Source organism: Bos mutus, chromosome 14 (genome assembly GCF_027580195.1).
Source record: "Bos mutus isolate GX-2022 chromosome 14, NWIPB_WYAK_1.1, whole genome shotgun sequence".
In the NCBI taxonomy this organism is placed as follows: domain Eukaryota; kingdom Metazoa; phylum Chordata; class Mammalia; order Artiodactyla; family Bovidae; genus Bos; species Bos mutus.
The window spans coordinates 58882794-59021524 of record NC_091630.1 but is presented as its reverse complement, the minus strand read 5'-3'; the positions used below and the strand labels follow the sequence as shown (position 1 = coordinate 59021524).

General features: G+C 45.0%; 1 protein-coding gene across 4 annotated transcripts; it reads left to right on the top strand.

Annotated features, from left to right (window-relative positions):
- Window positions 1-27882: 27882 nt before the first annotated feature.
- LYN (LYN proto-oncogene, Src family tyrosine kinase) lies at window positions 27883-137132 on the top strand. Of its 4 annotated transcripts, none has more exons than XM_070382387.1 (13): window positions 27883-28163; window positions 88467-88540; window positions 92224-92269; window positions 93930-94035; window positions 96183-96281; window positions 96404-96507; window positions 96891-97040; window positions 98419-98571; window positions 108515-108697; window positions 110983-111059; window positions 130374-130527; window positions 132435-132566; window positions 135716-137132. In XM_070382387.1, the coding sequence occupies exons 2-13, from the start codon at window positions 88472-88474 to the stop codon at window positions 135916-135918; spliced, it is 1476 nt and encodes a 491-aa protein (XP_070238488.1). In that variant the 5' UTR covers window positions 27883-28163; window positions 88467-88471; the 3' UTR covers window positions 135919-137132. The 4 variants fall into 4 exon arrangements, with proteins under 4 accessions (XP_070238488.1, XP_070238487.1, XP_005889220.2 ...); XM_070382386.1 differs by having other exon boundaries at window positions 88467-88603; XM_005889158.3 differs by lacking the exon at window positions 27883-28163 and adding an exon at window positions 62721-63004 and having other exon boundaries at window positions 88467-88603.
- The last annotated feature ends 1599 nt before the right edge of the window (window positions 137133-138731 follow it).

The following is a 138731-nucleotide window of genomic DNA, read 5'->3' as shown; positions in this document are numbered from 1 at the left end:
TTGCAATTGAACTTCAATTAAAAATAAATTAATTAAGAGGGGGAAAAAAGATAACCTAAATGGCTTCATTCAAATTAGGAACCAAACCCAGCCAGACTGGGGGAGGGGCAACGACCTGGACAGTCTCTGCCTGGAGAAGTGGGAGGAACCAAGTCTCCCCCCATCCCCTTCCCACCCCACCCCCACTCCCACCTTCCCCCCAGCAGGGATGGGGCCTGGCGCTAGGGCATCCGTGTCCCTGAGGGGTCCGGGGCTCTCATTCAGTAGCTGTCAGAGGACGTAATTTTCTTTCCTTTTCTCAGTTAACTGACTTACTGGAGAGCAGGAAAAATCCCTTCCCTATGGCACCCCACTCCAGTACTCTTGCCTGGAAAATCCATGGGCAAAGGAGCCTGGTAGGCTGCAGTCCATGGGGTCGCGAAGAGTCGGACACAGCTGAGCGACTTCACTTTCACTTTTTACTTTCATGCATTGGAGAAGGAAATGGCAACCCACTCCAGTATTCTTGCCTGGAGAATCCCAGGGACAGAGGAGCCTAATGGGCTGCCGTCTACGGGGTCGCACAGAGTCGGACATGACTGAAGCGACTTAGCAGCAGCAGCGGCAGCAAATAAATTCTTCCTTACTCGGGATGTTCAGTCGCTCGGGTGTCTAACCCAAGCAACTGTTGCCGCTGTGTTTACAGTGTTTTTCAGGAGGGAGAAGAAGGCTTTGCAACCTTCAAGGAAGGCTGGCTGGACCCAGAAGAGCCGGCCTGGGAGCCCTCCGGCCGCCCCATAGAAGGAGCGAGTTAAATCAGGTCTCTGGAGAGGGGCCCAGCTGTTAGCCAGGAGGAAGCCCGGGGAATGGAGAAGTGAGACCGTTTCAGCATCATAGCGTTGAGCACAGCCTCCCTGACCGGGGCGGAAAACCGCAAATGGAAAAAGAAAAAAAATGCTCAGAGAAGTCTTTGAGAACCTATAGTAAGTGCACTGCATCAGCACCACGCCTGGGTTCCCTCACCCGGAATCAAACAATCAAACAAACAAAAGCTTTTCTTTTTAATTGCACAGCCCCCTCTCCTGTCCATTCCAAGGTTCTGAATCTTTCAAGGGGCTGAGCTGAGAAAAGCAAGGCTTGCAGATCCTCCTGGTTTCCAAAGAGGGTGAGTTTGGTGAATGCCACCTAGCCACGCAGGGGACTGGTACCCCCCTCTCCAGCCCCCAGGCCCCAGTCCATCAGCCTGGGCCCTGGCTGCTGCTGAGGTTCTGTGCCACCCAAGTTGCAAGCCAGCTCTGAGCTCCATGTTCTCATCTGCATCCTGCAGCCAACGGTGGCATTTCTCTCCCAGGCTTTGTGAGGAGAGCATGGTGCGTAGTGCTGAAGAACCCGCTTCCCAATGCAGGAGATGCAAGAGAGGAAATGGCAACCCACGCCAGTATTCCTGCCTGGAGAATCCATGGACAGAGGAGCCTGGTGGGCTACAATCCACAGGGACTCTCACTCAGGCACATGAGATTAGGTCCAAGAAAATCGCTTGGTAAAGCTTTCCTTCCAGCACTAGTTCAATATTCACTTAATTATTGAGTTAAAGAATCACTCACATAGAAATGTCATGTCTCCTCCCTACTAACTTTCCCCTCTCTTTTTTCACTTCTTCTTTTTTCATAGTATCGAGTTACACATTTTGTTATTAGGTGAAGTCAATAAACATCTGATGAGTTAGTTACAAGAACACTGAGCTAAATAGGTTTGGGTTGAAGTGCCCTCAAAACCATCCAGATGGGAAAAAAACACATCAACACATCAGAAGCTTTTCAGTGGTGCTCTTGTCAAATGACTAAAGAGCCTGGAAGAGATGTCTCTCTCCAGTGCATGACTAATTACTGTGAGAATTTGCTAAGACTGTGACAACAACGTACCACAGACTCGGGGGCTTAAACAGCAGAAGTTCTTTTTCTCAGCATTTGGAGCCTGGAGGTCCAAGCTCAGGGCATTGGCAGTTTCTCCTGGCATCTCTCTCCGTGGCTTGTGAGTGGCCATTCTTTCCATGTGTCCCCACGTGATCTTCCCTTGCTGTGTGTGTCCTCCGTGTGGTCTTTCCTCAGTGTGTGTCTGCATCCTAGTCTCTGCTCCTAAGCACACTAGTCCTTTAGGATTCAGATCCACTCTCATATAGACAGTAGCCCACCAGGCTCCCCCGTCCCTGGGATTCTCCAGGCAAGAACACTGGAGTGGGTTGCCATTTCCTTTTCCACATCTTACCTTAATCAGCTCTTTAAAGACCCTATCTCTGAATACAGTCACATTCTAAGGTACCAAGGATTGGGACTTCAGCATATGGATTTTGAGAACACAGTTCAGCCTATACATGCGTGCATGCTCAGTCCCTCAGTCGTGTCTGACTCTTCACAGCCCTATTGACGTAGCCCTCCCGGCTCTTCAGTCTGGGATTCTCCAGGTAAGAACACTGAAGTGAGTTGCCATCCCCTCCTCCAGGGGATCTTCCCAACCCAGAGATCAAACCAGCATCTCCTGCAGCTTCTGTATTGCAGGCAGATTCTTTGCTGCTGAGCCACCAGGGAAGCTCTCAACAACAATAATAATGACAATAACTAAATAAACAGCAAAGACTAGGGGTTCAGATGTTGCCAGGGATGAGCCACAAGGGACTTCTTACAAAATCTCAGATGGATCCCAACACACAAATCTTTCTTTGGTTCTTTTGATGATGAACTGCCTGAAAAATGTATGCTATTTAAATTGTTTGTTATCTTCCAGCTAAATAAGTTCAATAATTCCTGGTTTGTTTTTCTGTCTATGGAATATTGTATCAAATATTCACATCAAGTTTAAAAGTTCAAATAATCATTGGAATGAATGACTACTTGTGAAAAACAGTAAATAAATAAATTTATGGCAATTTAATTATTTTTATCTTGCCCCTCTCTCCCTTCCTTATTCCTTTGGAATGGAGAGGATCCATGCTGTGGAGACTGTTGAAGGTCAGGGGGCCATGGTATCAGGGAGGTAGATAGTGATGCTGGGAGGCAGGAGACGTGGATGGAGACATAAAGCCTCTTTATAGTGGAGGTGGGCCTTGAACTGGGGCCCTGAGTGGATCCATAGGTCAATAGTTCCAGGTCTGCCCTGTTTGGCCACAAGCCCCTTCTCTACTGAGCTTCACGTGGTGTGTCTACACTAGTTCTCAGAGTTCTTGAAGCATTTCTCTACGTGCATGTACCACAATTAGCTAGAGGGGTAGAATGGGGTGGGGGGTGGAAGGGAGGTTCAGGAGAGGGGACATATGCATAATGATGGCTGATTCATGTTGTTGTATGGCAGAAACCAACACAACATTGTAAAACAATTATCCTCCAATTTAACACTAAAATAAAAACAATTCAGTTTTTGGATATCTAGGCTGTTTTCAATCTTTACTCAAAAGAGCATTGCAGTGAACATTTACACTGGGAGTTGTATTTTGCCTTTAAATTCCTTCTCACCTGAATTCTGACTTTTTTAGTGTTACACTCTCTGAACCTGGGATAGCATTCCTGACTTGCTTCTGCTGCTCAGTCATCAGAATTGGGTGGCTCTTACACTCTCTCATTCTCTCCCAAGACACACAGACACATACACACACAGACACACACTGTAATGACACGTTTCCTCCTCGGGGCACCCAAGATAAAGAGGGAGCAGCCAAAGTGCAGACTGATGCATGCATAGATCTTGGAGCCATTCAGGAAGCATCCAGTCTTGGGAAGTAAAGCCTTTGAGATCCTGTTATGTTGTTGTTGTTGTTCAGTCGCTGTCATGTCCAGCTCTTTCTGACCCATAATGTACAACGCACCGTGCTCCTGTGTCCTTTACTATCTGCCAGAGCTTGCTCAGACTCATGTCCATTGAGTCCGTGACCTATCTAACCATCTCGTCCTCTGTCACCCCCTTCTCCTTTTACCTCCAGTCTTTCTCAGCATCAGGGTCTTTTCTAATGAGTCAGCTCTTCGCATCAGGTGGCCAAAATATTGGAGCTTCAGCATCAGTCCTTCCAGTGAATATTTAGGGTTGATTTCCTTTAGGACTCGCCAGTGTAATCTCCTTACAGGCCAAGGGACTCTCAAGAGTCTTCTCCAGCACCACAATTCAAAAGCATCAGTTCTTGGGCACTCAGCCCTCTTTATGGTCCAGCTCTCACATCTGTACATGTCTACTGGAAAAACCAGAGCTTTGACTATCCGGACCTTTGTTGAGATTCTAGGAGGGGTTTAATGCTGTTAGCTTAATCTCACCTGATTTGCCACCAAAGTAAAATGGAGAATTGTGGGGATTATTTCAACAACTCCTGCTACAATCTTGAATAACTTAGCTATAGACTTTAATTTCATTTTTCTAGTATTCTTTTCAGCTTAAGGCTTACCCTAGAGCAATTGTTTCTTCCTTTTTTGAATAAATATTTCAGAGACAATCACAGGCTAGGGAGTGCCCATTTGGTGCTTGGTTTACAGAATAAAGGTTATTTTCGTCATGGTTTTCCCCTTTGTTTGGATCAGTTCCTAAATATTTACAGATTAAATTCTGACCTGTGGCACTACTGGATGGTCAGAATTTGTCATATCAAAACAAAAGGATGTCTTGTTTTATTTATTTATGTTTGTTCAACTGAGTAGAAGGGGAACCTCCCCACCAACAGTGACACTCTGCCCTTCCAAACAGGAAAGCAGTCAGAGGCCGTGTGTCAGTGCGTGATGTTCCAATAAAACTTTATTTATAGACACAAGAATTTGAATTTCATTTTCATGTGTTATAAAATAACATTCTTTTTTTAAAAAACTGTGTTAGTTGCTCAGTTAGTCGCTCAGTCGTGTACGACTCTTTGCCACCCCATGGACTACAGCCCACCAGGCTCCTCCATCCATGGAATTCTCCAGGCAAGAATACTGGAGTCAGTTGCCATTTCCTTCTCCATTTTAAAAACTATTTACAAATAAAAAAATATAAACAACTGTAGATATACATTGTACATTTTTTTAAAACTCCCACAACAACAGCAACAAACCATTTACAAATGTGAAAACCATGCTTATCTGACAGGCCTTCCAAAAAAGGTGTTGAGTCAGACTTGGCCCCTTGGGGTGTAGCTTGCTGACCTGCAACCTAGAATTACTGAGAAATGTCCAATGGTCACCATGCCTTCTGGTTAATTCCAGGAAACTGAAGGCTATTTGGCTTCAGTAAGATAAGGGTAAGATAAGGTATACAGGCAGGGAGTGGAGCTTTCTCACGTTAAGTATTTCTTGAGACTGACTCTGGCTGTCATGGAGCTAGAATTGCCGGATTCCCCTCACCCCACCCCAGATTGAGTCCCTCCCATCCCCCCACCCCACTGAACAGGCTACTTACTGCAGGATGGTTTTCACCAATGGCCACAACATGTTTTGAATGAAAAAACACCTGCTTACTATGCGAAGCAGACTCAAAGGCAGAAAGCATAGCAAATGAAGTCTTTCCACCCAAGGAGGCTTTTCCGGTAGTGAAACTAAAGAAGCAGCAGCACGTACTGATGAATCTGTGTTCACATTTGTACTTGAGGGAGTGACATGGTGAGCATACCCGGGCGCTGTCCACTGCAAGCGCTGCCCAGGAGAACCTGCTCCATGGATGTCTCAGGAGTGCCCCCGAACTACCTTGAATGTCGAAGTCTAGGATGGTACCTCCTTATTAAGAGAGCCATTTAGGAAGAAGCAGAAATAATAGCCTGAACTTAGTGCTTTCACAGCACTCCGGCATCCTTAGCAGCATTCTCATGCTAGTTCTCATGTTTTAAGGCAAAGCAGTGTCTGAAACAGTGTTGGCTGCTCTCAGTTCTACAGCAACCCTCCATGCTTTCACATCCATCTTACAGTCAAAGCAAAGGAGGTTCAGCAAAATCATGTGCTATCAACACAGGTGTGATTCTAAGACCTTACATATTAAGGACGATGCCCCACAGTCCTCCTCCCAATTGTTTTGTGAAGCCAGAATTATTTCCACTTTAATGAGCAGAGTCAGAGACACTGAATGACTTGCCCAAACCTCATCAAATTACCACCTTATGACTTCAAGCCCAATATGGCCATTTCTACTAATATATGGTTAAAACAAAGTGATCAGGAAGATGAGGATTTTAGGTTTGGAAACAAGAAGACAAAAACTCTAATATTTATGCTTATAACTTTACTCATTTACAGAAAGCAGAAAAATCAGAAAATTCTTAAGACACAAAAACAAAGTAATAAAAGTAAGAAGTTTTTCATTAACAACCTGACAGCCCATCTTTTTTTAAAAAAATCGATACAATTGACATTGAACATTGTATTGTATCAGTTTCAGGTGTACACTGCGATGGCCTGATAAACGTATATATCATGAAACGAGTAACACACAAAGTCACATCACCTCACAGAAATACAAATTTTTTTCCCTTCAAGATCTTCTCTCTCTTAGCAACTTTCAAACAGGATTATGTCTGTGGTCGCCATGCAGTACATGACCTCCCCAAGATTTATTTAGCTCATAATTGGAAGTCTGCACTTTTTGACTGTCTTCATCCATTTCACCTGGGCTTCTCTGGTAGCTCAGTGGTAAAGAACCTGCCTGCTAATGCAGGAGATGCACATTTCAACCCTGGGTCCGGAAGAGCCCCTGGAGAAGGAAATGGCAACCCACTCCAGTATTCTTGCCTGGAAAATCCCATAGACAGAGGAGCCTAGTGGGCTATAGTTCATGGGGTTGCAAAGAGTCAAATATGGCTGAGCACACAAAGACACCCATTTCACCTACCTTCACTTATTTTTCAATTGCATTGTTTTTGTTTTCTATTGAGTTGTATGAGTTCTTCACATATTTGCATGAAAGTGAAAAGTGAAAGTCACTCAGTTGTGTCCGATTCTTTGCAACCCCATGGACTATATACAGTCCATGGAATTCTCCAGGCCAGAATACTGGAGTGGGTAGCCTTTCCCTTCTCCAGAGGATCTTCCCAACCCAGGGATCAAACCCAGGTCTCCCTCGTTGCAGGTGGATTCTTTTACCTTCTGAGCCACAGGGGAATGCACACACACAAGAATGTGGCTGCACAGTTTTCTCAACACCATTTATTGGTGAGACAGTTCTTTTCCACTGTGCATTCTTGGCTCCTTTCTCATAAATCAGTTGACCACATATTTGCTTCCCTTGTGGCTCAGCTAGAAAATAACCCTCTTGCAATTTGGGAGACCTGGATTTCATCCCTGAATTGGGAAGATCCCCTGGAGAAGGGAAAGGCTACCCACTCCAGTATTCTGGCCTGGAGAATTCCATGGACTGTATAGTCCTTGGGGTCACAAAGAGTCGGACACGACTGAGTGACTTTCACTTTCACTTGTGCTTAGTTTCTCAGTCATGTCTGACTCTTTGCAACCCATGGAGCCCGCCAGGCTCCTCTATCCATGAGGATTCTCCAGGCAAGAATACTGGAGTGGGTTGCCATGTCCTCCTCCAGGGGATCTTCCCAACTAAGGGATCAAACCCAGGTCTCCTGCATTGCAGGAAGATTCTTAACTGTCTGAGCCACCAGGGAAAAATCCGTTGACCACATATGTGTGGGTTTATTTCTGGGCTCTTACTCTATTCCATGATCTGTGTGTATGTGTAGGCCAGTACCATACTGTTTTCATTACTAAAGCTCTGTAAACTGTTTGAAATCAGAAAGCGTGATACCTCTAGCTTTGCTTTTCTTTCTTAAGAAAGAAATCCTTTTGGCTGTTTGGGGTCTTTTGTGGTTCCATAAAGTTAAGGATTATTTGTTCTATTTCTGTGAAAAATGGCACTGGAATTTTATTAAGGATTGCACTGAATCTTTAGATTTCGTTGTTTAGCATGGACATTTTAACAATATTATGTCTTCCAATCCGTGATCACAGAATATCCTTCCATATGTTTGTTTGTCCTTCAGTTTCTTTCATCAGTGTCTTATAGTTTTCAATATACAGGTTTTTCACTTCCTTGGTTAAATTTATTTCTAGGCATTTTAGTCTTTTTTGATGCAATTGTAAATGGGATTTTTTTATTTCTCTTTCTGATAGTTGTTATTCATGTATAGAGATGCAACAGATATTTGTGTATTGATTTTGTATATTTTAACTTTACTGAATTCATTTTTCAGTTCTAACACTTTTTTTGGTGGAGTCTTCAGGGTTTTCTATATATAATACCATGACATCTGCAAATAGAGACAGTTTCACTTCTTCCTTCCTGATTTGGATGTCTTTTATTTCTTCTTCTTGCCTACTGGCTCTGGCAAGGACTTCCAGTACTCTGTTGAATAAAAGTGTGGGACAGTGGGCATCCTTGCCTTGTTCTTGATCTTAGAGGAAAGGTCTTCAGGTTTTCATTGTTGAGAACTGTGTTACACGAGTGGAGAGCAGAGTAAGAGAATATTGGTAGATACACACACTGCAGACACACAGGCACACACATTACATTCGTATTTATTTCTCTGTCCATATCTCCTTAACATGGGATTCTGTCTTTGCAGAAGGAGACCACAGGGCAATGCTGACCCTAGGTTTAGGATCCTGGTTCTTTCCTGACTTTTGTTTGTTGGCTTCCCAGTTGGCGCTAGTGGTAAAGAACGCCCCTGCCAAGGCAGGAGATACGGATTTGATCCCTGAGTCGGGAAGATCCCCTGGAGAAGGAAATGGCAACCCACTCCAGTATTCTTGCCTGGAAAATCCCATGGACAGAGGATCCTGGAGGGCTATAGTCTATGGGGCCAGAGTCAGATACAACTTAGTGACTGAACGCATTTCTTGGTTGGTGTTTGAGCCTGCTGGGATGACCACAACAAAATACTCCAGGTGGGTGACTTAAACAACAGAATTTATTTTCTCACAGTTGTGGAGGCTAGAACAGAATGTCTACCAGGTGGCTTCTCCTGAGACCTCTCCTCTGCCTATGTCCTCACATGGTCTTCCCTGGTTCTATGTGTTGTGTTCTAAACTCCTTTTCTTATAAGGATACCAGTCATATCAGATTGGGCCTACTTGTAGGACCTTATTTTAATTTAAATACCTCTAAGGCCATGTCTTCATATACAGCTCCATTCTAAAGTACTATGGGTTGGGATTTAATATATGAATGGGGGTGAGGGCAGAATACAATTTTTTTGTTGTTGTTTAGTTGCTAAGTCAAGTCCAATTCTTTGTGACCCCATGGACTGTAACCTGTCAGGCTCCTCTGTCCACGGGATTTCCCAGGCAAGAGTACTGGAGTGGGTTGTCATTTCCTTCTCTACGGGATCTTCCTGACCCAGGGATCTAGCCAGCATCTCCTGCATTGGCAGGCAGATTCTTTATTGCTGAGCCACCATGGAAACCCAGAATACAATTTATCCCATAACAATTAATTTATCAGAAAAATGAGCATGCAGTTTGGCAGAGGTCTGTATGTCCTAAATCAAGAGAAGTCAGGCTTTAACCAAACAAGCAGTAAAAAAGATTTTAAGAAATAAACAAGATCATAATTTCCTTTTTTGGTGGGAAAGCCATTCTCAGGCGTCCTCCAGGGCTGTTTTCTCTATATTATTTGGAATATGGTTATATTCAATTTAGAATTTTAATTTTACTTTTAATGTCCTGAAAAACACCCTTTTAGAATTTGATGATTATTAAAAATTCATTATTTAAGATGGACCCTCAAACTAAACATAAACAATTTATGAAATTTCTATTCCTCAAAAACTTCATTCTTTGTTTCACAGCATTGTCAATTCTCTGTTTAAGCAGAAGCTTCCCTGTCTCTGTTAACATCTAAGCTAGATTGGAACAGACAAATTTCTTCATTTATTTCCACCTCATTTTTTTTTTTAAATTTAGTATTCATTGGACCGAAACTTGCCACCAACCTCAAAATCAACCTAAAGTTATTTTTAGAGGGAAAAAAAGTGATTTCATCTTGTAAAGAATTGAAAACTCAGTTTTATGGTTAACCAGAGACAGTGTTCTTTTTCTTCTTGGTCTCTTTTCTCCTTCATGTGGCACAATCTTTGAAAAAGACCAGAGGATATTCCCTCCCACTTTGGTTGCAGTGTTCTAACAAGGCAGCTTCTGGGTAGAGAATGTTCTCCAAGGTAGCTGAGCAGGCTGGGCTCCATCACCTTCCAGCTGGGTCGTTTGGAGCAGGACTGTTGAGCCGGCTGAGATTCCGTTTCCTCTACTGTAAAGTGGGGAAAGCTGCCAGCATTGAGGCTCGCAACACGTGGCGGATGCTCAACAATAACTTAGTGCTGCATAAATGGAGAATTAAAAGGAGATAAACTGAGCAAATACTTCAGCACATCTCCGGAAGGATGCAAAAACTTCTGCGAAGGTATTTATGAGCTCAGGAGAGGCGTCAAGAAAAAGGCAGTAGGAAAAGAGGCAAGGTTTATTCTTCCTATTTATAGATAGTTAGGAGGAAGGATCAACTGATTGGTAGAAGAGCCTAAATTAAAAATGAGAGGAACTGCAGCCCATTTCTTGTGGGCGACCAGCCCACAGCTTTGTATCAATAGATCAGCATGGCAGATTACACAAGCCATCATCCTTTCCTCACATCGCATGTTGCTCTTTGGATGTGCATCCAGTCTTCAAATCCAGCTCTTCTTTTTGGGGACACGTTAGCAATCCCCTCTAAATCTCGTGCAGGAGTCGCCCTTCCCCTGCCTTTGCAGTAAGAAGCAGTCTGGGAGTGGGGGTGCCCCGTATTCCTCCCAGGGCATCTCCCCTTCCCTCCTCCATCTGAGCTGTGCTGGAGGGTTCACGGCTCGCAGGCTGGAGATGCTCAGACTTTGATGCTGCATTGGATGCCACAGAGTTTGAAATGCTGAAAACACAATCGTTCCTCTTTCTCTACCGAAACCAAGTCTTCTTTGCATTTCCCTGAATTTCCTTGTTTCTCTTCTTCTCTTTCTCCGTTAACAGTATCTACTGAGAATTTCCCAGGAGCCAGGCCCTGCCAAGTCCCTTACAAGCTGTGTCTCATTTGAGCCTCACACCAGTCCCATGAAGCCTTGTTCTTTCCATTTTAAAACTCAGACTCTGAGGCTCCTCCCCAACTCTGAGGAGTTCAGTAATGTCCGCAGGCTTTGGGTTCTGGCTAAGGGAGCACCCAGCAGACAATCCCCTGACATGTGACCTCTCAGATGCTGCGGTCAGGGTCACCCTTCCTTCACCCTGCACCCCTGCCCTCCAATGCCAGCCCCTCGGTCCACAGGAATTCCCTAGAGTAGCTTCACCTTGTTCCTCCCCACCCCTCCTAACAGCAGCAGTGACTCCTTATCCATTAAATGAAGTCACAGTTCTCCTGGCCTCGGTATTCAAGCTGCATGCTCCAGCCTCAACCCCCCTGTCCTTTATTATCTAAACTTCCCACAACCCTTCTCCATGGCTGACCCATTTTTCAAAACCTCTTCCCCAGATATTACACTTCCTACACACACACACACATCCCTACACTTAGGATGTGTGTCTACATGTACACAAACATATAGACACGCATATAACACACCCCACACATCCCTGCATACCCATGCTCCTCCATAAAAGCACACACTGACACACAGCCCCCTGAGCACAAACACTCATCCCCACACACAAATTTCTTTACATATGCTCACCTTTCACACATACGTCTGTATATATACAAATCCATACACACACACCCCTACACATGTATAAATACCATTTCTCTACACATGTCCCTAAATACATACTCTACATACACACACACACACACACATACACACACACACAGTCTGCATTATCATACACACACTGCACACAGGCACAACCAGGCCGGTATCTGAACATAAATGAAAAAATTAGGGCATTTTATCATTTCGCAATTCCAATGAGGGGACTGAGGGAAATTTTCTTTTCTTGTTAATTTTTTTTAATGAAGTATAGATGATTTACAATGTTGTATTAAGTTCTGTTGTACAGCTAAGTGATTCAGACATGTATATACATTCTTTTTTACATTCTTTTCTACATTCTTTTCCATTATGGTTTATCCATAATGGATAGTGAATATAGTTGCATGTGCTCTACAGTAGGACCTTGTTAGTTTTGTTTTGTTTTTTAAAATAATGTGATTTGGCAATAACTGCACACCAAAGAGAAAGGTCTGGGCTTCCCAGGTGGCTTGGTAGTAAAGAACATGCCTGCCAATGCACAAGACACAGGAGACACAGTCTCTGGGTCGGGAAGATCCCCTGGAGGAGGGCGTGGCAACCCACTCCAGCATTCTTGCCTGGGAAATCCCATGGACAGAAGAGCCTGGCGGGCTACAGTCTGTGGGGTCTGTAGACATGTAGACATGTAGACATGTAGACATGACTGAGCAACTGAGCACAGCAGCCGCAGGAGAAAGGTCAGTTAAGGTAACGTAATCAAGCAGTCTTCAGGAAAGACCTCCATCTTCTCCTAACTTGCTGAAGGTTATTAATAATCCTTCTTCCTCCTGACCTTTGGCTTGGTTGTGACTTTAGGCTCCACATCCACCAAGAGGCGAGCCCAGTTTTTCAGGTAGCACTTTCCATAGTATCTCTCCTTCTAACAATCTCTATAATTGACTTAGTTTTTTACTCTTCACCTGTCCCCATTGTAATACCAGTCCCAGAATGCAGAGCTCTTTATTGTATGTGTTCACCAGTCTTCCCAGTGCCAAATACAATGCTGGTCCCATAACTGCCACTTGGTAAATATTGGTTGGATACACAAATAAAAGCTTTTCTTCCTGGAAAGAAGGAATTCTACAACATTTCTTATGGAGACATCTCTGTGCAGAGGAGACATTTTCGACAACCTGAATTAGATCGTGTGAATGACTGCAAATTTTAAAAAAGGAGGGAAAAGACACCTTTATGTTTCTTCATATTGCGTGTTATAGCTTTTCTTTCTAAACAATTATGAAACTGAAAGCAGGGAATTCATTTTGCTTCATCATAATGGAAGCGTTGCCATCCCATTTTAATGGGAAGCTGTTATTATCATCATTATTATTAGGTTACTGGTGGGGTTTTGCAGTACATCACTTTTTGTTGTTGTTGTTATTTTTTTTTAATTTTCCTTTTGCAATACATCACTTTTGTATGGTTCAAGGGGTAAAAAAAGTCTTTTCAGTTCAGCTGCCGTAGCTTTGCAAAACATTGGTAAAACATAGAGATTCAATCAAGAGATATCTTAGTATCAACAATTTAAGAAGAAGGAAGTACCAGAGCTTTCAAGAGTTTAGAGAGAAGGCTCAACTTGACACTGATGTCCTTTCTGAGCTATCATCATCTCCATGTCTACAGTTAAAGTTCTTTCACTTTGAAAAGAATGACAGCAGATACCTTCACATAAGGACTCACTTCTCTTGTCATCCTCGGATCTAACTGTTTCACATTTACGAGGAGTAAAGTACCACGTACAATAAAACCATTTCCGATATGTCAAGTTTTATAGTGACTCATGGGTCTGTCTAACCAGATAAATGTAACAGGACATCCTGTAGTTGCTGAGCAGTTTTTCCAATGCTTCTAAGTTTTAATTCTTTCCCTCTCCCTTCTCTCTCTCATTCTGTCTCGATTCTCATGAGATGCAAAGGCAACCATATTTTAACCCAGTGTATGTTAGCCGCTCAGTCATGTCCGACTCCACAACCCCATGGACTGTAGCCCACCAAGCTCCTCTGTCTATGGAATTCTTCAGGCAAGAATACAGAGTGGATAGCCATTCCCATTTCCATAGGATCTTCCTGACCCAGGCATCAAACGTGCATCTCCTGTATTACAGGCAGACTCTTTACCATCTGAGCCACCAGGGGAGTCCCTTTAACCCAATACTGAAACATAATTGTAGTCACAATTGCATGCAAAAAAACAGAAAATGTTACAGATACTATTGGATGAGGACAGATCTGATCACATCCCCCCTGCAAAATGCATTTTCATTGGGGCACAAATCGCTTTTCTGTTGATTTTTATTCCATCATGCTCTCCTCTCCCCTCACTCCCACTCTTGTCAGGTGCTTGGTCTTGGCTGTTATTTTTCTCTTTTACTGGGACATAAGGAACATCTCTGAAAGGCTGAAGAATGTATAATTTTGTTTTGGTGACACACTGCCTTCTACAGAGTTCCCAAACCTACTTTGAAATGACTTTGTATTTCTTCCAGTGGAACAGAGAGAGAATGGCCCAATCAAGTAGGCAGCAGCAGAGTGGGTCACCAGTTAAAATAGTCGAGGATTCATGAGAAGAGGACAAAAATCACCTAATATGTAGAAAAAGGATGAACAATGAAGACGTTAATCCAATTATTATTTAGGTTTTACCTGAAGAACAAAACATGTGGTTTCTTCAACTAATAACAATGACCCTTAGTAAACATTAACAAATTAAGATGTATTTAGTTTTTCACAAATGTCCTTCAATTTATTAAGCATTGTATTTCACCAAGAAATTATAGTTCAATTCAAGTTATAACAGAACTCAAGTTACAGTCCACAGGGTAAGCATGTAATGAGTCGAACTTGATCCAACATTTAATTGTTGGTAGGAATATATTTACACTAAGGTGTTACATGGCTTCAATAATTATTCTGTCCTGCCCTTTACTAGCTATGTGACATTGGGCAAGTTACTTAGCATCTCTGAGCCTTGCTTTCCTCACCTGTGACCTAGGGATTAACAGTCCCAATGGCAAATCACTGTTGTTGTGCTTAGCACAGAATGGAAATGAAGGGAGTGTGAGGTGGCAGAAGGACCCTAAGTGCTGAATTTGAAAAGCCCAGGTTCCGTCCTGGAAACATTGATTTTTACAGTAGTCTAGTGAAGTTCTGGCACTAGTCAGTTCTGGCAACCTACACCAGTATGCTTGCCTAGAGAATCCCATGGACAGAGGAGCCTGGCAGGCTACAGTCCATGGGGTCGCAAGTGTCAGACACGACTTAGCAACTGAACCACCCCCACCACCAGTGTTAGACATGAGTTTCTCTTTTCTCCCCCGCCATCTACTTGTACTGAGATGAAACAAACATCAGCCTGTGAAGCCCCCTGGGCCCTCCTGGCTCTCTGATCCTTTTCTGTGACATTAAAGTGAAAAATAGCAGCAAAACTACAGATTTTTATTGGGGAAAGGAAATAGGTGGTGTCATTACCATATATAGATGATTCAACCTGTAAGTGTTTCCCAAAATAATAATTTTATAAGTATGATGCATGTATTAAAAATAGTTGATATCCAAGAGATTTTATGTGGAAAATATTAGGCACATATAGAAGGGGTTCGATAACACAATAGCTGTCATTTCCATTTTATCATTAATCCTACAGCTGTTGTATTAACCAACTCAGCATCATTTATGCTGGCTGGACCACTGTTTCTTGATCAGAGCATTGTAAGGCATGCAAGATGGATAAATTGATGGAAAAGCTGGAAACAGAACCCAATTTCAGAAAATGCATTGCATCTTTGAATTCTCCTACTTCTCAACAGAGGGTCTCTGCCATGGCCATTTTGGACTTAAAACTTGCTGTTTGACCAGACCAGCTGAGGGGTGGGGGAAGAGGGTGACACTATTTCTTACTCCTGTTTCAAGTTTATGTCACATGTGTGTCATAATACAGCCCTACAGACACATACACATACATATGCACAATTACAGCTTCTTTGGGCTTCCCTGGTGGTGCAGTGGTAAAGAATCCACCTGCCAGTGCAGGAGATTCAGGTTCAGTCTCTGGGTCGGGAAGATTCCCTGGAGGAGGAAATGACAACCCACTCCAGTATTCTTGCCTGGAAAATCCCATGGACAGAGGAGCCTGGCGGGCTACATGGGGTCACAAAAGAGTGACATGATTTAGCAACTAAACAATAACTATGGCCTCTTTAACTTCATTTCATGATTTGTCTTAAAATTGACATTTTTTTCTCAATCTGTCTGTAGTGTAATGTGTTTGATACAGCTTAATTAGTTCTCAGTCATTTCCTGAGCCTTTTTTTTTTTTTTTTGGAGCATGTTTAGGTTGCAACCCAGGTGCTGCCAAAGAAATAAATCAAAATGAACAATGACCTCTCACGACCATTTTCACTCTACCAGACTGTGGTGTGTACATCAGCAATAGTCTAAACCGTCAGGTTCAGATAGCAAAAGGTCTGTAGTAAAGGCACCGTAGATTTAGTGTTGGTTTTTCTAGTCATTGCAAGGTTTTCTTTCTTCCCGTTTCACAGAAGCATCTATTTGTGTTGGTTTATAAACCTTCACGATACCTGGTGAGATTTAAAGTTTTTAATACAGACAATCTTCTTACCACTTCTTTTGTATGTAGATGCCCCTGAAATTATTTTCCTTGTTGAAACAAAAAGCTGCTTCTGATTGGTCTAAGTAAAAATACTGCTTTATTCTGCTCAATTAACTGCTCCAGGGCATAATGAATCATTTTCTTGGGTAAAATGCTCTGAACTGGCAATGAAAGTCCTTACAGAAAGTCTTGCCGTCAGAAGCACAGACTCTGACACCTGGAGGTTACAGTAGATGCCAGGCAGACCAAACCCTAAGTTTAAAGATGAGGAGACCCACGTGTCATAGCTCATAATCGGTGGAGCTGAGGCCAGAACCGAGCTCCTACCATTTCTAGATAATGTTCTTTCTACCAAAGAAAGGTTATTTTTCATTGCCAGATGACATCGCAGAGAGCTTAGTCTTTTTGATGCATAAAAGCATAACATTTTTGATTTATAAAATTAATTTTTAAAAAATTTTATTGAAGTATAGTTGATTTGTAATGCTGTGTTAATTTCTGCTGTATAGCCTAGTGATCCCTATATACATTCTTTTTCATACTCTTTTCCATTATGATTTATCACAGGATATTGTGATATAAAATTAACTTTCAAGGACTTTCCTGGTGGTCCAGTCACTAAAACTCCGTGCTCCTAATGCTGGGGGCACAGGTTTGATCCCCGGTCAGGGAACTAGACGCCACATGCTGCCATTAAAAGATCCTATTTGCCACAAGTAAGACCTGATACAGCCAAATAGATAAATAAATATTTGAAAAAATTAAAATTAATTTTTGATACACTGAAAAATCCATTCATCTAACAAACATGCACTGAGCATCTTCACATGCCTGGTGCTGTGCTAGTGAAGGTGATCAGGACACCATCTTCAACGTAAAATCCCTCAGGACCCTCCTGGCCCTTCTGGGGATGTGGCCACGTGCCGTGTGCATCTGTAGGATGATGGGGGTCTTCAATGAAGGATGGTATGGGCACAAGTGGGATAAGGCCTAGTTCTGGCTCAGAAGCCCTGAGTGTACTTCAGCTCCCCTCTCGCTAGTCCCGTGACCATGAGCAAGTCTCTTCCTTTCTCCACGTCACCTTTTCCTCATTTGTAGCAGGAGGGGCTCATTGACCATGAGACAGGATGAACAGCAAACATGTGGCCAACATGCCTGTGAGTATTACACACATGGAGCATGTAAGTGAGCTCCCGGCTCCTGGAATAGACTGCTGCTGCTGCTGCTGCTAAGTCACTTCAGTCACGTCCAACTCTGTGCGACCCCATAGACGGCAGCCCACCAGGCTCCTCTGTCTTCAGGCAAGAATACTGGAGTGGGTTGCCATTTCCTTCAACGCGTGCATGCATGCTAAGTCGCTTCAGTCGTGTCCGACTCTATGTGACCCTATGGACAGCAGCCCACCAGGCTCCTCTGTCCACAGGATTCACTAGGCAAGAATACTGGAGTGGGTTGCCGTTTCCTTCTCCAGGAACAGACTGGGGACTTATGAACTATGTTCCTTGCTTAGGGCTGTGGTAACAGAGGACCACAAACTGCTGGCTTAAACAACAGAACTTGACTCAAAGTTGTGAAGGCCAGACATCCAAGATCAGGGAGTTGACAGGGCTGGGTTGTTCTAAAAGGCCGTGAGGAAAAATGCTCTGCCTGCCTCTCTCCCAGCTTCTAATAGTTTCCTAGCAACATCGGGCCATTCCTTGGCTGGTAGATGCGTCACTCCGACCTGTGCCTTTATCTTTATAGGCCTTTACCTGAGTGCAGGCAGGTCCTCCTGAGTCCAGATTTTCCTCCTTCATAGCAACAGTCATGTGGAATTGCAGTCCACCCTAACGACCTCTCTTGACTTGATTATCTGCAAAGGCTTCATTTTCAAATAAGACTGCATTTGCAGGTACTAGAGATCAGGACTTCAGTATCTTTTTACTATTATTATTGGCTGCACTGGGTCTTTGTTGTTGCATGCAGACTTACTCTAGTCGAGGGGAGAGGAAGCTACTCTCTGGTTTGTTTGTGGTGGGTGGACACTCATTGTGGCAGCTTCTGTTGTGGAGCACAGGCTCTAGGACACGAGCTCAGTAGTTGTGAGGGGCTACTAAGGCACACAGGCTTAGTTGCCCCTCAGCACGTGGAATCTTCCTGGACCAGGGATTGAACCCGTGTCCCCTGCATTGGCAGGCGGACTCTTAATCACTGGACAACCAAGGAAATCCGGGACATCAGTATCTTTGGGGGAAAGAATTCAACCCATAAGGACTACTGGTGGGTCTGCTCAATGAACCAAGACTGAATGTCACCTCTCTAGGCTCCCGCAATGTGGTGGCAGCCTCTTTGCACACTCACGCTTCATTTGGCACTCACTGAGTCCCTGCAGCTCCTGTGCACTGAGCTTGGAGCTTAGAATAACATCAACCAAAAAAAAAAAAAACCCAGAGAGAGACACAACCTGGATCCCCCTTCAGTCCACCTTCTGATATAGATAAATAACAGCATTAGAATAAAGGTGGAAAGTGACAAGTGTCAACGAGAGCTAGAGGTAACTTTCTGCAGGATTTCAAAGGAGAAAGAGAGGCAGTGAATCTAAAGAAGACTTCCTGGAGGAGGTGGCACTTGAACAGGCCATTGAAGGACGGGTAGGAGCTGGCCATGGGAAGATGGAGGGAAAGGGAAAGTGTGAACACAAAGACATAAGGGTATATGTTGGTGCAGCCTACACCACACAGGAACACCTCCGAATCCCATGTCCTCAAAGCATTCGCTGGGTTTCTTTTCCTCCTTCCACCACCATCCCCACCCCATTGCCCCAGGCCATCACGACTTTGTGCAGAGATTAGGAAAACTGGTCACTTACTGCCTTCACAGGACTTGTGGGAGGTACATGTGACTTAGTTTATAGAAGGACAAAGAGTCACATTAAGTCCAGTTTACCCAGTAATCACTGAGGAGCCTCTTCTGATCCTGGGGTCATGAAAATGAGCAACTCAGGTTCAAAATCATATTCCTTCTGTTGAAACTCTTCCATGGGGTGGAATTAAGTTCTAACTTTACTCATGTGACATTTTTCCTTTTGTAACTTTAAATCCTACTACCTACAATCAGATCTGAAGAATCCCTCAGTAAGAACCAGTTAGCTCAAGTGCTGGTGGTGATTCAGTAACTAAGTCGTGACTCTTGGGACCTCACGGACTGTAGCCCACCAGGCTCCTCTATTCATGGGATTCTCCAGGCAAGAATACTTGGCTGGGTTGCCATTCCCTTCTCCAGGGCATCTTCCCGACCTAGGAATCAAACCAGTGTCTCCTGCACTGCAGACAAATTCTTTACCATCTGAGCCACCAGGGGAGCCAGATAGCTCATGGGACAGCTGTATTTTTAGGATGGCGGTGTTCTTGAAGCTTAACAATAACTAATCAAAGTAAACAGGACTTCCGAGGAACAGACACACATAAACTATTTAGATTGACAAAAAGATACACCCAGAATTCAAGAAAAACAGAAACCCACCCTGCTGTGAATCCACTCTTTAGAGGGCAGCTGAGATTTTACTGAGTGACTTGGAGGAATACTCTGCATTCCCTGGACTTGTTCTGAAAGTGGAGGTAAGGAAAGGAATATAATAATGAAGGAGCCCTAGGGCTCTCCCCTAACACTGGCGCTGAGACCAGCCCGTGGGACTCATATTAACACACATCCCATAAAGTTAGAATCTAGACAGTCTTATGAAACACTTCTCTCCTTACAGCAAAGGTGGCTGTGTGTGTAAAAGAAATGGTAATAGCCAAATCATGTTATCAGGCTGACTCTAAAGAGATCTGGGGGAATTCAGTTGCTGCCTTCTACCAGGGCAAACAACAGAAGCCGAATTCATTTGAGGCTGAGATCATTCAAAGGCAGTGTAGAAACATCTAAGATGGTCATCAAACTGAAGACACAAATCTGTGCATAAAAATGATATAATATTAAGAATTTACTGCATAGCACAGGGAATTCTGTTCAATACTTTGTAATGACCAATAAGGAAATAGAGTCTAAAAAAGAGTGGAGATATATATATATCTCCACTCTTTTATATAATCATATATATATATGGTTCCCTGGTGGCTCAGTCAGTAAAAAATCTGCCTGCAATGCAGGAAACCTGGGTTCAATCCCTGGGTCAAGAAGGTCCTCTGGAGAAGGAAATGGAAACCCACTCCAGTGTTCTTGCCTGGAAAATCCCATGGACAGAGGAGCCTGGCAGGCTATAGTCAGACATGACTTAGCTACTAAACCACCACCACCACCCCCTATGTACATGTATAACTGACTCACTTTGTTGTATAGCAAAAACTAACACAACATTGTAAATCAACCATACTGCAACAAAAAAAAATTAATTAAAAAAGTGATGTAACACTGGCCAATGCAAATTAAAAAGATGAGAGAAGTCATCAGCTTCACACAGACATCCTCATCTGGCCATGTCTTCACCTGACACTGTTTTTCTCGATCGAGTTCAAAGCGCTATCTTATCTCTCACTCCTGGAAAGAAACACAGGCTGACTGAAGGGGTCATTGGGTGAATGAGGGGTTCCGGCCTGAGCCAACCCTGAAGGGCCCCTGACAGTTCATCATGAAAGGTTGCAATGGACAATTCTGTTGACACAGAGTGACAGGAAGCTCTAGGAAGGAGGTGGGCTTGTTTCATGCAGGGCAGACATCCCTGTATAGCCCTTTCATGCTCACGACTTTAACTAATTTTCCGTCATGTCTATGAGAGATGCCAGGGCCTCAAACATGACCCCCACCATCACCAAGCAGCGGGGAGGGTCTCCCCTGACAGGAGCATCTCTCTGCACACTCGTCACCTGGGTCCATGGGGTGGGACACACACCAGAGCCCATTCCTGGAGTTCCCACATGGAGCCTTGAGACTGCGTACAACTTGAGATCCCTAAACCAGTGTAACCAGGAATGCTTCCCCATAGAACAGTTGAAGGAGACCTTCAAGAAGGTGGAGAAGAAAACATAACAGGAGAGCCTGGCAGAACTGCAAAAGAACTCAGTTCAGTTCAGTTCAGTTCAGTCGCTCAGTCGTGTCCGACTCTTTGTGACCCCATGAATCGCAGCACGCCAGGCCTCCCTGTCCATCACCAACTCTCGGAGTTCACCCAGACTCACGTCCATCGAGTCAGTGATGCCATCCAGCCATCTCATCCTCTGTCGTCCCCTTCTCCTCCTGTCCCCAATCCCTCCCAGCATCAGAGTCTTTTCCAATGAGTCAACTCTTCCCATGAGGTGGCCAAAGTACTGGAGTTTCAGCTTTAGCATCATTCCTTCCAAAGAAATCCCAGGGCTGATCTCCTTCAGAATGGACTGGTTGGATCTCCTTGCAGTCCAAGGGAGGTCAAGAGTTTTCTCCAACACCACAGTTCAAAAGCATCCATTTTTCAGCGCTCAGCCTTCTTCACAGTCCAACTCTCACATCCATACATGACCACAGGAAAAACCATAGCCTTGACTAGACGAACCTTTGTTGGCAAAGTAATGTCTCTGCTTTTGAATATGCTATCTAGGTTGGTCATAACCTTCCTTCCAAGGAGTAAGCGTCTTTTAATTTCATGGCTGCAGTCACCATCTGCAGTGATTTTGGAGCCCCCAAAAATAAAGTCTGACACTGTTTGCACTGTTTCCCCATCTATTTCCCATGAAGTGATGGGACCGGATGCCATGATCTTCGTTTTCTGAATGTTGAGCTTTAAGCCAACTTTTTCACTCTCCACTTTCACCTTCATCAAGAGGCTTTTTAGTTCCTCTTCACTTTCTGCCATAAGGGTGGTGTCATCTGCATATCTGAGGTTATTGATATTTCTCCCAGCAATCTTGATTCCACCTTGTGTTTCTTCCAGTCCTGCGTTTCTCATGATGTACTCTGCATATAAGTTAAATAAACAGGGTGACAATATACAGCCTTGATGTACTCCTTTTCCTATTTGGAACCAGTCTGTTGTTCCATGTCCAGTTCTAACTGTTGCTTCCTGACCTGCATGCAGATTTCTCAAGAGGCAGATCAGGTGGTCTGGTATGCCCATCTCTTTCAGAATTTTCCAGTTTATTGTGATCCACACAGTCAAAGGCTTTGGCATAGTCAATAAAGCTCAGGCTGGTCCAATCCCGGGCACCACACCAGCCCAGCTTCTGCAGTGGGACTCCTGCTCAGCTCGGACCGTGGAGTTGACTGGCTGCCCCCCACATCCACTGTGCCCCTTTGTTAAACAACTTGTTTGTTGCTGTTACCATTACACGTGCCCAGTGGAGTTGCGTTTTCCAGCAGGAATTATGTTGCACAGCCAGGTCTCAAGATTTAGGTCTGCACGATGCTCCCCTGGACACCTGGAACAGCAGACCACGTTTGTTCCAGGGGGAGGTCTCTTTCTGCAGCCTTTTCCCCCCAGCGCCTCCCTCAGGGTCCAGCCCTGCTTCCTGCACTGCACTGGCTTACTCCCCTCAAAGCCCACCTTCCTTCATGGTGACCTGGGCACCATGTGACCCCTTGTCCCTCCATCTAAACTGCCAGAGTATTTAATGTCGACCAGCCTTAAGAAAGCTCTCTGGTTAGACATCGTGAAACTGCTATGAAAATTAAGTGGTTCTATGCCCTTCTGTCTGATCCTTGCCATCTGTTTTTCCAAATTCTTCCCACCTCCTTTAACTGACACATCGAGTTTCAGAAAGTTCTTTTAGTTCAAAAGTCATGGGATAGAGCATTTGTCAACCATCATAGTGACCATAGACTCAGGGAAGAATCATCAAGGGATGCTGTCTGGGGAAAAGTCTGATGAAGAATAGGAAGCTTACAGTGGACACAGAGCACAAAGATGGCTAAACATGGACAAAGAATCTGGCAGAAGACACCTGGTGAGCCTTTGTGCTCTCTTTGGAACTTATCTCTACGTCTGAAATCAGGAAAAGCCAAATACCTGAGTTCCTAGACACCAGAGGAGCACTCAGAAAATGGGTTTGGCACCTCTAAACACGAGATCAGGGCAGATCCTAGGGTCCTGAGACCAACTTAATTTGAGGGTCTGGGCATCCTTGCTGACGACCAGAAGGTAAGGAGGGGGAGGTGGCAATGTGACCCCCTCCTCAGAGAAATGAAGTCAGAAGCAATTAGCTTTTGTGTTTTCCCTGGTAGATTCCAAGAACCCCCAACCTGACTATAGGAGATAATTTCTTTCTTTAAAAAATTATTCCATAAAAGTATGAAAGTGAAAGTGTTAGTTGCTCGATCATGTCTGACTCTTTGTGACCCCTGGACTGTAGCCTGCCAAGCTCCTAGTGGATTAACAATATTATGCTAGTTTCTGGTGTATAGCAAAGTGATTCAGTTATACATATATATAATAATTTGCATCTGCTAATCCTAAATTCCCAATTAATCCCTCCCCGTGCCGTCCTTGGCAACCACAAGTCTGTTCTCTATATCTGTGAGCCTGTTTCTGTTTCATAGAGAATTTCACTTGTGTCATATTTTAGATTCCACACATAAGTGATACCACGTGATATTTGTCTTTGTCCAACTTACTTCACTTAGTATGATCATCTCCAGGTCTATCCACGTTGCTGCAAATGGCATTGTTTCGTTCTTTTTTATGGCTGAGTAATATTCCAAGGAGAGAATTTCTTTTTTTTTATTTTTATTTTTTAGAATTTCTTAGACATAGTTCCTATTATTGGTCTCATTACCATGTAGAACAATCTTGCCTATCACTGAGCAACAAATTAACTTTGTTGTAAATTTGAGAAGGTTCCAATCCTAGTTATTGGTGTTGTTACTATTACTGTTTGGCTCAGTGTTATTAGTTTCTTATTCAGGTAGCTTAGATCTTCCTTTATAAATGTAAAGGAACTTAGGAGGACTCAGCCTTGATTTCTCTCTTTGCTTCCAGGCCTGCTGTGCTGTGTCTGAGGTGTCTCCTGAACTTTATAGGCAGCCTTGTTATATAAGGGTCTGAGTTGAGCTTTGATATCAATCAGAGTTCAATTCTAGTGCATGCAGTTCCAGGGTTCAATTCCAGCGCGTGCAACCTAAGCAAGGTGAATTTGGAAACACCCTGGTGGGACATTGAGGTAAATGAATGCACTTTTAATTTGTACTACTTAATTTTAATGCACTATTTAATTAATTCTGTTTTCTTTTTTTGGCCTCACTGCACAGCATACAGGATCCTATTCCCTGACCAAAGACTGAACCCATGCCCCCTGAAATAGAAGCATGGACTGCCAGGGAATTCCCTGGATGAATGCACTTTAGCTGAAGTTCAAGTAAAACACTTAAGGCACATTTACATCACTTTTATGATTTCCTCACTTCAAACAACTTGTTTGATTCATCAGTGCTAAATGTATCAGATGAAAAGCCTCCCAGTGTGTTTTGCTACAAACACTGGTGAGAAGCAGAAACCCATCTGTTTTGTACATTTGCCCCATATTCTCCCAGAACAATTGGCTGGGGGTCTTTCCCAATGGCTCTCCAACATGGCTACTCACTGGAACAATCTGATGATTGGGTCCCCTCCAGACCTCCCTTTAAAGACCTGGGAAGGGAATTCCATGGCAGTCCAGTGGTTGCTGCTGCTGTTGCTGCTAAGTCACTTCAGTCATGTCCGACTCTGTGCGACCCCATAGATAGCAGCCCACCAGGCTCCCCCATCCCTGGGATTCTCCAGGCAAGGACACTGGAGTGGGTTGCCATTTCCTTCTCAATGAATGAAAGTGAAAAGTCAAAGTGAAGTTGTTCAGCTGTGTCTGACTCTTCATGACCCCATGGACTGCAGCCTACCAGGCTCCTCCGTCCATGGGATTTTCGAGGCAAGAGTACTGGAATGGGGTGCCATCGCATTCTCTGAGTCCAGTGGTTAGGGCTTTGCAATTCCATTGCAGGGGGCTCGGGTTTGACTTCTGGTCAGGGAATTAAAATCCTGCATGCTGTGCATGGCAGCCAAAAACAAACAAATAAAATAATAAAAATTTAAAAAATAAATGAAGACCTGGGAAGGCCTGGACTGGTGATTTTCAGGTTCCACTCAGTTGAGCACAACTGATCTGCATTATTGCTCAGGTCCGTGGCTATATCTGCAAGAGTCAGATGGAGAGTTTTAGCCTCCACTCTGCCCTTCCAGGCAAAGCCAACCTGGGGGGCCTCCACAGATAATCCTAGAGTTGCGCTGAGGAGCCTGAACCCCTGGAGGGAAGCTCCAGAGAGGAGCAAGGGCACCGGGGTAAGTCCATGCTGTGACAGTGGTGAATGTCGCACACTGTACGTTTTCTGGATGAATAGAGATGAATTTAGCCAGGACACCTGGGTGTGGGGAGTGAGAAGTGGGTGAGCTTGAGGAGGGACATTTCAGGGGCAGGGAACTAACAAAAAGTGATTATTAAGAGATCATATTATATTGTGTGTGAAACTTTTGAAAACTGTAAAGCACTATAGAATTTAAAGAATAATTCAATAAAAATAAAATTCAGTTTAGTTCAGTCACCGAGTCATGTCCAACTCTTTGTGACCCCATGAACCGCAGCACGCCATGCCTCCCTGTCCATCACCAACTCCAGGAGCTTACTCAAGCTCATGTCCATTGAGTCAGTGATGCCATCCAACCAACTCATCCTCTGTTGTCCCCTTCTCCTCCTGCCTTCAATCTTTCCCAGCATCAGGGTCTTTTCAAATCAGTCAGTTCTTCACATCAGGTGGCCAAAATATTGGAGTTTCAGCATCAGTCCTTCCAATGAACACCCAGGACTGATTTCCTTTAGGATGGACTGGTTGGATCTCCTTGCAGTCCAAGAGAATCTCAAGAGACTTCTCCAACACCACAGTTCAAAAGCATCAATTCTTCAGCACTCAGCTTTTAATTGAAAATAAATAAATAACACTTCTGGGGATCTCTTTTGGAGATCTTTACTTTTACCACCAAAAAAACAAAAAAAGGCAGAAGAAGAAATGGTAGAGCTTGGTGCAAGCCTAGTTCTGCCTGGTGGTTTCATTTTTTAAGTCCCCAGAACAAGGATCAAACCCTGTGCCCCCTGCATTTGGAGCACAGTCTTAACCACTGGACCTTCCCTAATGATGTTTTGTTTCTCTAGATGGATTAACCAACACCAAACATTCTGTGTGCTGTTCTTATCTGCCAGATGCCTTTAGCCAGGATCTCAAGGACTCACTGGTAATAGCAGATATTTTAAATTAAAGCCAAGATATTTGAAAGGTCATTCTGAAGAAAAGTCCAGGAAACGGGCTCTCACATAGTGAATTACTCAGTAGGATCCAAGATAGTCAACACTTTCCAGCAGGTCACCCAATCTCTCCTCTTCAGCAAGAAACTGACTACATACCAGTGATCATCATCGGTACAAAGTACACTACTTAGTGTTGTTGGATAAGGCGGTAGTTTGCAGACCTTTGTCCTCTGGTACCAGTAATAAGTGACTACTCGATGAGTATGTTACAAGATGGTAGACTTGACCCCAGGACTGTGGTTGCAGACTCCGGTGGGGCCAGCTTCCTAAGAACATTGTTAATAAAAGGTTATCAGTCTGACAAGCTTAGGCTTGTCAAACCAGTGTCTGGCTCCCAATAGGCCCTATGCAGGTGTCTGCTATTGACACAAACTCCAAAATCTACTACTACTAAGTTGCTTCAGTCGTGTCCGACTCTGTGCGACCCAATAGACTGCAGCCCACCAGGCTCCCCCGTCCCTGGGATTCTCCAGGCAAAATCTACTACAGGGTACTAATTATTTCCTTGTAAATTCTGAGCTGCAGTGCAATGCTGGGATTCCAGGGAGCAGGAATCTTGCTTAGAGCACGTGGGTATCCACAGCGCCGAACAATGATTCTCTACCCTGGGTTTGTAAGTGGTATTTATTCAGTTGAACCATGAGCTTGAAGATGAAGTCTTGTTTCAACAAGTACTGGTCAGGTACGTGCAGCACGCAGGGATGCAGAGATGGTAAGAGGGAAAGATTACAGCGACCATGACCTTGTGCAAGGCGCAGTGCCCTTTATAACCTCCCAGCAGCCCTGTCTCTATTTTTCCAGGAGGAAATTGAAGTCTTAAGGAACCGGGTAAACTGCCAGACCATCTAACACCACGGCCACCTCCACCCTCATCAGGTGGAGTACGCCCCCGAGTACACCCTGAAGGAGAGACTCTACGGGTTAAGAACTAAAGGAGACCCGGAGCATCCTCTTTCCAGAGGACTCCAAATGTTGGGGGACCCGAGCGCCCCCTCTGCTGCCAGAAGCACCCCTCTTCCTAACACTGGGGAGTAGGCTGGAAGGGAAGGAACGGAGACTCGAGGGGCTCCTTCGCTGTGCGGGACGCCAGGCGCAGGGCGAGCTCCTGGAAGCCCCTTCAGTCCGTCTCCAGGCTCCCGGGCTCTGCGCACCGGGACGCAGGTCTCCGTGCCTTCAAAGCGCTGCGCGACAGCCACGCCAGCGCCCCAAACCTTGGGCAGGGGCCAAACGGTCACTTCCCCGCCCTCCAGGCGCGGTATGCAAATCCGAGCACCAGGAAGTAGCTGGGACCTCCCGGCCAAGCTCGGCGACGGCCAGTTCCTCCTCCGCTGCTCCGGGCCGCCGCCGCCGCTCGCTTCGGGCCGTGGCGCCTCCGGGCCGGTCGCCCTGCAGCCTCCAGCCCGCGGCAGGCGGGGCGGCCGCGCCACCCGGGTCCCCGCCCGCACCCCGCACTCCGCGCGCCCCCGCCCCGTCCTGCCCCGCCGGGCCGCCCCGTCGCGGCCCCAGCTCGGACCCCCGGCCACCGTGGAGCGCCGCCGCCGCCCCGCGACTCACACACGGAGCTGGTGAGTTCCGGGCAGGACCCGGGCGGGGTGGAGGGGGTAGCGCGCGGCGGGGCGGTGAGTACGCTCGGATGCCTTCCGCCCGCGGAGACTCGCCCCCGGGAGCGCGATCGCGGGGGCGGGCGGCTCCGCAGGTGTCTCAGTGCCCCGGGCGCAGGGGCGGGGCGGGCGCACCGCGGGGCCCTCCTGCGCTGCCCCTAGGGCCGGATGCTGTCCCCGCGCGGGTGGGGAAGCCGGTCTCCACGCGGAGCGCGCGCGCGGCGGGGATCCCCGGGGGACCCCAGGCCTGCACAGTCCGGTATCCCCTCCGGGCCCGGGGCCCCTCCGCGAACCGCGGGCATCTGCCCTCCTCGGGGCCCGGGCGGAGCTTGACGCCCGGGCTCTGCGGCGGAGGCGGTGCGCACCCTCCCGCCGAGCCCGGCGCCTCCCGGCCTGCGGAACCGCAGCCCCGAGCCCCCTGCGGCCGAGAGGAAGCGAGAGTTATTTTAAGAATTCAGGGGTTGCCTTTCCTTCGCCTTGGGGGAAGGGTGTGAGCGTCAGTTCCCACTTTCCTGCGTTATCTCGGCCACTGTGGTGTCTTCGAGATGCTGAGCATTTGTTATGTTCCATCTAATAGCAAGCGTGATCGTGGGGTGTGTGTGTATGTGTGTGTCTGTCTGTTTGAATTACCCCAAATCCACCCAACTTCTTCGTCATCTCAGAAACTCGAGTTGAACCCAGGCTTCTCAGTTTCCTAGCTAAGTGTGAACTGGGGCCCGTTACTGAAATTCTCGGTTAGGGTTTCCTTGTCTACCTTCTGAGCTATTTATTGCATGTAAAGCCCCAAGCACATACTAGGCATTCCATAAACGGTGCTGTTATTATTGCAAATAATTCTATCCATAACAACGAGGCTCCCTGGTTCTTTGCAATTTGATGATTTTAAACCTAAGACAGCTTATCCAATTTAGCCACTTGACCTTACTGATACACTGCATAATAAATACACCAGTGATTTACTGTCGCAAAGCAGGGCCCGGAGTCTGACTCAGGCTAAGAACAAGCCAATGAGGAGGTTTGACTTACTTTTGATTTCTTGGCTACCCCCAGCTGGCTGTAGGGTTCAGAAGGGGTGGGGGATGGGGGGGGTTTGGGGGGTGGGTCTCTCTCCAGCACCTTCTAAAGCAGGGTGGAGGGGAATAGGCACTTACTGAGTCCTCTGAATCTGTCCTGATAAGGTAAGCTCTGCTGGAAAAGGGTAGGATTCAGGTGGCTCCTAGTTCTCTCGTGGAAGTCGGTGTTTTGAGGCTTGAAGTCATTTAATTTGATCACAAGAGGTTCTTGGTGATTGGTCCTCTTTGGATGCAGAATGGGGTAACCTTCTTCCTGAGAGAAGAATAGAGGGCAGCCGATGTGAAGGGAGAGAAAACAGGAACCAGGAAGCCTGAGTTTGGGTGTCTTCCATCACTTATCAGAACTGTGATTTGGGATAAATTACTTGGATCATTTATCCCATCAACATCTCCTTCACAATGGTAATTACAATTATATTATGATTTGCCCATATGTGTGTAGTCTGTTTTCACCACTACAATGAAATCCTGAAAACAGCTTTGTCTGGTTTGTCCAAAACGCCAGCCCTGGTGCCTGTCACATGGTCAAGATTGCTTGGAAGAAGGAAAGAGGGTCTCCAAGCCTCACCCTGTGCAAGTCTGAGGAACAGGGCTGGCCTCTAAGGCATCTGTAGGCCACTGGCCCTCTAGTCCTGGCTTTTAAAATGGAAATTGGAGGAAGTTGACTGTCAAGTTATCCCAGCGCTAGAGTTCTCAGCTCAGGACTGGTTTCCATGCTTGTAACACTGAGAGAGAAGTCTTGATTTGAAGTGCTAAGATGCAGCCTGTAAAGCTGACATCTGGGCAAGCTGTTATGCAATCAAAAAGACACACAACATCCTAGAATCATCAATGTTGGAAAGGTTTGTAGAGTACTTGTGTGATACCTGAATGCTGCCCATGGCATTCTCTTAGCAGAAAAGTGGTCCAGCGAGGTAGTGATTCAATGATTCCCAAAGCCTTTTAGTTCCATTATTTTTGTATTAAAAAAAAAAATCACCAAAACTTTTGAGATGCCAACTGGTTCAAATGAATATATGGGTTTGTAAATTACAACGTGAAATCATATCATCCATAAACGAACCCATATTCATTTAAAACCTGCACAAATCGGAGCACATGCCCCCCAGCATGGAACATTGCTGTGGCCCGCTCACACCATTGATCTGTGACCTCTGTGTCCTCAGGCATGGGGAGAGTTGAAAAGAAAAGGTCATCGCATCACTAGTTGGGCCGCTTATCGGTGACATGTTGATGTCAGAGACAGTCTCAGACCTTTCCTTGGCTCCTTCTGCCAATGGTGGTACTGATGATTTTTGCCGATCCAGGGCTCTGAAGCCTTCTGAACACTGATTTCCTCCAAACCTTTCAGGACCCTGCACAGTAGGCAGGGGCCAAAAAATGAGGGTGAGGAGGGTTGGCATGATCAGTGTCACAGGCCTGATTAAGTGACATCATTGGGCCTAGTAGGTATGTTTTCCACTCCAGCTCGGACAGCTTTTCCCACTTTCCTGCCTTTGGATCTGTAGTAGGTACTCCATTACTTAAAAGTAAAGAACTCGTCATTTAATAAACATTTTAAGGACAGAATCACAAGGTCATCTTCTTCTATCACATGGAGATGGTCTGCACTAAGGGACTGTTAGAGTAAATGAGCAGGTGGACCAGTGAGCAGGGTGCAGAGGCTGTTGTGTCGAGCTGAGTTTCTGTGTCTTTCAACTTTGCTACCTGCTCAGGGCAGGGGGAGGTCTGATAACTCCCCAGATGACATCTGTCCTGGTCACTGTCAGAGCAGCACTAGTGACTGCCTTCAGGACTGTTCCATGCTTATGGGTCAGCATGTTGTTTAGTCGCTAAGTCGTGCCCAGCCCTTTTGCGACCCCATGGACTGTAGCCCACCAGGCTCTTGTATCCTTGGGATTTCCCAGGCAAGAATCCTGGAGTAGGTTGCCATTTCCTTTTCCAGAGGATCTTCCTGACCCAGGGATCAACTGGAGTCTCCTGCATTGGCAGGCGTAATCTTTACCACTGAGCCACCTGGGAAGCCTCTGGGACAGTATAAAAGTACTCAATGATACTTTGTAAAAAAGTTCCCCCTAGCTTCTTTATAAACCCTACAAGCCTCCTTGTGTGGTTGTTATAGCAGTAAGAGGTGTCATTCGAGGGGAATATACAAGGTGAGGAGACAGGGCCCATGGGATGCATGTGGAAATATGCAGCCTCCTTCCTGGGCTCCTGTTGTGGACCAGGCTCATCCTAAGTCCACACTCCTATAATGGATAAACATTCCCTCCCAGCTTTTAAGATTGATGAGGAGAAGGACAAGGAAGAGGAAGTTGGTCAGAAGTACTGAAAAATTTCTTACAGCTGCCTGGTTTCCTGATACTTAAATTGTGAAACCTTGAGTTCAGTCTCTCATCATTTCTGACATTTATTTTGAGTAAGTTCCCATTTGGGGGAGAAGCCCATGTGTAGAAAATAGTATGGAAATCTGCCCATAGTGGTGGTTTAGTTGCTAAGGCCTGTCTCACTCTTGCTACCCCACTGACTGTAGGCGCCTCTGTCAATGGGATTTTCGAGGTGAGAATACCGGAGTGGGTAGCCATGCCATTGCCTTCTCCAAGGGACCTTCCCCACTCAGGAATCGAACCCGGGTCTCATACATTGCAGGCAGGTTATTTACTGACTGAGCTGCGAGGGAAGCCCTGCCCATGGAGGGATTCAAATTTTTGGAACACACCAGTTTAAAGACTCGGACCTTCTTTCAGATTCTCTTGACTACATTAGCTGGAGGGGCTGTCTTGTCATTTAGAACAACAGGTTTCAGGAGTTACTTGGGATGATGTGTGGAAAAGGCTCACCCATGCTGGCAGGTTGCAGGGGCTATTATCACCCTGGTTCTTCATTCTCGGGCTTTGTCTTCAGTCTTGTCCTGACCTTCACTTTGCCTTGTTGTTGTTCTTGTTCAGTTGCTCAGTTGCGTCACTTTTCCCGACCCCACAGGCTACAGCACGCCAGCAGGCTTCCTTGTCCTTCACCATCTTCCGGAACCTGCTCAAACTCATGTCCATTGAGTTGGTGATGCCATCCAACCTCTCATCCTCTGTCATCCCTTTTCTCCTCCTGCTTTCAATTTTTCCCAGCATCAGGGTCTTTTCCAGTGAGTCGGATCTTTACATCAGGTGGTCGAAGTATTAGAACTTCAGCATCAGTCCTTCCAGTGAATATTCAGGGCTGATTTCCTTTAAGATTGACTGGTTTGAGCTCCTTGCAGTCCAAGGTACTCTCAAGAGTCTTCTCCAACACCACAGTTCAAAAACATCAATTCTTGGGCCCTCAGCCATCTCTAGCTCTCCCATCCATATAAGACTACTGGAAAAACCATAGCTTTGACTATACAGACCTTTGGCAAAATAATGTCTCTGCTTTCTAGTATGCTGTCTAGGTTGGTCATAGATTTTCTTACAAGGAGCGTCTTTTAATTTCATGGCTGCAGTCACTGTCTGCATCTTAGTACTGACTAAGCATCAACACTCCTGATTTGCTGCCAAGCTGTTTAATGATAGTTGTATTTATAATCAGAATACAATTTTCCTTTTAGAGAACTCTTCCAAAGTGTTGATTACTTATCTCTGCTTTATTCACCATCAATGTATGTCCACTCTCTCTTCTCTAACTCCCCTCTTCAACTCCTTTCTCACTGTCTTACAGAGCCTGCAAGCCATGCATTGCTAGGAATTGACCATTATTGGTTAACCTCAGTGTAACTGTGTTCTTTCTTCATTGTGCTTAGATGTGTAAGTGATGCTCCATAAAATGATGGATGAATGGGCGTATGTTAACAGAGACCATTGGATGGATGTTTCTTGGTGTGGGCTCTGCTCTTAATGAGCTGTAGGACTTGGGGAAGAAGTCTTCATCAAGAGGTTCAGAGGGTCTTTAAGTGTCTCATTTCCTTTTTACCATTCACACTTGAGACACAGTCAGATATTGTTGGGCCTGCCCACACTCCCCCCTTTCTTTTTTTTTTAAATTTTATTTAACACCAAAACATTTTGTATTGGGGTATAGCCAATTAACAATGTGGTGATAGTTTCAGGTGAACAGCAAAGGGACTCAGCCCTACAAATACATGTATCCATTCTCCCCCCAAATCCCTCCCATCTAGACTGGCACATAACATTGAGCAGAGTGCCATGTGCCATATAATAGGTTTTTGTTGGTTATTCTTTTTAAATAGCAGCGTGTACATGACCTTCCCAAAGTCCTTAACTATCCCTTCTTCCCGGCAACCATGAGTTCGTTTTCTAAGTCTGTGAGTCTCTTTCTGTTTTATAAGTTCATGTGTACCATTTCTTTTTTAGATTCCACATATAAAGGATGTCATATGATATCTCTCCTTCTCTGCCTGGCTTACTTCACTCAGTGTGACTTTCTAAGTCCATCCATGTCGCTGCAAATAGCCTTATTTCATTCGTTTTAATGGCTGCCCACTCCTCCCTTCCTGTAAGCATCTAACTTCACTCTCTGTATTGATCCCGAGTCATGCTGGTTGGAAGCTCATTGTCAGCTCTCCCCAGTTCTCTCTCCACTGGTCCAGTGTTTGGTGGGAGCTATGGTGACTTTTCGGCGCTGGCCTGGGTCCCCAGTGAGATGGTAAGGCAGGTCTGGGTTCATCCTGCCTCCAGCCAGAGTAGAGATGTCTCCCAGATGCTGGGCCTTCTGGGTGCCTCCAGTCTTCCTGGAAATGTTAACCCACACAGGGGCGAGGGCAGCTGAGAAGCCTGTCTCAGAGAGACCGTCTGGAGAGGGAGGCTCACTTCTGCTTTCCACGGGGAAGCTGGGTCACAGAGCGCAGAGCTGCAGCAGGAGGCCGCAAGAAAGTGGTACTTCCTTCTGCTTTGAAGGCCCAGGCCCGTCATTTGCCTGCAGCCCCACCTTCCTCACCACCCAGCCCTGCTTTTTCCTCTGGGTTGGGGTTCTTTCTACCATCTTCTCTGCAGTTGGTCCTTGAGAAGGCGGAAAGGAGGGGAGGGGAGGGAGGAACGAATGAAGCCAGTCCTCAGTGCAGAGCCTCCTGGGGTGGGGAGACTCCCACGGCCATGCTGGATTGTTCAGCCACAGAAAGATGTTCGTTTTGAAATTCTCCATCATGGAAATCATTACAAAACTCCGAATAGAGGTTTTGAAATCTTTTAATGTTCAGGCAGTATAATTATTTCTTAATCTTAACTACAGTGGATCAATACTGTTTTAAAAAGTCTTTAAGCTCTGAGTGTTAGTTGCTCAGTCATGGCCAGCTCTTTGTGACACCCATGGGTATAGCCTGCCAGGCTCCTCTGTCCAGGGGATTTTCCAGGCAAGAATACTGGAGAGGGTTGCCATTTCCTTCTCTAGGGGATCTTCCTGACCCAGGGATCAAACCTGGGTCTCCTGCATTTGCAGATAGATTTTTTACTATCTGAGCAACCAGCCTCTCCTTAAATACTTGGGGTAGATCAGTGACCTTTCAAACTTCTTTTACTTTGATCCATATCAAGAAGCATCATGTTTTATCTTGTGCCAGAATGTACATCCATCTGTATGCAAAGAAAGAGGAAGAGAGAAAGATAGTTTGGTGAAAAGCCCCTCCCCACAGCTTGTAGGGGGTGGGGAGTGTGACCCCAGGCAGTCCTCTGAGGCCAGCTTGGTGAGATGTAGAATATACAGAAGTGAGGAATCCCTGGTGACTTGGTGGTTAGGACTTTCTGCTTTCACTGCTGTGGCCTGGGTTCAGTCCTTGGTCTGGGAACTATGATCCAGCAAGCAGCTTGGCCCCAAAATAACTACATAAGTAAAGTAAAATGCACAGAGGTGAGCCCAGCTATTCTATAAGCTTCTGTCCAATAAGGTTTATTACACAAACACAAATTAAGATACATCTGGCTTTCCATGTGGCGCTAGTGGTAAAGAACCTTCCTGCCAATGCAGGAGACATAAGAGATGCGGGTTTGATCCCTGGGTTGGGAAGATCCCCTGGAGGAGGGCACGGCAGCCCACTCCAGTATTCTTGCCTGGAGAATCCCATGGACAGAGGAGCCTGGCAGGCTACAGTCCATGGAGTCACAAAGAATCGAATATGACTGAAGCAAATTAGCAGGCATACAATGAATGGTGTACCTTGTAAATATCTTTATTTTTTTATTCCAATTTTATTTTATTTTAATGTTTATTTTATAATTTATTTATTTTAATTAGAGGCTAATTACTTTACAATATTGTATTGGTTTTGCCATACATCAGAATTATACTTACTAGTGTGAAAGATGTTCTTTAAAAAGCTGAACACAAGCTGAACAGTAATCATATATTACCATTTCTGAAATACAATATTTATGTTGATACAATGATAAACTATGAATATCAGTGATTTTTTTATAGTAAAGTTTTCAATACTGATTTTCTCTGGGTGGTGGGTGAATGCTGATTTTTCTTTTTTACATCTTTCTTTTGTTACAAAGATTATGACTTATGTGGTTTTAGGACAGTGGTGTGATGGGCGATGACGCGTAATAGGCTGGCGAGACAGCAGAAACTTTAAGGCAAAGGTGGTCCTTTTGATGGTTGTGTGGATATCGTTGTGGGCAGACCGACCCTAGAGGAACTCGTGCACTGCAGATGGTGTAAGCAGACATAATATTTCCCTAAAGAAGTGTCTACTGATATTTACTCATATTTAGTACTGAGTTTCTTGAGAACCTACTATCCTTTAGGCCCAGTTTCAGGGAGGAAACCCCGAAGGGGAGAAGGGGTCTGGGGTGGGGAGAACAGACCCGTTCGCACAGCATCCCTGGGCGGCCAGGCAGTGATGAGGCAGTTTGCGCAGGCGCAAAGGAGCCGTGCCCCCAGGACCCTCAGTGTTGGATTTCACTGTGAAGACCAAGGTGAATCTTGTGGAAAGTCTTTGTGGGAAACTGTTTTTTCCCCCATCACAATCACTTTCTTGACTAGACTCTTCTGTAACAAAGTATTGATGATGTTGCCAAAAAATATAGAGACAGGGAGACAATCAGTAATGGCTAAGTGTCCTCTGAATAGGTGAGTGTCATCCTCTGAATAGGTGGATGATTAACAGGGGGAGGGACGTGGACTTCCACGGAGATTAACTGGGGCCAGAAAGTAGTATTTATTGCCTTTGTACATGACCTAAGACTCGTTTGTAGACACTAGCGAGCAGATACTTGGTCACTCCCCTGGGAGGTGATGACCTTGCCCAGACATTTATCTGACTCTTCCTGATGAGGCAACACTGCTGAGGGGAAAAAGGAGTTGAGTTCTAAGTTTCTGTAGGGTTATTAGTATTTTCCATTTGACTTAAATGCAGACTGTTGGGATTTCCCTGCAGTCCAGTGGTCAGGACTCTGGGCTCTCAGTGCAGGAGACATGGGCTCAATTCCTTGGTGAGGAACTAAGATTCCCAAAGGGTGCTGATAAATAAGTAAATAAATAAATGGAGACTGCTGTACAGCAGCGGCTTGGTGTTGGCCTTGTTCTTACCATATACAAATTAGTGTGTTTAAAAACATCACCATAACCAGGAATGGCAACAGTTGGACAAAACGGGATAATTGGGCAATTCTGCAAGGAATGCCTTTGCATAATCAGAGATGACCTGTTGAATACATGCTGTATTCAGTGCCTGCTGCATGCTAAGTTGCATCAGTCATGTCCAACTGTTTGCAACCTTATGGACTGCAGCCCCGAGGGATTATTAGTTTTAAACTTGAGAGGAGATAGTGTACTGTGGTGGAAAGAAGATGGTCTTCCAGGTGACACAAATCAGAAGTCAGGTGAACTTCTGATCTGCCTGGGGCACCAGGAATCACCAGAGGCTATGGGGTAAGCTCGGTGTTCTTGGCATTCAAAGATGCCCTCAGGAGTGGGACATGGGGCCATAGCGTGGTTCTCAGAGCGAGATTGTTTTTGCCCTGGACAGGTGAACACAGCACCTTGCAAACAGGACAGGGCTCCTGGTGACGGGGGATGATGCTTGGTCAGGGAGGGCTGGGGGAGAAGGAATTTACCACTTGGAGACCTTAAAGAGAGGCATCCTTAAATAATGAGAGACTTTATCATCTGAGGAGTGATGGAACAACACAATAGTGCGTGTGCTCCCTGCTTCAAATAAGTGGCTAATACACAGTTTATGGTCATCAGGGTAATTAAACACGCACCCCAAGAGTTGGCTTTTGTCTCTCTGGGCCATGTTGACTTTTCCAACTGTTTCAACTTTAATGCATGGCAAGTGTACATAAAAAACGAAATTCAACAAGTTCAGTTATGTAACTGTCTACATACCTTTTATTTTATGGTTTTCAATTACTTTAAAAGTTTTAAATAAGTGAAGATAACCACTAAATGAGAAATTAATGGTCATTTTCCATAAATTCCTGTATCTGTGGATAACCTTTCAAATTTTTAATAGAAAAAATATCTGAGGAGTTTGGTAAATGACTTGAATGTTACCTTATTGCTATAGTCCTGTCTTCAGCTAAGGCCGTGCTGCACAGCCCCATTTAACAAATGACTCATCCCCTCTGCTGTCAGCCACTGGACTCTGGACATCACCTGTCTACCTTGGTGTCCAACATGAAAATCAGACTCTCAGAGGAGAAAGATATCTTAGCTGTGTTTCTCGAACATAGGCCTTATCAAGCAGTCACTTTCTCTTGAGCACTGGGTCTCAAAAGTTAGCGTCTGTCCCAGTGATTCTAACAGTGGTAAAGGAGGTCACGTTGTGAGAAGCACTGTGACAGGTATATTCCTGTTGGCCAAAGTGGCCCATTTCACTTTTGTCCAGCTGTGGATATTAAAAAGCTTTTTTGTCTTGTACTGCAATGTCTTATTTCTATAGTTTCTGCTTGTTGGTTCTAGTTCTACACTGCTTCTGCACAGTTGAAGCCAGCGGTGTTGGACTGACTATCCAACCGTTGTGGCTGTAAGTATGGAATGTGTAGGGACATTCATACTGTCCACCCAGCACTATTACTTCACCTCTCTTCTAACAGAGCCCAGATTATGTCACGATCCAGCTTCTCCATGGAAGTTTCTGCAGAAGTTTTCCACATCCCTGTCTATATAAACTGGCTCTGATTGGTCAAATGCTACTATTCTTACCAGTGATTGGTTCATGAGTGGTGTACTTTGGGTTGAATGGTAATCAGTGAAAAAAGTGATGCTCCATAGATGGTCCTAAGATACAAACAGAAAAGGTGTAGGAGAGAGAGGAGAGAAGGAAAGTCAGATCTGGTCAAAAGATAAAGAAATACAACACAATATGTGAAAGTCCGGAAACTGGAAATTGGAAGGGAGATAGTATAAGTTATTCTCATCAGTAATTTGAGATGTGTACTGTGTGTGGTTGTCTGCTCTGTGTTTGTCCTAGTCGCACAGACCGGTGTGGAATTAATGCTGATAACTGGGCTTCTGTAATCACAGTGGATTTTTTAAAATGTATATTTATTGGGAGAAAAGTTATGACAAACCTAGACAGTGATTAAAAAGCAGATACATCACTTGGCCAACAAAGGTCTGTATAGTCAAAGCCATGGTCTTACCAGTAGTCACATATGAATGTGAGAGTTGGACCGTAAAGAAGATTGATCACCCAAGAAATGACGCTTTTGAATTGTAATGCTGGAGAAGACTCTTGAGAGTCCCTTGGACAACAAGGAGATCAAACCAGTCAATCCTAAAGGAAATCAACCCAGAGAGAGATTCATTGGAAGGACTGATGCTGAAGCTCTAATACTTTGGCCACCTGATTCAAAGGACTGACTCATTGGAAAAGACCCTGATGCTGAGAAAGATTGAGGGAAGGAGGAGAAGGGGGTGACAGAGATGAGATGGTTGGATGGCATCACCGACTCAATGGACATGAGTTCGAGCAAACTCCGGGAGATGGTGAAGGACAGAGAAGCCTGGCGTGCTGCAGCCCATGGGGTCGCAGAGAGTCGGACACTACTGTGTGACTGAACAGCAGCATATTTATTGAGTATTGTGTGTCAAGCATTGTGGTGGGTTCTTGGGGGAAACATAAACCTTAATAAGTGTGAACTTCCTGTCCTAAAGAGTTTATTGTGTCCTATTCTGTCTGGGCTGTTCACACACCAGAAGCTGACAAATTAATTTGCTGTGGTCATGGGTGGGACAGTTACCTTGCTCAGGAAATCCCTAGGCATCTGAATCAGTGCACAGAAACCAAGAGTTCTGGTAAAGAAGGAAGGCAGTGTGTGAAGTGGTTAGAGCACAGTATATGAAATTAATCACACTTGGGTTCAAATTCCAGGTCTGTCTCTTCCTAGGCATAAGGTGCTGGTTTTGCTAACCTCAGATTTAAACCTCAGAGGCTGGTTGCGGGGATTCCAGGATGTAATAGGTTCAGAACTAAACTATATTTGAAGCACATAGCCAATGGTAGTCATTGTTATGAACAAAAGAAAGTTGCTTAGGATTGTTACTACCAAAAAAATCAAACAGACAGAAAGAAAACCCAGAAAATAATAAATGCTGGTGAGGATATAGAGAAATTGGAATCTTTCTGCACTGCTGTTGGGACTGTAAAATAGTGCAGACCCTTTGGAAAACAGTATGGCAGTTACTCCCAAAATTAAACACAGAATTACCTTTCAATTCAGCAGTTCCACTTGTCGGTATAGACCCCCAGAATTGAAAGTGGGGTCTCCAAGAGATATTTGTACACCCACACTCTAGCAGCATTATTCACAATAGCCAGGGGGTGGAAGCAACTCAAGTGTCCATCAACAGGTGAATGGATAAACAAAATGTGGTGTATACATACAAAGGAATATCATACAGCCTGAAAAGGATGGAGACTCTGATGCAGGCTATAACACGGATGTATCTTGAGAACAGTATGTTAGAGAAATAAAAGGACAAATATTGTATAATTCCATCTATGAGGTCCTTTTGCTGTTGTTCATTTGCTAAAGTCCTGTCCAACTTTTTACGACCCCATGAATTGCAGCTTGCTGGGCTTCTGTGTCCTTCACTATCTCCTGGAGTTTGCTCAAACGCATGTCTGTTGAGTTGGTGATCCCATCCAACCATCTCATCCTCTGCCACCCGCTTCTCCTCCTGCCCTCAATCTTTCCCAGCATCGGTGTCTTTTCCAATGACTCGGCTCTTTGTGCCCAAAGAATTACAGCTTCAGCATCAGTCCTTTCAATGAATATTCAGGGATGATGCTATGAAAGTGCTGCATTCAATATGCCAGCAAATATGGAAAACTCAGCAGTGGCCACAGGACTGGAAAAGGTCAGTTTTCATTCCAATCCCAAAGAAAGGCAATGCCAAAAAATGCTCAAACTACTGCACAATTGCATTCATCTCACATGCTAGTAAAGTAATGCTCAAAATTCTCCAAGCCAGGCTTCAGCAATACGTGAACCGTGAACTTCCAGATGTTCAAGCTGGTTTTAGAAAAAGCAGAGGAACCAGAGATCAAATTGCCAGCATCTGCTGGATCATTGAAAAAGCAAGAGAGTTCCAGAAAAACATCTATTTCTGCTTTATTGACTATGCCAAAGCCTTTGACTGTGTGGATCACAATAAACTGTGGAAAATTCTTCAAGAGATGGGCATACCAGACCACCTGACCTGCCTCTTGAGAAACCTGTATGCAGGTCAGGAAGCAACAGTTAGAACTGGACATGGAACAACAGACTGGTTCCAAATAGGAAAAGGAGTCCGTCAAGGCTGTATATTGTCACCCTGCTTATTTAACTTACATGCAGAATACATCATGAGAAATGCTAGGCTGGAGGAAGCACAAGCTGGAATCAAGATTGCTGGGAGAAATATCAATAACCTCAGATATGCAGATGACACCACCCTTATGACAGAAAGTGAAGAGGAACTAAAGAGCCTCTTGATGAAAGAGGAGAGTGAAAAAGTTGGCTTAAAGCTCAACTTTCAGAAAATGAAGATCATGTCATCTGGTCCCATCACTTCATGGCATATAGATGGGGAAACAATGGAAACAGTGGCTGACTTTATTTTTCTGGGTTCCAAAATCACTGCAGATGGTGATTGCAGCCATGAAAATAAAAGACGCTTACTCCTTGGAAGGAAAGTTATGACCAACCTAGACAGCATATTAAAAAGCAGAGACATTACTTTGCCAACAAAAGTCTGTCTAGTCAAGGCTGTGGTTTTTCCTGTGGTCATGTATGGATGTGAGAGTTGGACTATAAAGAAAGCTGAGCGCTAAAGAATTGATGCTTTTGAACTGTTGTGTTGAAGAAGACTCTTTAGAGTCCCTTGGACTGCAAGGAGATCCAACCAGTCCATTCTAAAGGAGATCAGTTCTGGTGTTCATTGGAAGGATTGATGTTGAAGCTGAAACTCTGGTACTTTGGCCACCTGATACGAAGAGCTGACTCATTTGAAAAGACCCTGATGCTGGGAAAGATTGAGGGCAGGAGGAGAAGGGGATGACAGAGCATGAGGTGGTTGGATGACATCACTGACTGTATGGACATGGTTTTGGGTGGACTCCTGGGGTTGGTGATGGACAGGGTGGCCTGGAGTGATCAAAGAGTCGGACACGACTGAGCGACTGAACTGAACTGAACTGATTTCCTTTAGGATTGACTGGTTTAGTCAGAAAGCTAATTCATAGAGACAGGAAATAGAATGGTGTTTGCCAGGGGCTGGGGGAAGGAGAAAAGTAGTTGTTTGATGGACCTGGAATTTCAGCATTGTAAGATGAAGAGAGTTCTGGAGATGCATGATGATGGTCACACAAGACTATGGAAGCACTTATTTGTACAATTAAAGATGGTTAAGATGTTAATTTTGTTATGTGTATTTTAATACAATTTAGAAATGATTTTTTAAAATTTGTCAAACTTCTATGGGGATCCAGTGGTTAAGACTCTGCCTTCCAATGCAGAGAGTGTGGGTTTGACCCTGCTCAGGCAGCTGAGATCCCACATGACTCAAGGCCCTAAAACCAAAACATTAAAAGAAAGAAAAAAAAAAGAAGAAGCAATAAAAAGACTAAACAAGACTCAGTATTCAATAAAAAGACTTTTAAAAATAAAAAAAAAATTTTTTTAAGTTAACTTGGTAATCAGAAAAGTAAAAGTTGCTCAGTTGTGCCCAACTTTTTGCAGCCCCATGACTGTAGCCCACCAGGCTCCTCTGTCCATGGAATTCTCCAGGCAAGAATACTGGAGTGAGTAGCTGTTTCCTTCTCCAGGGGATCTTTCCAGGGCTGAACCCATGTCTCCTGCATTGGAGGCAGATTCTTTACTGTCTGAACCACCAGGGAAGCCCCTGGTAAGCAGAACTGTGTACAAATATTAATAGATGAGGGTGGTCTGGAAACAAGTTAGAAGCTTGTAAGCATGGGCTTCCCTGGTGACTCAGTAAAGAATCTGTCTGCAATGCGAGACACCTGGGTTTGATCCTGGAAAAGGGAATGGCTACCCATTCCAATATTCTAGCCTGGAGAATTCCATGGACAAAGGAGCCTAGTAGGCTACAGTCCATTGTTTCCCAAAGAGTTGGACATAACTCAGAGACTAACACACACAAGGACAGGCCAAGTGACTTTCTTTAGGGCCTTTTAGAAAGATGAAATGGATGGCTCTAAAATGCAATTTCTAATTTGATAGTTATATGTTATTTCTAACCACAGACCCTCAATTCCAAATTACATAATAGGAAAGAATATTTTCAGTAGATAGTAAAGAATCTGCCTGCGATGCAGGAGACCCAGGTTCGATCCCTGGGTCTAGAAGTTCCCCTGGAGAAGGAAATGACAAACCTAGCTCAAAGCAGATCCTCCTGTAACCCCCACCCCAGATCAAGAAGCAGAACGATGCACACAACCAGCATCTCCGGGTGCCTCCCCCGGTACATAATGCTTTCTCTCCTCAAAGGCATCTGCCTTCCTGCTTCAAGTTTTAGTTTAGTTTCCCATGTTGGCTTTTTCATAATAAAGTGTAAAAGCTGAAGAGCTGCACAAAGCCATTTGGCTTGGCAGATGAACAAGTTTTCAAGCTGTGGGTTTGGCTGGCACAGGCATGACTGCAGTTCAGCAGGATAGAGGGCAGGTCCTGGTCAGGTTTTATACCCTGGATATTCAGCTGCCAAAATTCTCACACTGTGGGTTTGATCAGAGCCTTATTTAAATACCTGTTTATCCAACCATTAGTTAGTAAAATTAGATAGCACTCACCATATATAGCTTGTTTTTCTATCCATCTCTGCATCGCTCAGTACATGTATAAATGCAAATGTGAAATTGTGGGTGTGATAAGGGTGGTTTCCAGTGACCCACAAGTAATCAAACATCCTGCTGTGCACACAGACATTTGAAAGTGCCAATTGGCTTTGTGAATTCAGTTATGAGAGTCCTCATAAAAGGGGACTCGTTTTTCTGATGTGAAGGAACATGGCACCCTGTGACTGACTGATTGTTCCGCTTCTTGTAGTTTTGACATTGATTCTGGTTGGAGGTGAGAGGGCACTGTCGTTTGACCTGCAGGATGCATTAACTCATGAAGTAATGCTTCATCTGTTCATGATTCGGAAACATTTCTCAGATGCTCCCTGGTCATGAATGTGCAGGCTTATGACTTGCCCTCCTATCCATCACCTTTCAATAGCAGAATTGTTCCATAAAGGCTCAGGAAGTTAAAATGTTTTTTAAAGTGGGCTGAATAATGTAACTTTCTATTTTGTATGAAATATGAAGAATACAGTCAGGTAGCAGAGTACAGAGGTACCCATCTTCCTGCGAAGAAGTCACAGTTGTGGTCCAGAGGTCAAGGCAGGGAATGACCCCACCCCGGGGCAGTTGCTGAGCCCAGGGTTGGACTGCCCACAGCTCCAGCCCCAGGTTCATCTTCCTCCAGCTGCATTTGCTGATGTTTGGCATCTGCGTTTTCACCTCTGGATGATCCACAGGAATTGGAACCGGGAGGGAAGGTAGGGATGGAGGGAGAGGAGGATTAGCAAGGGGACTGGCCAGAGCAGGGCAGCTTTCCAGGGAAGAAGTGCATTCCTCAGTTGAGAATAAAAAAAAAGAAAAGATGGAAAAGCAGTTTAGCCAGCTTCCTTACCTATGGTGTGCATTGGCAATAATCTAGCAGCTTCTGAGAACTGTGTTGCTCCAGGATGACCTTGAGGATACTTGTAGTACTTATTTTCTTTTAGATCTCCTACCTAAAAAAAATAAAGGTCCTCTCCAGAAGAATCCTCAGAGATGGTACAGGGCGGTGTTATTCAACCTGGATGAAAGTTATTAAGGAGCAGACCTTGAGAAGCTGAGCTATAGATTCTAGGGGTGAACTCTGGGCATTTGCACTGCTGCTGTACAGATGTGAGAGCTGGACCATAAAGAAGGCTGAGTGCCAAAGAATTGATGCTTTCAAATTGTGTTGCTGGAGAAGACTCTAGGATAGCAAGAGATCAAACCAGTCAATCCTAAAGGAGATCAACCCTGAATATTCATTGGAAGGACTGAAGCTGAAGTTCCACTACTTTGGCCACCTGATGTGGAGAGCTGATTATTTGGAAAAGACCCTGATGCTGTGAAAGATTGAAGAGGAGAAGGGAGAGGAGAAGGGAGAAGCCTGAAGAGGAGAAGGGAGCCACAGAGGATGAGATGGTTGGATAGTATCACTGACTCAATGGACATGAGTTTGAGCAAACTCCAGGAGATGGTGAAGGACAGGGATGCCTGGCGTGCTGCAGTCCATTTGGTCACAAAGAATCAGACATGCCTTAGCAACTGAACAACTACAAAATTCTGCTGCCCACTCCCTCAACCCTGCTGCCTCAGGGAAGATGGCCCTGCTCTTAACTCCTGGGTTTCCTTTGGGCAGCAGTGTCCATGAGCCCCGGCTCCTCACCTGGAGAGCAGTTATGGCCATTGCCTCTCTCAGGCTGTCACTAACATCAAGGGAAATGGGGTCATTTGAGTCAGTGCTTCCTCTTCTTTGTGAGGGGAGGAATGTCCTGTGGGCGGGACAGACAGAGGACAGGTCACGTGACCTGGCTCCACCTTCGCAGGTGTGAGCCCTCCCTGTCAGAGGTGTCATCTCGAGCAAGTCATCTGACTTCTCCATGTCTCCCTGTGGCCCTCTGTTAGGTGACAGTTCATAACAGAAGGTCTTTTGAAGTTCAGCTGTGTTTATTTGCATGGATGTACTTGAAACATAATAGAGACCTAACAAATATTTCATATTTGCTTTTCTTTTCATTCAAGTGATCATTTTTTTTAGCCATGATAGTCTTTAGGGAGCTGATTCTGTGCAACAATATGGAAGTGACTGCAGAGATTTTGAGAGGGTTGTGGTCATCTGAACTTAGGTGCGCACTTGGACTTGAGCCCGAAGTGCATTTGGAAATGTTTGTTCAAGCTCAGAAACACCATATGTGGCTGAAAGGGAGAAAATGTTTGGATGAGCGATGGACAAAGGAGGGACCGCACCAGATGACTTACGTTTTCCATGCTGCCTGGGCTTTGTAGGGACCTAAAGGGCCTGTCTAGCTCGCAGGTCCCAAAATTCAGACTGTTACTAAAGTCTAGGTCAAGGTGAGCCACTCTGAACTTTCTTTCGGTGGAGGAGACTGATATCCAAGGCCCAAGGAGAAAAGGAGCTGGGAGTGATTAGTTCGAGCACAGTAGTTAAATTGGCAAAATGAAAGCCAGTTTCCTTCTTAATTGGAAGAATCTTCTTTTTTCTTTCTTTCTTTTTGGCCACAGGCTTTTGGGCTTCCCTGGTGGCTTAGATGGTAAAGAATCAGCCTGCAGTGCAGGTGACGTGGGTTCAGTCCCTGGGTGGGAGAGATCTCCTGGAGAAGGGAATGGCAACCCATTTCAGTATTCTTGCCTGGAGAATCCCATGGACAGAGTAGCCTGTTGGGTAACAGTCCATGGGGTCGCAAAGAGGTGGGCACGACTGAGCAACTAACACACACTTTTGCAGGATCTTGGTTTCCTGACCAGGGCTGGAACCTGGGCTGGGGCAGTGAAAGTGCCAAGTCCTAACCACTGGCCACCAGGGATTTCCCAGAAAAATCTTACAATGATGCCAGCACTGTTATTACTTGCCTGACTTTTGTATCAGGCCATAATTACCTTTTACAGAAAATATAATAAAAAGAACAATCATGTATTGAGTGTGTGTCCTCTGTTAGATGACCATTCCTTACAAGACTTGTTATTGATATTCTTGGTATTGTTAAGGAAACCAAGGCTTAGAGATAATAAATACCTTCTCCTTGACATGTGTGCATGCTCAGTCACTCAGTCATGTCCAACTCTCTGTGACACATGGACTATAGCCCGCCAGGTTCCTCTGTCCATGGGATTCTCCAGGCAAGAGTACTGGAGTGGATTGCCATGCCCTCCTCCAGGGGCTCTGCCCGACCCAGGGATCCAACTCAGTCTTCTGTGTTTCCTACATTGGTAGGTGTGTTCCTTACCAACTGAGCCACCTGGGAAGTCCACTTTCTTCTTTGGTTACTAAGTAAATGGAATATGAGACTGCTCGACTCCCAGGCTGATGTGTTTTATTTAACTTTGAAAGGTTATTTTTTTTAAAAAATCAGGTTATAAAAAAAAAAAACAGGTTATAATGTGTGGAAGGTAATATCCTGGATAGTTTATCAAGTTGACTTTATACATTAACTTGAATGCAAACACAGGAATGCAACTCCTCCTGAGAGATCAATAATAAATACAGCTCAGGGACATTTACTGGGCACAGACTGTATGTCATCCATTATTCTAAACATTGCTAAGTTTTTATTCACTTAATCCTCACAACAACCTTATGAAATCGGTACAGTTATCATCCCCTTTTTTTTGTGGACAATTGAAGGTTAATTAACTTGCCCAGGGTCACATCTCTGTGGGGTAGAGCTCAAACTTGAATCCTGGAAATCTGACTTTTAAGGCCAACTCTACGGCTGTACGATTCCAAGGTGCAACCTCTCTGACTTGAGGGAGAAAAAAACCCAGACACTCACAACCAGCCAAAGCGAGAGAGAGCCCTCAGTTCTGACAGTTTGGTGTCATTCTTACTATGATCACAACTTGCAAAGACAAATAAAATTGAAATATTGAAATTGAGCTGAAAATCTGAACATTAAATCAAGAGCTTAAGTGTGATTAGGATAAAGCCAGTTGATTTTATATGCATTAACTTCAGATGGTGACTCCATTTCTCTCTAGTGTCCTGGTCACCATTTGTTGGGAAAGAAACGATTTTCCTCTGCTGGCCAAGCAAAGCAAATCAGCTGTTTTGTAGCAAAGATTGAATCATGATTGGATTAGCCTTTTCTTCATAGTTCCCTCACATTTTTCTTTTGCTAAGTACTCATCTAGCTTGTGTTTTTCTTCCTAATGAAGCAATATCTTACATTATCACAACTCTTTAAAATGCAGCTACAAAGCCTTGGACTTTGAAAAGTTATTAAGATTGTAGTTAATAGATCACTAATGGCAAAGGGCTGGATAAAAGGCAAAGAATACGGATCTGGTGAGTCATACATCCATCCTTGGCTCACTACCTTCCTCTGTTTCTTGTGGCATTTGCAGGGATGAATTCAAGGTCATCTATGGTTAAGCCTCAGCTGAACGGACTTATTCCCTGGGAAGTGTGTCAACCCTCTGGACAGTGTCTCCATTCAGCACTTGGGTACCCCTTGCTTGCTGTCTCTCTATGGTTCCTCGATGGGCTGTTTCCATTTCTGAATGATTGCTCTCCAAAAAGAAATTAAAAGGAAAGTGGCTGAGACTTAAACTTTCTTTAGAAGGGAAAATGTATTAGGATCCCTAGATTTCCTTTCATTCCTGGGGTGCCAGGTGATTCTTGAAGTAAAATCTCAATTTTTTCTGGTCTTGATGAAGTGTTTTGACCTTGACGTTAACATAAACATTGCTGTTTAATCTCCACATCAGTCCTTGTGTTCATTCTTGGGCCCCTACAGGATCCTATTCTGGTCTATCTTGTGGCCTGGCTGGAACCACTTCTGGGGATTTTCCAGGACCAATAGTCTCCAAACATGGTACCTGAAGGGCTGGGCATTAGCAGAGGTTGTGTGTCATCCTTGCTTTCTGTGGGCAGGAAGGTAGAGCTGGAGGAGTCTTGTGTCCATATTTTTGACGCCTATCCAGAAGCGACATGAGTCATACCCTGAAATAAACACAATTGACTGACAGTTTGGACCCGCTGCTGGTCGTGTAAGAACCTCTAGGCTGTAGAACCGCTGCTCCGTCCAGACCAATCACTTGCTTGAGATCTTTTGGAGGCTGGGCTGCATGCAGAGGAGAGAACTCCTTGCTGAGTAGTTCGTGCTAGTTCTTTGTCTAATTGCACTTCCTGGTTCAACCAAATGTAAACAGATGAGAAGAACCTAAGCCAGAAAGGGCATTAGGACTGTGACTTGGGTAATAAACTACCCCAGGGTCATAATGGACTCATTCCTGGATAGACATGGGATTGAGTCTAGGGTGAGAAAAGCTGAATGAGTGAGTGATGATGCGTCGTCATTTAAAAAATGTCTCACTGTGTTTATGCAAACGGTAGACCAGATGTTAGATGGAGCCCCTCTTTGACTATTTCTTTGAAGTTTTCAAGAGAACAATTGTGAGCTTATGGGGAACAGTGAAAATTATTTGTTTTTGGCTCTGCTGGGTTTTACTTGCGGCACGGGCTTTTCTCTCTAGTTTCAACTCCTTTCTAGTTGCAGTGCATGAGCTTCTCATTTTGGTGGCTTCCCTTGTTGCGGCTCCCAGGCTCTAGAGCGCAGGCTCAGTTGCAGTACACGAGCCTAGCTGCACTGCAGCACGTGGGATCTTCCCGGCCCAGGGATCAAACCCTTGTCCCCTGCACCGTCAGGTGGATTCTTTACCACTGAGCCACTAGGAAAGCTTCCCAATGAAATTGACTAAGGTTCCTGTATGCCAGACCTGTGAGGTAAAATCAAAAAACATGCAATAAACCCCAATAAGAGAAGAATAATGAATTGAATTACAGTTGACCCTTGAACAACATGTGTTTGAATTGCATATGTCCACTTATACCTGGATCTCTTTCATTAGTAAATACTACAGTACTACGATCTGCCTTGGTGGAATCTGTGGATGTGGTAAACCAGAGCTGACTGTAGAGGCGTCCATGGATTTTCCTCTCCAAGGGGACAGCACCCTTAGCCCCACCCTGTTCAAGGGTCAACTATGCTTCTGTTGTTTTTGACTGCCAATGTTTCGTGAAATGAATTGGTTGGTAATTTTCTGCTGTTCTAAGTTTTACGTTTAAGGTCAGGAGAAAACTCATTTCCTAGGAAGCTGCTCTTTACTGTAAGTTCTATTTCTGTATTGATAGTATAATCTGAATTCACTGGGTTTATTGAGACTTCATCATTTATAAGTGATGATTAGTTTATTGTTTGTTTATATAGAACTTAAGCTATTTTGTTGTTTATGTAGATCTTGAGGTTTGAAACTTGAAGTAGCTCTGCTTTTCATAAACATTCATTCTCTGAGCATTGATTATAAACTATAAGGTAGAAGGACTCTTGAACTAAAGGAAAATGATAGTGATAGTTTTATAGTAGATAAACCTGAGATAAGTATAAGTGAATTAATATTTTTCATAAAATATTAGTCCCAAAGCTAATACTTTGAAAATACTACCATTTTCTTATGGTTAGAGTATAACCAAATCCAGGACTAAATAACTTTCCATTTGGGGCCAAGTGGAACAAAATAAAGTTCATAGAATAAAATAAAAAGTTCACAGGTTTCTAGAATAAAAAATAAAGTCCGCAGAAGACAAATTGTGATAGCAAAGTCAATTTTGCTGCACCAGCAAATTTTTAATAGTTGGCTCCATTTATTAATCAGTGCTTTTTTTTTTTCCTCTTGCTGAGCTTTTTTTTTTTTCTGATTTGAGTTCAGGTATGGGGTTAGGTTGGTTGTGGGTAAATTCCAATGTCCACTCTTGCATAACAGTATGACACTGTAATGCAATATGAGATGGTTTTTGTAGCAGCTAGCCAGCAGGACATCTGAAATTAAACCATCTATGGCCTGCCTTGGCTTCCCTGATAGCTCAGTTGGTAAAGAATCTACCTGCAGTGCAGGAGACCTGGGTTCAATTCCTGGGTTAGGAAGATTCACTGGAGAAGGGAAAGGCTACCCACTCCAGTATTCTAGCCTGGAGAATTCCATGGACTGTATAGTCCAAGGGGTCGCAAAGAGTTGGACACGACTGAGCAAGTTTCACTTTGGGCTTCCCTGATAGCTCAGTTGGTAAAGAATCTGCCTGCAATGCAGGAGACCCCGATTCGATTCCTGAGTCAGGAAGATCTGCTGAAGAAGGGATAGGCTACCCACTCCAGTATTCTTGGGCTTTCCTTGTGGTTCAACTGGTAAAGAATCCCCCTGTAATGCGGGAGATCTGGGTTTTATCCTTGGGTTGGGAAGATCCCCTGGAGAAGGGTATGGCTACCCAGTCCAGTATTCTGCCCTGGAGATTTCCATGGACTGTATAGTCCATGGGGTCTCAAAGAGTTGGACACAACTGAGTGACTTTCACTTTCACATAGCCCATCTGGGCTTCCCCAGTGGCTCAGCAATAAAGAATCTGCCTGTAATGCAGGAGATGTGGGTTTGATCCCTGGGTTGAGAAGATCCCTGGAGGAGGGCATGGCAACCCACTCCAGTATACTTGCATGGAGAATCCTATGGACAGAGAAGCCTATCGTTGCTAGGGTTGCAAAGAGTCAGACGTGACTGAGCAACTGAATACAACACAACAATGCATATGGCATGTCTATTACTATGATTTCAGTTCTGAAGTGGAGTTCAGTGTCTGATAAAAGGATCCCAACACCATTGGACTGTAAAGTCTTTTTCAGAGCAGATGAAGTCAAAAGTATAGGGTTTGTCTAATGGTTCTCAGCCCTGGCTGCTCACTGGAGTCAATGGGAGAGCATTTAATTCTCCCTGGGCCCAAGCTGCACCCCAGCTAATAAAAGGGGGATAGTGGAGGACCCAGGCATCGGTGCTTTTTATTATTTTTTAAAGATTTTTTGGATGTGAACCATTTTTAAGATAGTTCATTGAATTTGTTACAATATGGCTTCTGTTTTATGTTTTGGTGTTTTGGCTGAGAGGCATATGGGCTCTTAGCTCTCTGACCAAGGATTGAACCCGTGAAGACTGCACTAGAAGGTAAAGTCTTAACTACTGGGCCACCAGGAAAGTCCCCATTGGTGCTTTTTAGCACTCTCCTTGATACCCTGCTTGTGTACCAAGGTTGAACCACTTCATCAGATCCAGCCGTTGAGGATGTCGGGGCTGTTATGGATTGAAGTTCAGATCAGTGAATTTAGATGTCTTGTTAATATCTGGTCAGTTCCCACCTGAATGTCAAATGTCTTGAGAGCTGAGATGTGCGGGCTCCCTATCCCTAGAGAAGGGGCCACCACACTGAGCACCAGTTAGGAGGGTGGTGTGTCTCCTGGGTTTAGAGAGCCTACGCCTCCAGTCTCCCCCCACATACTTCAGAAGCTTGAGGGTGGGGTGGGATACCCTACCTGCTGGGAGAGCCTCAGCCTCCAACACAGCAAGTCCTGGTTGTGTTGTGAGGTGTGTGGGTACACAGAGCTCCTCCCGCTTCCGAGCATCTCCCTTGCACTAGGGGACCACTCCCCTCTCCCCAGGACTCCAAGGTTTGCGGGTCGCTCGTGACCTCTACAGAGCAAGGCTCTGTCAAAGCGACCCATGAGTGAGACAGGAAGTCCATATAGGAGCCAGGAAGTAGTATAATGCCGTTGTAGCTCGTTCAGAAGTTTTTGTTTTTGTTTTTTAACATCCAGATTGCCCTAAGTCTCAGAGATGGGGTGCTTGTTCAGGCAGAGGGCCAGGGTGGTGAGATTTACCCTGTGAGCTCTGGGCAAATTACCGCATCTCTGAGCTGCTCTCTCACCATCTGTTAGAATTTCTTATTAGGATTGGTTGTTAAAGAGTATGTGAAAATGGTTTGTTAAGAAAAGGAAAGAAAAGAAAGGAACCCCATTCAAACTCCAGCTTGGGGTGCTGGCCCTTTCATCTAGGGGGAAGGAGCAGACTGCCTGAAAGCTGTTACCCCTTTCCGGCATCATTCATGTTGGTTCCATGAGCCATTAGGGCCCATTAAAAAAATAAAACCCTGACAATCACAGCATGCTGGTGAAGGTGAGGGTGTGGGGAGACTGGAGTGGAAATGGTCCAGCCACTGCAGGAAGCCATTCAGTGGTTTATTATAAAATTCCACATACAAATGCCTCCCAGGCAAGCCTTTCTACTTCTGGGTATTTATGCAAAAGGGATGAAGACGCATGTCCACAAAAAGATGTGTACAGTGATGTATATAGCAATTCTTTTCATAATATGTACATAAAACAAAAAACCCTGTACATAAAACAAATATTCATTATCAGAAGAGTGATTCAATAAAGCTGGATGATGTATTCATAAAATAGGACTACTCAAACCAAAAAAAAGACACTGCTCCAACAATGACTGGTTGAATCTCCAAAACATCATATTAAGTGAAGGACTGATAAGTCAGACAGAAAGAAATGCATACTGTCTGATCTTGTTTCTCAGAAGGTCATGAACAGTGGTCATGGGGAGGAGGTGACTTAGAAATGGACCCAAGGGTACTGAGGTTGTGTCCACAAACATGGCCTTTCTGCGTCTTGCTTTGGAAGCTGGGATTGTGGGTGGAGACATTATCAAAAAACTGATCTCACAGAGCATTTAAGATCTGTGCATTTTACTCTATAGATTTTGGGGAGATGAATAATTAAAATTTATTTTTCTTCTTTTTTTTATTGTGGTATACCTAACACAACATTTACTGTCTTAACCATTTTAATTTTTTTCAGTTAAAAAATTTCTGGGCACAACAGCTTGGCTTGCAGGGTCTTAGTTCCCTGACCAGGGATGGAACCTACTCCCTCGGCAGTAAAAGCACGGAGTCCTAACTGCTGAACCACCAGGGAAGTCCCTCTTAACCATTGTTAAGTATCCTGTGACATTAAAAACATTCACACTGTCCTGCGACCCTCATCACCATTCATCTCCAGGAGATTCTATATTTTGCCTCAGTAAGAAAAGCACACTAAAAACGCTGTCATGTGGTGAGGTCAGTTCAGCTGTAACTGAGGTGTTAGCCTCATACGTCCGGACACACAGGACCATCTGCTTCCTGCTGCGGCTACCAAGAGTGGTGGACACTGTTCTGCTGGACACCTGTGCCCTCCACATCAGCACGGACTTGCCTGCTTCTCCACTGACCGAGAGCTCCCAAGGGTCGAGACAGTCCTGCTCATCGTCCTCCCGAGTCATCCGTGTGAGGAAGGCTCCCATGAACGTGCGCTGAACGCCTAGTGGTCCTCGTGTCAGCACTCAGCCTGGTACCTTTCCAAGGCTTTCTCAAAGAAAACAGTGCTGCATCTGTTAAATGGCTCAAGAAACCATGTGCGATTTAGAGTCTTGAACTGGGGAGCCTTTTGCACAATTTCCTGGAACCACTGCTTCTGGTTAGCATGTGCGTTCATGTCTCTGTTCCTTCTTGCTGAAGTGAACTCTCAGGCTCTCCCACCCGACATGGGGCCTTCAGCACTTCCCTTCCTCCTTGTCCTGTGGTTTCCTGGCCTGCCTTCAGGTTGCCTATCTACCCAGCCCAAAGGGCCTGGACCACTGCAAATAAGCCATTCCTCCAGCAGCTCAGAAAAGTCCAAACTAAGACCTCATGTTTTTCTTCTTCAGAAACTCCAACAATTGCCAGGAATCAGAAGGATTATAAAATAAGGGGAGGGGTCTTTGCATGCTGCAGTAGGAGGACCTGGCCGCCTTGCTTCTCAGCTGAGTCACAGAAGGTCCGCTGCAGGCCCTTCTTCCTCTCCGGAGCCCCAAAGCCAGAAATAGAGTGTGTGATAAGGGCTTCCATTCCTGGACAGCTGAACAGTTTGTACCATTTCAAAACTGCATAATCCTGTTCAGACAGTTTTCAATATGTGTTCAGCATTGCCGTCCATGGTCTCAGTTGCATGCATTTTCTTCACTAGAAAATGCAACCAGCATACACTGAAAAGAGTGTTTTGCTTAAGACTGAAGGGTTCCTACTTTCAACCTACCTTGTAATTTTCATCGTGTCTTTTCCTAGCATTCATATCAACACCTTGGACTTTTAGCATCCCACTACATTTTTTAAATTACCACTTTAAAATACAATGAAAAGCTCAAATAAGACACTGTCCCATCTATCACCTGTTGGGACTAGGACGGAGCTCCTGGTGACTCTGAACTTGGAGGGCGGGCGGTAGCACCATGCAACAGGCAGGAATGTGCATTCATTGTTTGAGAGGGAAAAGTCTGAGTTTGGGGCAGAAAAGGTAGTTTGGGGATGTTAACATATTAATGAAAGTTGGACATGCTGCAGTGAAGACTGCTTACAATGTAAGGAAATCTCGTTTTACAGACAGGAAACTCATTCATTCATTCATCAGCAATATGTCTTAGTGGTTTAGTTTAGTTGCTGAGTTGTGTCTGACTCTTTGTGACCCCATGGACTGTAGCCCACCAGTCTCCTTTGTCCGTGGTATTTCCCAGGCAAGAATACTAGAGTGGGTTGCCATTTCCTACTGCAGGGGATCTTCCGAACCCAGGGATTGAACCAAATTCTCTCGTCTCTTGCATTGGCAGGCAGGTTCTTTACCACTAGTACCATCTGGGAAGCCCTAGAGAGGGTTGCCAGATTTAACGAATACAAATAGAGAATGCCCAGGTTACACTTGAATTTCAGGCGTGCAATGAATGAATTTTTAGTATATCTCATGCAATGTTTGGGACGCACTTATACTAAACAATGATTGGCTGTTTTGTGAAATGCCGATGTTGCTGGGTGTCCTGCATTTTCTCTGGCAGTGGGAGGCTGTGGGGCTGGAGCCGGGAGGTCAGACTGAGAATGGGCAGTGGATGTCCATGGGGAGGCCTTGCTGATGAGCTGGATCTGGGGAGTGAGACAGAGGAGTACAAGATGACTTCCGGGTCTCCAACCTCAGCACCTAGGAGGCCCTTAACTGAGCTGGAGAAGCTGGGGCGGGAAGTGTGTGTGTTGTGATGCTGACAAGCCTTGTTTAAGGGAGTGTAAACAGGAAGACATAGACATTTCATGAATTGTCCCCTGCTTCTCCGTACAGGCCCACCCCTCCAACTGTCTCCCCTTCCTCCTCCCCCGCCCCCATCTTGTGTTCTCTGCTCCAAAGGAATAGAGAAAAGCAGTTCAGGACACAGGTGACTGGGACGAGCTATTTTCTAAATAAACATTTAGATCCCCTGGAGAAGGGAATGGCAACCCACTCCAGTATTCTTGCCTGGAGAATCCCATGGACCGAGGAGCCTGGTGGGCTATAGTCCTTGGGGTCACAAAGAGTCAGACATGACTGAGCAACTAATATTTGCACGCTTTCAAGCTGCTACTAAGGGAAATGGTGGGAAAACAGAAATGTGCTTCCTAGGGACTGGGCTACAGAATATTTCTATTAATAGTTCCTTGTGTAACATTTCTGTGCGCCTCTTTTGCAATGTGTCTTTAAGGATCCATCAATAGGCATAATGAAACGGGACAAACAGGGCAGTTTTGCAATGAAGTGGTTATGTGGACAACCAGGGACAGGCAAAATAAGCTGGGTGCAGAAGTGTCTTAGTCCAGCTTTTATAAAATCCAACATTACAATTATACCAGACATTACAACTGTAATATCTAACATTACAATTGGGCTTCACAGGTGGCTCCATGGTAAAGAATCCACCTGTCAGTGCAGGAGACGTGGGTTTGATTCCTGGGTTGGGAGGGTCCCTTGGAGGAAGAAATGTCAATCTACTCCAGCATTCTTGCCGGGACAGTGGAGCCTGGTGGGCTACAGTCCGTGGGGTCACAAAAGAGTCAGACTCGACTTGGCAACTAAACAAACACTACAACTAAGTGCATGGCTACACTGAAGTATTTTCTGAAATTTTAGCCCAAATAAGAATTTTAGCCCTCTCATTTCTATTTTTATGAAGAAAAAACAAGTGTATACAAGCACAGTTGTGATATTGCATTTCCTGATTAAAAAGATACATCTTTTAAAAAAAAATTGGACTACAAATATTAAGATTTCTTTCAAAGTGGTCCTTGTAAAGTTCATTCTCCTTGACTTTATTTTTATGTAGGGTGAAGCCACTTGATTGAGTAAATATTTTGATTACAGAGGGTTTGGATGTAAAATGGCCCCTTATCCCGAGAATGTTTTTGAAAAGTGAAAACTGGACATATGCCATGACTCTGACTTTTTCTCCACCCCTTCTACTTAAATCTTTTAGTAAAACAATTTTACCAGAAATTCCATATGAACAGTCAATAAGGCTTATTACTGTTGCTCTATTTCCAAAGTTGCTCGGCTTCCAGTGGCAGACAGAATGTCCCCTAAGTCAAACCTGGAGAATCACCTGTAATGTGTGTTATGAATGCTCACTTGCTTCACGTGGATTTGAATTCAGGGGTCTGCCTAGGGCAGGGTCCAAGAATCTGTATTTTTAACAAATACGCCAGCCATTTTCGCAGGCTGGCAAATCTGGAAAACACTGGCTTGAGTGAAATAATTAAAATATAGTCATTGAGGACTTCCCTGGTGGCTCAGTGGTAAAAAAATCCACCTGTCAGTGCAGGAGACAAGAGTTCCATCCTTGGTCTGGGAAGATCCCACATGAAGAACCTAACCCGAGCGCAACTAACCACTGAGCCGAGCCTGTGCTCCTCAAGAAGAAAAGCCATCACGATGAGAAGCCCAGGCACCGTTACAGAGTCGCCCCTGCTCGCCGCAACTAGAGAAAGCCCTCACGCAGCAGCAGAGACCCAGCACAGTTAATAAATAAATAAATAATTAAAAAAATAAAATACAGTCGTTGCATTCCAACTGTCTTGAAGGTGTGAGTGAAAGAGCCTTTTGAGAGATTGAAGGAGAAATAATGGCACGTAAGTGGTTTCATGTGTTACACAGTTCATCAGAGTTTGGTCTGCCGATGGGCTTGAAAGCATCCTGGGCACTGACGGTGCTGTGTGTTCAAGACATGAGCCAGGAGGGACGGTCAGTTCTGCCCGGTAGCTCCGGACAGCTTTGCACACAGGACGAGGCATTTGAAATGGTTCATTTGAAACCAGAAGGAGGAGGTTGCTTATGGGCTGGTGGGGTGGAGAGGGGGAGGGACATTATTCTAGGAAGGAGCAGGTGTGACGGTTAGAGGAGAATGGGGCCCTCAGGTGTGGGGTTCCCATGGAGCTGGTCCTTAGGGTGGGTGGGGTGAGGTGAGCGGCTTGTGGAACCAGGAATGTAGGCTGCTGTGAAGGGAGAGTCTTGCCGAGCTCTGTTGTGTGAGGAACAGGGAAATGGCAGAGGGCTGCAGTTGTTTTTGGAAAGAGAACGGGAAGAGCACTGTGCGGCATGGCGGATGGGCTGGGGTGGGGGAGAGGGGAAACAAGAGGGCTGAAAGCCAGGGTGCAGAGTTTCAAACTCAGCTCTGGTGGGAGTGTGAGGCACAGAGAGCACAGTGAGGCCCCAGGAGGCCAGCCCTCTGCTCCCTAGAAGCATCTGAAGTATTAACATGAAACCTGCTGGGATGACCCCATACCTCAGAGAGCAAATATTCCCTTCAAGTCAGAGTAGAGAAGAAAAAGCCAAAATGTTCCCGTCTCCATGTGTGAGAGGCTTTGGTCCCTTGGGTCTCAGGGTGGTAGGGGCCCTGCAGGTGGGTTGGCACAACCAGCAGCCTTGACTTGGGCGCTGCTTGGACCAGCTGGGCGTCCAGGCACCAGCCCAAGCCCTGGGGTGTCTTCCAGATTCTGCAGGGAACCGACACATCTGCGTCGCCCTGTGAGCTGTGTTCCTCGTCCCTCCTCTCCACCCGTCTCACTCTCCTTTCTAGACGTGAGAAAACACCATCTCAGAACAAAAGCCGGTAGATTCACCTACTTGGTGAAGGGAGAAAGACCAAGGAAAATGCTGTTTTTTTCACTCCCCAACCTTGTTCATTGTGTTTGTAACGTGGGAACCCAGTTTGAAACAAATGTGGAGAAGGTGAACAATGACAGTGGGCTGGTGTCGGGGGAATCCTGGGCTGCCAGACTAGGAAGGGGCTTCAACCCTCTGTTGCCTGAGGTTTCCCCTGCTTAGAATTAGGAGAAGTGAATGACATCCATGTAGACGGGGAGTTCAGATGGGTGTGTGTGTGCGCTCAGTCGATAAGTTGTGTCCTACTCTTTGCAACTCCATGGACGATAGCCCGCCTGCAAGGCTCCTCTGTCCTTGGGATTTCCCAGGCAAGAATACTGGAGTGGGTTTCCATTCCCTTCTCCAGAGGATTTTCCCAACCCAGGGATTGAACCTGTGTCTCCTGCACTGGCAGATGGATTCTTTACCACTGTGCCACCTGGGAAGCCAGATGGGTTTGTTAATTAAATGTAAAAGATCCATTTTATAATAACACACATTAACGCGGGGTTGATGACTGAGGCTGTGCTTCGCCTTGAAGCCTCCTCATCTGTTATCTGCTCTTCTTTTTGAAAGTTGTCTTCTCATTTCAGTTTCCATTGCACTGCATTGCAGTGGTCCAAGATCTCTGAATTCTAGAACTGGCTGCTGCCTGCTTTCCACTGCAGCCCTTACTGTCCTTTGCCCCATCTTCTATGATTTTGCTCTGCAGTTCTGGACATGGGCTGGTTAGAAACACCAACCCCCTCCCCTGGACTTTGTCAGATTACTAGGGGTGATTTTGAAAGGTTTATGCCTTATTTCCAGACCTGATGCCACTCTGGGAGGGTGTGTGTGCAGGGTACAGATCTCAGAGCAGTGGAGATGGTTCCACTGGAACACGGGTTCTAGGTGGGTGTCCTGCCTTTGATGCTGATCCCTGAGCACCAGATGTGAAGGAAAGTGTAAACCCCTCATCATGTCCTGCATGTCACGATGCCCCACCCCTGAGGGACAAGCACACACTGACCTAGAGATGTGGGGATGGTAACACTGTGTGTGTGTGTATGTGTGTGCGCGTGCTGTGCTTGTCAGTCACTCAGTTGTGTCTGACTCTTTGCGACCCGATGGACTACAGCCCCCCAGGATCCTCTGTCCATGGGGATTCTCCAGGCAAGAATACTGGAGTGGGTTGCTATGCCCTCCTCCAGGGGATCTTTCCAACCCAGGGATCCAGCTTAGGTTTCCTGCATTGCAGACGGATTCTTTACTGTCTGAGCCCCCAAGGGAAGCCCGTGTGTGTGTGTGTGTGTGTGTGTGTGTGTGTGTGTACAGACAGAAAAATAAAAGACCAGGTTTCTGTTCATTTGGAATGATGACGGGCTTCCCAGATGACTCAGTGGTAAAGAACCCGCCTGTCAATGCAGGAAAACAGGTGTGATCCCTGGGTGGGAAAGATCCCCTGGAGGAGGAAATGACAGCCCACTCCAGTATTCTTGACGGGATAATTCCATAGAGAGAGGAGCCTGGTAGGCTACAGTCCGTGGGGTTGCAAAGGGGCAGCCATGACTGAAGTGACTGACCATGCTGAGATCAGCAAGAGTCATTCTTTTGCAATTGCTCTTTAAACATTTTTATACACTGGATACGCTAATGATATTGTGTCAAACTTGTTGAGAAAGTGGAGGAGGGGGAGCTGTTGACATGAACTGAAGAAAGAAGGGGAGGCCCATGTCTGGAAGGCGTCTGCAGCTCCTGCGTCTCTTACGGTAGATTCAACAAGTCACAGTGACCCCAGGTGCATAGAATTTGAGCTGGAAAAGATGGACATTTTGTTTGACCCACGAGTACTGTGAATGAGGAGACAGTGGCTGTCTAAACCAGGTAAAGGAATAGTGCATCCGGGATCCTCAGTGGTAGTCGCTGTACTCAGTTCCCCCCAGATTCCGATTGGAATTTGTCAGCTCCGGCTCCACAAATAAGATGAGTCTAAACTAGATAACCTGTGGCATTAGTGGGTCTTTGGGTTCCCATGGAAACCTGCTCTGGCCACAGCGTAAGCAGAAAGGAGGAAATTTTGGAAGGAAGCTGAGGTCTTACACAAAACTGCCCTGAGGCGAAGGAAGGGCTGAGTAAGCGAGTCTGCGGTGCTAGGGACAAGGCATCTCGAGACCTCCCACTTTGGATGCTGGGGAGCCCAGCCCTCTGACTCAGTGGTTCTGTTCCCTTCCATGGGGTCCTCGCCATGAACATGTTCTCACCCAGACGTTGCTCACCAACCGTCCCATCCCTCACCTCCTGTTACCCTGCTCTTTCTGCATCACACTCACCACCACCTAAAAGTCTTAGAGTTGGAGACTCCCCTGGCGGTCCAGTAGTTAAGATTCTGCCATCCAATCCAAGGGGTTCGGGTTCTACCCCAGGTGGGATAAGTAAGATCCCGCATGCCTTGGGGCCAGAAAACCAAAACATGAAACAGAAGCAATATTGTAACAAATTCAATAAAGACTTCAAAAATGGTATGCATCTAGAAAATCTTTTTAAAAAAGGAATGATTAAAAAGTTTTAGAGTTACTTGTTCACCTGTGGAGATTGAAAAATACTGACACCCAGGCCTGACCCTCAGAGAGCCTGGTCTGGCGTAGAACCAGAGCATGTGTTTTCCCTAAAAGCCCCATGATCTTCAATGCTTAGCTCAGGTTAAGAATCAAGGCCTAAGTGGCCCTTACACATAACACTACTGTGTGTAAAATAAATAACAAGAACCTGCTGTTCAGCACAGGGAACCCCACTGAGTGCTCTGTGCTGACAGAGTGAGGATATGTGCATACGTATGGCTGAGTCACTTTGCTGTACAACAGAAACTAACATTGTAAAGCAACTAAACTCCAAAAATAATAAAAGAATTGTGGCCTAATAAACACATTGGTAGAGCAAACACAGGATGTACTGCTGTTACCAGCATGGCTGAAAATATGTTGAAAAGAATTGAGTGACACTGTGAGGGAGAGGGGTAGTTTGGGATGGACATGTACAGCTGAGAATATTTAAAATGGATAACCAACAAGGACCTACCATACAGCACAAGGAACTCTGCTCAGTGTTATGTGGCAGAGTGGATGGGAGGGGAGTTTGGGGGAGAGTGGATACATTATATGTATGGCTGAGTCCCTTCACTGTCCACTCGAGTCTACGACAGTATTGTTAATCAGCTATACTCCGAGGGTTCAGGATGGGGAACACATGTATACCTGTGGCGGATTCATTTCGATATTTGGCAAAACCAATACAATATTGTAAAGTTTAAAAATAAAATAAAATTTAAAAAAAATAAAAATTGTAAAAAAAAAAAAAGTTTCTTTTAAACAAAAGAATTGAGTGACTCATGTAGAAAGGATTCTTTGGGAAGAATCAGGCCGTTGTGAGTAAGCACACATAAGTGATGTTGACAAGAGCCCTCCCAAAGCAGGTGCCCTGGGGGAAGGGGGCGGTGGCCCCAGTTTCCCAGTAAGTCCACGGAGGATGGGGGAAGTAAATGACTTGCCCAAGGTCGACCCGTAGCTCAACAGTCATACATTCCGCCTGCGTCTACACTTCTCTGATCCTGAGTGACACCCTCTTCTCCGTGGTTCCCTCTTGGGGCCACATGGGGGCTGGGGGTGAAGCCCCCTACTCCCTTGCCTAGAGGTTAAAACCAGGGGAGCTGATGGCACAAGGAAGGATTGTTGAAGGTTTGGCTGTGTTACTAAGGGAGGGCACATTTTTAGCAAAAACCATAGGCGAGAAGGAGAACCTCAATTTCAGCAAGAAAAGCAGAAGTTGCTGGGCGGTCAGGGCTAATGAACGGAAATGTGAGGGATCTAAGTGTGAGAGTCTGAACCTAAAAGCAGTTTGGTTAAAAGCAGGGAAAGAAACAGAGGCGGGGAGAAAAGAAAGAATAGGTTTTGTCTCTTTAGGGAATTGAGATGTAATTCAGTGGTTGCACTTTTAGCGTTTTGGTGAGAGGGGCAAACAGAAATATGAATGATCTGTAAATGTTGTACTTTTCATCCAAATAGTGGCATGAAAGAGTCTTCCCCTGGGAGAACAGAAAGCCCCTCTGTGTCAGGATGGTTTGGAAACGGATTGCTTTTTACCAGGAGGGATGGACCATGGGACTGCGGGTTCTTACAGAAAAAAAATCTGTAATCCTTTTGGGTTTAACCATTAGGCAAATTGAGCTTCCTGGTTTCAGAAAGAGAAAACAGACCCAAAAGAGAAAAACCCAGGCCCGTGGGAACAAGAAACTTCCTCCTCCTGGGGCTGCTTGAAAGGCCTGCTGTGCCCGTCTGAGTCTCCAGCTCAGCGTGAGGCTGGCTGGAGGGCTTCCCGGAGGTGGAGGGGTGATGGGCAGAGAACGGCCGCGTTGAAAAGGAACTCTGGACATGGTAGCTGAGGCTGCAGGCTTGGGCCTTGGGGTCTGAAGCACCGAAGCTGCCTTTTCGTTCGACGTAAACCTGGGGAGTGAAGGACCCGGGGACTGAATTGTGTCCCCGCTGTTTGCCCCTTAGTTCTCTGGGTCCTTCAGCCAACCCGGAGGCCAAAAATAGAATTCTTCAGGTTTTTACTCTTTTGGTGACAAATCAGAGGAGAGACCCAAAGCCAGTTGAAACAGAAAGACCTGTAAGTACAGAGCTCGTTTGTCTGCCAGATGGGTGAGTAGGGGCTGTAAGACAGTGAGAGGCTTGAGCAGTTCAGTGAGGGGAACCCCGTGTGAGTGGGGAGGGCTCTGTAATCTGGCCCGCTTCCATCTCAGGGAAGGGAACTAAAGTCTGGGATGGGGCTGAGTGTGGGGTGCCTTAGAGGCCTGTCTGTGGTGCTGTGCAAAATGTAACACTTTAGTTGGTGAAACCCACACTTGTAAAGACTCCCTAGTGATTTTTATTTAGCAGTTTTGTTTGTGCCAAAGGTCCCATGAGCCTTTCTTCTCTATAATCTGGCTCTCCCTGTTTAGGGGGATGGGGAGAGAAAATGGGAAGTCATGCATTGTTCACTGTTTTGAAGTAGAGGGATTAACATATGCTCTTGTGTTTAATCCTCACAATAACCCTTGAAGGAGTAGTGTTATCTGCTTGGTACAGATGAGTAGGATGAAGTTCAATTAAGTAACTGGCTGGCGTTTGTTTGGCTCTCAGGAAATACAGGAGTCAGGTTGGACCCAAATTTCCTCATCCTAAAGCTCTTGGCACCTTCATTTGGGAGAAATGACTGAGTTGAGATTTCAGCCCAGATTGTTTGAATGGTCACAGACTGACTAGGTGGCTGCCATGGTCTAGATTTGTCTGAAACAAAAATGATTTGGGGAACTAACATTTGTTGATCATCTATTATAAACCAGATAGATTGTAGCTAATAAAAAGAATGGGATCTACCTACAGAATTGCTTCTGACTGCAAACTACTGTATCAGTTCAGTTCAGTTGATCAGTTGTGTCCAACTCTTTGCGACCCAATGGACTGCAGCACACCAGGCCTCGACTCAAACTCATGTCTATGAGTCGGTGATGCCATCCAACCATCTCATCCTCTGTCGTCCCCTTCTCCTCCCACCTTGAATCTTTCCCAGCATAGTCCATGGGATTTCTAAGTTCAACTTCAATTCAACGGAGGTGTTTTGCTGTGTCATGGTGACGAGGTCAGGGGACTGTGTATGTCTCAACGGTGGAAGCAGGGTGGTGTACAAGGAGGCTGATCAGATAGTATGTCAAGGAGTTTACAGTCTCCATGGAGGAGAGAGACGCATACACATTAACAGCAGCTGATGCAGGAGTTACAGACCCACATAAAACAGGACCGTTGGTGGTGTCCTGGGGCTTGTGGCTACATCCGAAATCGATGATGGGTAGAAGTGGTCAGGGAGAGAAGGATGTAGGCAAGACTCGGTCTGAATTAGGCTTTGGAGAATCAGTGGGATTGGCCTACATGCGGAGGCAGAATGGTGTTACCATGTCAATAAATGCAAGTTTCTGTCCTTGTCACACTGAGCGGCAAGAGACTGGAGCCAGGCTGTGAGGAGCTGTGTGGGCCAAGCTGAACACTGGCAGTTTTCTCCTGTTGATAGTACTAGAGATGTTGGTAGCAGAATTTGAGATGATGGTATAGTAGTAATAATGGTGTCTTAACACTTCCTGAGTGTTTATTCTACTGTGTCCTCCGTGCCATGATGAATATGTATGAGCATTTCCAAGTGCCAAGCTCTGTTCTCCAGACGGGCAGTCCAACGGGGTACAGACCTGACAAAAATCCCTGCTCTCACGGGGCTTGCCGTTCATCGAGGAGGGACAAAGCAAATGCTAAAATAAATCCTGTAAGCTAAATTCGTGTGATCATGCCATGGAGAAATGTGAATACAGAGTGGTGGGCAGGGAGTGGGTGAATGAGAGCACATCTCAGTTTTGAAGTTTGCCTCTGAATAAAGGTAGAATTCATTCATTTAATCAGGTGAAGAGTAGAAGGTGGGTCTGATGGATCCTGAATGTAAATGAAAAGATGAGATGATTAATTCACAGATTTGAGCCCAGAGTCGGGAAAAGCCTGATGCCACAGATACTGGCCAGGAGGCAACCACACTACCCAGAATAGTCACATCTAAAGTGGACCTTTTAGTCATTAATATCATGTAAGGGTTAGTAGGGGCTAACCTACTAACTAGTAGGGGCTAGTGACTCAGTGGATAAAGAATCCGCTTGCAATAAGACTCAGAGGAGACGCAGGTTCAATCTCTGGCTCGCGAAGATTCCCCGGAGAAGGAAATGGCAACCCACTCCAGTATTCTTGCCTGGAGAATCCCATGGACAGAGGCGTCTGGCAGCCGCCGAGTGGGTTCGCAAAGAGTGAGCCACAACTGAGCAACTGAGCATGCGCACAGGGTTTAGTAGCGAAAGAAGACTAACGTAGGGGAAAACCGTCAGAATGACGCTATTGGCCTTGTCCGTGCCTTTCCCTAAGCCTCCAGCGAGGTTACACAGAAAGTGACGAGGGCCCAGTGGAGAATAAAATGGGACTGCAAGATGACAGAGGTTTTGATCCTGGGTGACGAGGATGGTGGGGGAAAATGAGAAATTTGCCCTACGAATAATGGAAATTCAACAGAATAGCCATCATGCTGTTTAACTTATTTAGAATTTTCTGTAAGTGACCAGGGGGCACCCGGCCCAGCATCAGTACTCCCTGAGAATCAGTGGTTTCTGCTTAGAGCACAGTGGGCAGCCTGGAAGGTGACGGGGTGGGTTTCCAGCGCCAACGCACCAGCCCCCCTCCCCCCACGTGCACCTGCCGGGGCCCCACCCTCCACGCTCTTTCAGCCTGGCTGCTTCAGCTGACAGCACCCACCTGCTGCATCTTCCCCCTCCTGCTGCTGCTCTCTGTGTAAACTTACAGATTCACAGGTCCCCAACCCCCTTGGTTCACAGCCCCTTGAGAACCTCTGAGACCCCCTGAGGGTCTCAGTAAGTTTTTCACAGCGATCCTAGAGCAGAAGCACCAGAGTCCCATTCCCTAGGGAGTCAGATGCAAACCACTTCATATGCATTCGTTATCACAATTCAGTACCATTTTAAAAAGTAATAATGGTGCTAGCGGTAAAGAACCTGCCTTCCAATGCAGGAGACATAAGAGATGCAGGTTTGATCCCTGGGTCAGGAAGATCCCCTGGAGGAAGGCGTGGCAACCCACTCCGGTATTCTTGCCTAGAGAATCCCATGGGCAGAGAAACCTGGCAGGCTTCCATGGGGTCACAAAGAGTCACTACTGAGTGACTAACACTTAGCCAGTTAACAATGTCCTGACGGTTTCAGGTGGGCAGCAAAGGGACTCAGCCATATATGTGTATCCAGTCTCCCCAGCTCACCTCCCCATCCAGGTTGCCGCATGATATTGAGCAGAGTTCCTGTACTGTACCGGTCCTGGTTGGTTATCCATTTTAAATAAAAAGATCATACTTCTATGAAAGTAAAGCAGTGTCCCTTGTTATAGACATTTTGGCAGTGGAGAGGGAGAAAAATAAAAAAATGACCATAGAAGTGTGAAAATTTTTTATTTTAATTTTGATTTAAACAAAAATTTTTCTAAAGTTTATTGTATTAATAATAACCAAGTGTTTTCCCTTGTAATTTTAAAACCCATCACATATAATAATGCTGTACTGATTCGCTCCCCATCCTGTTCTGATTTCATTTGATTTGAATAGTCCTTTCCGGACTTGTTCCTATGTATGTCATCATAATGTGGATTCAGTTTTAATCTTGCCTTGTTAGAATGTTACATTATAAACATTGTTTTATTCAGTCACAGAGTTCTTTTAGCCATTCTTAAAAATGGATGCTTGTCACTTTCAAGGAGATGTTGTTGTTGTTCAGTTGCTCAGTTGTGTCCCACTCTTTGCATGGGACACCCCATGGACTGCAGCACACCAGCCTTCCCTGTCCTTCACCATCTCCCAGAGTTTGCTTAGACTCATGTCCATTGAGTCAGCGATGCCATCCAACCATCTCATCCTCGGTCATCCCCTTCTCCTCCTGCCTTCAATCTTCCCCAGTGTCAGAGTCTTCTCAAATGAGTCTGTTCTTTGAATCAGGTGGCCAAAGTATTGGAGTTTCAGCTTTAGCATCAGCCCTTCCAATGACTCTTCAGGACTGATTTCCTTTAGGATGGACTGGTTGGATCTCCTTGGTCCAAGGGACTCTCAAGGGTCTTCTCCAGCACTTCAGTTTAAAAGCATTAATTCTTTGGCACTTAGGCTTCTTTATGGTCCAACTCACATCATTCAAGGAGATACTTGCACATAATTTAAAAACCAAAACAACTGAAACACTTTGAAACATCAGACGCTCACTCCTCCTTCCTAGCACCCATCATCCAGTTTTACTCACCAGATCCAACCACTTTCTTTTCCTCAATTCCAATAGCTTTACACCATGGTGGAGTCTCTTGAATGCTACCATATAATTTAGGTATCTGCTACCAACCTAGACAGCGTATTAAAAAGCAGAGACATTACTTTGTCAACAAAGGTCTGTGTAGTCAAGGCTATGGTTTTTCCAGTGGTCATGCATGGATGTGAGAGTTGCACTATAAAGAAAGCTGAGTGCCGAAGAATTGATCCTTTTGAACTGTGGTGTTGGAGAAGACTCTTGAGAGCCCTTGGACTGCAAGAAGATCTAACCAGTCCATCCTAAAGGAGATCAGTCCTGGATGTTCATTGGAAGGACTGTTGTTGAAGCTGAAACTCCAATACTTTGGCCAGCTGATGCGAAGGGCTGACTCATTGGAAGAGACCCTGATGCTGGGAAAGATTGAGGGCAGGAGGAGAAGGGGACGACAGAGGGTAAGATGGTTGGATGGCATTACCGACTCAATGGACATGGGTTTGGGTGGACTCCGGGAGTTGGTGATGGACAGGGTGGCCTGGTGTGCTGCAGTTCATGGGGTCGCAAAGAGTAGGACATGATTGAGCAACTGAACTGAACTGAACCGTTCTATTTTTACTTAATCAACTTACTGAACTGTTGGTTGACAGCAGTGGTTCTTCAGGATTGCTAATTTCTGATAAAATCCTGTTGATTATGCAAATATGTGTGTGTACTCAGGGCTGCCTCATCTGATAGTCTCTGTCTTTTTGTTTTTATGTCTAATTTAGTTGTATCTTTCATTGATTATAGATGGCTACAGGTGTTTCATTAGGAATATGACTTTAATAAACATTAGTAAACTTCTACCTCTTATCAGTTATTTTTCCAAGCTAACATTGTAGAAGTTTGAGGATTCAGTTAAGAGGATTTAACAAAATTCTATTGTATTTTACATAATGATGATTAAGGCAGAGCAGCCTGCCCTTGATCATTGCGATCTTTGCAAAGACTATTGGCTGCTAGGAAGGGACACGCTAGTAGCTGTGGACAGCTTTTCTCAGCAGAAATATTTTAAGGTAATACAGTCGTTTCAAAATTGAGGATACATTTTTCTGAAATATCAACTCAGAAGTATGTGGCTCCATGCCCATTCTGTCACAAATTTTAATCTACTTAATTTTTAAAAAATTAATGCTTTATTTTTCGGAGTAGCTTCAGGTTTCCAGAAACATTGAGTGGAAAGTACAGAGGGTTTTCCATGTAGTGCTCACCACCTTCTCGGTTTCCCCTAATTATTAACATCTTGCATAGTGTGGTGCATTTATTACAATGCATGTACCAGTATTAATATTAATACATTGTGATGCATGCAGATCCACTGTTTTCATTGGGCTCACTCTTGGGGCTGTACTTTTTGTGGGTCTGACAAATGTATAATGACATGTGTCTACTATTATGGTGTCATACAGAATAGCTCAGTACCCACAAAATCCCCTGTGTTCCACCCATTCATTCCTTCCTCTCTCTGAACCACTGGCGACCACTGACCTTTTAACTGTTTCCTCTTCCACAGTTTTGCCTCTTCCAGAATGTCATTGGAATTATACATTATGTAGTTTTTCATACTGGCTTTTTTTCATTTAGCAATATGCATCTAAGTATCCTCCATGCCTTTTTATGACTTGATAGCTCATTTCCTTTTGTTGATAAATAATATTTTGTTGTCTGGTTGGACCACAGTGTGTTCCTCCAGTCACCCACTGAAGGATATATTAGCAGTGCCCAAGTTTTGGCAGTTTCAAATAAAGCTGTTATAAACATCCATATGCATGTTTTTGGTGTGAACTTAAGTTTTTAGTTCATTTGGGTAAATAGCAAAGTAGTAGAATTACTGAATCAGGTACTAAGAGTATATTTAGTTTTGTAAGAAATCGCCCAGCTGTTTTCTGAAGCGGCTACACCATTTTTTATTCTCCGGTATTGAATGAAAGTTCCTCTCCTTCTGCCTTTTGTCCAGACTTGGGTGGTGTCAGTGTTTGGGATGTTTGTCACTCTCGTAGGTGCGTGGTGGTATCTTACTGTTTTAATCCACATCTCCCCATTGACATATGATGTGAACCATCTTTCACAGTCTTAGTGGCCATTTTTCTCCCTTCTTTGGTGAGGTGTCTGTTCAGATCTCATACTCATTTTTCGATTGGGTTGTTTGTTTTTGTATTATTGATTTTAAAGAATTCTTGTGTATTTTTTTAGACACCGGTCCTTACTTTGTGTTTTGAAAAGATCTCCCAGCTCGTGCTTGTCTTTTAATTTTCTTTTGCAGAGCAGAAGTTTTTAATTTTAATAAAGTCCAACTTTATCAGTTTTTTTCTTCTATGGCTCATGCTTTTGGTTTTTTATTTAGAAAGTCATTACCAAACTCAAGGTCACCTGGATTTTCTCCTATGTCATCTTCCAAGGGGTTTATAGTTTTACATTTTACACTTAGTTCTGTTATGCATTTTGAGTTAATTTTTGTATAAAATATGGATCTAGAATAATTTTTCCTTTTGCATTTGGGTGTCCAGTTTTTCCAGCACTACTTATTGAAAAAACTGTCATTTCTCCATGGAATTGCCTTTGCTCCTTTGTAAAAGACAAATTGACTATTTCTGGGCTGTCTATTCTGTTTACTATACTTTTATTTTTTTACTTTTTTATGCTATTCAAAATGGTATTTCCACTATAATCTATACAGTTTTATGCATACAGTACTACAGGTTTTAGGCTGTTTGTTGTAGTGTTGACTATACTTTTACAGTATAGGTGTTTGGGTTTTTTGCTGTTGTTGTTACCTTCAGTGGAAATAGAATCTATTAGTAGCTACTCTTGTCTTGACTTCTTTGAACCTTAGTTTCTTCATAAGAGGGAGTGGGTAGAATAGATCGTTCTTGACAGAGGACGAGATGGTTGGATGGCATCACCAACTTGATGGACATGAGTTTGAGCGAACTCTGGGAGATGGTGAAGGACAGGGAAGGCTGGCCTGCTGCAGTCCACGGGGTTCCAAAGAGTCAGACGTGACTGAACAACAACTGTTCTAGTTTTATCTCATGAGACTAGTTTGTATTGTATTTAAGTATGAAGCCAGGGTGGTGATTTTCTCGTAGAAAGTTTCTGGGTCTAGTCCAACAAACACCAGGTCTGTGTGTGTGTGTTTGTGAGTCTGTATCTGTGTGTGTAAGCAGAGTGGCAGACACCTATTGGACAGAATTTTTGGCTATGAATGTCCTTTACATTTTATAAAGGAATAGTAGACCTGCCTTTCTCTGATGAGTGACAAAGCATATTTTTCTGTCCCAGTCTGTAACAGAACATATCAATACATAAGCTCATTACCAGTAATTTAAACACCAGATTTCCTGCCATGGGGGGACATTTGGAAATGTCTGGAGACATTTTTGTTGTTCTATCTGGCCATGTGGAGCGGGCGGAGGTGTTACTGGTATCTGGTGGGTAGAAGCCAAAGATGCTGCTAATGACCTTACAATGCACTGGACAGTGCCTACAACATATATTTTTTGGTTTAGAATGTCAATAGTACTGAGGCTGAGAAAGCCTGTTGCAGAGATGCAGACTTATTTATATCTGTGGGCATGTTTTCCTCTTGCTTTAGCCTCCAGAAAACCTAAACTTCTGGAGATTTTTGGTCTGCTATAACAATTGTGCAGACCACTTAAGATATGACCTTTAGCTTTGAGCTATCTTGCGCTTAGTTTCACTTTTTCTCAATTTCATAATAATTTCTATTTTGTTACATCTATGTATGTAATCCTGACTTAAACTTTTTTTTTATTGGAGTACAGCCAATTAACAAACAATGTTGTGGTAGTTTCAGGGGAACAGGGAAGGGACTCAGCTATACACATACATGTGTCCATTCTCCCCCAAACTCCCCTCCATCCAGGCTGCCACATAACATTGAGTAGAGTTCCCTGTGCTGTACAGCAAAGCCTGACTAACTCTTAAAGTAGAATTTAAACATAGCATTTTATATATTTCTAAAGAGAAGCAGCTGGACCACTGATTCTAAAATTCCGAGGCTAGAAATAAGGTTGATGTTCCATCTGCTTCTTGGTGGGTTGTGCATACAGAATTCAGACTCTGCTTTGAATTCCCTCTTCTGGTCCTTGAAGTGACACGTTTTCCCTGTGATACCTAACTTTCCATTAGCTCATCTTGTTTTCATAGTCTTCCCTTTTACTGTGAAGAGAAACGAAACCAAAAACCCCCACTTGTTTCAGCAATCCCCCGTGTCTTCCTCTGTGTGAACTTGCTCAACTAAGAGTTATGCAAATAGGATCAGCTTTGTGTACTCAATCCCAGAGACTGTCACCGGCATGTTTGGTGGGTTTGTTGTCACGAGAGAGTTAGGACCCTGGCCTCCTCTCGTATAGCTCAGCCCCAGCCTTCTTCCAGCCTCACCCACTCCTTCCCCACCTCTTACCTCATTCCCGGCATGGATCTTGGCATGACCTTCCAACTGTCTTGGAACCAAAGAGAAGAAGGCTTGTAGGTATCCACGGAACCTACCTCTTGTGTCCACATGAGGAACTGAGTGCTTGTCACCTCCTGAGATAGCCAGCAGGTGCCTTCTGTCCGTCCAGGGCATGCTGATATGCGCCTCCTGGACACGAAGCCATTTTCCTGATGTCCGTAACTGTCTGCATGATTGACATTTCATTTCCAAGTGATCTTAGCAAATGTAGATGGACGATGGCTCCAGCTGGAGTCTCTCCAAGTTCTTTCCTCCTACAGATTCTCTGGGTTTGAAGGACCTTAGGTTATGGGTCCTCTTGTTTTAAAATTTCAATCAATTTTTGTACAAGTTTATGTATGTGTGTGCATATTATATGTTATATATATACTTATATATAATTAGAGACATTGCATATGTATGTATAATTTACACAAAAGAAAAACATCTTTTAAAATTTTAGATTAAAGGTAATTAAACACATGACCTAAGGTTCTTCAAACTCTGATACGTGTGTGTATACATATATATATCTGAATAGGAAATTATATATATGCTATACACACACACACACACACGTAGGGCTTCCCAGATGGTGCCAGTGGTAAAGAACCCACCTGCCAATGCAGGAGACATAAGAGACACAGGTTCCATCCCTGGGTCTTGAAAATCCCCTGGAGGAGGGCATGGCAATCCACTCCAGTATTATTTCTTACAGAATCCCCATGGACAGAGGAACCTGGTGGGCTACAGTCCATGGGGTCACAAAGAGTCAGACTGAAGCAACTTAGCACACATGTACACATACATGTAAATATATACACATATATTTTAAGAAAAAGGCAAATCCCAAAATACCTGCAAACTCACCACCTGTAGATGAACATTGTGATATTTTAGGATATTTCTTCCTAGACACTTTTCCTACCTGTTTATATCATTTCTCCTCACAAAAAAATAGCATCTGGCTATATATGTTGCTTTTTAACTTAAATATATTGTGAATATCTTTTTAAGTCAACAGATGTAATGTGCAATATTTTAATGACTACTAGTATCCTTTTTTGTTGAGGTATCATGGTCTAGACCAATTTTACAAAAGTCAGTTGCCTGAAGGCCAGTTTGATCAAGTTATCAAATGTTCCAATTTACCAGAAGACATGCTTCTTTGAACTACTTGAATATTATTTCTATTTTTAAAGAAACTTTAGGCATTTTAATGTTCTCCTGATAGTTCTTCAAATGGCATATCAACTCTGAGAGTTGTGAAATTAAAAACTTTTAAGTTTAAATTTAAATTTAGAAGGATCAGAAAGTAATTGGAAGTGATCAAACATTCTCAACACAGGGACTGCCCTGGTGGTCCAGTGACTGAGACTCCTCACTCCCAATGCAGGGGGCCCAGGTTTGATCCCTGGCTGGGAACTAGATCCCACATGCCACAACTAAAGATCCCGCATACCAGAACTAAGACCTGGTGCAGCCAAATAAATAAACGAATACTTTTAAAAAAACATTCCCAACACATATGGCATGCTAAATCTCTGGATTCTAAGGATAAGTTAGGCTGTGTTGATCTGTCGGCTGTTTGTAAAATCAGTTGACATGAAAGGATAGAAGAATCTTGAGATATGGAAAGGAAGTGAGGGTGTATAGAGGAATTTGTAGAAAGAAGCAGAAGACTTGAGCCTCAGACATAGCAAAAAACATGCCACTATGTTCAAAAGAATTTTTTAAAATTAACTTGTCCTAAGGGCTGGTTCCAAATAGGAAGAGGAGTACGTCAAGGCTGTATACTGTCACCCTGCTTATTTAACTTATATGCAGAGTACATCATGAGAAACGCTGGGCTGGAAGAAGCACAAGCTGGAATCAAGATTGCCGGGAGAAATATCCATAACCTCAGATATGCAGATGACACCACCCTTATGGCAAAAAGTGAAGAGGAACTAAAAAGCCTCTTGATGAAAGTGAAAGAGGAGAGTGAACAAGTTGGCTTAAAGCTCAACATCCAGAAAACGAAGATCATGGCATCTGGTCCCATCACTTCATGGGAAATAGATGGAAAAACAGTGGAAACAGTGTCAGACTTTATTTTTCTGGGCTCCAAAATCACTGCAGATGGTGATTGCAGCCATGAAATTAAAAGACGCTTACTCCTTGGAAGGAAAGTTATGACCAACCTAGATAGCATATTGAAAAGCAGAGACATTACTTTGCCAACAAAGGTCCGTCTAGTCAATGCTATGGTTTTTCCAGTTGTCATGTATGGATGTGAGAGTTGGACTGTGAAGAAGGCTGAGTGCCGAAGAATTGATGCTTTTGAACTGTGGTGTTGGAGAAGACTCTTGAGAGTCCCTTGGACTGCAAGGAGATCCAACCAGTCCATTCTAAAGGAGATCAGCCCTGGGTGTTCTTTGGAAGGAATGATGCTAAAGCTGAAACTCCAGTACTTTGGCCACCTCATGAGAAGAGTTGACTCATTGGGAAAGACTCTGATGCTGGGAGGGATTGGGGGCAGGAGGAGAAGGGGACGACAGAGGATGAGATGGCTGGATGGCATCACTGACTCGATGGACGTGAGTCTGAGTGAACTCTGGGAGTTGGTGATGGACAGGGAGGCCTGGCGTGCTGCAATTCATGGGGTCGCAAAGAGTCAGACACAACTGAGCGACTGAACTGAACTGAACTGAAGGGCTTCCCTTGTAGCTCAGTTGGTAAAGAATCTGCCTGCAGTGCAGGAGACCCGGGTTCGATCCCTGGGTTGGGAAGATCCCCTGGAGAAGGAAATGGCAACCCACTCCAGTATCCTTGCCTGGAAAATCTCATGGACAGAGGAGCCTGGTAGGCTGCAGTCCAGGGGGTCGCAAAGAGTCAGGCACAACTGAGTGACTAACACTTACACTTAAAAGTTAAGAAATGAAGTAGGAAACTACAGAAAAATCATATCCCCTATTGTGTGTTAGTTGCTCAGTCATGTCCAAAGAATTTTTAAAAGTTAACTTGTCCTAAAAGTTAAGAAATGAAGTAGGAAACTACAGAAAAACCATATCTCCTATTGTGTGTTAGTTGCTCAGTTGTGTCCTACTCTTTGCGACCCCATGGACTATAGCTCGCCAGACTCCTCTGTCCATGGGATTCTCCAGGCAAGAATACTGGAATGGGTTGCCATTCCCTTCTCCAGGATATCTCCTATTACACTTAAGCTAATTACTGTTTCCAAAATTACATCCATAAATATTTCAATTTTCATCTCTAAAAGATAAAGAATCACATTTTCAACATAAATTTAATACCATTATTAAACATAAAAGTGATTATTCCTTATCATCAAATATTCAATAAATGATCAAATTTTTCCAGTTATCTCATAATTATTCTTAATAATTTGGCTACCAATTACTAGTAATCAAGGCTAATATGGTAGCCCACTCCAGTATTCTTGGCTGGAAAATCCCATGAACAGAGGAGCCTGTTAGGCTACAGTCCATGGGGTTGCAGAGTCAGAGATGATTGAATGACTGAGCATGCACACATGCATAAGGCTAATACAGTTCTAAGAAGACTCAACAAGTCTTAGTTTCTAAAAATAGAACATTCCTTTAAAAAAGCATCATAGAAATCTTCAAAAGCTTTTAAAACAATTACATTGGATAAGAATTATTATACCCTTAAGCTATTGAATACCAACACAAACCAGCAGTAAACTTAAACTGTTAAAACATCACATCAAATATGAAATTATATACACTATACAAAGAGTTAAAAGATACAAAATTTGGTAAATTTGTCATCTTGTAAGGTGAAAATCCTCAGAGAATTGGTTTTGGGTGAAATGAATTTCAAGAGCTAGTCTCCATTTATTTAACCAATGACCTATTACCTGCCAAACCTCTTTTTCTTTTTTTTTATTTGGAGTATAGTTAATTTACTATGTTGTGTTAGTTTCAGGTGTACAGCAAAGGGATTCAGTTATATATAGTTTTACATACACATACACACACAGGCTTCCCTGGTGGCTTAGTGGCAAAGAATCTCCCTGCCAGTGCAGAAGACACGGGTTCTATCCCTGGGTCAGGAAGATCCCCTGGAGATGGAAACCGCAACCCACTCCAGTATTCTTGCCTGGGAAATCCCATAGACAGAGGAGCCTGGTGGGCTGTAGTCCATGAGGTCACAAAGAGTCAGACACAACTTAGCAACGAAATGACAGCGACATATAACTATATAGTCTACATTTACATTCTCTTTCATTAAAAGGGATGATTTGGGAGAATGGCATTGAAACATGTATAATTTCATATAAGAAACAAATTGCCAGTCCAGGTCCGATGCAGGATACAGGATGCTTGGGGCTGGTGCACTGGGATGACCCAGAGGGATGGTACAGGGAGGGAGGTGGGAGGGGGGTTCAGGATGGGGAACACGTGTACACCTGTGGCGGATTCATGTTGATGTATGGCAAAACCAATACAATATTGTAAAGTAATTAGCCTCCAATTAAAATAAATAAATTTAAGTAAAAAAAAGAAACAGTCCATAGAGTTAGCAACAACAACAAAAAAAGATGGCAGCACTTGATTAATATTTTAAAAATAGATCTACTGAAGGCAAAATGTAGCAGTAAGGAAAAATAAGTGAATAACAAGCAACGGAAACATATACATTACCGTATGTAAAACAGATCACCAGTGGGTATTTGCTGTATGGTTCAGGGAACCCACAGCTGGTGTTGTGACAACTTAGAGGGTTGTGATAGGGTGGGAGGTGGGAGGGAGGTTCAAGAGAGAGGGAACATATGTATACCTATGGCTGATTCGTGTTGATGTATGGCAGAACTCAACACAATATTATAAAGCAGTTATCCTTCAACTAAAAATAAAAAAGAGAATAAACGTAAAAAAAAATAAAAAAAGTTATTTCAAAATACTGAGGATAGTTCCCTATGCTATACAGTAGATCCAGTTGATTATCTGTTTTGTATACAGCAGTGTGTATATGTTCGGAGAAGGCGATGGCACCCCACTCCAGTACTCTTGCCTGGAAAATCCCACGGATGGAGGAGCCTGGTGGGCTGTAGTCCATGGGGTCGCTAAGAGTCGGACACGACTGAGCGACTTCACTTTCCCTTTTCACTTTCATGCATTGGGGAAGGAAATGGCAACCCACTCCAGTGTTCTTGCCTGGAGAATCCCAGGGATGGGGGAGCCTGGTGGGCTGCCGTCTATGGGGTCGCACAGAGTCGGACACGACTGAAGCGACTTAGCAGCAGCAGCAGTGTGTATGTTACTCCCAAACTCCTAATTTGTCTCTCCATCACCTTTCTTCTTTGTTAACCATAAAGTTTGTTTTCTCTTTTTCAGTTTTGTAAATAAGTTCATTTGTGTCATTTTTTTAGGTTACACATATAAGTGATGTATGATATTTGTCTGTTTCTGCCTAGCTTACTTAGTATGATCATCTCTAGGTACATTTATGTTGCTGTAAATGACATTGTTTAATACTTCTTATGGTTGAGTAATGTTCTATTTTATATATATATATAATATTCCACTTGCATATGTATGGTGTATATATATATATATATGCACATGTGTACCACATCTTCTTTATCCATTCATCTGTTGATGGACACTTAGGTTTCTTCCACGTCAAACAAGTCTATTTCTGATTGGATGGTATTATAATACAGTCTCACAATAAAAATCCCTTTCTTAGAGCTTTGTGTAACTACCCAGTTATTTTCTTAGAAATCTCTTATTGGGAGAGAGTGGGTGTTGTGTTGAGAAGTGGATACGTTGTAAAGGCCCTTGTTACCTGCTGTCAAGGTGAAGAGTATCACATACTCTCTCCCACCATGCCCACCGATTTCATTTCATGGTGAGGAGATTAGAGTCCTGAGACGGGCTTAGTCTTGTCCATATACAGGACTGTCCAGGCCAGACCTGCAGCTGGACACCCAGATTCCTAACTTCCCCACACCTTTGTCACTTCTCCACTGTCTTCTAGGCAAGAGCTAGATTTCTCTTCCACTTTCTCTGTGCTGGATACCAACCTCCAGGTGTTTGAATTTCATCTACCTCTGAAACTGTCTTGCATTTCTTTTCTGGACTCACTCTAACTAATGTAGTGATAAAAATTGTACCAGGTTATTAAAGTTCCAAAAATGCAGTCAATTTGCTGTCTTTCGTATTTGACTGTTATTTCGAAAGATCTCTGTGTCAGGTTAGGTTCACATTTTTATGCCACACATTCATGTTTAGTTCATTGCCCGATCCCTGGGTCTTCCTGAAGCTGCACCTGGCTCTTAGAGCACAAAATAAAGAAATGGTTTCAAACTGGATAAAGACATCGGCAAACATGAGTAAATTAAAATGGATCAGATTTTTATTTCAAAGGCTTGAAGAAGAGTTAATTAAGAGGGAATCAGCCGTAATGTACTGGGTCTCTCATTTCAGCATGGGGGGGGGCTTTTTAAAATTAATTTTTTATTGATACACTTTTAGTATACTCATAAGTTGTAAAACCATCACCACTCTCTAATTCCAGAAACTGATGCATCTTCTGTGAAACAGGCTTGCAGATTTTGTATACTGCAGTTCAACTGTGAAAAAAAAAAAAAAAAAAGGAAAGAAAGGAAAAAGGAGGGAAAAGAAATCTTCACATTGTCTAACTCTTCTCTCTCCAGCTCTCTGAGTAGCAGCAGGTGGGAAAACAACCTTAAGTTGACCAACAGGGGTCAAATCATTTCCATTTTAAACAGTCTGTTTTCCATCATGACTCTACACCTTCCAGATAAGAGTTGTCCTTCTTGTTTCTTCTGCTCTCTTCCAAGATGTAGATAGATGCAGGTTTCTCTTGTGTTATTTGGGGAGAAAGAAGCCATCCCCCACCTCAAACAAATGGTTGATATTAGCACACGTGGAAATGCCTATTGTTGTTCAGTCACTAAGTCATGTCCAACCCATGGACTACAGCACACCACTCTCCTCTGTCCTTCTCTATCTCCCAGAATTTGCACAGACTCATGTCCATTGAGTCAGTGATGCCATCCAACCATCTCATCCTCTGTTATCCCCTTCTCCTCTTGCCCTAAATCTTTCCCAGCATCAGGGTCTTTTCCTATGAGTCGGCTCTTCACATCAGGTGGCCAAAGTATTGGAGCTTCAGCATCAGTCCTTCCAATGAGTATTCAAGGTTGATTTCCTTTAAGATTGACTGGTTTAATCTCCTTGCTGTCCAAGGGACTCTCAAGAACCTTCTCCAGCACCACAGTTCAAAAGCATCAATTCTTGGGCACTCAGCCTTCTTTATGGTCCAGCTTTCACATCTGTACATGACTACTGGAAAAACCATAGCTGTGACTAAATGGACCTTTGTTCAAAAAGTAATGTCAGTCTAAAGTGATTTAGACCTTAGCAGGGGCATTATAGTAGAGAAAGACAACTACTTAAGTTGGAATAGATGGTGCTGGTCATGGAGTTGAGTTCTGATGCTCCCTCCTCTTCTGTCCCCTTCCTTCCCCCGGACACCCAGGAGGCTTTTCTGACCCCTTTCTCTCGTATAAGCAGTTTGGAGAAAAGATCCCAATTCCTCCCTGGGCTTTGCATCTCTAAAAAAGCCTCCAAAGTCTCATTCTTAAAAGTAAAGGAAAAAGGAAAACGGTCAAAGGGCATCTGAAAGGTTTCTATTTGGGCAGGCAAGGTACATCTCTCAGGCTACATAACCGGTACCAGGTTGCCCAGATAAGAATTGTCTTGGGGATGAGTCCCTGTGAATGATCCTGGAACCAAGCTCAACTTGCTTTGGCAGCTCAAGACCACTTTTGTCTGGGATCGTAGGCACCTATCCCTATGTTCCTGGGGCTTCCTTTCTCTTCTGAGGCTCCCTCACTCAGCTCTTCTGGAGGTGAGCTCCTTGCACGGTCAGGCAAGAGGCCTTGGGTGGTTGGAAGTGCATCTCCAAGGCCACTGGGCTCAGGTCCACTTTGGCAGGGACCGTTGATCACCAGGCATGGGTCCATCTCTGGTAGTGTCTTCCTGGTCTGCACTGTGCCAGTCACAGAGCAAGCAAGTGCTCATCTTCCTCTCATTTCCCACATGCTGTCTCCTGCCCTAGAGATGCTTCTGGTCACTCCAGAATGACCACTTACATTTCGCAAGGTCAGGCCAAAGAGGGTCAGGAGGGGGACTTCAGAACCTCTGGATGCGTTATTTACTAGCTCCTGGGAAAGTGCCGTGCAAATGTACACGTTCAGTCTGGGAAGTTGCAGTTAAGTGAAAAAAAAAAAATTTTTGTTGAGTTTCTGTGTGGCTGCTGGGATGCTGTCTTTAAAGACAGATACCTTTAAAGAAAGCAAATACATCGGTCATCATAAAAAGAAAATGCTGTCATAATAAAAACAAAGCAAAGAAACCAATTTCTTTGGTAGCACTTTGTAAAGGCAAGAAATTTATGTTCTCAGGGGTTAAATTCTAGTACTTCTGTTTTTCGATTTTAAGATCTAGGATTCTGAACATAAATGTGTGAAATAGCTGTTAAAATCTGGGTTCAGATTTTATAGGGGAAGTAGCAGTCCAATTTCCTGTTTTTATTTCTTTTAGCTCTCAGAATAGGAGAAATTGGTGATTTAAAAATCTTTCTATAGCCGAGAGGTGAATTTATATGAACTTCAGGCTGAAATGGACATGATGGAATATCTTTTAAATTTGTGAAACTTATGGTGAAAAACAAAATATTACCTGAAACGTATATTATATAAATCCAAGCTCAGGAACCTCATTGCAGAATTCCTTCCCCTCAAAGGTCTGTCTAGTCAAAGCTATGGTTTTTCCAGTAATCTTATACAGATGTGAGAGTTGAACTATAAAGAAAGCTGAGCACTGAAGAATTGATGCTTTTGAACTGTGGTGTTGGAGAAGACTCTTGAGAGTCCCTTGGTCTGCAAGGAGATCCAACCAGTCCATCCTAAAGGAGATCAGTCTTGAATATTCATTGGAAGGACTAATGCTGAAGCTGAAACTCCAATACTTTGGCTACCTGATACGAAGAACTGACTCTTTTCTAAGACCCTGATGCTGGGAAAGATTGAAGGCAGGAGGAGAAGGGGACGACAGAGGATGAGATGGTTGGAGGGCATCACCGACTCAATGGACATGAGTTTGAGTGAGCTCTGTGAGTTGGTAATAGACAGGGAAACCTGGTGTGCTGCAGTCCATGGGTGTGCTGCAAAGACTCGGACATGAACTGAACTGAATACACACATTTATGTTCACATCATCATGTTATTAAAGTGGACAGCAGGGCTTCCCTTATGGCTTAGTGGTAAAGGATTCACCTCCCAATGCAGGAGACATGGATTTGATCCCTGATCAAGGAAGGTCCCACATGCTGCATAGCTACTAAGCCCGTGCACCACAACTATTGAGCCTGTGCTCTAGAGCCCAGGAGCCACAACTACTGAGCTCTCAAGCTGCAACTACTGAAGTCTGAGCGCCCACAGCAAGAGAAGCCACCTCAGTGAGAAGCCTGAGCAGGGCAACTGGAGACTGGCCCCAGCTCCCAGCAACTAGAGAGAAGCCCACGCGGCCACAAAGACTCAGCACAGCCAAAAATAAATAAATATAATTTTTTTAAAAAGTAGACAAAAGAGTGACCTGACGTCTAGGTTACCTTGCCTAACAGAGGGGAGGAAGGAGAGGGGAGAAAAGCTCCATTTAGAAGGTGTAAGTGGGGCATGTGCCAGCCAGAAGCTGATTTGGGAAGTGTGCTGCTGCGGGTCCCTCTTTGGGGTGAAATGGGGTTTCCTTATACATCTCATCACGAATTCTCTCCCTCTCAGTAATGGAGGGAAACCTAGGCTTTGGGTTACATTTATTTATATATTATTTAGCAGAGATGTATATAGCTCTTACTATGTGCTGCTTAAATACACTTCAAGCACTTTACACATATTACTGATTTAAGGCACGTCACCCTCATAACAAACCGATGAGCTAGATGAAGTGATCTCCATTTTTTTCAGAAGGAAACTGGAGCACAGAGGTTAGGTTGCTTGCCAAGATCACACAGTTAATAATTGAGGGATGCAGGATTTGAGTTTAGCAATCTGACTTCACAGTTCTTTTCTCCAAAATATTTTGCAAATTGTGGTGTCTTCCTTAGGAATTAAAAAAAAAAAAAAATATATATATATATATATATATATATATATATTTTTTGCTGCACCGTGGGGCTTGTGGGATCCAGTTCCTGGGCCAGGGATGGAACCCGGGTGACCATAGTGACAGCACCAAATCCTAACCACTAGGCCTCCAGGAAACTCCTTTCCTTAGACATTTTTTTAAGATAAAATTTCTTTATGGGCTGTTGCATCTTACAAATGAACTTCAGAACCTAAGCAACATGATGGTGGGATCCTTTCAGACTATTTTCTGTGCATGTTAATTATACATGGATGTGTGCATGTGTGTGTATGTGTATGTATGTATGTGTGTGTGTGTGCTGATTGATTACATAAATTGATAGATATATATTAGGGCTTCCCTGGTGGCTCAGAGGGTAAAGCGTCTGCCTACAATGCGGGAGACCCGGGTTCAATCCCTGGGTTGGGAAGATCCCCTGGAGAAGACAATGCCAACCCACTCCAGTACTCTTGCCTGGAAAATCCCATGGACTGAGAAGCCTGGTAGGCTACAGTCCATGGGGTCGCAGAGTCAGACACAACTGAGCGACTTCACTTCTTAGATATATATGAATTTTTTTCAATAAATGATTGGTGGTCAAGAGCATCAAAGTTATGCAAATCTCTCTTTTTAACCCACCTCACTCTTATAATATGCTCAGTTCAGTTCACTTTAGTCACTCAGTTGTGTCTGACTCTGCGACCCCATGGACCGCAGCACACCAGGCCTCCCTGTCCATCACCAACTCCCAGAGTTTATCCAAACTCATGTCCATGGAGTTGGTGATGCCATCCAACCATCTCATCCTCTGTCATCCCCTTCTCCTCCTGCTTTCATACTGTTCATGGGGTTCTCGAGGCAAGAATACTGAAGTGGTGTGCCATTCCCTTCTCCAGTGGACCACATTTTGTCAGAACTCTCCATCATAACCCGTCCATCTTGGGTGGCCCTACACGGCATGGCTTAGTTTCACTGAGTTAGCAAGGCTGTGATCCATGTGATATAATGTCAGTTTGGCTTAATTTAATGAACTCTCCCCTATCAGGCTTCCCTGGTGGCTCAGACGGTAAAGAATCTGCCTGCAGTGTAGGAAACCTCGGTTCAATTCCTGGGTTGGGAAGATCCCCTGGAGCAGGGAATGGCAACCCACTCCAGTATTCTCGCCTGGAGAATGAAATAGACAGAGGAGCCTGGCAGGCTACAGTCCATGGGGTCACAAAGAGTCAGACATGACTGAACAACTAACAGACAACAACACAACCCCTATTGATGGACATCTAGATTGTCTGTGTCTGTTATATAAATAAGACCAGTATGAACATCCTTGTACTCTGTGTAAGCATATCTAAAGAACAAATCCTCTACAAGTTTTCACCATAAAAACCAACAACAACAACAAAAACCCCTAAAAATGTGAAGTGATGAATATGTTAACTGTTTTGAGATAATAATTTCGCAATATGTAAGTATATCGAATCATCACATTGTACACCTTAAACTTATACAATGGTATATGTCAATTATATCTCAATAAAGCTGGAGAGAGAGACTTCCCTGGTGAGCCACTGGTAAAGAACCTACCCTCCAATGCAGAGGACGGGGGTTTGAGCCCTGGTCAGGAAGCTAGGATCCCACATGCCCCAGGGCCACTAAGCCCAAGCACTGCAACTAGCGAGGCCCACATGCCTCAACGAAGACCCAGCAAAGCCAATACATCAATAAGATTGTAAAAAAAAAAAAAAAAGCTGGAGAGAGAGAAAAAAGAACAGCCTCTCAGAAGTGGAATTCCAGGTGGACAGCTGCTTCCTTGCTGAGCATGTCGATAACTGTGGGACATTATTTGGTCTGGCCATGACCAGCCTGATGATAAATGAGGAGTCATAATTAGCCTTTTATCCCAGAGTTTCTTCTGGTTTTTCTTTTTTAAACAGAGATTTTAGTATTCAAAGGCCCTTCAGTGAGGATGAGGCACCACTAATGGATATTTGCCCCAGTGAACGTCTGGACAGAAAAGTCGCCCAATCCTGATTTCTGGATATGTTGATGGCAGTCCCTTTGTGACAGAGGGTCACCTGCTGTCTGTGTCTGGTTAGATCATCTACTTGAGCTTCTATGATGAACAGCATCCTAGGGGTGTATTTGCATGCGAGACCCTCAGGTGTTATCATGATTAATTCATATCTGCTGGGAAAGATTGAGAGCAGAAGGAAAAGGGGTCAACAGAGGATGAGATGGTTGGATGGCATCACTGACTCAATGGATATGAGTTTGAGCAAACTCGGGAGATGGTGAAGGACAGGGAAGCCTGGTGTGCTGCAGTCCATGGGGTCACAAAGAATCAGACATGACTGAACAACTGAACAACAACAGAGTCCACATGTAAAATGTGCTTTCATTTACTGTTAAAAAAGAAATATCGAAGACATTGCCGATAGCACTTTATGTGAAGCCCATCCTATGAAACTTTAGAAATTTTATGCCGGGGCGTGCCCGTCCACTGTGGACCCAGGTCAGCTTCCTTTTTCCCAGGAGAGTGCCCTGTGATGCCGGCTCTGGCTCTTCCTGCCGGAAAGCTCCTACTGCAAATCTGGATCCACATTTGCATTGTCTTCTTTTCCTCACCTAGAGTTTTCTGTTTCCAGTTTGTTAAACTCACTTTTTGGTAAAAGTATTTCAAATCCTTTTTGAGAAAGAAGCGGGCTATAAAAAACAGTGTCTTTAGCATCATTAATAATGAGATAAACACGTTTCAAAATAGCCATTGTTTGGCAAAAGGGTAAGAAAAAAAAAGCACATACTTCAGGCGAAAGCTATGTGAGTCCACCATTCACTTGTGCAATGGTTTGAGGCCAGTCATGTAATCTCTCCATGCCTCCATTTACTCCTCTGTAAAATGGGATTAATAATACCTGGGTCATGGGGTTTCTTCGAGGATTAGATGAGATGCTCAGAAAATTACAGATGTTTAATTGAAAAATAAATACTAAGGTGTAAATCCTTATAAAGCGTAGCTCCTGTCACTTGCAAACATGTAACTGGGCTCTTAGTTTTTGTTGGGGGTGCACTGGGTTTTGTGTGTTTCTGGTACCTTGGCTCAGTGAAAAGAATTGAAGACCTGGTGCTGTTTATCCTCTGATGCAACAGGATGCTATCTGAGCTCTTTTGCTGGAATGTTTGAACTGCAGGGACCCAAACTCAAAGCTCAGTGCTAGTGGGTTAGGGTCTTCGTCTCCAGCGTGCACACGGGGCTCTCAATTATCTGTGTGATGAAAAGTGAAAGTTACTCAGTGGTATCTGACTCTTTGTGACCCCATGGACTGTAGCTTGCCAAACTCCTCTGTCCTTGGAATTTTCCAGGCAAGAATACTTGAGTGGGTTGCCATTCCCTTTTTTAGGGGAGCTTCCTGACCCAGGGATTTGAACCCAGGTCTCCTGCACTGCAGGTGAATTCTTTATCATCTGAGCCACCAGGGAAGCCCATGTGATGGGGGAGAGGGAAATCATGAACTATGCATAAATAAATAATACTGCAGATTAGACGACCCCCTCACACATCCTCCCACTTTTAATTTTCATTCTCTGTTTTCCTTCCCATGGCCACGGCCTTCAGACGATTGCCATCACCGCTTCAGAGGACCGAACCACCAATTCCCCGATCTGTGCCATATCACTAACACCCACGAAGTGACTTTCTAATCTCATCTGCCTTCACACACAAATGTGTGTGCACACGCACACACTACAGGGGTAGCTAATATTTTCCTGGGAATTTTTTGGCATAAAGTCGTTTATACTGTCCTTCTATGTTCTCCCTTATCTGACTTTTAATTTTGAAAATTTCAAATCTACAGAAAAAAATCCTCACCTAGAGTCACTAATTTTTTTAAAGCTATTTTGCCACATTTGTCCCCTCCTCTTGCTCCCTTGTCCCCCTTTTTTCTTTTTCATTTTGGTGGAAATGTTGACAGCTGGCAGATACCCTGAGCCCACATCCGTACCCGCCTCATGAGCATCCTCTCAGATGAGGACCTTCCCCTGCATGACCACAGTACCATCATCACATCAATGAAACGCATAATCCCCTGGAATCAAGTCCACATGTATTCAGATATCTCCAATGATCCTACCCACGTGTCCTCCCCCACTCACCTATTCATTCAAGGCTCATTTAGGGAATACTTCTGAAGTTCCCACCTTTTGACACATCATGGACCTGTCTGATTATTTTGATCCTTTAACCTCTGTTTCCTGTGAACTAGTAGTTAGTTCTATAGGTTTCTGTGCCTCTATCTCCAATACAACAACGGCTGGGGCAGGGATGTCCTCTTTCCCTTTCCTTGTCTGTCTGGAGCGGGAGGGGCTGGGATGAGCACACTGGAAGCCCAGAGTGCAGCAGCCTGAGCACTTGGTCCATCCCTTCTTTCCACAAACCCTCCTGGAGCACCTGCTCGGAGTGGTATTTCAGAGAAGAAACAGGCTGGGACCCCAGCCTGTCTACTTCAGGAGATCTGAGGAGGTAACATTTGGGTCCAGATCTGGAAAAAAAGACAGAACTGGAGTGTGTTAGAGCCAGGGAGGGTGTGGGGAGACAAGTGGGCTCCCGGGAAACATCCTGGGGAGAGGTGCGCATGACCAGGAACGCGTGTGTCCTAGGGGCCCGCTGGGCTGCTCCTTTCACAGCTCAGGGAGCCATTGGGGTCCACTAGGGTCCACTAGGGTTGGCCTTTTCCAGTACCGACTTCCTTCCTTCATGCAGCCCCGTTTTCATGCGAATAAGCTAAAAACATTTTTTTTGGAGGGTAGGAGTAGGGGTGGAGGTGGGATGGGTCAAAAAAGAGCTCCCCTGTTTATTTACAGATCAACTAGGAAACCCATCCCATTTCAGAAACTTTAGCACATGAAAGAAAAAAAAAAAATACTGTGCTGTTTTGAGTCAAAGAAGTACTTGCTTCCCCTTTATTTTGGGAACTACAGCTCACTAGTCTCAGAAAGAGGCGTGGCTGTCTTCAGAGGCTTCCTATGTCAGCCAATGAGATGATAAACAAGGCGGTGGTCGCCGAGGCCTGTGGAACCAAAGGCAGGCCAAGCCGGGGCAATAGGGACGAGCTCCTGAGGCTTTTTTGACCCATTCCTCCTCTAGGAGGTGTTCCGAACTCCCATCACCTGCCTTCCCCACGTGAAACCGTCCTTGTTCTGTGATGTTCTGGGCAGGGGTCCCCTTTGGCAGTGCCTGAGAATGACAGTCACAGTGGAGCGCCCACCCCCCTGTGCCCCTGGAGAACTTCCTGGACTGTGTCCAGGGAATCTGCTCTGTGAACCTAGGCGATTCTTGCGTGCCTTTAGGTTTGGGAACACCGCCCTCCAGTATCTTGTAATGGAGTGCATAACAGATTTTGTTTTGTCTTTAATGTATAAATTTGACCGTGAGGCTGTGCTGTGAGGAATAGTCATATCCAATTTCAGTTTTAAAGTCGCCTTTAGATCTAAAGTTCCCAGTTTGCTTTGGGTGGCACTCTGCACATCCTAGTATAACTGAATTTCAGACAGATAAGAGTTTAGCCTTTAGAAGGGTGGTTCCATCTGTCTCACTGGTTGTGCTCAAGCCCTCTTCTGTCGGGGCGTGTTTCCTGAGGCCTTAGGCTGGCTGGCGGCACCCTCTGTGCCTCTGGCTCTGACATCTCTCATGTTTTCCACACTCACACGTCTCACTGGGAAGTCTACAGATGTGATCATGTGGATGTTCCTACAAGCATCTATTCTCCATACCTGTGTCTCCTCTTTGATTTCCCGTCTCCGTGAAGGCCACCACCATTGCCCCAGGCCCCAAGCCATATAAGGTTGGAGCCACCCTTTATGCTTCCTGCCTCTTCATCATGTTTGCCTTTGAAGCCCCAGGTCCCCTCACTTCACTTTGCACAGTGACATTCGTCTTCAGCCATGCTTCCCCCTCCAGCCCAACTCCTGGACTTCCCTACTTGTTCCCTGAAGGGTTTGACTTGAACTAGTTCCCGGAAGGGGCCGTGTTCCCGGGGCCAGTACTTTGCATGTGAAGTTGTCTCTTCCTGGAATCCCTTTACTGACTCTGCCACCTAGCTGACATCACTCCCATTCTGACTCAAAGCGTTTCCATCAGGACGCTTCCCCTGCCCACATCCTTTTCCTCTCGCTTGAGGTCAGTGTCCTTTCCTATGTCCTGTGCATCCTCTGTCGTTGACCTGCCACATTGCATTGTTATTTTAATTCACGCATCTTCACCACAAGAATAGGAGCGTCCTTAGGGCAGGAATTTATGCTGACCTGAAATTGATGCTCAATAAATTGTTGTTGAATGAATGAGTGAACAGATTATGAACAAGCACCTGGCTTGTGAACAGTCTTCACCTTTTTGACTTGGTTAAATCATCAGCGATGAAGAATAGAAGTGTGTTTGTTGTTGTTGTTGAGTCGCTATCACCTTCTCTTAAATGGAGAGACTTCGGTGGCTGGAAGCCAGTTCTGGAATGGTAAAACGATGCCATTGCTTTTGTATTCCAACAGGAACTATGGGATGTATAAAGTCAAAAAGGAAAGACAATCTGAATGACGATGGAGTAGATTTGAAGACGCAACCAGTACGTAATACTGACCGAACTATTTATGTGAGAGATCCAACGTCCAATAAACACCAAAGGCCAGTAAGTAGATAGTCTCAGGGGAGCATTCCCACGGCAGGATCAAAACATGGCTGCGTAATTTAAACTCCAAATCTTACCATGTGCATGCCAAAAAAAAAAAAAATCATGTTAATTACTTGGGCCTCAAATAATTTTTGATATACTTTGTTACTTAATCCTTTAAAGAGTTTATAAATATATTCGAGACAACCAGGCCACTTAATGTACAGTAAAGGGGACTTTGGTCACCTTATGTGTGGCTATTATCACCTTTCCTGTCACTGGTACAAATACCCTCTCTTTATATGTAAGGACATGTATATGAGCTTGTGTGACTTAGGATGGGCAATAAGAATAGTGGTCTGGAAGCAGAAGGAAATGCTGAATTCAAGTCGGAAGCCAAAATAGGTGCTAATATGCCCTTTGGTAGATGTTGTTGTTTAGTCGCCCAGTCACATCCAGCTGTTTGAGACCCCATGGACAGTAGCCCACCAGGCTCCTCTGTCCATGAGATTTCCCAGGCAAAAATACCGGAGTGGGTTGCCATTTCCTTCTTCCCTGGGGAAGGAAGATCCTAGGGGATCTTCCTGACCCAGAGATCAAACCTGCGTCTCCCATGTTGGCAGGCATATTTTTTACTGCTAAGCCACCAGGGTAGCCATCATACTTTATCCCATCATGTTATTCTTCAATTAATTCAAACTAGTATGAACACTGAAGTTGTCATGACTTACTATAGAGAATTAAAAGATAAAAAAAAAAAAGCAACTAATTCTGCCTTCTAACCTAGGACAAATACCTGTACCAGCATTTTTACATGATGGATGTGCTCTCTGATGTGTTTGAGAAATGCTTGGCAAAGAACTAATATCACATTTCATGAAAGAAAGGAACAGAGCTTTGGATAATTACAACCTTAAATGCACTTTACTTCAGATCTTAGGTCCTTTCTGTTTGCTCACTGTATATATGTACATCCCCCATTGCCTGGTTTTTATGGAAACCAGTGTTTCAGCGTTTAAGCTGAAAGCAGCTTATTCCACATTAGTCCAAATGCCTTCATTAAGAGTTTTCATTGTTTCTCTAATCTGACATGTTTTTAAATGCCTTGGCATTCTAGAAGTATATTATTGTTGTCATGCCCTGTACCAGCCCCCTCCCCTACGTTCCCCCTTATCCTGCAGGTATGGTGTATGTCAAGGCCACATGTCATTGTTGAGATTGGTAAATCGGTGCTTGCACCAGAAAACTGATATTCTTGCAAAAAAGTAGAGATGAAGAGTGAATACATTATGCTGTTAATTCCCTATATGATATTTCTAGACAGATAAATTAACGTTAATTTTAGGAACGTCCCCGGCAGTCCAGTTTTTAAGACTTTATGCTTCCAATGCAGGGGGCAAGGGTTTGATCCCTGGCTGGGAAACTAAGATCCTATAGGCTGTGGTGCACAACCAAAAAAGAAATTCAAGAAAAACATTGTGGACTGCCCTGGTGGTCACTGATTAAGAGTCCTGCCAATGCAGGGGACATGGATTTGATCCCCTGTGCAGAAGGACCCCCATACCACAGGGCAATTAAGCCTGTGGGCCCTAGAACCCGTGCTCAAGAGAAGCCACTGCACTGAGAAGCCTGTACACTGCAACTAGAGAGTAACCCCGTAACTAGAGAAAGCCCATGCACAGCAGTGAAGACCCAGCACAGCCAAAACTAAAGAAAAAATTTTTTAAATATTGTAATTTTACAACAGAAACTCAAAATGTACAAGATTATTAATAACTTTTATAATTTAGTTATAAATACCTATAAATATAATATTCAAAAACACATCACATAAATAGGTATAGATGTGGAGCTATGCTATGGAAATATGACTAACAGAAAATGAAATGATACAAGGACTTGGAGTCACAGATAATTTTCTCGTTATAGACTTCAAAGGCGTCATAAAAAGGACCTGACTTTTTCCAGTGTCATGTGCTGTAGATTTTACATGGTTTAAAATCCCCCATTTTTTTTTTTAACGTAATTAAAGAAGATGTCCTTCATTCAGAAAAGCAAAGGAGACCAGTACAAACTTACGCACCATTTTTCCTCTTGGTAAGAGTAAAGGAGGTTAAAAGATAAGTTAGAAAGCAGAAGTAGGAAGCAGGTTTGAAATCTCTCAGTTCCCTCATGCACCCCCGGAGTGCAGTACACTCCACCTTCTGTGGTCACAGGTGCCCTAGTTTGTGAACTGGGCAGTTGGACCTTATTCCATGGATAACATTCAGTTCCAGCCAGATGTGCCCAAAACACACCCCTGGATTGAGTACAGGCTGTATGTGTGACAGCAAGGCTGAACTGAATCGAATTCAATAACTCTCTAAGGAAAAGACATTTTAGAGAAGAACAGTGGTGACAGATGCTTTCTATACATGTGTTTTGGCCTTCTGAAGAATGTGTTCAATCATTTGTCAATTAAGGACTCTTTGATATTTGAAAATCAGCTTGCTGCTTTCAAAATGATTTAATCAGTCTCTCATCTTCTAATTGTTTCCTCTAACTGCTTTAAAATTGATCATACATTCTAATTATGCCAATCTGAATGAGTTTAAAAATCGGTATAGAACTCCTTGAAATAAGTATTGAAAGATCATCCGGAGCCAAGAGTTTCTCAACCAGAAAAAACGTAATCCCCTGCTCCCCGCCCCTGGAGATTGGATGGGCTGACTTCCATCAGAAATTTAAATTTCAGTACAAGCTGTTTTGATTCATATTCCATTCAATCACGTTAATCAAAGAGAAACACAATGAAGCCCAGGAAGTCTCACACATCCTCCCCATGTCAATGAAGGAAAAAGGAATTTGATTTCCAAGGTGATTGGGGTGGCCTTTTGTACCGCCAGGCCCTTCCTGATCATTCAGCTCCAAGCTAAAAAAACAGGGATGCCATCTGTCCCCATAGCGGAATTGGGGTCAGCCACAGGAAGCCTGGATCTGTTAGGACTTGTTCTCAGCTGCCAGTGACCAAGCCCTTACAGCAGCTTTTAAAACAAGTCTGGGAAAAGTGAAGATCAGCAGTCCTGGCCTGGGTGGCACTTCCACAAGGTCACCAAGGACCCAGGTGACCCCTCTCCGTCTTTGGCTCTGCTGTCTCTGGTCACTGGTATCCATGGCTGCTGAAAGCCCAGCTCATCACCTGCTGCTGGGCAGAAAGAAGAAGCCCAGGGAATAAGAAAGCCGATCCCAAAGCCCCATCACCTGCCTGCAGGTCAACTCCTTGCCAACTAGCAAGGCTGGATAATGGGGAAGCATTACCATGGAGCTGGGCAAACCACCACTTCTAAGGATATTTGGGCTCTGGTACCGAATCAGGGGGAGGGAGCCGATTGAATCAGCAGCGGCTCAGACATGTCCTGTCACCCCCAGGCCAGTGGCTGCTGAAGAAGGAAAAGCCCTTCCATGGTTGGGGCAGGGGGCAGGGATCGGAACACAGCTCTGCAGGACTGTTCCTCTGCACTCCTTTTCTTTCTGGCTTAATAAATTAACAAATCTAAATCCTATTTGCTTCTGTTCGAAAATGACATAATATACAGTGTGAATGTAAGCATAAAACGCTAAACATAGAAAATATTTTTCTAATGAATATTCTCTTTTAGGTTGCAGACTCTCAGCTTTTACCAGGACAGAGGTTTCAAACTAAAGGTATGTTTTCATAATGCCATGGTAGTTTCTTTTCTTTACTGTTCGAGTTTCTGTAAAATAGTTGTCCTGGGTGTTTTTGTTGATTTTGGGGGGGCAGGTGGTGGGGTGAGGTAGAAAAGGATACTTTTATTGTTTTATCAGGCAAAGGGAGACACACTAGGCTTCTGCTTTGAAAAACTATGTGTCTCCGAATTTTTTTTTTTTTTGTGGAAAAATGGACATAACATAGAATTTATCATTTTAGCCATGGAAGTGTTCAGGTCAGTAACATTAACTACCTTCTCATTTTTGTGCAACCATCACCTCCATCCGTCCATCTCTCCATCTGGGATGATGAACTTTCCATCATCTCAAACAGAAACTCTGTGCCCATCAAACACAAACTCCCATCCCCCATCCTCCCGGCCCCTGGTACCCACCATTCTACTTTCTGTCTCTATGAGTGTGATGGCTCTGGGGATCTCGCCTAAGTGGAATCAAATGGTATTTGTCCTTTGCGGCTGACTTATGTCATTTAGCATAATGTCTTTAAGGTTCATCCATGTTGTAGTAGGTGTCCGAATTTTGCTTCCTTTATTCTGTGGTATGTATACACAGTGTCTTCGGATGGTTTTCTCCTTTTAACTTTTGTAAACAATGCTGCTATGAGCACAGGTGTATCGCATTTTAAACCTAGAGCTGGAAGTCATTGAGGTCATAGGTCTCTATGATTTGAGATGACAGACATGTAACAGTGTGTACAGTGTGTGGCCAACCACGGACCATGTGGACCCCGAGCCATCTGGGAGGAAAACACGTCTTCTTTCCAGCTGCCTGTTTCCTCAGTACATCCCTGCACTCTGTGCCCCATGACAAGCTGTTACAACATTTCTGCTGTGGATTCTTTTTTTAAAAAACTTTTAATTTTGTATTGGGGTATTATGACCAACCTAGATAGCATGTTGAAAAGCAGAGACATTACTTTGCCAACAAAGGTCCGTCTAGTCAAGGCTATGGTTTTTCCAGTTGTCATGTATGGATGTGAGAGTTGGACTGTGAAGAAAGCTGAGCGCCAAAGAATTGATGCTTTTGAACTGTGGTGTTGGAGAAGACTCTTGAGAGTCCCTTGGACTGCAAGGAGATCCAACCAGTCCATCCTAAAGGAGATCAGCCCTGGGATTTCTTTGGAGGGAATGATGCTGAAGTTGAAACTCCAGTACTTTGGCCACCTCATGTGAAGAGTTGACTCATTGGAAAAGACTCTGATGCTGGGAGGGATTGGGGTCAGGAGGAGAAGGGGACGACAGAGGATGAGATGGCTGGATGGCATCACTGACTCGATGGACGTGAGTCTGAGTGAACTCCAAGAGTTGGTGATGGACAGGGAGGCCTGGCATGCTGCGATTCATGGAGTCGCAAAGAGTCGGACATGACTGAGCGACTGATCTGAACTGAACTGAACTGAATAGCTGATTAACAATGTTGTGAACAGGGAAGGTGAATGAAGGGACTCAGCCATGTATACATGTATCCATCCTCCCCAAAACTCTCCTCCCCTCCAGGCTGGCCACATGACAATGAGCAGAGTTCCCTTGCCATACAGTCAGTCCTTGTTGGTTATCCATTTTAAACATTCTGCTGTGGATTCTTAAAGGTCTTCACTCGCCTTGTTCATTTTCAGATCCAGAGGAGCAAGGGGACATCGTGATCGCATTGTATCCGTACGATGGCATCCACCCAGACGACTTGTCCTTCAAGAAAGGGGAGAAGATGAAAGTCCTGGAGCAGTAAGTGCAGCCAAGTGTCCCTCTTCTATGGCACCAAATCCCGAAGCCTATCCCCCTCCCCGGGCTTGGCCGCCAGCGGCACAGCAAGGCAGACACCCCTCTGGGGGTGGGCATGGAACTCCAGCCTTATTGCTGCCAGAAGGAGCAGGGCCAGAGGGATTTTCCTCTTAGGCTTTACTGTGAGCAGTTTCCAAGAGTTTTTCCTTTGAAACCAAACACCATTGTCTTTCCTTATCCATCTGTGCTGCCTTAAGAGGTTTAGATCTATGTGGAATTTGCATTTCTTTTTTTAAAATGTTTGTAAAATTTATTCTTGGCTGTGCTGGGTCTTTGTTGCTGCTCTCTGGCTTTCTCTAGTTGCCGTGAGCAGGGGCGACTCTAGTTGCAGTGTACAGGCTTCTCACTGCAATGGCTTCTCTTGTTGCAGAGCATGGGCTCTAGAGTGTAACAGGCTTCAGTAATTGCAGGACACGGGCTCTCTAGTTGTGGCGTGTGGGCTTCATTGCCTCGAAGCACGTGCATCTAAGTTTCTGTACCAGGCATATGTACCGTGTCCACTGCATTGGTGGGTGGATTCCTAACCGCTGAACCACCAGGGAAGTCCCTGCATGTTCTTTTAATGCCATTTTTACTTTGTTATTTTCCTCAAATTCACACCAAGTGTATGGGTCCAACTGGGTGTGAGTCATCAGGGCGGGGTGCCAAGGCAGTGGTCATCTCGGGGAAAGCCCCTGCTCAGCACTTAGCGCTTCTGTGAAGATGCTTGGACATCATTTTCTTGACCCCTCCAGGTTGACTCACAGGGCTTAGGACTGTGCTGAGAATAAGGAACTTCAGTAATTCTACTGCTCTTCATATAGCATTACCTTGGCCCGCCAACAGGAGACCCTTGGTTGGCTGGAGGAAAGAGACCCTTATTAAGTATAAGGTGTTGAGTACCTGAGAGGGCTTGTCCATTACTGGCTGAATGTGAACTTGAGCCTCATTCTGGGCTTGCCACTTGATCGCTGTGTGACTGTGACAAGTCACTCTGTATCTTAGTGTCTTGCTTGGGAACCAGAAATGGCTTATGTGTGTGTGTGCATTTTATAAATATGGCACAGGCGTGTAGTGTACCACAGCCGAGTGCCAGTTGTAATTGTCCTTCATGTCTTGCCAGATGAGGGTCCCATCTGGGTGTGAGAACCTGACGGGAACACAGCTGAGGCTCATCTGTTGGGGACCCATCCGTTCCTCCTTCCCCAGCCCCTTCCCTGGCTCCATGCCTCTTGTAGGAGATGCGAGGTGGTGATAAGGCTCATCTGCTTGGGACTGTTTTATGGTTTTCTTTTTTTCCCCATGGCATCAGCCTATGGACACTAGCTATTTCAACAAAGCCATTTATAACTTAAGAACTATGAGCTTTTATTCCCTTGACTCCCATTTCTGTAAGTGTGAAAAGTGAAAGTGCTAGTCGTTCAGTTGTATCCAATTCTTTGTGACCCCATGGACTCCTCTCTCCTTGGAATTCTCCAGGCAAGAATACTGGAATGGTTTGCCATGCCCTCTTTCAGGGGATCTTCCCAGCCCAGATATCAAACCAAGGTCTCCTGCATTATAGGCAGATTCTTTACCCTTTGAGCCACCAGGGAAGCCCATTTTAAAGATATCCCTGGGGAAGTTAAGAATTCTGCTTCTGTAAGATGGAAATCATTTTCACCAACTCTTATGCAGCAGCTCTGAACACAGAGACCCACACTTCAGTCATGAGGCTGTTTTGCTTTGGGTCCATCACTAAACATATTTGTATTTCATCAGGACACATCAACTTTCCCCCTGCATTCTGGGGTCCCAGGGCCTTCCCCACTGTCCCACACCCCACAAGACAAACACCTTAAGACAATTGCTCTTGTAGTTCTTGAGTCATTGAATACAAACCCTTTTTTCTTTTTTTAATATGTATTTATTTGGCCATGTCGAGTCTTAGCTGTGGCGTGTGGCCTCTTTCTTGGCGGCTCAAGCAGTTGCTTCGCTGCCCCATGGTATGCAGGATCTTAGTTCCCTGACGGGGGATTGAATTCACATCCCTTGCATTACAGGGTGGTTCTTAACCACTGTACCATCAGGGAAGCCCAACAAACCCATTCTGATGCGGGTTTCTATTCCAGGCACGGAGAGTGGTGGAAAGCCAAGTCCATTTTGACAAAGAAAGAAGGCTTCATTCCCAGCAACTATGTGGCCAAAGTCAACACGTTGGAAACTGAAGAGTGAGTCCTCACCTGGAGTGGTCTGGAATGGTTCTGTGTGACATGCTGGATTTCTTGCTTTTTCTTCATCTTTTTTCTCCCCGGGATTACAACAGCCATGGGATGTTAATATGTCTTCACAGGTGGTTTTTCAAAGATATAACCAGGAAGGATGCAGAAAGGCAGCTTCTGGCCCCAGGGAACAGCGCTGGAGCTTTCCTTATCAGAGAAAGCGAGACATTAAAAGGTAGGAAGTGACATAAGGCCTCAAATGCTGTTTAGGAAATCATTCTTAGAAATGATTCTAGAATTCTGTTAAAAAAGAATTATAGGCAGACCTCGTTTTATTGAAGTATAGTTGATTTACAGTGTTGTGTTAATTTCAGCTTTACAGCCAAGTGATTCTGTTATCCATGTATGTCATCTTTCTTGTACTCGTTTCTGTTCTGGTTTATCACAGGTTATTGAATATACTTCCTTGTTCTCTACAGTAGGGCCATGTTGTTTATCCATCCTATGTGTCATAGTTTGCATCTGCTAATCCCAAACTCCCAACACTTGCCTCCCCATAATGCCAATCTTGTTTACAAAATGTAAGTGTAATCTTTGCTTGTACTTCTTCCTCTGCAGGAAGTTACTCTCTGTCTGTCAGAGACTATGACCCCGTGCACGGCGATGTGATTAAGCACTACAAAATCAGAAGTCTGGACAATGGGGGTTATTACATCTCCCCACGAATCACTTTTCCTTGTATCAGCGACATGATTAAGCATTATCAAAGTAAGTGAAAACATAAGGTCAGACAAGAAAAGAAAGATACATCTGTTATGATAAATATATGATGTCAAACTTACATAAAAAATTTTTGTATCCTACAACTTTATAGAATTCATTGATGAACTCTAGTAGTTTTCCTGGTAGCCTCTTTAGAAAGGAGAATCATATTTCTTTTGGATAAAGTTGCAGGATCATGTTCTATAACTGGTCCTAAAGTAACCTATAACTATACATTCAACAGTGCACTAGTGGTAAAGAATCCACCTGCCAATGCAGGAGACACAAGAGACACCCATTCAGTCCCTGGGTTGGGAAGATACCCTGGAGGAGGAAATGGCAACCCACTCCAGTATTCTTGCCTCGAAAAGTTCATGGCCTGAGGAGCTTGGTGGGCTATAGTCCATGGGGCCACAGAGAGTCGGACACGACTGAGCAGCTGAGCACACACAAACATTCAAAGTCAGATTTGATCTTTGTGAATAATTATCTTAGTCCTTCCCACCTAGCTTGTGCTGTTTAACAGTTAATGTTCAAAAATTACAAACATAGAAATGAGTATTATTTTCATATAGTGCATGACTTTACAACACATCTTTTAATATCCAGACTAGGAATGCAGACATGTGTATGTGTGTGTGTAAAAGTAATACGTACCCTTGGTAAAAGAAAACAGAAATTATAACAATAACACCAAAACAATTAGAAGTGGCCAGTCAGCGGTCCTTCGTCCCCAGTCTGCTCTTCAGCCTTGCTAGGCTGACCCCGTGAATAGCCTTTAGGTACATTCCCTTTGTGTTTGAGGTCAGTTGTAGTGGGAAGCTGTTACTGCTTATTTCTTCAAGCTGCTCTAAGGTAAAACACATAAAATTTGCTTATGTCCCCAAGTATGGAGAGAGCAAGTACTCTAGAGTAGTAAGTCCTTCTTCCCCTCTGTTAGCCCCATCAAGTTATTCATCTGGCATATGTGTTGAGTACTTGTAGAGTCCTGGCCCTGTTCTGAGACTGGGCGGGGAGGTGGGGGGGTCCCCTGGTGACCTGACCAAGTTCCCACCATTGTGCCCTAAAGAGTTTACACGGACTCAGTAATTAAAATTATAGTCTATTAAGTGTGACAACCTGCCAGCCTGTGTTTGTCTATTTATTTTATTGTTTTTATTTTCATAGATTAATATTACTGATGAATCAAATCAAGTGTGTCTTAAACTGTCTTTCATTTAAGAATTTCAAGTCATGATTACACAGAAGAGACCCCCATAAACATTTTAAGTTTGTAGACCTTGGCGAGTTGGAAATGACAAAACTCATAGTCCAGATTTCTCTGTAGATACTGGTAAAATACAAAGGATGACTTTTTCCACATTTACTTTCTCTTTGAAATTAGAGCAGTCAGATGGCTTGTGCCGGAGATTGGAGAAGGCGTGCATTAGCCCCAAACCACAGAAGCCATGGGACAAGGATGCCTGGGAGATCCCCCGAGAGTCCATCAAGCTGGTGAAAAGGCTGGGCGCCGGGCAGTTCGGGGAAGTCTGGATGGGTGAGTGTGTGGCTCTGAAGCCTGAGTCCCTTCTGGAGAAATAAGGGCTCCAGCTGATTTCTGTCAGTTTTCTCAGAAGCATCGATGCTTTCATTTCTGTCCCCCTGGTACCAAGAACAAGCCCACACAGTCCTCATGATTAGACTCTTCATCTTCCTCGAGACTTAGGCATTCTTTTGTTGGATGAATGTTTACAAGGAAGGGGCAGTGGGTGCTTATCCTGGTTTATCTGTCTACTCTTCTCTGACTCTCATCAGCAGATTCTTTGGACATACGGTTAAGTGCAGGCATCTCAGGGAAAGGTACAGTTGGGTTGTGTGCCTGTGCTCAGTTGCTCAGTTGAGTCTGACTCTTTGCGACCCTACGGACCGTAGGCCACCAGGTTCCTCTGTCCATGGGATTCTCCAGGCAAGAACACTGGAGTGAGTTGTCATGCCCTCTTCCAGAGGATCTTCCCAACCCAGGGATCGAACCTGCACCTCTTGCATCTCCTCTAATGGCAGACAGGTTCTTTACCACTAGCACCACCTGGGAAGTCCATAATTAATTCTTACTGTGCTGTAATTCTCTGGGAGCATGATAATGGAATCAGGCTAAATCATGATTACACAGCCTCACCTTGCTCACTGGGGTCTGTGTGAGTACGTGGCACCCTGTTTCTGGTCGGGTCCACAGACCGGGGGCGTGATCTTGCTCTAGGTGTGTCTCTGCTCCCACTCTGCTGCCTAAATCATCACCTCCTCCTCCTTGCTCTGTCCACCTTTCCTTTCTTATTGAAGTAAAATTCATGTAACAGACTCTGATGCTGGGAGGGATTGGGGTCAGGAGGAGAAGGGGACAACAGAGGATGAGATGGCTGGATGGCATCACTGACTCGATGGACGTGAGTCTGAGTGAACTCCGAGTTGGTGATGGACAGGGAGGCCTGGCGTGCTGCGATTCATGGGGTCGAAAGGAGTCGGACACGACTGAGCGACTGATCTGATCTGATCTGATCTGAAGGTCAGTCATTTTAAAGTGAACAATTCACACTCACGTTGTTGTACAGTCACCACTTCTATTTAGTTCCAGAATATTTCCATCAGTCCAGAAGGAAGCCCTGTACCCATAATGCACACATTTACCCCCACCCCCACTTCCCCAGCCCCTGGACACCACTCTAATTCCTGTCTCTATGACTGTAATACTCTAGGACTCTCACATCAGTGGGATCCTACACACATTTGTCCTTTTGTGTCTGGCTTATCTCCCTCAGCATGATGTCCTCAAGGTTCACCCACATTTGTCAGAATTTCTTTCTTCTATGAGCGAACACTATTCCATTGTATGGGTATGCCACAGCTTATCTACTTATCTGTTGGTGGACCTTTGGCTTGTTTCCATCTTTGGGCTATTATGAATAATGCTTCTTTGAACATTCATATGGAAATTATTGTGTGGACAGGTGTTTTCATTTTCTTACGGATATACATTCTCCTACAGTGAAATTGCTGAGTCACACCATTCTGTGCTTAACTTTTTAAGGAATTGTCTTAACTGGGATCTACTCATTTAAAAAAAAATTGTCACCTCTTTCTCCCCTGAGATATTTGCATTTATTCCTTAATATATTTTTTTCCAAGTCCACAGAACAGGAGCAGGTATAATATACGTTGTATATTCTTCACCTAGATTCACCAGTTAATATTTTGCTGTATTTCCTGTATCATTTCTATATATACGCACACAGACATGTTTTATTTTTACGGAGCCACTTGAGAGTAAGGTGTAGACGCGACGACCTTCACCCCTGAATACTCATGCAGGCATCTCCTCAGGGAAGGGCTATGGGCTCATGCCACACGGTGGTCACATTCAGGAAGTTCTGCATTGATCCGCAGAGTCTAGTGTAGAGTCGACATCCTAATTCTCCCCATTGTCCCAGTGTTGTCCCCAGGGCTGTTGGGATCTAGAGTTTGCTTTTAACTGACCTGTCTGTAGTCTCCTTGAATCTGGAAGAGTCCCTTGGCCTGTCTCCATCTTTCATGACAGGTTTGTCCTTTTGTAGAATGTCTCTCATTTGGCTTTCCCAATGTTTCCCGTGGCTTGGTCCAGATCATGCCCTGGGTCACGAATAGCATCTAAGTACTAAGCGATGCTGTGCCTTCCTGCATCCCTCAGGGGTACAGAATGGTGGTTGGTTCCATTATTGCCTACAGGCCAAGGAGGGAGGGCAAAGTCCCTAGTTCCCAGACTGAGCTGGAGGTTGGAGTAACCATGTTTGGGGTGGGGTGGGGGCACCGGGAAGGGTGGAGGCAGGTCAGAGGACAGACAGCTGCAGCTTTTAGAGAGGTGATGGCCTCTAAGAGGGATGAGAATCAGATGAGCACGTGATTCTGAAACCATGTGGGCAAAGTGCTTTTGGATATTTAAACAATTTTAAAGAATCTCCCCTAAGGTAATGAATACATCAGTTATAATAGGGAATTAAAATGTTACATTAAAAATAGAGAAATCTGGTAGACCTCCTTAAAATCAAACAGAACAATAGCAGCTTACTCTCAAGTGGCTCAGCAACAATAAAATAGGGATGGTGTAAAAACAGGATGAGGTGATGCAAGTAATCATTTAATATAGTTGACAGCATTTAAGAACAGTTGTTATTATTTTAAATAATTATATTATGAAGATAGTATGATAAATTAGAGCCAAGACTATGAAATAGAGGGGAGAAATTACCCAGAATTTCCCCCCTCAACATGAGCTGTTTCTTGGGTATTTTCAATTAAACTTTTTATTTTGAGATAACTATGGATTCACACACAGTTGTCTGCAATAATACAGAAATGAAAACATCTGTTCACACAAACATTTTTACACAACTGTTCATAAGTAAGAGCGTTATTCATAATAACCAAGGAGTATAAACAACCAAAATGTCCATCAGTTGATGAACGGATAAACAAAATGTGGTGTTTCCTTGCAATGGAATATTATTTGGTAATTAAAAGAAAGTCCTGACACACATTACATGGATGACTCTTGAAAACATGATAATAAAGAAAAGAAACCAGAGACAAAGGATCATGTGTTATATGACTGCTATTTATGTGAAATGTCTGTAAAAGACAGTTCTGTAGAGACAAAGGAAATGAGTGGTTGGTTCAGGTGGGGAGGGCGATGGCAGTGTTAATTGTTAATAGGTTAATAGGTAATTGTTAATAGGTACCATTTTTGAGGGGTGGAGACATGAAAATGTCCTTATAATTGATTGTGGTGATGGTACCACAAATCGGAATATACCAAAACCAATGAATGGTATGTTTTAAATGGGAAAGTAATGTGGCATATAAATTATATTTCAATAAAGCTATTGTAGGTGTAAAAGAAATAATACAGAGAGGTCCCATATAGCCTTTACTCAGTTTCTCCCAAAAGTAACATATTGCAAGACTATGGTATAACATTACCGCTGGAATGTTGATGCTGAAAGTTGTTTGTTTTTAAATGGTGCTTTCCCCCTAGTTTTGTATTAAAGAAAGAAAAGAAAGAGAGGGAGAGAGAGAAGGAAGGAAAAGAAAGAAGAGGAGAAAAACAGTTTTGATCTGGGGTCTTGTGCAAGTGTGGTTCTGTGAACCTGGCTGCCAGCCAGGGAGCTCTTCCTTCGCTGCTGAAATTACGTCAATTTGTTGAATGCACTTAGCAGGGGAATGCTGGAAATAAAACCAAAGGAACAGTGGGGAGTGACGTGCTACGAAGCAGGTCAAAGGATGCGCCCCTCCCACGCGTGTCTGCACGTCTCATTCCGACCAAGGCTCCGTGTAAAAGCAAGGTCTGTCTGTGCAGTTTAGAGCTGCTGGCAATTAGCTTTAACTTCTCGAGGGATTAAATAAGCTGGCTGGCTTTGCTCATGGCTAGAAAAAGGACAGCAGATTAAGAATTGCATCCCTTTTAATCAAGTAAGTGAACATTATCATGAAGCCTGAGAAATGGCTCAGAGGCTCCCAGGCACAGTTTATGGTCTGGATTCTTTGGTCCGAAGCACAGTGGACAAATACTAGGGAACGCCCTGATCTGGGGGAGCAGGGGTGGGGAGAAAAGAGAGGGGAGTTTGTCCCTCAAGCTGTTTCCTCTGGTCTGTGTGATCCTCGGCCGTCTGGTTCAGGGACCCGTTTTCCTCTTCGGGCTGCTGGACACTGAGGGAACTGACCCATGAGTAACACAAAAGGAGACATTTCCTGTTGCCGCTCGCCTTTGGAGAGACTTTGGGAAAGAAAGGAAACTGATTTTGCGTTGAAGTTTGCTTGATCCATCTTCATGGGAGCCAACTGTATTGAATGACTTCTAAAAGCAACTGTATTCATCTTTTCGTATGAACAAAACCACCTTCGTCCTGTGGTATAGCAAGCAGCCACACCTGCATTGGAGCGCTCTCTGCTTTACCTATGGCACAGCGGCACCCACAAGAAATTATTTACTTCCTTCAAAAGATTTAAAAAAAATTTTTTTTGCAGCTTCCTTTTATTTATTTATTATTACAAATTTATTTTTTATTCAAGTACAGTTGATCTATAGTGCTGTGGTAGTTTCAGGTGTACAGCAAAGCGATTCAGTTATATATAAGAATCTTTCTTCAGATTCTTTTCCCTTAGTGAAGTCGCTCAGTCGTGTCCGACTCTTTGCGACCCCGTGGACTGTAACCCACCAGGCTCTTCCATCCATGGGATTCTCCAGGCAAGAATACTGGAGTGGGTTGCCATTTCCTTCTCCAGGGGATCTTCCCGACCCAGGGATTAAACCCAGGTCTCCCGCATTGCAGGCAGACGCTTTAACCTCTGAGCCCTTTTCACTTACAGGTCATGATAAAATATTGAGTAGAGTTCCCTGTGGGTCCTTGTAGTTCATCTGTTTTATACATAGTAGCATGTGTATGGAGAAGGCGATGGCACCCCACTCCAGTACTCTTGCCTGGAAAATCCCATGGGCGGAGGAGCCTGGTAGGCTACAGTCCATGGGGTCACTGAGAGTCAGACACGACTTCACTTTCACTTTCACTTTTCACTTTCATGCATTGGAGAAGGAAATGGCAACCCACTCTGATGTTCTTGCCTGGAGAATCCCAGGGATGGGGAAGCCTGGTGGGCTACCGTCCATGGCACCAACCAGTGCAAAAACAAGGGCACAGAGTCAGACACGACTGAAGCAACTTAGCAGCAGCATGTGTATATTTCCATCTGTCATGCCACATCTCTGTGACCCCTGTGAACCTGCCAGTACTGGGCAGTGTATTGGTAAAGTACGATTTGATGCTTAGTGCTGAGTAAAACTCATGCCTTTGGTGCAGATGGAAAGCTGCCCTGTCGTGCAAACGTCACAGCCCTAAGCAGCCATGAGTGGAAGCTACTGTCCTCCTAGAGTTGGGTTTGACACAGCTGCTTTAATTGCTGCTCTTTTCAAACTCCTTATCAACATTTTTAATATCTTTAGCAGCTGCAGTATTTCCTGGTGATTTTTTCCCCCTGTGCTTGGAGAGCATTTTTTTTTCCTTCATCCTTGACCCATAACTTCATGTTCTGTGAAAAGTCTCGGTGAGTCCCATGGCTTTTGTGATGACAAAAGGAGACTAGCTACCCCTGCTTCTTTCTCTTCTGTTGCTTTAACATGCAGTATAAGAAGCAGACAGAAAAGTGCCTACCACACGAACGTTCGCTTTCACAGCTACTGACAACATGAAAACCTGTGTGGTGACCACTGAATCACACCCGAAGCCCCTGTACTCCCCTTCCCGACCACAACCCCATCTGTCCCCCGAAGGCAGCTGCTATTCTGGCTTTTGTGATCATTTCCTGACTTTTCTTTGTAGTTCTGCTGCTTTTGTGTGTGGGGCTGTGTGCACCCAGAGTACTTTACTTTTGCCCGGTTTTAAACTTTATATAAAAGAAACCCTACTATTTATCAATGGCATTGGAGTTACTCCCATGTTCTGGCTATTAGGAACAGGCTACTATGAACGTTTTTGCACTGGTTGGTGCCAGGGTACATGAGTTTCTCTAGATGACCAGGGAGGATTTACTGCATCACAGGTACACAGATCTTCAGTTCCAGTGCTCAGCCCCTCCGTCATGTCTGACTCTTTGAGACCCCACAGACCATAGCCCTCTAGGCTCCTCTGTCCATGGGATTTCCCAGGCAAAATTACTGAAGTAGGTTGCCATTTCCTCTTCAGTGGATCTTCCCGACCCAGGGATAGAATTCTTGACCACTTGAGCCACCTGGGAAGCCCTCAGCTCCAATAAATGCTGCAGTCTTAGTTTCTAAAGCTCTGTTCTGGGTTACACCCTCCCCACCAGTGTACACAGGTTCATGGTCAGGTGGGTGGTCACTCAATATAACTGCTCTAGAAAAGAGCCTGCTCTGTCAGCATCCTTCCAGGGCCATTGAGGATACTGTTGTTTCAGCGATGCTCAGAAGAGAACCCAGAAAGGACCTGCAGGAATTGCCCCAGCTGTCCTGCTAAGGGGCTAGCACTGCCAGCACTCAAGATGGTCAGACTTTGTCATTTTTGTCATGCTGGGTGGTGGTTTCTTTCTCCTGGAGATTTTTTTTTTTTTTTTGCTTCTCTAGGTCTTCGTTGCTTTCTCTCGTTGCAGTGAGGGGGCTACTCTTGTTGAAGCACGAGGGCTCTAGAGCACAGGCTCAGTAGTTGTGGCACACAGCTTAGTGGCTCCACGACATGTGGAGTCTTCCAAGACCAGATATTGAACCCACGTCCCCTGCATTGGCAGGTGGATGCTTAACCACACCAGGGAAGTCCTCTGGAGACCACCATCGTTGGTTTTCCCTGAGCGTAAGCTGTGTGTGTACTGATAATCGTGTGACCTGAAAAGGGACTGGACGTTTCCACATCACTGTTCCTTAGGTGTTTGTCTCTCTTGGGCCTGGGGCTGTTAGGCTGTCACACACCAGGTAGAGGTGACCTTGAGGGTGATTCGTGGTGACCATCTGCCACTCCATCCTCACCTTTTCCTGTCTTTCCAAGAGAACTATGGAAACAGAAAGAAAAGCTGCGTGTGATTACCTCTATGCTTTCCAAACCACCGAGAAAAGGCTTTTCCAGGAGAAAATCAAGCTCCAAAGTAAGCACATCATGGGGAACTTCCCTGGCAGTCCAATGGTCAAGACTTCACCTTCCAGTGGAGGGGGGATGGGTTCGATCCCTGGTTGGAGAGCTAAGATGCCACCTGCCTCACGGCCGAAAAGCCAAAACAGAAGACAGAAACAATATTGTAACAAATTCAATAAAGACTTTAAAAATGGTCCACATCAAAAGTAATCTTAAAGCAAGAAAAAGTAACCACATCATGGAGGCAGGTCCCAGAAAATCAGTGCCTTGGGGGAACTATATTAAGGAGGCGGTATTTCCCGAAGTGTGTTCTGGAAGATAAAAGGTACATGAAGATGTGTTCTGAGGTTGAGACAGCATGGGAAATGCTGTGGTTAACCAAGCCAGATGGGCATCTTTCTTGCTGGGCTGTCTGCACTCCTGCTGTGTCTCCTGGGTGAGATGGCGTGGGGCAGGCAGGGGTTCCCAGGTGGCTCAACCCAGAGCCCTTTCTTTGCATAGAATCACTGTGTCCAGTTCTCTTTGAAAACTTTGAGAAATACTTATTTGATTCCTGTGTATTCTTTATACTTTAGAGTTAGTAAAGTTTTTTCAAGGGCAAAGCTTTTCTTTCTGATTATAAAAATAATGCATATTCATTGTAGTAAAGTTGGTAAAGAGTTAAAGATATGGTGAGCAAAATTTAAATCACTCATAATTAAGCCAGTACTCAGTGTATTCTGGTGTATTTTCTTCCAGACAGTTGTCAGTGTGTGTGTGTGTGTGTGTGTGTGTGTGTGTGTGTGTAAGAGTATCTAATAGACTTATGGTGTGTGGGGTTTTTTGTCTTGGGATAAAAAACATTTTATTAATTAGAAAAAAATCTAATGAAACAGAGAAAATCAAATTAATTAGAGAAAATGGGACAGTGCATATGGAGTTTTGTTTTACCATTGTTTTATAAAAACCTTTTGATTTTAGAATAATTTTAAGTTTTTTGGTAAAGATGATACAAAGAATTCTCATATACCCTTTACTTAGTTGCCCCTAATGTTACATGCTGTGCTGTGCTTAGTCACTCAGTCATTTTGCAGCCAATTTCATGTCCAACTCTTTGCAACCCCATGGACTGTATGTAGCCCACTAGGCTCCTCTGTCCATGTGCTACTTCAGGCAAGAATATTGGAGTGGGTTGCCATTTCCTTCTCCAGGGGATCTTCCCAACCCAGGGATTGAACCCAGATCTCTGGCATTGCAGACTGATTCTTTGCTGTCTGAGCCACCAGGGAAGCCCAAGAATACTCAAGTGGATAGCCTATCCCTTCTCTAGGGGAACTTCCTGACCCAGGAGTCGAACTGGGGTCTTCTGCATTGCAGGCGGAGTCTTTTCCAGCTGAGCTGCTACCAAGGAAGCCCCCTAATGTTACATATATAGGTTTTGTTTTTCTTTTTATTATCATTTTTTAAGCACTTATTTATTTGTCCGCACCAGGTCTTCGTTGCAGCATGCATGATCTTTTTAGTTGCAGCATGTGGGATCTTTAGTTCAGTTCAGTTCAGTTCAGTCCAGTCGCTCAGTTGTGTCTGACTCTTTGAGACCCCATGAATCGCAGCACGCCAGGCCTCACTGTCCATCACCAACTCCCAGGGTCGACCCAAATCCATGTCCATGGAGTCGATGATGCCATCCAACCATCTCATCCTCTGTCGTCCCCTTCTCCTCCTGCCCTTAATCTTTCCCAGCATCAGGATCTTTCCCAATGAGTCAGCTCTTTGCATCAGTTGGCCAAAGTATTGGGGTTTCAGCTTCCACATCAGTCCTTCCAATGAACACCCAGGACTGATCTCCTTTAGGATGGACTGGTTGGATCTCTTTGCAGTCCAAGGGACTCTCAAGAGTATTCTCCAACACCACAGTTCAAAAGCATCGATTCTTCGGTGCTCAGCTTTCTTTATAGTCCAACTCTCACATCCATACATGACCACTGGAAAAACCACAGCCTTGACTAGATGGACCTTTGTTGGAAAAGTAATGTCTCTGCTTTTGCATATGCTGTCTAGGTTGGTCATAACTTTCCTTCCAAGGAATAAGCGTCTTTTAATTTCATGGCTGCAATCACCATCTGCAGTGATTTTGGAGCCCAGAAAAATAAATTCTGACACTGTTTCCACTGTTTCCCCATCTATCTGCCATGAAGTGATGGGACCAGATGCCATGATCTTCATTTTCTGAATGTTGAGCTTTAAGCCAACTTTTTCACTCTCCTCTTTAACTTTCATCAAGAGGCTCTTTAGTTCTTCTTCACTTTCTGCCATAAGGGTGGTATCATCTGCATATCTGAGGTTATGGATATTTCTCCTGGCAATCTTGATTCCAGCTTGTGCTTCCTCCAGCCCAGCATTTCTCATGATGTACTCTGCATATAAGTTAAATAAGCAGGGTAACAATATACAGCATTGACGTACCCCTTTTCCTATTTGGAACCAGTCTGTTGTTCCATGTCCAGTTCTAACTGTTGCTTCCTGACCTGCATACAGGTTTCTCAAGAGGCAGGTCAGGTGGTCTGGTATGCCCATCTCTTTCAGAATTTTCCACAGTTTATTGTGATCCACACAGTCAAAGGCTCAAACTCTTAGTTGTGTCATGTGGGATCTAGTTCCCTGACGAGGCATCAAACCTGGGTCCCCTGCACTGGGAGCTCAGCATCTTAACCATTGGACCACCAGGGAAGTCCCTAAAGGTTTTAGATAATGTTAACACTATAGAGTTTATAGAAGTTTTTTCTGTCTATAGCTAAATATTCTTCTAAGTCTGCATGAAGTTTTTGATGAATCACAACCTCCCTTCTTTTCCCTCCCTAGGTTACTATAACAACAGCACCAAAGTGGCCGTAAAAACACTGAAGCCAGGCACAATGTCTGTGCAGGCGTTCCTGGAGGAGGCCAACCTCATGAAGACGCTGCAGCACGACAAGCTGGTGCGGCTGTATGCCGTGGTCACCAGAGAGGAGCCCATCTACATCATCACTGAGTACATGGCCAAGGGTGAGTGCCCGTCCCCACCCGGGCTTGTGACGGCCCAGCCCTCAGAAAGGACACCCGGGCGTGTGACGGCCCAGCCCTCGGAAAGGAGAACACTTAGACATTCAGAGACTCCTCAGATAATTCAGACTATCAACAGCAGGCTCGTTACAAGGGCTTCCCAGGTGGCACTAGTGGTAAAGAACCCGCCTGCCAATACAGGAAACATAAGAAATGTCAGTTTGATCCCTGGGTTGGGAAGATCCCCTGGAGGAGGAAATGGCAACCCACTCCGGTATTCTTGCCTGGAGAATCCCATGGACAGAGGACCCTGGTGGGTTAGAATCCATGCGGTCACAAAGAGTTGGCACAACTGAAGTGACTTAGCACGCAGGCTTATTACAAAAACATCAGAAAACACAGGACAATAAGCCCTTTCATAAGCCACCTCACTGGAAGTCATCTGTTATAAAATGAATATGTTGTCTTCCCAGTTTCTGTGCAGTTGTCTCCATGTACCTGCTGGCCTCAAGAATGATACCCTAAACCTAGACGGCCCCCCAGACATACTTGTCAAATAAGTAAATACAGATATCACATATGAGTATTATTTTGGGTTCCAATTGTGAGTTCTCAAAATTGAAAAGCAGTTCCTTGTCCTCTTTAGCATTATCTAAATGTTCAGAATGACACTTTAAAACGTAAATATTTGAAAAACTTGTCAAGGTCAAGTTTCTGCATCATCACAGAATCCCTGAAGAAGAGGTTTCAAGAAGCCATCTTTTCTCCCACTGCTGTCCCCTTCAGATCAAGGATCTTAAGTTACCATCCTTCTTCCTCCAGCTCAGGAGAAATGCTAATTTAACTGCCCGTGATTTCTAAAGAATCTTCAGAAGGAATGAAGATGATACCTAAGCCATCATCCAGAACTAACAGTGACCTCCTGAGAATAGAGATTACAGTGTGATGCCATAACTGAATAGGTTAGAAAGATGAATATTGCATTTTCTTATTTAATATATTTCAGAATATTAATATCTCCCGGAGTCCTTCTAAAAAAGAATATTTTTTTAAGCCCTATCAGGGCTTCCCTGGTGGTTCAGTGGTAAAGAATTCTCCCGCCAGTGCAGGAGACACGGGTTCTATCCCTGATCTTGAAAGATCCCACATTCCACAGAGCAACTCAGCCCAAGTGCCACAGATACTGAGCCTGTGCTCTGGAGCCCAGGAGCCACAACTACTGAAGCCCATGCACCTAGAGCCCATGCTTCACAACAAGAGAAGCCAGTGCAATGAGAAGCTCGTGTACCGCAGCTAGAGAGCAGCCCATACAGCAGAGCCAAGAGAATGAATATAAAAAGATAAATACATTTTGGAAAAGCCCTATTACCTATTAGCTGCTGCTGTTCAGGAACCAGGCTCAGGATCAGACGCTTAAGCAGGAGTTCATAGATACCTGTGGGATTGATTAACTAGTAGTGTTCTTAACCATAAATGTAAATGGTAGCAGTGCCCACCTTGTACTGAGCAGTTACTATATGCCAGATGGCACTTGATGTCGTCCCTGAGGAGCGCTCTCATCTTCCCTGCAGTCGAGGCTGAGCACCGCCGTTCTCTGTTATGGATCCACTGAGTGCTCACTACCTGCCATCACACTGGCACGTGCTTTAAAACCCTCCTCCCATGGACTGTGGCAGAGTTCCTGGGAACTGCCCACTTGACAGGGGCTCAGACGAGGTACAGAACTTGCCCAAGGTCACCCTCAAGTTGGTGCTACAAGTTCTAGAAGAAGGAGCAGGGCGTGTTTTAGAGATGAAGTCCGGGGATGCTGCAGACGATGCCGGTGGGCACACTTGCTCCCTTTTAAGTGATATCTCACTTTCCTCCAAAGCACAGTTGGTTCATCACATCCTCACTGGGCACCTATGTGGTGCCTGAGAGCCGTGCTGGGCACGGATGAGTGCCAGCTGGGAAGACAGGCTGGTTTCTGTCCCAGGGAAGCCCTGCAGGACGCGTGCTATGGTGGCAGGTACAAATGCTCTGTAGCAAGAAAAGGAGCATCCACCATCACCCTTTCTTACCTGGAGCTCTTGTACATCTCACAACAGGTCAAAGGGGACAGGTCAGAGGGGACTGGGTTTGACCAACATCAGGAAAAGGCACTGTGACCACACAGAATGGTAAAGCAGTCATTTCACCTGGTCCGTCCTCCCTGCCCTGCCAGTCGGAATGATCATTTGAATTTTGTTTGGATTTCTTTGTGTGTGTGCATGTTTGAACTGCACTGATTTGCTCTTCTTCATCAACAGGCAGTTTGCTGGATTTCCTGAAGAGCGATGAGGGGGGCAAGGTGCTGCTTCCGAAGCTGATTGACTTCTCTGCTCAGGTGACATATGAAAAAGCAGCTGTAAAGCACTGTAAATGTCCCCCTGCTTCATACTCGGGATGGAACTGCACTTTCAGGGGGAAGGCATTAGGGTTGTGTTTCCTAGTAGACCTTCGAAGGACAGGTCCTTGGAGGTGGCGATGGGTGTTTCTCTTGGAACGTGTGTGCACGTGTTGAATGATGACATGGATGCTCTTGTGTCTGACCCAGTCCACCTCTTTATACTTGTATTCATTTCTGCATGAAAGATAGAAACAGCACCACTTAGCTGATCACTTTCGTGCATTCTGGAGATGAACTCCATGCAGTATAAGCATGGCACCTTCTCAGTGACGTATATGTAGTGTTTAAGTTACTAAGTTCTGATGCCTCAGTGTTCTGGGAAACAGAACTGTTTTCCTTCCTGGTCTACCCCACTTTCACTCCTTCTTGTTGGATGTGTCTTTAGAATTCTGAGAAATGTTCATTTGTAAGACTTCTAGTACTAGCGTCCGGCTGCCTAGGTGGCTCAGTGGTAGAGAATCTGCCTGTCATGCAAGAGATGTGGGTTTAATCCCTGGGTCGGGCAGAGCCCCTGGAGGAGGGCATGGCAACCCACTCCAGTATTCTTGCCTGGAGAATCCCATGGACAGAGGAGCCTGGAGGTCTACAGCCCATGGGATCACATAGAGTCAGACATGACTGAGCGACTAACACCTTCCTTTTTTAACTTTCTGGGAAGATGAGACCAGAGGAACAAATTAGTCCGCAGGTAAAGCAGTTTGAGTAGGAAAGGCCCCGAGCACACGCTGTGCAGCAGAGTGTCAGCGGGCAGAGTCGGAGCCCAGCATCGTGGACTGAGCTGATGCCAATACTCAGCCACTTGGTGGCCACTGTCAAGACGCCTTTGCCTCTTTGGGTTGGTGTCTTCACCTGTTTAAGGGGCGTGGTCATTCCTGCTTCAAGGAGAGGTGTTGAGGGTAGAGTCAAATGAGCTGGCATGAACTGGGTGCTTCAGAGCCAGTGGGGGACACTGAAGAGACCCTGGGGGAGACTGTCCCCCTCCCTGCAGTAAAGGCGAGTGAGCAAGTCATCCTGCTTAGCCCTCACCTCGTCTGCACAGCTGGGGCTCTCTACAGGTTCCTTATCCCAGTAGGCAATTCAAACGGCATCTGCAACTCCAATATCTAGTGTGGCAAGAAGAAAAATTGTTATGGAGGCTGGGGAGGCCACCCTGACTTTTGAACCCTCTTCTCAAACTCTCTAAGCCGCCCCTGTGAGGCTCTGTGGGACCCCCAAGCTCTGGGCCAACAGTTTTTGTGTTTTTTTTTTTTTTTTAAGATTTTTTGATGTGGATCATTTTTAAAGTCTTGATTGACTTCGTTACAACATTGCTTGTTTTATGTTTTGGTCTTTTGGCTGAGAGGCATGTGGGGTCTTAGCTCCCCTACCAGGAATTGAACCTGCACCCCCTGCATCGGAAGGCACAGTCTTAACCACTGGACCTCCAGGGGAGTCCCCAGGCCCACACTTTGAAAACCACTGCTGGGGAGTGAGAGGAGAGATGACTTGGGCTCAGCTCTGGACCCCGCACGGACAGGAGTCAGGGGTCCTGTCCTGTCTCAAAGGCAGAGGCTCATGAGCCCGTGTCACTCTCGGCACCATTATACGAGGCGGGGGAGCCCTGCCAAGGCTGGTGACATGGGAGTCCCCACTGGATGCGGACATTGAGGGGTGTCATAAGGGCTTATGCACCTGCCTCTCAGAAGGGGAAGGGGGCTGTGGAGGAGGAGGGCATGTGGCCTGGAGGCCTGGATGGTCATCCCTGTCCGGGTTCTCAGGGTCATTCTTGCCTGCCGTTCTGTAGGGTGGAAATTAGCACATCGGGTTGTGTGCTATGTCTGGGTAGGACTTATCTTGTCACACTTATCTTATCTTTGTATCTGGTTTTGTATAGCTTATCTTATAAAACCTTATCTTGACATAGTTCTTAAGGTTCAAGTCAAGGCCTCCATCTCTAATCTTTAACTTTCAGACTGTGGGTTCCAGGAGGGGCCAGGGAGCAATTGAGGCACCCACCCCTGGTCATGGTCCAAGCCAGCGTACTGCATCCATCGCACAGGATGATGCTCTTCTTCATCCGTCTCAGGCTGGCTCTCCCAGCAGTGACTGCCGGGAACCACGTCTAGTTTAAGAGCAGGAGAATTGAGTGTCTGTGGAGGGTCGGCAGCACCAGGGAGCCCCTAGCAGGCGAGGTCAGCGCAAAGCTCAAGGTCCTTACAACCGAATTGCATCTCCTTGAGACCATCTTTGTTCACAGGGCAAACCTCGCCTCAACTCCCCCCCAGCCCTCCCCTCTAGGGGGAGCTACTGAGATCTCCTGTTGTCTGTTATTAACTGTCACCCATTTCATCTGCTCGTGGCTTTTCTTATTCTAATATTGGAGGGACCTGCACCTTGGCAGTGAGGGTGGGGCATGTATGCCTCAGTTTCCGTTTGAAATCCTACACCGCACGCATCCGATTGCTGTCAACCATGCCGGCCACCCCATCCCTCTGTGATAGTCAGTTCCCTTTGTGACTGGCGCTCCCCACCCTCCTCCGTCTTCATGGGCCGTTCTGAAACCATCTCTGTACAAAGAAAGTCATCTCTGAATTGTTTCTCCTTTTCCCCTCCATCATGTGCCGGTAATGAACATTGTCGCTTTCCCATAGTGAATAACTTGAGAATAGTAAATATTCATAAAGCTGCCCCAAGGTGACAAATGGAGAAGGAAATGGCAACCCATTCCAGTATTCTTGCCTGGGAAATCCCGTGGACAGAGGAGCCTGACGGGGTGGCAAAAAGTCGGACACGACTCAGCGACTAAACAACAACAATCAATAAGGTGACACAGGACACCCAGGTTGCTAATAATCCAACCTTCTTACCCCTTACCTCCACTAGGCTATTGAAAGCGGAAATGGGGTAAAGCAGAAGCACTGGTGAGTCTGAGTGGTATTTGAACTCAACGATCAGTAACCTATAAAACACTTCTATGCTTTCTTTCTTCCATTTGCACTGTCAGTAGCATCAGAGATCTGGGAAACTGAGTGTTCACAAGAGGCTATGGTTAAATTCAGTAGTTTTTGCAACAGTAGACTGAGAGCAGAAATAAACCAGTCGACTGATTCCCAGCCCCAGAAGAATAAGGAAACAGGGGTGAGGGTGGGGCATGTGAGGGGCAGTGTTGGGACTTTTCCCAGACTCTCCTCTCAGCAATTCTTCCCTCTCCCCACCAGCCACTTCCCCATGCTCCACTCCCCTCCGCAAGCTCCCTCAGGGCCCGTCAAGATAGGAAGTGAGTTGTGAGAGCTGATTTCATCACTTCCTGTCTCAGGATGAGCTCTGAAAGGTTCCTCGGAGCTCCAGTGTCATCAACCAACCCACCTCTCCAGCCACCCGTCTTCCTCTCCACTTAGTGGAGATTAAGAAATCCCAACTGAGTCAGCCGTATCCAGTGCTTTTCTGGTATTAAAACCATCTTGTGCTGAAGTAGAAAAATGACCCCTTTGCAAAGGAAGTTTGATACTTTCAAAGCAGAGAAACTTTGTCCAACTGCTTTCCAGCCCTTGCCTCATGTAAGAGAAAAAAATGAACTTGGAAAGAGGAGTGGGTGAAATCTGTGGGAATTTCCTTCAGCAGAGATGGAAATGGGCTTGTAGACTCATCAAACAGAGAAGGAAAGGAAGTTGGGACTTCACAGTTGCAATATGGAGGTCAGATAAATCATCTTGTAATTCAGGGGAATCAAGACATTTCTTGAGCTTTGGGGGTATAAAAAGTACCAAAAGTCAAAGAACACGCAGTTATGTGTGAGTAAAGCTGCAATACTGTCCATGGCATTTTCCGGGCAGGAATATTGGAGTGGGTTGCCATTTCCTCCTCCAGTGGACCGTGTTTTGTCAGAACTCTTCACTATGAACCATCCATCTTGGGTGGCCCCGAACAGCATGGCTCACAGCTTCATTGGCTTACACAAGCCCCTTCACCGTAACGAAGTTGTGGCATGCTGCAGTCCATGGGTCACAAAAAGACAGTGCTTAGCGACTGAGCAACAACAAAACTGCAGTAAAAGTGGGAAAATCAAAGTTGTTGTTATAATCATGGCAGCAAGTAACATCTCTTTAACTCTTTCTGGATGATAAAACAGTTCTACCTCCATCATTTAACTCAAGCCCAAGAACCTTGAAAGCATTTATATTGTTGTTTAGTGGCTCAGACGGTAAAGCGTCTGTCTGCAATGCAGGAGACCCAGGTTCAATCCCTGGGTTGGGAAGATCCCCCAGAGAAGGAAATGGCAGCCCACTCCAGTATTCTTGCCTGGAAAATCCCATGGACTGCGGAGCCTGGTAGGTTACCATCCATGGGGTCGCAAAGAGTCGGACACGACTGAGTGACTTCACTTTCACTTTCACTTCGATACATTTTACAGATGGAGGGGTGACCTTGGACTTGTCCAAGGTTACAGCTAGTGGTAGAATTGCTGGGCTCCACTGTGGCTCCTCTGACTCTAGATAACTGGTCCTTTCCTCTGCACCCCACTGTAATTTCATGATCAGAATTGCCCTGTGGTCATCTGCACCTGACATTTTGCTGATATGTATTTTCTCCTTTTATAGATTTTGATTTTCAGAATTAATAATATCTCTAGTTTTTTTTTCCCCCCAAAGAATCTCTTTTGCCAAGATGCAGGTCTTTGTGTCACATCATGATTATGCTCAAGATACATTTTGCCTTCTCGTGTTAAAGGGTAGGACACATTTAAATTGGAAATTGAGGAACAAGGCAGGTCAAATACCTCAGTCTATGATCATGTAATTCTCAGCCTGTTTAGTACAAAAGGCTTTGACATTAGAGTGTCTGAGTCTGCCCTCACTGAAGTATCTACTGATCAAGAAAACAGGGTATAGATAGGGCATCCCTTGTAATAACTCTGAGTTGGAACCACCAGTCTGCAGAAATGGTCAATTCCACAAAATCGTCTGGACGGGTGCCACCAGCAACAAGGAAGCCCCCAGGTAACAGCTGCATGGTTTCCAGTGATGATTTCAGTGGAAGCTGAGCTGGGGCCTCATCCCTTTCCCTGTTTCGGGGTCTTCTCCTCTGTCCCTGATTCCTGGAATCCCTTCCTTTGCCTCCGGAGCCTCCTCCCTAGACCTGACTGCTCCTCCTCCCTGTGCCCACCCCACGCCCCTCCTGGCCTCTCTCAGTCATGCTCTCCAAACAATTGATACCTGGTATTTCTTGAATTGAATCGTTTGGTCGTTGTTTTTAAAAGCAGGTTCATATTGACTTTTTCTATGCAGGAAAAAAAATGGAAGAAAATGACTTCAAGTGACCTTTACCCAAAATCTTTAGATGCTTTTGTAGCCTTTCACAGATGAGTCCTTCCTTCCCCACCCATGGAATACCTGCTTTAAGACACTTGTGTTACCTCACTCCCTGGCTTCAGAAGGCTTAAAACTGAGTCGCCAAAAGTCACTCCATCCCCAATTTAAGAGGAGTTTGTTGTCTTTGGCGTTCATTTTGAGGTCAAGGTGGAGCTGGAGGCACTTTCCCCAGCTTCACTTTCAGCCTGGGGTCCTGCTCAAAGGCCAGAAGGCCAACTCTGTGACCACAGGGCCACCAGAGCAGAGAGGTGATGCCCAGGGCCACATGGTGCCCTGCCACAGGTGCCACCCTGCAGCCTTGCCCTCTCCGTGCACCGAGACCCGTTCCTCAGCCTCCAGCTCCCCCAGAGCCCTGCCCGAGGATGTAGCCCCAGATGGTGGGCTCATAGGTCCTGCCCGGCCCCCTACCCTAGTGGCAGTGGGCTTATCCTTGAGCAAACCCTCCTGGCAAGAATACTGGAGTGGGTTGCCATTTCCTTCTCCTGGGGATCTTCCCGACCCAAGGATCAAACCCAGGTCTCCCGCACTGCAGGCAGATTCTTTACCATCTGAGCCACCAGGGAAGCCAAAAAATTCCTGATGAAGACGGCCCTAGGCTTCTTCAGGTTTGCAGCCCACCAGGGTCCTATCTCAGTGTCTCTCCCAAGCCCACTCTTGGAGACCACCCACTTTCTCTTTTCTATTTCTTTCAGTGCACCTACTGCAGTGTGAATATTTGGGCAGTTTTGGTTTATCTCTGTGTCCCAGACACTCAGCACAGTGCCTTGCATGCAATAGGTACTCAATAAATATTTGTCGAATGACTGCACTGACCCACGCGGGGGCTGCCCATGTTCAGTTTAAAACAACAGAGCCTGCTTCGCGTGACTCTGAATGAGTAATTAGAAGAGCCTGTGTTTCTGGGGTTTTCTGGGCCACTCTTCAGGCGGATTTACCCATGAAACATGTTCCTGGTACATTACTTTCTCCCCTCCCTCTGACCGTGCTGACTTCCCTTTACCAAGCTCACATGATTGGTCAAAATCACAGTGAGAGAAAAAGAAGGAAGTAGAACAGAAGTAGCCAGGCCTTTCTGAAAAGACAAAGAGCTGACTTGTTTCCACTCTCTGTGGAGTAAAGAACTCCAGGGGGATGAGAAACTATAAATGAAATGTTGCACATGGCAGCCAGTGGCAGATGCTTTTAATCGGGAAAACACTTTTAAATGGACGAGTTTTTCCTCTCTAGTGCCATTCAGATTCCTTTGAGGCTGGAATTCAAGGGGCGAAGGGGCTGGCAGGCTTTTCTTAGCAACCGGGGTTTCTAACCCTTGTTACCTGTTACACACACACACACAGTTGTGTCTATGACACCACTATCTGAGCTGCTCTGAGCTGGAGAACCACCTGCATGTTGGTTGGTAACCATCATATTATACTCAGGTTGTCAGCCATATGTTTTAGCTGCTCTTCTTCATCGTTTCCACACCTTCCATCTCCCCTTCTCTGGACCCCCGGCTTTGAGATCCACCAGCCCACCATCCATCCCCAGGATCCCCAGGCACTGCCTCTCAGCGCGACACTCGCCCAGGCACCCCCTCCATCCCCCAGAGCCCCAGCCACTGTTGGTGGCCATCCAGGCATGTAGACCCTCACACTCAGTCCTTCTGTTTCTTGACTTCCTCTCCCCCAGGACTCTGTTCTCACGTGCTGGAGCCCCACCATGGTTATGGCCAGAGACTCTGCCCCCGGGCCCCCATTCCTGCCCTTCGTCCCCCACCCCGCATCTGCCTGGCTCCTGCTCCAGGCCTCCATGTTTCCTCCTCTGCACGCCCCCCATGTTTCTTTTCTCCCCTGACCTGGCTTCTGTGCACCGCCTGTCCCCTCCTTTATCACTTACGCTTGGGTCAAGCCCAGCCCTTCACCTGTTGAGCCCCCATGTGTGTGCACCAGCCGTGACCACTGCTGACGGAAGGCGCTGGCTCTTCTGCTTCTAGACCAGGGGTCGAGCTGCCTAGGGACCCCACTCACACACACGTGTCCCCAGACTGAAACCCCTCCCCCTCCCGCTCTCCTGGGTCACTTGCTGTCGCTCCCTGGGAAGGAGAAGCCAGCACGCTCACTGCTTCCTGACTGAGGCCACCTGCACTGGGCACCAAGACCTGTCCCCTCTTCCTTCAAGATGTGTGTGCACGTTTAGTCACTTCAGTCATGTCTGATTCTGCAACCCCATGGACTGTAGCCCACCAGGTTCCTCTATCCATGGAATTCTCCAGGCAAGAATACTGGAGTGGGTTGCCATTTCCTTCTCCAAAGGGTTTTCCCAACCCAAGAATCGAACCCACATCTCTGGCATTGCAGGCTGATTCTTTACCACCAAGCCACCTGGGAAGCCCTCCTTTCAAGACATTGCCCTAGAAATTCTGCCCTGCTGTTTTCCCTTCATTTCTGTGCCATTCCCATAGGAACCATGATACAGCGCCCCTTCTCCTCCACACCCCTCTCCAGCTGCCTCTACCTCCAGTTCACTCAACCCCGTCATGACAAAGGTCCTTGAAGGACCACATTCTCTCTTCACAATTCTTCCCCTCCGGCTCTCTTTCAAGCCCAACAGCTCTCGAGCAAACAGCTCTGGACAAGTCACCTCGGTGACCCCATGACACAAGTCCAAGAGCATTCCTCAGACTCACAGCGGCATGCTTGATCTCTCTCTCCTCCCAGACATTCCTCTTCACTTGACTTGTGGGACACTGCTCTCTGGGTGTCCTCCCACTTCACTGGCAGTTTCCTCCTCAGCTCCCAGCATTTAAACACTGGAAGGTCCCCGAAGTCAGTTCTCGGACCTCCTCTTTCTCCAGATTCACCTCCTGAGTGATCTCACTGAGAGCACGGTGTACTTCCCTAGGGCTGACATAACCAGCTACCACCAACTGGGTAGCCAAACCATCGGGAATTTTTATCCTCTCACAGTTCTGGAGGCCAGACATCCTACATCAGTGTGTCAGCCGGCTGCACTCCCTCCAGAGGTTCTAGTGGAGGATCCTCCTGCCTCTTCTGGCTCCTGGTGGTTCCTAGAATTCCCTGACTTGCCAGAGCATCACTTTTTCTTCACAGGCCTTCTCCTCTCCGTGTGTCTCTCCATGTGTCTTCTCTTAAAACAACACTGCTCATTGGTTTAGTTGTTGTTCAGTTGCTAAGGCATGTCCGACTCTTTGCAACCCCATGGACTGCAGCATTCCAGGCCTCCCTATTCTTCACTATCTCCTGGAGTTTGCCCAGATTCATGTCCCTTGAGTCAGTGATGCCATCCAACCATCTCGTCATCTGTCGCCCTCTTCTCCTGGCCTCAGTTTTGGTTTAGGGCCCACCCTAAATTCAGGATGCTTCCCTGGTGGCTCAGACGGTAAAGAATCTGCCTACAATATAGGACACCTGGGTTTGATCCCTGGGTTGGGAAGATCCCCTGGAGGAGGGTATGGCTACCCACTCCATTATTCTCGCCTGGAGAATTCTATGGACAGGGGACCCTGTCAGGCAACAGTCCAGGGGTTTGCAAGAGAGTCAGACATGACTGAAGCAACTTGGCAGGCATGCACTGTTTCTTTATTGTCAGTTGTGTGTATGTAGTATAGATGAAATCATGCATCTTTTCCTATATTTATTCTTTGTTTGCAGTTTATTTTTCTGGGAATTCTTTCTTTAAGCTTTTAACCATTTTTTTTGTTATTAGTTCATCATTATCCATCCTTTCTAATTATTCTTTTCATTGCATATTAGCTTTGTACCATATGTGCTATGTTATATGTATTGAACTGAATATTACAGTTTTTCATTTACTTAAGAACTCTCCAGGGACTTCCCTCATGGTTCAGTGGCTAGGGCCCCATGCTCCCAATGCAGGGCGTCTGGGTTTGATCTTTGATCAGGAAACTAGATCCCACATGCTGCAGCTAAGACTCAACACAGCCAAATAAATAAATATAAACTAAACCTTTTTTTAGTTTTAATTCTCCATCAACATGTATGTACCTATTAAAGTATAATATTCTATTCCTGTAACTGTACCGTGATTTCCTTACCATTCCTTGGTTTATGTTTGGGGAATCTCCACTTTTCCATTAATACAAGTAACAAAACCTTTCTTTACTTACTGCACCTGTTTCCTTATGCCCCAGTTGCCACATAATAAGATCAGAGTAGGAATGTTTTCGAGTCACTTGACAGTTTTAGTTTTCATTGAGCAGATTTGCACATTTGCATCCCGCGACTTGTCCCTCTGCTGGAGGTGTGTGGGGCAAACCCCGTCAGGCCACATTCCTCCTTAGAGGCAACATTGATCTGGCCCTGTAAAAGCTTGGGCAGAAGAACCAGTGGCTTTTGTCTCATTCCTCCATCCTTGAGATAAGTTGAGAACATTTTGCTTCCTTCTTCTCCTTCTAAGGTGATAAGCACAGTTCATTAGCCGCAGGTCAGAGTAGGTCGTCTTGATAACAGTAGCAGCAGTGAAATTGATGCAGAAGAGGGGACAGTAAGCGAAGGAGATTTCTGATCTTAGTGTCGGTTATTCACTGCCCTCTCCTGGGGGTACAGAGTGGGGAGTCCCTGACCTGACTGGGAGGAGGTGATCATTGCCAGGTCATCCCTTTTCAGCCTCAGGCAGCTGATACCAGGGAACCCATCAGTGGACATGGAGTCCAGCTCCAGATCCTCCCAAGGGTGATGGCAGCCGCTCAGCAGGGGAGGCAGTGTGAGCAAGGCTGCACTCGGGCACCTGTGGGCAGCGTTCTGCCCACTGCCCCTTGGAGATCAGCCCTACTTTCCATTCACCAATACGACCACATCTGGATGTGGGTCTTATTATTAACAGTGCGTGCTCAGTCGCTTCAGTCGTATGCGACTCTTTATGACCCGTCCTACCTGGCAGACGGTAGCCTGCCAGGCTCCTCTGTCCATGAAATTCTCCAGGCAAGAATACTGGAGTGGATTGCCTTGCCCTTCTCCAGGGATTATTAATAGTAGTAGTAATAATTTTTTTGTGGTTTAAATAGTAAATTTTATGTTATGTACATTTTCCCACAGTAAAAAAAAATTGCTTAAAAAAAAAGGGAAATCACTACTATTTGCTATGATCCCATTTCGTCTTTTTTTTTTTTTTTTTACCATTTAAACTTTTTATTTTATACTGGAGTATAGCCAATTAACAATACTGTGGTAGTTTCAGGTGGACAGCAGAGGGACTCAGCCGTACATATATGTGTATCCATTCTCCCCCAAACTCCCCTCCCATCCAGGCTGCCACATAGCACTGAGCAGAGATTCATGTGCTGTACAGTAGGATGTATTAATGTTAGGAATCATTCATCTCCATCTTGCATTGAGTGGTCTTGCATTCTCCTTTTCAGTCTCATCTGGACTCTCTCAGGTGATGCTATTATCACATTTCATAGAGTGGAAAAGTTGAGATTTTGAGAAGAAACTTGCCCTGTTTTGTATAAAACCCAAGATGACTTACTGTAAGTCTCTGACGCACAGTCACAACCATCTGACTATCTTCTGAGGCGTTGTTGGTCTACTTCCTGCTGATCCCTGGTTGTGTATTCACATCACGGCCAGGTCTATTTGAGGTTAGATTGAGGAGTGGCCTGGGGAGGAAGTGGTATGGGAGGAGCCCTGACCACTGCCCAGTTTGACGTGGACCCCCCCAGGTGTGCATGGGCGTCCCTGGCCAGGGTGCCACCACAAGCCGCAGAATGCACTGCGCAGTGCGGTGCGGTGGGTGTGGCCCAGTCTGCAGCATCCAGCAGACTCTCTGCCTTCTGTTCCTGCTTTCCCACGGCTGGAAGCTCCCCGTTTTACGTTTCAACTGTGATAAAATACACATAACGTAAAGTTTACCATTTCATCCATTATTAAACGCACAGTTCAGTGGCATCCGGTTTGCAGTGGCATTCCCACTGCTGTGTGGACATCACCGCCATCTATCTCCAGAACCCTTTTCATCCTGCCGAACTGACACTGTGCACCCATGAAACGTTACTCTGCTCCTCCCTCGCTCCGGCCCTCAGCAGCCATTACTCGCCTTTCTGTGAATGTGATCCTCTAAGTGCCTTGCATGAGTGGAATCGTTCAGTATTTGCCCTTCTTAATGATTTATGGCTTATTTACTTCTCTTAGCTTACTGTCCTCAGGGTTTATCCGTGTCGTAGTCTGTGTTAGAATTCTATTCCTTCTTATGGCTGAATCATACTCCATTGTTTGTATAGACTGCAATTTGGTTTGTTTTTTTTTAATTTCGCCCACTGACGGACACTTGAGTTGTTTCTACCTTTTGGCTATCGTGAATAGTGCTCCTATGATCAGGGGTGCATCTGTCCAAGATTGTGCAAATGTTAACTATCTACTTTTGGTTCTTTGGGCTTTATACCCAGTAGTGGAATTGATGGATTGTGCAGTAATCCTATGTTGAATTTTTTGAGGAACACTCATTCTGGTTTCTACAGTGGCTGTATCATTCTACATTCCCATCAGCAATAGCTAATTTCTCTACTTTCTCAACACTGCTTATTTTCTTTTTGTTGTTGTTTGACTGTTTTTATAACAACTGTCCTAATGGATATGAGCTGGTCCAGTAAGTTTTTGCAGGAAAAAGTCTATGAGAATTAGTTGACAAATGGCTCTTTCTTTTCTGCTAATGACGATAAATCTCTTTGATGGAAACTTACTGCTTTAAGTATGATTATTTTGTGATGCTGTCTGTGTGGAAATTGTGTCTTCCTGAGGCTTTGTGGGTCCTTGCATGCTTTTGGATTGATTTTTTTTTTTAATTTGGCTAAACTGGGTCTTCACTGTGGCATGAAGAATTCTCTAGCTACAATGCACGGCCTGTCTAGTTGCCCCGTAGCATGTGTGATATTAGTTCCCCAACCAGGGATCAAACCCCTATCTCCTGCATTGGAAAACAAATTCTTAACCACTGGATCACCAGGGAAGTCCCTGAACCGATTAAATTTTGATCTATCAGAGAACCTCACCAACCCTAAGTTTGTATGTGTCAAACTCTGCCCTCATCTTTCAGCTATGAAGATATTACAGACTGCTCACTTTAGTGTGGCCATTTGTTACATGATCTAGTTATTATTTCTCCTTTCTCTCCTTTCCCCTGATGTCAACTTGCAAGCATTCTACAGTTTGTAGCCCTTTTAAAAGGAAAAAGCTAGTACAGATACATAATTAAGGGCACAGGGGGTAGGACCAGCCAGCTTTGGATTCAAATCCAAGTCTGTCTAGGGGAAAAAATCTCACTTCTCCAAGACTCAGCTTTACTAGGAATGTTGGCTACTTCCCAGGCTTATTTTAGGGATTATAAATGCCTGGTGAGGTGCCTGGGCAGAGTGAGCAGCCAATACACGGTGGCTGTCATCATTACCGCCGCTCTTGTCATCATCACCGTCACTGTCCCCACCGTCCTCGTCATCATCTCCGTTGTCATCACCATCAGCATCAAAGCCATAGTTTCCATTATTTCTTAGAAGTTTTGCTGGAAAAAGAGGAATAAAGAAGAATGTTTTTAATAACCCAATAAAGCTAAAACATAATTTCTAAGAAATGTGATGCTCCAACATAGCAAGGAATGAGCTCTCTAAGCCATCCCTTCCTTCATCCAAATTATGGACTAAAGAGTGCAGGGATCCAGTATGGAGGCTCAGTGAATATTGATAGAAAAGTACATCTACAGGAAGTATCACCTGCCACAAAGTAAATGCTGTACCATTTGGAGTGCCAAGGAAATGTGTTCTTACTTAAACTTTCTTTTTAAAGACTGTTTTCTCTGCATTTTATTTTCCTTTTGTCATGAAATGGTCTTTTCAGATCCATTTAGGATTAACCCCAGGGTGATGGAGAGAACCCTTCAGATAGGCTTGAGAGGCTTTTACCCTTTGGCTCGGTTCCAGCTTATTAATATTAACACTATTATTATTTTGTAATCTCCCTAGGGTTTTTGCAAGTGATTAATTATTTGAATTCTATTTTTCCCAAGTGTAGGAAGAAAGTACGTATCTAGAGAGTAAGGCAAACAATGCCTCATGGGACAGGTGCCACGACATGCCACAAGAAAACCAAAGTTCAGTCTTTCCTGCTTTCTGGCAGGTTTTTGCTCTTTCTCTCTCACTGCTCATCTAAGTGACAAATGTTTTCCAACTGGCCAATTCGAAGACAGGCTGGGTTTTCAGTTCCAGTTTTCTTTCGGGCTGGAATTTCCTGGGGCAGATTTTAGCTTTGCTCGAGAAATCACAGCAAGTCCGTCAATTAGGTTCCTTTATTCCATCCGCTCTGTCTCATGTGGGCTCTGCTCATTAAAATTTTACAAATTACTCATTGAGCAAGATAGCCTGTTACTCGCCCGTTTCTCAGAACAGCGGCTTCCCGGTATGTGGGGTCAGAGCCTCCTCTCTGGTCCTGTCTGGGAAGCTGCTTGGCAGTCGCCCAATGGTCACACTTTTTCTTCTCACAGCATGTTGAAAGGCCTCCCTGGAGAACAGCCAGAGGCTGGGGGTCTGCTTATTTAGCCCCATGATGAGATTGGGGCTTCCCTCATGGCTCAGTGGTGCAGAATCTGCCTGCAATGCAGGAGCCCCAGGTTCGAGCCCCAGGTCAGGAAGATCCCCTGGAGCAGGGAATGGCTACCCACTGCAGTAGTCTTGCCTGGAGAATCCTATGGACAGAGGAACCTGACAGGCTACAGTCCATTTGGTCTCAAAGAGTTGGACATGACTGAAGCGATTGAGCATGCACGCATGCAAGATGAGATTGACCTCTAACTCAGGAAGCATCATTTTTAATGTCTTCTCAGTGCCTAGAACTTTTACTGGGTACCAGATGCCTGGGAAATGTTGCCAGAAGCTGCTGGGTTACTGCTCAGGTGGGGGTCCCAGTGGTTCACTCCCAAGTGGTTCCTCCCTGTCTTCTTGGGATAGTTTACAGGCACACACACACACACACACCTGCACACAGAAACATTAAAGAGAGAAAATGTCACCATATATTTCCATTGATGGTAGAAAAAGAGGAACTAGACATGTATGCCTGCCACGCTATTTGACCTCAGGAAATGGCCAGCCCATGTGACCGTCAATCAAGGTAGCTTTAAACCAAGAGTCCAGACACATCACCAACCTTGTCTCCTTGTATGATTATTCTCATTTTAAGTCATAGGGGAGGTTTTTACTTCAAATTTCCACTTGCTTCACACACAGACTCTCTAGTACAGAGTTGGAAATTAGCCCATGGAGAAAGAGACATTTTTAGTTCTTCTTTAGTGTTGGCAGGTGGTTCAGAAAGTCAAGGTTTTCTCATGTTTGCGCATCACTGAGCCTGATGCTGGCATGATGCCGACGTGGCTCAAGAGGTAGAGAATCCCCTCCGACTATTTAAAGCTGAGAGGTTAAATCAGTTTTCTAAGCCCTGTCAATAACAGCCTGACCCCAGAACCTTGATGTGCAGGAAGAGGTTCCAGTTTCCCTGCCTCTGAGCTGTGAGCCTAGTGTTCTCCCTAAGTTACAAAAGAAACAGAAGCTCAGGACACATGTTCTGTGCTGCCCACCATCTGGGCCATCAGCCCCCGTTTGGCACCCTCGCCTCTCTGCTTGGGCTCCTTCCTGCCGGCTGTGGTCATCTTGCTCCTTATTTCTCCTCAGTTGAGTTGTGTGGGGACCTCCTTTCCCCAGCCTTAGGAGGACTATCGTCCATCCATTCATGAGGCTGAGACTGAGATTTCATGCCAGTCTGTCTAGCACTTCAAATCCTAAGACAGCTGAAGTTAAAAGCACTGGATCTAATGCAATGCTTCTTCAAGTTCACTGTGCAGACAAAGAGCTTATTAAAATCCGGGTTCTTACTGAATAAATCAGGATCAGAGTCAAGCTCCTGGGAAGCGACAAGGGCCAAGGCAGTTCTGCACCTGGGCTGCCCATCACAACCAGCCAGGGAGGCCTCACTCTTAGGGATGCAGGTTTAGGTGGTTTAGGGTGAGAACTGGGTTAACATAAGAGGCCCAGGGACACAGCCAGCGAGAGAGTTAAGAAATATGGTCATAAGGGTTAAAACTGAATTTAACTGCTAAATGAGCAGAAGGGAAATTGAAGTCACTTCCAAACCATTGTGCTAACCTGTGGCATGACTCTAGGAAAATAATTTCCTTTCAGCCTTGTCGAATTTTCCAAAAGGAAAGATAGTTATTGCTTTTTTTCACAATATATAGGACTACTTGAATGAAAGAATATTTTCCTGCTTAATTTTAGCCTGGTTATTTTCATTCTGACAGAGTGTTAACCTCATCCAAGCCAAGAATATATCATCATCCATCTTATTTGCCACTTTTGAGTCATAGGGAAAAATGGACTTTATACCTTCTTTGCTTAATTTAGCTTCTAGACCGAGAATTCAAAATGGGGCAAGATTGCCCCCATGGGACTCAGAATTTGTTCATGGGGGAGGAGGAAAGCTTAGATATTTCTGTGGCCCTCCACAGCTCAGACCTACTGGACAAAATCCTATTTCTTGGTATTTTGTTGTTGTTGTTCAGTCACTAAATCATGTCCAACTCTTTGCGACCTCATGAACTGCAGCATGCCAGGCTCCTCTGTCCTCCACTATCTCCCAGAGTTTGCTCAAACTTATGTCCATTGAGTCAGTGATACCATCCAACCATCTTATCCTCTGCCACTCCATTCTCCTCTTGCCCTCCAATTTTTCTCCTTAGAGGGTGATAATGAAAAAAGGCTGAGAAGCACTGTTCCAGACAAAGACAACCCATGCATGTCCAAGCTTGTATGTCCTTCCTGAACTCTGCCTGGGGAGGGTTTGTGATAGCATTTCTGAGCTGTGAAATTTGGGCTTATCAACAATGAATTCTAAGATGAAACGTCAAAAGCATTCTTTTCTCTTCTCAGCAGAATAGTTTCCTCTTGATGAAAAATTTGAGTTCCAGAAGCATCTAATTGTGAGCTCTCTTGCTGATGGGACATTCTGGGATGTGACCTGGAGGTCAGCCCTCCTGGGTGTCAGTCCTGGCTCTCTCCCTCCCTCTGTGACTTTCAGGAGGTTCCTGTGCCTCTTTAAGTCTCATTCGCATGTGTATAATGAAAATAAAACTTTCCTGATAGATTGTTTTCAGATGAAATGTGAAGTAGGTTTAATGAAGGTAAAACAGTGTCTGGTGCATAAAAAGCGCCCCTTTAGTGCTGGGAGAAGTGATGGTTATTACCATCTCTATATATATCTATCTATTTACCTGTCACTCAGCCACCTTATTATCATCATCATCATTTATGTAAAATACCTCTGGGTGCAAAGGCATCTTCCTGAATCAGATTCTGTCCTCATCAGACCTGAGCAACTCCACCTAACTCCTTCACAATTCACCTTTCCCAAGCTGGTGGGATTAACAGATACATGCTGTGTGCATGCATCCATGCATATTAAGTCACTTCAGTCGTGTCTGACTCTTCACGACCTTATGGACTATAGCCCACCAGGCTCCTCTGTCCATAGGATTCTCCAGGCAAGAATACTGGAGTGGGTTGCCATGCTCTCCTCCAGGGAATCTTCCCAAACCAGGGATCAAACCTGCGTCTCCCCATTTCCTGCATTACAGGCAGATTTTGTACCCACTGAGCACCTGGGAAGCCCCACATCCATGCTACTATATATAAAATAGATAAACACCAAGGACCTGCTGTAGAGTGCAGGAAACTATATTCAATATCTTGTAATTACCTACAATGGTAAGAATCTGAAAAAGAATACACATGTATTGAGTTGGCCAAAAAGTTCATTCAATTTTTCCATAAGATCTTATGACAAACCAGAATGAACTTTTTGGCCAGTCCAATATACAGGTATAACTGAGTCACTTTGCGGTAAGTTACAACTGGAACTTTGTAAATGAACTATAATTTAATTAAAAAGAAAGTGGAGGGTGAGCACCATCCCCCGCTCCTTGGGGCCCGGAGGATGGCTGAGCCTGGGGGTGATGTATTTATGCAACAGCTCTTTCTTCCATGCTGACAGCTGCTAGACTAAGTGGCCCAGAGGAGGTAGAACATATTCACGCAAGGAAAGTTGATCCTGGATCCCATTAGCCAGAGTGGTCTCTGATTTCTTCCTGGTGTTGCGAAATAGAGAAATAGAGCTGGTTTTACTTTAGTCAAAGTAAATACAACAACCAAACAAAAAACAAAGATTAAGGTTTAAAAGAAAGAAAGAAACCCAGAAAGACCAACGCATACAGACCAGGGAAATAGTACATTTTATATAAAAAGAGAATTGTAGTCTTTTGTGACCTCAGAACAAGTCCTATCCAAAAGCTTTTGTTATGCTCTCATATCCATTGTTTATTCCACTTGGCGAATGCTATTGTTTCGAATCTTCATCTCAGTGAGCGCTGTTATTATTATTTGCAATATGAGCTCCTTAACAAACCCTGAGATGAAAAAGAAAGCCAGAATAAGTGGGACTTGCTGCAAGTCTGTTGTTATTTCAGAGAATCATGTTTTTTAAAAATGCATTCAGGTTTGTGTAAATGCAGAACTCGGTGAGTGTGTAAGAAGAGCCTTACCAACAAGTTCCCAGGTTGCTTTTCATGAACTGAGCATTCAGATCCGTCACTGAGAATGAGAGAAACATGAGTCCTTGGTGCACCAGGTTAGAGATTCAGCCTGTGTCCCCTGGGCTCCTCGGAGTGGTGGGTCACATCCTGGAGACGTGTCTGGCGAGTGTCCCTGATGGAGTGTCCAGCTTGCTTTGGAATCACAGCAAACCTCGGCGCTTCCTGGTTCCCTGTCCAGTCTTTGGAGTCTATAGTCCCAGTCTGTAGTCATTGGAGTCAGGAGAAGCATTGCATGTAGTAAGGAGCTAAGCCTTTGCTGAGCTGCAGCGCCTGGCTGAACTGGCCTTTGATGAATGATAAGGAGGATGCTGTTGAGGATGGAGTTAGGAAGGAGTCAGGTCCGCCACCCTGAGCTGCCTGGAATTCAAGGTAGAATTTGCAGAATACACTCATTCCTGTGTGAAGTAATCCTAATTAGTTTTCCCTCTAACTGCTCACCAGACACAGCTCCTTGGTCCTTCCCTTCCTCCCTTCCTTCATTCATCCCTCTCTCTTTCCTTCCTCTCCCACCCTCCATCCCTCCCTTACTCCCTTCCTTTCTTACTTCTTGATTCTTAATAATTTGGTAATGTTTTCCTAAATAACCCTATTTTGATTCCTTAACCCAATTTTCCAGTAATTGCTGTGTAGTGGTTTCACCTCCCCTGTTTTATCTTCGGCTCATTGCTTCTCTCCTGCCATCCGTCAGCTTTGTGTCTGGGTGACTCTTTCTGCTCATCCTGGAGGGACTGTGCAGAGAGAGCTTGGAGCCTGGGTCCTGTGGGCAGTCAACTAACTGTACAGCAGGGATGTGGTGACAGGGACACCAGTAAATCCAGCTCTGTTTCTCTATTTCACAACAGCAGGAAGAAATCAGAGACTACTCTGGCTAATGGAATCTAGAATCAACTTTTCTTGCATGAATATGTGGTGACAGGTACAGCCTGCTCTTGGGTCTGTTAGCACATCATTCCCCCGGCTCTGTTTTCACTTCTGAAAAGCTGGGACAATGACGTCCTTGTATCTACAGAGTCTTCAAAAGGGCCTCCACACATTCAGAAAGGTTGAGACAACTTAAATAATCATGTTGAGACTGATTTTCATCATTGGAAATTTGGAGGAGCAGTTATTTTAGAGAGGACTCAAGGGGGCGATTGTAATTTACCCTTTGTTTGAAAAACTTGAACCATCAAAATATCTACAAGAACTCAAAAGCTTTCTGATTTGCCTCTCTGGGCCTAAGTAGAACGTCTAAAGGAAAGCCTTGTTCTGTTTCCAGATCGCCGAGGGAATGGCGTACATCGAGAGGAAAAACTACATCCACAGAGACCTACGAGCCGCTAATGTGTTAGTCTCTGAGTCTCTCATGTGCAAAATCGCAGACTTTGGTCTTGCTCGAGTGATTGAAGATAACGAGTACACAGCCAGAGAAGGTATGTTCCCAGAGCCATCTTTAGGTGTTTGGTTATTGTTTAGTTTTGTTTTGTTTTTGCCTATTTTTAACAAAGCGATTACAATAGGCATCAAAAAAAAAAAAAAAAGAATTCATTTGGTACAATATTCAATATGTACCACAGTTGCAGTTTGTGGTATATCCTAATTGTTTTCTTTTTAAAAAATTACTCTTTCGATTATCTCTATGATACTTTTATAAAATTTAAAAATGCTGTCATTTGTATTTCAGTTAAGTGAGGCAAAACAAGAAGAGGCTTGGCAGAATCGTAATTCTTTGTTCATATTACATGTCAGAGCTTTTCACCCAATGAGGTACACTTTGCTTCACTGTAGAAAGAATATTTGTAACAATAATTCTATACTGTACTATTTAAGGCTGTATTCTGGCCTTTTAACTGTCGGGTTGCCCAAAAATTTCATTCAGATTTCTCCATTGCATCTTGTGGAAAAACCCGAACGAACCTTCTGGCCAACCCAATACAAATTAAAACATGGAAATTATCACACACACACAGAAGTAAATGTAACATTACAAAAACACACTCCTTTATTTCCCCACATTCCATATTATACATGGAAACCAAAGAACACCCAGAGCAGCATAAATCCCCGAGTCCCTGGCCTGGTGCTCCGAGGCCGGCCCTCCTGGCGCTGCACTGGCCTCTCCTGTTGGAGACTGTTCTGTGTTGCTTGTGATCTGAGGACTCCTACAGTCTCATTCCTGAAAGTTCAGTGAGTAGTTTTGGGGATTTTTTTGCAGTGCTTTCTCTTCTGAAAGAGTCAAGCACTTCCTTGACATTCCTAAGACTTGTTAAAGATCAATTTAACAACATGTGTGTTATTTCTGGAAGGTGCCCACAGAATTCATAGATGTGACAAACAGACTGAAAACATTGCTTTGATTTGTGAAACATCTCTTGCATTTGTCACGCTTCAGGTGGTTCTCCCGCCTCAAGTTTCGGTACTCTTTGGTGGATTATAATTTATCTTTGGCCTTAATCACCTTCAGCAAAATGGCGGGTCAAGGAAAACAGTTTGAGGAGAAGTGGGTAAAAGGAAAAGACCCTAATGCTGAGAAAGACTGAGTGCAGGAGGAGAAGGGAGTGACAGAGGAGGAGATGGTGAGATAGCATCACCTACTCAATGGACATGAGTTTGAGCAAACTCTGGGAGGTAGTGAAGGACAGGGAAGCCTGGTGTGCTGCCGTCCGTGGGTCGCAGATAGCCAGACACAACTGAGCAACTGAACAACAGCAGCGATCTAAAAGGTAGTGAGCTTTTCAGTGAGGCAGCTGCTGTTCTAAGTGCTTTTCATGCTATCTCATTTATCTCTACAATAACCCTATATGATAAGTAGTATATTGCTTCCATCTTGTATATGAGGAAAAAGGAGAGGCTCAGAAGCTTCTGAAGCCACATAGTAAGTGGGAGAGCCAGGATTCAGACCCAGGAGATCAATTTATTACATTGGTTTTGTAGAATTTGACAAGCCTCTGTGTGTGTGTGTGTGCTCAGTAGCTTCAGTCATGTCTGACTCTTTGTGACCCCATGGACTGTAGCCCATGGGGTCACAAAGAGTGACCCATGGACTACATGGACTGTAGCTAGGCTCCTCATCCATGGGATTTCCCAGGCAAGAATATTGGAGTGGGTTGCCATTTCCTTCTCCAGGGGATCTTTTTGACCCAGGGATTGAACCTGGGTCTCCTGCATTGACAGGCGGGTTCTTTATCACTGAGCCACCTGGGATATGCATGTGTTACCCACTCAAAATAAATCATCAAAACTTTCCCCCTCAAAGAAGGAAAGTGTGAGAGTCACACGCCTGTGACTTTTTTGTTTCAGCTCAGAGACCCAAGTAAAGCCCTTGTGTCTTCTCCCCTAGGTGCTAAGTTCCCCATTAAGTGGACAGCTCCAGAAGCAATCAACTTCGGATGTTTCACCATCAAGTCTGACGTGTGGTCCTTTGGAATTCTCCTGTACGAAATTGTCACCTATGGGAAAATTCCCTACCCAGGTACTGCTTACTTACCTATTTCCATTTGCGGGATATATATGAGAAAAAAGCCAGGTGGTATGAGACATAAAAAAGATGAACAAATATCCAGAGGAAAGACAAGGGTGTGAGAACTTTGTCTTTAGTGGAAGGTGTTGTAAAATATGCTTAGACACTTCTCCGCCTTCTTGTCTGCGTGCGTATCTTTTGCTCCACTAATAAATTCCACCACTAACAGCCTAGAATGTGCCTGGCGTGGTCACAGATATTGTTGAAGCAACAGGGTTGGCGGACTAGACACAGGGCTCCTCCCAAGCCTCGCACCGGATGGTGGAGGAAACGGACATAGAAATGATGCTGTATGATTCTTTCTTGGTCAGTTCTGAAACAAAGATTTGTATAATGTACTTTGGAGTCTTTGCCACTTCAAGAGACAACCACCTCTGTCTGCAAACAAATGATTCTTCAGATCCTCAACTTACTGGCTGTGGGGACGTCATTCAGTATTTCCAGATTCCTAACATCTTCCCAGCCAGATTCTGCCAGCCCTCCTTTTTCCAGGAACATGGAAGCAGAGGGACTTTTCCCCAAAGCCTTCTCTTTCTTGTTAATGGGCTTTTCACAAAATCAATGGATATGGCCAGTTTAAAAGTAAATCTTTAAATCGTTCCCTCATTCAAAAATCTGAGGGTGCTAAGCATTCCCAAGGTGCCGGATGGAGCAGTCCCAGCTCCTCCCTTGAGAGCTAATAGTTGAGTATTGATTACAATCATTTATAATAATCACTGATAATAAGGACCGTATGTAGGATGGGAAGTATGCTGTTGGGGGAGGGTGTGATGGTTTAGGGATTGGGTTGGGGGGATGGGTCGCAGGTTCTAAAAGCAGCAGGGACTCAGTGACTTGACAGAGAGCCCCAGGGGCTGTCCGGGGCTGGGTGTCCCGTGGGGGAAACAGCCAGAGCACAGGGTCCCGAGCAGGGGCAGGAGGTGTTGGGATGACGTGGAGCGGATGTGAGCCTCAGAGGCTGCCCAGGGGCTTCACCTCTGACTTTGCAAGAGACGGGAGACTTTGGGGCAGAGCAGTGATGTGGCCTCCAGGCTCCTAGTCACCTTTGCTGCTGTTGGGCCTGGAGGGCTGGTAGGAGGGGGAGGCCTTTGGGTGGGGCCTACACAGTGGGCTGACGGTCCCGTGAAACCCTCCGGTGCCAGATTTCATGTTCTGACGGCTGCTCTGCTCTAGACACCGCAAAATGGGGACAGTATTTCTGAATCAGCCCAGATATCTATCTATAATCTACAACCTATAGAGAAAGATTATATACTTTGCCTATATATGACACCTGATCAATAAACATACAACCTCACAAGTATTGTGTGGTAGGTACTGCACGCTCCACAGCGATGTGTGGACAAGGCTCTGGGGCTCGGAGAAGGAGACTCTGGCCCAGAGCTGCATCACTGGCTCCTACGGAACCCTGGCCACCTCGCCCTCACCTGCTGGACTTCCCACCATCATTCATCTCCGGAACGTCTTCATCTTCCCAAATTGATACTGTACCCATTAGACGCTAACTCGCCGACCCGCCTGCCCCCCTCCAGCCCCTTGTTGTTGATGTTGTTGTTTATTCATTCATTCATGTCCAACTCTTTGCAACCCCATGGACTGTAGCCCGCCAGGCTCCTCTGTCCATGGGTACTCCAGGCAAAAATACTGGAGTGGGTTCCCATTCCCTTCTCCAGGGAATCTTCCCGACCAAGGCATCAAACCCAGGTCTCCTATATTGCAGGTGGATTCTTCACCACTGAGCCACCAGGGGAGCCTACTAAAATGGCTGAATGAGCATGTTTTATTATCCCGTTTTAATGATGGAGAAAAATATTATTAAAATGACCTTTTGTTTCCCCTTAAAGTTCTTCTCAGTGTCAAAGACGGACAGTTCAGTGTCTGAGCTAACCTGAGACAAGTGATTATAGTAAAAGCCATCCTCCACAGTCAGCAATCCTGCAGAGCCCGGCAGGAATAGTGGGTGCCCTGGGCTTCCCAGGTGGAGCTAGTGGTAAAGAACCCATCTGCCAATGCAGGAGATGTTTAAGAGACACGGGATGGATCCCTAAGTCAGGAAGACCCCATGGAGAAGGAAATGGCAACCCACTCCAGTATTCTGGAGAAATCCCACGGACAGAGGAGCCTGGCGGGCTGCAGTCCATGGAGTCGCAAAGAGTCAGACACTGAAGTGACACAGCAGGCAGGGGGTTCCCTCGCTGGAGCCCACCGAGCTCTGCCTCTTGTCCTGAGGATGATTTGAGGAGTGGGAATGAAACAGTTGGTCTAGCTCACTTAAGGACCCTGACTTCTTTAAGTAAACTTGCAATGAAAAGCTGATTTTGAAAAAGTATTGGGAGATAATGGGTGAGAAAATGATTTTTTTTTTTTAATTACCGGTAGAAGCTGGGGGAAAAAAATAGTGCAAAAGAGAGTGAGATGAAATGTTAGAATCGGGTGTTTATTCACAAGATCTGTCAGGTCCAACGTCCTTTTGTCGTTGAAGAGAACTCGCTCTGCCTTCCGCTTATCACGTTCACCGATTTTTACTTTGGCAGCTGAATGCTGCCTAGATCCTCTTTGTACTAACCTCCTTTATATGATTACATTGCTTACAGAAATGTCCGTAGCCCCTCTGCCAGTTTTGAGAACTTCTGTAACAAAATACCACAAACTGAATCACTCATACAACAGAAATGTATTTTCTCACAGTTCCTCAGGCCGGGAGTCCAAGATCAAGGTGTTGACAGGATTGCTTTCTCCAAGGCTCATCCTTGGCTCTTGAGACAACATCTCCATTTGTCTTCTCTCTGGCTTTCTCCTGCATCTCCATGTTCTAATCTCCTCTTCTTATAAAGACACCAGTCAGATGGGGCTTAGGCCCACCCTAAAGGCTTGGTCACCTCTTTAGAGGGCTTATGTCTAAACGCAGTCCCATTCTGAGGTCCTTGGGGCTATGTCTTCAGTATAGGAATTTCCAGGATAGCAGGGACTGTGGGAACACAGTTTAGCCCACCCCATCCTCCGACACTTACTCCAACCAGGGATGAAGGAGGTGGGTACCACTGCATCGCATGACCCTCAGTCAGGCTTCTAAACAGTACCTGTGGGTTTTTCGCCTCCAGGGAGAACTAACGCGGACGTGATGACCGCCCTGTCGCAGGGCTACAGGATGCCCCGCATGGAGAACTGCCCAGATGAGCTCTACGACATCATGAAGATGTGCTGGAAGGAAAAGGCAGAGGAGAGGCCAACGTTTGACTACCTACAGAGCGTGCTGGACGACTTCTACACGGCCACCGAGGGCCAGTACCAGCAGCAGCCTTAGTGCTGGGGACTCAAGCCACGCACGGGACCGCCGCCTCCCTCCAAAGGGAAAAACAACAATCCCCGGTCACTAGTTATTTCCTGGGCTGGCTTCCCCGGCTATCCTTGCTTCCTTCACACAAGGCTAAAACTCAGGAAGGACTTCTTCCATGGGAAAGGATTCTCCTCTCAAGGGCAATATGCCCACCAGCCTGCACCCAGTGGGCACACTGGCTCTGCGAGTCCAACACCTGGACATGGATTTCTGAAAAGAAAACACCTATCCCACCAAAGTGCACCCACATCGGCCTCTTGTTTACAAGGGGGCATGTGACTCAGAAGTTCGGAGGCCATTTCAGTGAGTCGCAGACAGGAGCACAACAGAAATAACCAGATGTCTCCATTGCACTTCCTTGTATGTTCTCTGTGCTTGAGCTTATTTGTTAAAAAAAAAAAAAATCTACTAATCCAACCTGTTAGATTTTGCAGGTTAAGTCAGATGCTTCCATGTCCTTCCCAGATTTCTGTGACCTCCCACCCCATGAAATCTGGACTGGAGATCACTTCCTTCCACGGAGATCACTCAGAACCCCACCTGGGCAGAGGAATCTCTTTCCTTGAAAGTGTCATCAGCAAGCAGGCAGGGCCACCGTGTTAAGCCATGCGGATTCCCCAACCACCCAGGTTTGCCCAGCTCCCCTGGAAGGGAGCTTCAGGAACTGCTCTGCCAATAGAAGGAATGTTTTTTTTTAAAGTCCAGCTTTTCAATTCCACAATTTCCTCTATCCAGACTTCTTTGGACCTTGTAGTTTGGACGAACAAGATGATTCTAATCTCTGCGGAACCTTCTAGGGCCTTACAAAACATCAGAGCTTTCTTTATTGCTTCAAATGATTCTGAACATTATTTTATTGATCAAGTATTCATTTTAGTTGTACTCTAGAAAGTAAAAATGCCGTATTCAGGGGCTATTTTTGTGATTCAGCAATCTTTTCTAAATTGTGTGTGGTCTGTGTGAGTCTATTTATATGAGGCTATGCTGGAAACTAAATGAGTGAGGAGGCTTTTCTGAGTCACTGGAGCAATTAGATAGAGGTTTTGTTTGTTAAATTTTTCTACTGTAGCTTGAATGGAAAACGCTATGTCATATCACATTTCACCTATGCTGTTTGTGTATATACCTAATATTTCTATTTTTGATCTTATTTTAATACACCTGGGCCCGTAACATCTCAAGTTTTCCACTGGTGTTTAACATTTCCAAGTGTCGTCAATATAAGAATGGGTACCAGTTGGTGGGGGAGTGGGGGTTGGGAGGTGATTCCATTGGTTACATCGATTGAAAAATGTGTACAAGTTCTGCCTCCATCCTTTGAGTGTTTTCAGATTGGAGAACCGAGGAGTTGGTGGCCTAGACACCCATCATCCCTGTCGGGGGGCCCAACAGGATTTGTTTTCAAACAGGCTTAGTAAAGTATATGCGTGCGTGCTCAGTAGCTCAGTCCTATCTGACTCTTTGCGACCACATGGACTACAGCTCACCAGGCTCCTCTGTCCATGGGATTCTCCAGGCAAGAATACTGGACTGGGTTGCTGTTTCCTCCTGCAGGGTATCTTCCCAACCCAGGGATCAAACCCACGTCTCCTGTATCTCCTGCACTGGCAGGTGGATTCTTTACCACTGAGCCAGCAGGGAAACCGGGCTTATCTATCAAGCACCATTACAATTTCACTTTGTATGTGTTGCCTAGGTGTTGGTTGCCTGGAGAAAAGGACGAAATATTCTGCTTTCCCCTAAATTTTAACTTCCTTTCCCATATAATGTTTTTTAAAGGTCCATTGTAAAGTATTCTAAAATTCTCAACTCCCAAGAGCCACCTTCACAAAGGTGAACTATTATCACCATCTAATGTCTGCACAGCTGGTGACGTGATGCACCACCCTGCATTTTTTGACATACACACACCTGTTCACACTCCATTTCAGAAGCTCACACATGACCCAGCATCAAGAGAGAGTATAAGGAAGCCCCAAAGCAAAACAACATCTCTAGGAAATGACTAAATTCACCGTCACCTTGTTTTTCTCCATTCTGCTTCCTCTGGCAGTTTTACATTCAACTGTCCCCCCACCGTTCACCCCACCCCCAGCTCAAGTCTGAATTCCTTTGCCTTCAGCATCTCTGCTGTCACCTGGGCTTCCTCCCTTGTTCTCAACTGGTGTCCAACTCGGTGGTGCTCAGCAGACAACACCCAGTTAGGGTTCCTGACTGGCAGATCCAGGGGCTGGGCAGGTGCTCGTTTAATCTCAGGGTCCACAGAGACGTGCAGGCCGGTTACATCTTCATGTCCCAGGTCATTATTGAGAATTTGAAAAACAGAATGCCCATTCCACTTCCACCCCCAAGATCCTGACTCTTGTTCTGCACTGGGTGAGGGAGATACAGGGGTGTCAGTGAACCTAAAAGCTTCGCAGGAATCTAAGGTGAGTAAATGCACGCCCAGGTTCAAGAGCAGCCCCAGCTTTGACCTGTACTGCAAAGTGATCTGCTCAAAAGAAGACCTCTTTCCCCAGACGGCTTGCCTTCCCAAAGCTGGCTGTAGGCGTAGAGGAGGAAGGAGGAGGAGGAAGTGTGGATTTTTCCTTTCTTACGAACAGGAAGCTCGCTGAACCTAAAGTAGAGCTCGTAGCCCTGACACGTGTCCCTGGAGGCGCCTCCATAGGCCCTCCAGAAGGCTTCTCGGGGTGCTGTCGGAATCCCACCAGTAAAGCATGTCTGGGTCTGCCTTTAGGGGACACAGTACACCACAGAAGGGTACACACTACACCCAGGAG

Bases quoted from the DNA above. Each gene is read 5' to 3' on its own strand.
- LYN (XM_070382386.1), top strand. From the start codon at position 88,472: ATGGGATGTATAAAGTCAAAAAGGAAAGACAATCTGAATGACGATGGA. The intron at 98,572-108,514 runs GTGAGTGTGTGG...TTCCCTCCCTAG, and splicing joins GTTCGGGGAAGTCTGGATGG to GTTACTATAACAACAGCACC. The intron at 108,698-110,982 runs GTGAGTGCCCGT...CTTCATCAACAG, and splicing joins CACTGAGTACATGGCCAAGG to GCAGTTTGCTGGATTTCCTG.